The sequence below is a fragment of the Gopherus evgoodei genome, chromosome 1 (genome assembly GCF_007399415.2).
Source record: "Gopherus evgoodei ecotype Sinaloan lineage chromosome 1, rGopEvg1_v1.p, whole genome shotgun sequence".
Classification (NCBI taxonomy): domain Eukaryota; kingdom Metazoa; phylum Chordata; order Testudines; family Testudinidae; genus Gopherus; species Gopherus evgoodei.
The window spans coordinates 6,069,409-6,196,876 of record NC_044322.1 but is presented as its reverse complement, the minus strand read 5'-3'; the positions used below and the strand labels follow the sequence as shown (position 1 = coordinate 6,196,876).

The window sequence follows — 127,468 nt, the reverse complement described above, 5'->3', positions numbered from 1 at the left end:
CGTGCTGCTGCTGCCAGGGCTGGCTCTAGGCTTTTGCTGCCTGGAGCAAAAAAAAAAAAAAAAATAGGCGGCCAGAATGCCGCCCTTGAAAATGTGCCTCTCCAAGCACATGCTTGGTTTGCTGGTGTCTAGAGCCGGCCCTGGAGGGAACACACATTCTGTGATTTGATGCATTCCTCTGAGGCTGACAGGGCCCAGTTGAGTGCATGGAGGCTTACAGGGTCAGAGAAGATGAAAGCATGCAGGGAACAAGAGTGTAACATGCAAGAGGCGATGTTGTGGCTTACGCAGGAGCAAACAGACCTATTGAGGCATCTGGTTGAGGTGCAGGAAAGGCAGCTGGACCTTAGAGTCCCGCTGCACCCAGTGATGAACCAGCCGCCCTCCTCCACAAGTTCCATACCCTCCTCTCCCTGACGTCCTAGAATGCGGTGGGGGTGGAAGCTCCCTTATCCCTTGCACTCAACTCCAGGGGATGGTTCATGGAGCAGAAAGCTCTCATTCCCACAGCTTTGATTGCTAGACAGTGCAATGGTAATAAGTGACGTGTCCTGGCCCCTCCCTGCTGTGTTATCAGGCCCTTTGACCCTGGTTATCATTGCTCTTCAGTGCTGTCTTTGGTCACTGTTTGTTAGCATAATAAAAATGCATGAACTGAGGACAAGAGGCTCTTTATTCACTGTGCGCACTGTGCTTGGTGGGGGTTTAGTTTACAGGGCAGTACATGCGAAGAAGGGGGCAGGCTGGTGAGGAACAACACACCGAACTGTCACATCAGGGCTGGATCATTCATGAAGTGGGTTTCCAAAGCCTTTCGGAGACGCATGCACCTCGATGTGCTCTAACTGTTGCCCTGATGTCTGACTGTTCAGAATTGGCAGCCAGGCAATCTGCCTCAACCTCCCACCCTGCCAGAAACCAGAGCTGTAAGTAGCTAGTTTTGCACCTAAGGCAAGAATATAACATTGTGCCCCCCCCGCAGCCCTCCCGAAACACCCCCCCCCACAGCGCCACCCACCCCACGGAAACAACCCTTCCCCAGCGCTGCTTGCCACATGGAAACAAACCCTCCTTCCCCAGTGCTGCCCTGCTGAAACAGCTGTGGGCCGAAAAGGAAGGTTTGGGGCAAGGGGAAAGAAACAGCAAGCATAGGGTGACCAGATCACATCAGTAAAATAGGACTCGCTCCCTCCCCACTCTGCCCCACTATCACACCCTTCTTCACCCCCTAGCCCCCCACTGGCCTGCTGTGTCCCTCCAATCAGTCCCCCACCCACCACTTGCCTCCTTTCACCTTCTCCCTCCCCTGCCAGAAACCCCCATGCCCACCCCTAAAACTCCTGCTGGCTCACTGCTTGCCTCTTTGCCCACTTGCCCACCCGCTTGCCCTGACTCGCCGCTCACTCCCTCATCCCCCCCCTCCAGCATAAAGCCTCATTCGAAGACCCAGGGGTCACTATATTACTGCACACAGCAGTCACTCAATGCAGTTGTAGATAAATCTCTGCATTATGCATTTTTGTATAACTTTTATACGACTTTGTATTGAACCTTGGTAACATGTTATAGCTGGCCCCTAAGGTAGTGTAATTAAGGTAAAAGAAAAATGTCTTTTTGCTAGAAGTAGAATAAGATCTTCCCCCCACAACAGGGTAATCAATTGCCCTGTTGAATGAACAAGGTGTGAATGAGGAATGTGTGGAAGGCAGCACCTCCAGACAGCTGCCGCCCTTGGAGAAGGGCTGGGAGCCAAAGCAAGGACAATCAAACTTGTCAAGTGGGCTGACTAGAGAAGAGCAGACATACTGATGGCCTGCGGGGTTAGAAGCAAGCACCTTCCTTTGGGAACACCCTCTTTGCAGCATTGGGACAACCCCCAGTCCAGAGAAAAGCAGCAAAAAGGACCAACAGACACAGTCCCAGATTTTGAATCTAGGTGATTTGCCCCTCTCCATCCACCGACTTGCCGCTCGCCTCATCACCCCTACGCCAAGTATCAGGGGTGGCAGGTTTGTAGAAATGTTGGTGGTGCCCAGAATGCTCAGAACTCACCCGCCCCCCCCCCCCGAACTCTGCCCCACACCTGCCTAAGACTCTGCAAGGGAGTTTGGGTGGGGGAAGCAGGTCTGGGGTGCAGGCCCTGGGTTGGGGCAGAGGATTGGGGTGTAGGGCGGTTGAGAGGTTGGGCTCTGGAATGGAGTCTGGGGTGCAGGCTCTGGGATGGAGTTTGGGTGCTGGGTGCAGGCTCCAGGCTGGGGCACAGGGTGGGGGTGCAGGATGGGTGGAGTGGTGCAGGCTCTGTGAGGTAGTGTGAAGGGATGGGTGCAGGCTCTGGGAGGGAGTTTAGGGGAAAGACAGGGTGTGTGAGAAGAAGTGGGGGTGCAGGCTCTGGGACGGAGTTTGGGTGCTGTGTGCAGGCTCCGGGCTAAGGCACGGGGTGGGGTGCAGGATGGGTGGAGGGGTGCAGGCTCTAGGAGGGAGTTCGGAGGGCTAGATGCAGGCTCTGGGATAGAGTTTGGGGGCCGGAGAGGGGATGTGGGCTCAGGCTCTGGGAGGGGGTGGTGGGTGCTGGGGGGGAGGGGAGTGCCATTACATGTGGCTTCCTTCCTCCCCTGCTGCCCATTTCTATAGCCTCACTGGGAGTGGGGGATGGAGCTGCCCCTTGCCCAGTTTGCAGGAATGGTGGCTGGGGCGTGTGTGTGCAGATCACAGGGTCAAATGCTAACGGAAGCCTCAGCAGCTGCTCATGTGAGTGAGGTCCACTGGCTGCAGATGATCCTGTCTGTCTCCCATCGGAAGCCCCCTTGGCGTCTCCTCCAGATGGGTGCTGGAGGAGGGGAGGGCTGCGAAGCACGTGGGTGCCTCCGCTCCCTCCCTCTCCTGCAGCTGCCTTAGCCGGCTGCTCGGCTGCCTGCTGGCGTCCTGTTGCCAAGGCAGCAGCAGCTTTTGTTCCGGCAGGGATGCTCTGGGGGCTTTTCTGAGCCCCTCAGCTTTGGGCGCCCAAGGCAAGTGCCTCACTCACCTTGCCCTTGTTATGGCACTGCCAGAAACTTTCCCCCCTTACTTTCACAGACACGATGTAGAACACAGCAAGCAGCAACAACAATCAGATATTGCTTTTGCTGAGGTCTAACCTAGTGAGTAAACTGCACCAGCGCGCCTTTAAACATCCAAAGGCACATTCTACCACCATTCTGCACTTGCTCAGCCTATGGTTGAACTGCTCCTTACGGCTGTCCACGCTGCCAGTGTATGGCTTCATGAGCCATGGGAGCAAGGGGTAGGCTGGGTCTCCAAGGATAACTACTGGCATTTCAACATCCCCAACAGTAATTTTCCAGTCTGGGAAGAAAGTTCCTTCTTGCAGCTTTCTGAAGAGACCAGAGTTCCTAAAGATATGCACGTCATGTACCTTTCCTGACCATCCCACATTGATGTTGGCGAAACGGCCCCAGTGATCCACTAGCGTTTGCAATGCCATTGAGAAATAGCGGGTCTGGTTTATGGCTGCTTAGTCCCACCCTGGGGAGATGCCTCTTTTCTCTTTCCCCTTGTGGCTGCTGCACCTGCTTCTCCCCTGCTCCTTCTCCCCTACTGCACACTTTCCCCCTTCCCAGCAGGCTCAGCTCATGCCAAGGCTTGAAATTTAAGGAATTAGAGCTATAGGCTGGAAAAATCAGTTAAAACAGCTTGACAGTGAGCTCTCTCGGGCTGCAGAATAGCCTCCTCAAGGAAGTGGTATGAGCACCATTGCTTGGGACATTTCAAACAGGACAAAGCAAATCAGTGGAGTATTAACTACACGCAGCATTTCTAAAAATGGGGGTCCTGACCCAAAAAGGGGTCACAAGGGGGGTTGTGAGAGCAGCAACTTCTGGCCAGGCACCCAGCTCTGAAGGCAGTGCTGCCACCAGCAGCGCAGAAGTAAGGATGGCAATACCATAGGTCCAGACCATGCCACCCTTACTTCTGGGCTGCTGCTGACAGCAGTGCTGCCTTCAGAGCTGGGCAGCCGGAAAGCGAACATGGAGAATGATTGAAGGGTCTGTTTCAGTTCCCTGGAGCCACGATTGAAAAAATGGTGTGCTTCAAAACAGCAGCACCCCTCGCATTAAGTGTCCAGATCCTGGTTTGCATATAGTTGTGTATAAAGCCACAATCCGTGGACAATATTATGATTATTACCAGCAATTGGACAATGTCATGATTGTTGCCACAATCACTGGAAAAGGCTTCCAGCTCCTCAAACTGTATCCTGTTGTCTTTTTCCCGGGAAATGTCTTTCTTAAATGCCCATGTTTTTATTCCTGAGAGCTGTTGCTTTACACTTTTAGAAAGGCTTCAGTGCCTTTGCAGGGATAATGATTACCGGCTTCTTTTAATTCTCCTATGAGTACGTACAGTAATTTGCTACCACTTTTGGGGGGGGGTTGTCACAGCCTGAAATATTTTCAAAGGGGGCCCCAGCAAGAAAAGTTTGAGAACCCTTGAATTACAGGGAACAATCCTGCACCAGCAGGGGGATGGACTTGCTGATCTAGCTGGTCTTTTCCAGCTCTGCCTTCTGTCATTTCTGACTGCACAGGATAAGTGCATTCACTGGATATTTCTGGCAGAACAACCAGCTGTGAAATAGTATGTGTAATGGTCATCATTAGGTTCCAGGGTGAATAACCTAGTGAAATGAATGGGTGTAGATCACTCCTCTTTGAGTGAGTTTCAGGCTGCATGCAGACTCTAGCAAACCAGAGTGAACCAATCTACACTCAGTTCCCATTTGTGTGGTTATCTTAAGGCTAGAAAGATGATTTTATTTTTAAATGGAAGTTTTGATCACAGAGTCCAATTCTGTGGAAAGGGCTGGATTCCACTGCCACAGAACTACAAAATCCATGGGGCTTTGCTGCTGTTCTGCTCCTGGCATTCTATGTGTTTTATTAATGTCTCCCTGGTGGCTGGACTGGATACATACTGTCTTTTTGGTGTGTTTTTGTACAGCACCTAGCACAAAGCAGTCCTGGGCCATTCCTGGAGCTCCTAGGATAATAATAATAACAATTAATTATAATTCCTTAATAATGAGGAATCACATTAATAATCTTGTAACAAGCAGTTTGTCTTAGCCCATCTAAGACCATTTTCAATTTTTGGTTTAGGCACCACATAAATTTTATTCCCTCCAGTGATTCACTTGAATTGTGCACCATGGATGAAAAGTTAGTTTGTGGTTGACAGTAGATCTATTAATTCAATCCCAATGATTGCTCTCTGAGTGTTCTAGTTGCCACCTGGATAAGCTAGTGAACTGAAGACAGGAAATGGGAAGGACTGGTTATTTCTCTGTCCATAATTTATCACTGAATATTTTTCCTATCAGGTATGTAGGATGCTGCCACTGGAACTGCCAAGATATAGAGAGTCACTGGTCTTATTAAACAGCAGGTGTTTATTAAAGGAAACAACACAAATTACAGACATGAATAAATAGGCTTCCACACAGCTTGAGTTCTAGCTTTGTCTGCTTTGTTTACCATGGCCATACTCAGGGCCGGCTCCAGGCACCAGTGAACGAAGCAGGTGCTTGGGGGCAGTGAATGGGAAGGGGCAGCACGTTCGGGTCTTCTGCGGCACTTCAGCGGCGGGGCCCCTCAGTCCCTCTCGGAGGGAAGGACCTGCTGTCGAATTGCTACCGACAAATGAAGCAGCACGGTTGAGCTGCTGCCGCTGTGCCACCAATCACGGCTTTCTCTTTCTTTTTTTTTTCCTTTGCTGCTTGGAGTAGCAAAAAAGCCTGATCCGGCCCTGGCCATACTCAGGGCCAGCTCTTTAGCTACTTATTGGAGTTATGTTGATTTCAGCTGAGGGACAAATCCCCTATCTGGAACTCTGTATACAGCCTGCAGAGACATTTAGTGGCTGAATAAGATGTTGCAAGTATACATACCATAGCAGCAAGATAAAGCATTCTGGATGACATCATGCTTTTCCCATTGGGACCTTCCATGTCCTTTATGGAGCTGTGAGAATCCTCCCCCAACTCCTCCTTCCTCCATCTAGTTTAACATCTTCAAGGTCTTCATTATGGCCACAAACCATCTAACAGAGACAGCCTAGCCAGAGCTCCTCCAGACCACTCTTTAATAGTCTGATGCTGAATGGCAAACAGGGAAGCAGTATGGCCTAGTGGACAGAGCACTGGACTGGAACTCAGGAGCCCTAGGTTCTATTCTCAGTTCTGCTGCTGGGTGACCTTAGGACCTGTGTCTCAGTTTCCCCGGCTGTAAAATAGGAATAAAGTGCTATCCGATCTGCTGATGAAAAGTGCTGTATAAAAGCTATAGATTATTATGACTCCAGTCCTCTTGCTTCCCTGCCAGGGGCTGAGTGAATGCCAGCTGACTGAGCAGATCCACACCCAGGGGAGGAGGGGCCAGATCTGTAGCTCCAAGCACAGAGCCTTCCCTTCCCCATGACTGGTGCCCATGGAATGATCTCTGCAGCAGTCTGCTTGCTCTGGCCCAGCAGCAGTCGCATCATACACAGGGCTTAAATTCTTACAGAGTATTTCCTGGAGCCTCCCAGCCCCCACCATGCTATAAAACCTCCAGTGGGGGTTGAAAATATTTATCAGAGCTCTGCTCCGTGCAGCTCTGGCTGAATTTAAGCCCTGATCATGCATGAAGCGGGCTACAGGGCCAAATCTCCTGTGAAGTGCAGAGCACCCCCAACCTCCTATTGCAGTGAGAACGGGGGAGGGGGCTCCGCACATGTCAAGATCTGGCCCATCACTTTGTGTGGAAGTTGCAGGTGCAACATGTTCCTCAAGGTTTGGCCCTAGAGAGGCCACGGTCTATGCTTCACCGGGTTTCAGTGCACCCATGGGCTCTGCGTTAACTCTCAAGAAAACCAATGCACCCATCTAGTGGACAGTGAGCAAACAACCACCACAACTGCAAGGGGAATTGGACGTCAGAGCTCACGCGCAGCTGCACTATTTGCTAACATTGATAGTGGGGCAGGATGCAGGTGTGGGGATCATCACCTAGGTCTAGACTCTAGTGACCTGGCTCCTCAAAGGGATTTAGGCACCTAACTACTGCCATTGATTTTAATGGGAATTAGGCACCTAAATACGTTTGAGGATCTAGCCATGTTGTGGTAAGTGGGCCGACAAACTGACTCTGGTTGTGAGCTCAGCTGTAAAAGGTAAGGGAAAGTTCACAAGTTGTCACATTAACCCACGCTAACAAATGTTGATGGGAAAAGATACAAAAATGAGACCAAAACACGGAATTAGTCCAAACAAAAAGGCCCCCTGATATAACTCAAGGCCTCTGTTCAACTCCTGCTTGGCAAAAAAAGCTGATGTAGAACCAGAAATTAAAGAATGAAAATTGGTGTGTCACATAGTAGGTATAATTGATGGATAAAATAATGAGGCGCTGGGCCTTTTGGGGTCCTTAAAGGAAGACTTTGGGGGGAAAAGAGGGAAGAACAGATGGAGGCTACTGGAACGAGCTTCACCATGATAGCCCCCATCCTGCTCTCTCCTGGGACCCTGGACCTTCTTAGTCCTAATCCCGAGAGCTGTCCTGACCAGACTGGGCCAGAGAGGGGGATCCAGATGACATCATCACCCCAACAAGCTGCAGTTTAGCTGAATCCCAAACACCATCTGAGATGAAACAGGATCAGACTTTAACAGCAACACCAATAACAGCTCCAGCTCATCGCCGCTAACTTCTTCTCTTTTCCCCAAAAGGCCGGTTACTATCAGCTTTGGTGCCATCTGATAGACAGTCAAACAAGGGGGGGGGGTTCCCTTCTCAAAACTCTCCAGCTAAAGGGAAAGGCAAGTTGTTAAAACAAGAGGCTTATTTAATACTTTACATTGCAGATGCTTCAACTGTTTGTCCTTCTTGCTGTCTTTTTAATAACGGACTAAAAGGGTGTTTAATGGTGTGTTTGCCATTGTATTAAGCAGGCTGAGGTCTCTGTAGACCCAGTCCTGAACCTTATTTAACACTGTTTAATGTTAGACAGTGACCGGGTTACATTCACATCTTTGGCCCATATATTCCATCTAAATTAGTACAACTGTTCATTCCCTCTGAACATCTGACCAGTGTCGGAAGAGAGGATACTGGGCTAGATGGACCAGTGGTCTGACCCAGCATGGCCATTCTAATAGACTTAGGAGCTTTGTGAGCCATCGTCATGAACTGTAGAGACTTGTCAATTCTCTTTAATAAGAAAGTTTGCATACATTTGGGCCATCTATTAAAATTCAGTATTAGCAATGCATTTACAGATTTCTCCTGGATATGTTTCATCACACACAGAAAAGAGTGAAGATTTCCCAATACAGCCCCCAGGCCGGTGGGGCATCATTTCACAGTTAAAGGTAACCTGCAAAGGAATATGTAATGGCGGACTTGTGCCGCTCCTTGCCAGCTCTGGGAATATTTGGTGTTTTTCTTAAAATCACATCTCCTGGAGTCAGATTTTTAGGTGAAAATATCCTTCATAAAAAAAGGTAATTTTCTAGCCCATGTGGCTTCAGGGAAAAAGCTTGAAAAATGTGACCCCTAAAGGCTCCATATCCAGAGGCAAATAAAAAGACCCTCTATTATTTTTAAGATCTTGTGATTATTATGTTGATCTTGGAATTTTTGAATACATGGGGTTAGTAATATTGCTGATGTGGCTTATGAGCTTTCTTGGCCCCTAATTGGAAAGATAGGGTATAGAATATTTAACAGTGACATCTCTTCTCCCACATGTTTCTCAAGCATTTGAGTTAAATATATAAAAAACTGGAAGTGTTTATTAATTCCTTCAACTGAGCTTTTAAAAAATGCAGAGATGTCATTAGTTCAAAGGCTCAATAAAAATAAATTAGCAAAGTTTAAATCAGTCTGAACAAAACTTCTCTTCCTGTCTCACTAATCAGCTTTCACTTGCTGGATGTCTCTGAGGTCATACTACTATCTGAGTGAGTTCTCCAGTCATCCAGAAAGTCTTCCAGGGAAAACAGGGTGAACAATTTTTAATGTGAAAAAACAAGCAGAAAGAAAACCTTATAAAGGAAATAGACTCCCCCCCCAGGCTCTCTTTATCCATCATAAAGAAGGGCCCAGAACCATTTTCTCCCCTGCTTATGAGGTCACATTTAAAACCAAGATAGTCTTTGGCCCTCCTGCATCCATAGACATTGTACAGCAGTGTTCACTTGTCCAGGGCAGCAGCTGAAGGGTTAAATACACAACAGATGCTCTCATGACTGGGCATGGTGGCAGTCACAAGACTGGAGGGGTGCTGATGTTCTCACCATTTCCATATCTGGCTGGACAAATTCTAAGCGCACAGTGACAAAGAGCTCTGCCTAATGCCCTGGGCTGAGCTGCATTCAAACAGAACAAACTAGCTCACCATGGGGATTTGCAGGAAGGACTGACACATACGCCATGGGCCAGGTTCTCCTTTCCAGCTGACCTCAGGGACAGAGGGGTGAGGCCATGGTGGCTCAAAGCCCCGTTTGCTTCTCCCTGCCTTTGAGGTCCAGCCCCTGGCGTAACTTACAGCAGCCTTGAGGCTGATCTAATTATGTTTGGCTTCAACCGCCTGCAACAATAGCCAGAGCACAATGGCACCCCAGGAACACACCCTCCCCTGGCCCTGACATACCCCTCTGCTAGGGCAGCGAGTGGGCAGTGAGTATAGAGCTGGTTCAGTGGTGCTACCCATCTAGGGCACTTCTTACACCAGGGATATGCCCCGGTGGTCAGTTTTGCCAGCTCCACTGCCTCTTCGTGCCAGCGGGTAACTAATAAAAGGAAATACCAAACCACACAGTGTGTGCTGTGTCCATTGTACTGAGATTGAGGAGCAGGGAGCAGCAGCCACGTCAGTACCACGTGGGCACGTGCTGGAACAACCAGCACATTTAGCAACCTGCTGTAATAAAACCTACCTGCTGGCCACAGAGTGACACATCCCTAAGTGGCTAATAGCGTCTAAAATTAAGATTGCTGAGTTGGGAGGTGAGCCTGAGAGCCGAGGGGGCGAGTCTCTTCTCAGGGGAGATGATGACTGTTTACTGCAGCATAGGAGCCATCCTAAACCACACAGCATACAACAGCACCTTCTCCGCAGGATCGCAAAGCACTTTACAAGCATTAACAGACGCCTCCTCCCAGCAGCCTGGTGCCATACTAGATGAATGGAGGAAACAGACACAGACAATTCGCGTGACTTGCCTGAGGCCACGCACGGAGATTGTGGCAGAGTCATGAGCAGAACATGATCCTCCTGATCGTCCCATGCCTTCACCACAAGCCCATTTCGCCTCTGCCAGCAACACAGCCTGCACCCTGTGCTATGCCTCGCCCTGGGAGTGAACACTCCTCCGGCATGCAGTGCCAACCCCATCACTGTTAATGGCCGAATGCAGTGAGAGAATGACTTCATGGTATAGAATCTGGATTAATGGGATAATTTGGTGGAGAAAGAAATATCCTGATTTTCCAGGCTTCCATAGCCAGGGATAAATTGAGTTTTCATGGTTTACCCCTTTAGGCATGACTGATACATCTGGGGTAGGCACGGCACTGGTACTCTCAGTTCATAGACAGTGCTCGCCACTACACTCTTTGCAAGTAACCAGTGTTATCACACTGCTTCCTATCATCTCACACTATTTCACTGACAGAGGCAAAATGGCAAGGACTTAATGGCTTGCTTGGTTCTTCATTGCTGCTAGATCTTTCTAGGTACCTGCTGTGGGAGCAGCCAAGGGCATTATGTTCACAGCATACATGCTGAGATGTTAGGAGTATAACACTACTTAGAATCCAGAACCCTAGCACACAAGAACCAAAATCAGGGAGAAACAAAGCAGGCTGCTCCCCAAACAATGGAGAGACATCGCTCACCTAAGGTCCCTGTAAACTGCACGGCCATGCAGCAGCCTATTTAGTGCCACACAGGCACTCAGGGAACCCACCCGAAGACCTGCCGCAGCCAGGGACTGACTGGGGGAGGGGTGTCCCTCCCCCTCCCCCAGCCTAGCCCAGCCCCCAACCTGCTGCGGCCGGGGTGCCCCAGCCCCTCCGCCAGCCCCAACTCTGCTGCAGCCTGGCCCTGCCACGGCCTGGGCGGCGCAGACCCAGGTGCGGCTGGAGTGGCCTGGCCCAAACCCAGCTGCAGGAGTGCAGCCCGGCCCCAGGTGTGGCTGAAGTGGCTTGTCCCAGCCCAGTGATGTCACCCAGCACCTCCATAGTGGTGCACATAACAAAATTCATTCCTCACATGGGTGGGAAAAATTAGAGGGAACACTGAGCACTCACCCTACCTTGCTCCAGGCTGGCTGGCTTGCAGACAGACTGCTGAAGACTCCAGATCGCACATGTTCCTATGGAGCCTCCTAGCCTGGAAGCAGGACCAGGAAACTCCTTAGAACATTAAGTGATAGCTTGTGATTTCGGCTAAAGTAGAGTGGCTCAGCAGGGCAGGAGAGTAGAGGGTTGCATTGTGTTTATTAGTGGGATAACTGCCCCATACCTGTCCTAGTCTCTTTGAATGCACCCCCTGGGGGTCTCAAGCCATCACCTCTCTCGCTGTTCTCTAGTCTTAGACCAGGCCCTTGGCTGCAGTCCCCTGGGCAGCGCCAGATTTAAGGGCAGATGATCCAGGTGACTGTCTGAGGTGCCAGGCTTGGGGTGCTGTTTTTTGTGGTTAGCAACAAAAGGGAAAAGAGAATGTTTGAAGTAACCTGTTTCAGGTATTCTGCACGTGGATTCATTTTTCACTAACCTCCTAGAATGTTCTGGACCTTTCTAGAAACTCAAGGAACCTTCCAGACTTTATGAGAACTTCATTTTCCTCGAAGCTCCTAGAATGTCGTCACCCACGTGCCGACAGCTGGGAAGATTCTGCTCACGCTGCCAGTCACAGTCATGAGTGGGGAGAGCAGCTTTCCGCAGCTCCGGCTCATTAAAACATATCTTCGATCAACAATGGCCAATGAGAGACTACCATCGCTGGCTATTTTATCGCTTGGAAATGCCATTGGCCAGCCTTTGGATCTGTGCGTCAGTTTGTGAGAGCAAAAAGGCGAGTGTCATAAACAGATAAGTAAGAGTTAATAGAACAAAAGTGCTTCATATCTCTTTTGCCTGGAAAGGGTTAACAAGAACAGTGAGCCTGGCTGTCACCTGACCCGAGGACCAATCAGGGGACAGGATACTTTCAAATCTTGAGGGAGGGAAGTTTTTGTGTGTGCTGTTAGTTTTGGTTGTTGTTCACTCTGGGGGCTCAGAGAGATCAGATGTGCAACCAGGTTTCTCTCCAATCTCTCCGATACAGACTCTTATAAGTTCAGACTAGTGAGTACTAGGTAGATAAAGCGAGTTAGGCTTATGGTTGTTTTCTTTATTTGCAAATGTGTATTTGGTTGGAAGGATTTTAATTTGTACTTGTATTCTTAGGCTGGGAGGGTATTCCCAGTGTCTATAGCTGAAAGACCCTGTACCTATTCCATTTTAAATTTACAAAGATATTTTTTACTGTTTTTTCTTTCTTTAATTAAAAGCTTTTCTTGTTTAAGAACCTGATTGTTTTTTTTATTCTGGTGAGACCCCAGGGGACTGGGTCTGGATTCACCAGGGAATTGGTGGGGAGAAAGGAGGGAAGAGGGAGAGAGAGGCTGATTTCTCTCTGTGCCAGGATTACTTTCTCTCAGGAAGAGTCTGGGAGGGGGAAAGAGAAGGAGGGAGGAAGGTGAATTGTCCTCTCTGTTTTGTGATTCAAGGAGTTTGAATCACACAGTGATCTTCCAGGGTAACCCAGGGAGGGGAAGCCTGGGAGAGGCAACGGTGAGGGAAAGGGTTTACTTTCCTTGTGTTAAGATCCAGAGGGTCTGGGTCTTGGGGGTCCCCAGGCCAGGTTTTGTAGGGACCAGAGTGTACCACGCACTGGAATTCCTGGTTGGTGGCAGTGCTACAGGTTCTAAGCTGGTAATTGAGCTTAGAGGAATTCATGCTGGTACCCCATCTTTGGACGCTAAGGTTCAGAGTGGGGAATTGTACCATGACAGTGAGAAAAGGGACCTTTTGAACTAAAGGACTCGGGTTAACATTCAAAGGTTGTCACCTACTGTGACACTAATACTGGCCCACCCAATGTTGGTGCACAGTTCAATTTCTTGATGTTAGTACATTTCAGTTATTCTTCAAATTAAAAAGTTTCTATAAACTTAGAGGAAATTATTTTATTTGATTTCCTTATATATGGCATGAATAAATGCAGATTTACAGATCCTAGCATGCAAATGTATATGACAGGGGATAAATCATGCATGCAAATCGTGCATCAAAGTCATGAAATAGGCTGCAAATGCAATAAAAAATAAGGTATTCACAAATTTAAGAAATGGAGGGGGCACCAAAGGTGCTCCTTGCCTGGGGGCACCATTTGGTCTAGGGCCAACACTGCCCCTGAGATCCACCAGGATGACCTCAGCAGCCCTGAATTAGCTTCAGTGCCTGTAGTTCTGCCCTCTCTAGGAGCAATGATAGAGTGACAGCCTCCGTCCTTAATGCAAAATATTTTGAACCAAAGCACTTAAGAGAAAATAAATCTTAAACCAATAAACCAGTCTACATGCCTGCCTGCCTCTCCCTACGGCTTGCCATTCTCTGGATCAGGAAAGGGACAACTCCTTCAGACTCCTTCTGCAGAGCTTGTCCCCCTGGACAGCTCCTGGCAAATCACCCTTTCTTCTCCTGTGTGGAGTTTTGTAGCTGTTTAGAGCCCTTTGATCTTAGTTCCCAGCATTAGCAGGACAGCAGAGTCATATTAGCCTGGAAGTAGACCATTGTCCCGTAATTGTCCCCCTCCCCCCCCATGTTTTTTTTTTTTTTTTTTTTTTTGCCAGTAAAACAGAGGTTTATTCAATGACAGGAGCAGGGTCTAAAACAGAGCTTGTAGGTATCTACAACTCTTGTGTGGTATTCCTGTTTGCTCTCCCCACAGCTCCTGCTGAAGCTAGGTCAATGCATTCATACAGGAAAGTCTTCTAACCCAATGTGCAATAACTGCCCCTCACTGCCCAGTCCCAAACAGGGTTCAGAACACTATTACATCAGTGTTGTCGGATTATTACGCAGCAGATCCGCACCCACCACACTGTGTCACTGAGATCACTTGCTGGTCCCACCAGCCCGGACAGATGCTGACAAATCAGAGGGCGTTTAATGAACAGCACTGAAAATGGGGAGGAGACTGGAGGGACTGGGTTCTGAGGACAGACTGAAGGCGCCATGTACATATGTGTACGGCACTCATGGGTGTGCAGTGCCCTTAACAGATGTAATGAGTCAAAAGAGCCTGCAGTCTAACACGGGTTGATCTAATATAACAGGGGCTTGATTCTCCCTGGGTTTACCGCAGGGCCAAGCAGGAGTCATTCCAGGGCTGTAAAACTGGTGCAAATGGACGGAGGCTCAAGGTCTCTGCCGTCTCTTGCTGATTTCTCGCTTAGCAGAGTAGGTCTCATGGCTTTGGATTCCAAAGGATTCCCAGCCAATATTTGAACTGAAGGAGCTTAGCAAATCTTAAGTGTGATGTCTAACCTACCTCCCAAATCAAGGCCCGGATCATGACATAGCTGCTTTTAGCTCTTTGCTAGTGGTCCCATGCCAAACTCCACCCCTCTGCTGCCAGGCATTGAACTGATAAATACAGGCTAGCTGGTTAGAATCAACAGAAAATCAACATCCCAAAAGCCAAGCTTCATCATGAATGCCCTGGGCCTAGGGTTTCTCCTTCTTCTGGCACTGACTGGAACCATCAGTAAGTACCCCTTCAAAAGAGATGGGTCCCCCATCACTTCAGACTACTCAAACTGCTACAGTCTCTAAAGTTCCTGGCCCGTTAAGGGCACGAGCTAAGTGTGTGTGCATGGAAGAATCCAAAGCTAAAGGACTATGCAGAGTTGTAACACTATTACAGCATCTGGGTCTTTGGCTAACATTGCCCAGGGGAGGACACCTGCCTTTGTGAAAGCAGCCAAGGTGATCAGACTCAGAAATCCAGAGGAAGACTGGTAGGATTGGTTTGTTTTGCATGCTGCAGGAAAATTGCTCAAGACTTTTGAGGCAGGGAGATCGTTCCACTGGGGCAAATTCTGCTTCTATGTAAATCCACTGAAGTTCAGGGGAGTTACTCGGCACTTACGCCAGTGCAATGGAGAGCAGACTATGGCCCATTTATGACCAGCATCTCCTGGGAGCACCAGCAATCCCAGACCACGGTGTCTTAACTAAATCGGGATTGCACACAGACACACTCCACGTGGTCCAGCGCTAGAAACAAATGGACCCAAATTCATCCTTGTAGTCACTCCATTGACTAGTGAAGTCGGGGGGGGGGGGCTAGGGGGGAGTCACACCGCTGCTGAAGTTGTCCCTGGTGCTCTCCTCTCTCCTGGCCTAAACAGTGCTTATAAATACATAGGGGAGGGCATCCAAGTGCTCTGATTATAGCAGCACCCTGGGGAAAAATGACAAGTCACCATTCAGCCCCTGGCAAACAACAGCAGAGAAGGTCATGAGCATTGTGTGCTAATCACTGGGCTTGTACTGGGGTGACCCAGGGTCAGCTGAGGCAGAGGGACACTGATCTAAGCCCACCCCCGCTTCCATCCTGCACCTACGTTTCCCTGATGCTCACATTTGTGACAGCAGCTGGCGGAGGAGGGGAAGGCACCAGAGATGCTGCTCCCAGGGAGTTCACGGCAACTCCCTGGGATTTGAGTGAGTCAAATCTCCTCTATTTATGAACCCAAAAGAATCAGGAAATTCTACAGCTTGTGAGATCCCACCCTTGGTTTTGGAACATTCCAGGCTCTCAAATAGCTTGTCCTGCTCGCCCCCGACTTTCCAAAAAAGCCTGGCGTAAGATCAGCCTGTGCACTGTCAGACAGACTGCTCTAGGTTTGGTGACATGGTATGCATGTCAAAATCAGGTTTGAAATCTGAGCCAGAGGCTACAGGCCCAAGCCAGGGCCCCCGCTCCTGGAGTCAGGTTCTCTGCTTTTTAAAATGTCCTCATGGATGCAGAGAAAGGGTTGAAACTGTGAGCCAAGTGTAACTGGCCCCTGCCTGAGTATGCAGGTAGCCTGAAACAGTAGCTCCAGGAGGTGTGACCTGCCCCATTTGTCGTATTGCTGAAATCTTCAGCCACTTTCTCAAGAAGGGGCGAGGCCACAGCTTGGGGTGGGGGCCATAGTGTAGGGGCAGGCATGGGACCATGGCAGACCCAACGGGGGATGTGCCTTGGATTGCTTTCATTCAACTTTGTTTATAATAGAAGTGTAGATTCAACCTTTTTTGCTGAAAATTGCCCTGTTCTTTTCATTCCCTCTAATGCATCTGGCACTGGCCACTGTCAGAGACAGGATACTGAGCTAGATGGACCATTGGTCTGACCCAGCACGGGCATTCTTATGCTCTTATGTGGAGGCATGTTACTCCAGTTTAACAGTGTAGACAGGATCTCTTGCCACCATTTAGCTCCTGGAGGAGAGGAGTGTGGATGAAGCTGTGAGTGTAAGTGACAGGAAGGCAATGAGCCTTTGGTTATGAGACTGGCAATTGAGAGGGTTTATAGTGCATTTTGTCAGTAGATCTCAAAGCACTTTACAAAGGAGGTCAGGCTCATTAGTTCCAATGTGCAGATGGGAAAACTGAGGCACTGAGCACTGACATGACTTGATCAAGGTTACTCAGCAAGTGAGCTTGAGCTGGAATGAGAAACAGAGGCCAGGGCTAGGAAAGGTAGGATGATTTGGTGGTTACAGCACTGGACTGGGATTTAGGTGACCTGGGTTTAGCTCTGTCACAGATCCTCTGTGACACCTTGGGCAAATCACTTAAACTCTCAGATCCTCAGTGCCCCAGCTGTAAAATAAGAATAATAAAACTTCCTTTCTTCCACCCTCTGTTTGCCTTGGCTATCTAGACAGGGACTGTTACTGTCTGTCTACTCTGCACAGGCTTGGCACACGGAGCCCTGAACATGGCTGGACCTGCTAGGTTTTACTATAACACAAATAACGGGAACTGGCTGGGAATTTTGCAGTGTAATGGGTATTCATCAGAAAATGCTGATTAGCTGAAATGGAAACGCTTTGCAGAAAAGGGTCTGTTTCGAACAATTATTTGACCTGAAAAAAATTTGGAAGAACGTTTGGAAATTGTCGGAGCCTTTTGTTCTGACCTCTTCAAAACAACAAGTTCTGGTTTTCTGCTGCAGAGGGACTTTTCATTTCGAAACGTGAGCTATAGTTAAAAAAAAAAATTAAAATGGCCAAACCAAACCGTTTCATCTTTTTCAGATCACATTTTTCGCGATTTCAACTTTTTACCCTGATTCATGGCGGGAAATTTTTTTCAATTGTCATGGGACAAGAAACCCATTTCCCACCCAGCTCTACAAATTACAGCCCAGTTCTCTAGCCACTGCATCTCTCTGTCTTAAAACTTTAGGCTAAATCTGTTCAATAAGCCAGCTGTCCTCAGTAAGGGGGTGAGCCAAAACCCACTGAAGTCAATGGGTGACTTTCCACTGAGCAGACTCCAACTGCATCCCAATCACTGGACTTTAAGACTCTTGTAATATGGCAGGTGCCACCTGAGTGCCCTACAGTCAGTGGCCAATGGTCGCTCAGTGGCACCCTGCCTCTATTTCCCACCGTCTTCACTGGGAACCAAAGACCTACGTCACTCCCTTGTTCCAGGGACCCACCCCCAGACTTAGCTCCACTCATCTGTGCTTCCTCTCCCCAGGCACAGCCTGCCCCAATCTCTCCTCTCCTGTCCTCTCACAGACCTTTATAGCCTCGGGTGTAGCCCTCCCCACTTTAACTGGCTCACATGGGCCACCTGTTCTGATGCAGGGGCACTGGCCCTGGCCTACTCAAAGGGACAGGCCCCCATTGGCGTGAATGTCGAGCAGCAGGCCAGAAGATCAGCGGGTTGTCTTATGAATTCACTCCCAGCCTGTGGGGTTCCCAGGCACCGCAGCAGGGACACAGGCTCTGGGCATCTCCTGCCTGTTTTTTTCCAGCTGCTGCTTTCTCCCTGCCCAGGTGCCCAGGAGGTCGCTCCCATGACCACTTGGACCTGCGCCAACCGGAGAGGGTACTGCCGCCGCTTCTGCCTTGCCCATGAGGTACACGTAGGCCACTATGGCTGCCCGCGGCGATACAGGTAAGAAGGGGCTGCGTGGCCCAGCTTCTCCTGGGGCGGGAGCAGTCCCCTGCTGTGTGAGGAGGAAGAAACACACCAGACGGAGACTGGAAGGAAGGGACGAATGGTGTTTTACTCCCTGTGCCCGGGGGCACTACTGGTGCAATGGCCTCAGAGAGCACATGGTATAGCCACCGTCTGGGCTGGCACACCGGGGACTGAACCAGGTACAACCCCAAGAAAAAAAGCATGAAGTGCTCCTGCTTGAGCTAGAGATCCAGCAAGCCAGCCTTCCATAGTTGCTGGCTGTTAAGAGGTTCATACCCTCTGCAGATCAGCAGCCAGAAAGTGTCACAGTTTCAGGGTAACCACACAATTACAAGTTATCCCCCCACCCGTGGTCAACTCCAGGAGGGCCCAGTGAGGTCTCAGGCCTCCAGCCATCACCTGTCTCTGGGCAGGGCCCCTCCTGTGGGGTTTAAAGCTGCAGAGCTCCCTGCCCTACTCTGTGATACTCCCAGCAAACCAAGCTGCCTAAAGGCCAACATCTGGGCTGCACTGTCTCTCCAAGCTATGACCCATATATGCCAGCAGTTACAAGTTACCAGCCTGCTCTTCCTCAGCAGAGTGCATTTATAATTCAGGTAAAAGCATCCCAGATAAAACGTGAAAAACAATCAGTACCTACATGCTTAATGAACATTGCCAGAAGTCACCCAGCAATCTTATGGGGCCCTACAGACCAGTGGTTCCCAAACTTTTTCTGTCGCCCCCCACACACCTGTAATGGAATCTGTCTGTGCCCTCGACCCCCATTCCTGCTCAGCGTGGGAGCTTGAGCTGAAGGTGGAGCTTGGGGCAGAACTGGGGATGGGGAAGGAGCTGGGGCAAGAGGCAGAGCTGACCTGGGGGTGGAGAAGGAAGGGGGGGCAGAGCTGGGCTGTAGGAGGGGCTGGAGCGGGACTGGGTAGTGCTCCCTCCCTGACCCCTGTGGGGGCTGGTTCAGGCCCCACTATGTGCCCCCCCAAATGTTCCTCCATGCCCGCCTGTGGGGCCTGCCCCACAGTTTGCGGACCACTGCTATAGACCACAGTCTTTCCAACCCTTCAGCAAGGGCTGGGAGTCCCCGGAGGCCCAAAGACCTTGTCATAGATCATAGATTATTAGGGTTGGAAGGGACCTCAGGAGATCATCTAGTCCAACCCCCTGCTCAAAGCAGGACCAATCCCCAACTAAATCCCCAAATGGCCCCCTCAGGGACTGAACTCACAACCTGGGTTTAGCAAGCCAATGCTCAAACCACTGCCATTTGCTAACTCCAAAGGAAGGCCCCTGAGTCTGTTTGAACCCAGCTCTTTATACCCAAAGATTTGCTGTATCTCCCAGCCTCCTGCGAACAGGTAAAACCAGGCCCGCTCCTTGTCCCCAGGCAGTCATGCTTCCCAGCCAGCATGGGGATTTGCATTACTTGCCCCAGACCGATTCCAGGAACACACAGTGCACATCACCTGTGCTGGCACAAAGGGCCATGCATATTCTACAGCTGATCCAGCTCAGTCTAATGGCCTTTTGAGGTTGTCCTGCTCTCAGTGTTAAATACATAATGGTCCCCAAAGCTACTGCAGGGGGTTGCCATATCCGTTAGTGGGGGGGCCCCAGAAAACACAATCACCAGTGGGATACATAGGCAAGGCCTGTTCTTTTATTTCCAGGTGCTGCGTGCCGAAGATCTACCTTGTGGAATGGACCAAGCCCCGAAGTGCCAGATCCATATCAACTCCCCCCTAGGTGTGCGTCATGTTTTCCCCCATTCTCTGGCTTGGCTTGTGCCTCAGCCTTCTAGCAAGTGACATTTGATGCTGTAGCTGGGCTATTTTGCCAGTCTCAATCAGTCGATTCAAGCCTGATCCAACTCCTATTCAACCGAAATCTTTCCATTGACTTGAATGGGAGTCGGCTCACACCCAAGAGTTTGATTCTGCCATCCTTACTCCCCGGGGGCAGCCTCGTTCACTGCTAAGTACGGGAGTACGGCTGGGCCATGTGGGGACTTCAATTTTTAGTCGACTTCTCACTGGTTTCAATGAGGACCAGATCAAGGTCCCATTGTGCTAGGCACTGTACAAACGAACAGTGAAAGACAGTCCCTGCCCCAAAGATCTTATAGTCTTTTGCTTCAAGACCGATGGTACCACAAGGGCCTGTTTTATTAGCACTGGGTTAACAATCCATTTAGTCAGGGATGGCTCACTGTATATTTTCCACTTTCCTTGCAGAGGTTAAGAGACATGAGACAGAAGAGTCACACTTTGTCCTGATCACTGATCGCTCACACAACTTTTAGGGAAAAGATTCATGATGTAGTTATGGGCTCAGATTCTGATTTGGTATAAATCTGGAGTAACTCCACTGAAGACTTCAGAGGTATTACTCTGCATTTACACAGGGGTGGATGAGATCAGATGCTGCTGGCCCTTTAGCCATGCACAGAAAACAAATCAGAAACATGTAAGTGTGGTTGAGCAAAACATACTGTAAAAAAACAACCCAAAACATGGCTGGTAGGAAACCAGTTAGTGCCGGGAGAGAAGGGAACCAGGAAGTCTGGGGCCATCATCCATCAACACAGATGGAAAGAGGAGAAGAGTCTGGGTAATGGGAAGAGTTGAGTTATCGAAGACCCCTGGAAAATACTCCCCCCAGGAGAATTTTGATTAAATTTGGGGATTTCCCCATTGATTTGAAACACACATTTTACATCTTGTGTTGACATGTCAAAACATTTCATTTAAATAAAAAATCCCCACGTTTTTCATTTCGATTTTTCCAAATCAATTTTCACTTTTCATTCCACAACACATTCAAGAGTTCAACTTTTTGTCCCAAATCGGGAGAAACAAATGGCAAATTTCCCATGGCAGGAGATCCTGTTTTCCAAACAACTTTTGCCACAACATCGGCTCTGTTCACACAACTAGAACTGAGCCATCACAAGGCTGAAGGTTGTAGCATGACCGGAACATGCCCCCTGTTACCGATTCATCACCATGGACTGTCCAGGATTGTAATCAGTTTCGTGTCATTTCATGGGCCTGCGGCCAGTCCCTCTTGTTTGCTGCCTGTGGTGCACCATATTAGGCTCCTGACGGCTGTAATGCTTTGGTCTAATTCTGGCTGTTGGGTTTAGGCTTGGGATGTTTAATAGCCTGTGATAGACAGGAGGTCACACAGATGATCCCCTCTGGCCTAAAGCTTTATGATCGTTATGAGGGACGGTTAGGTTCTGTCTCCACTAACACCTTGCAAATGGTCTGTAGCAGTGTTGATCTCATCCTTATTTATCCCCTAGCACAATCTCCATCGAAGTCCATAGGGGCAGTGAAGGCTTGAGACACAGATTGGGCCAACACATATGTATGCTTTGTTTTGTGTCAGATCCTGGTCTCACGTACTCTCGTGTTTATCAGGGGTAACGCCCCTGACATCCATGGTAAATCCAGAGTCCGGCAGCACAGAAGCTCGCCCTGTGTGACTTGTAAAACTGCTTCAGATTGGCACGTTGGGGCTTGCTGCCGCGACTCCCATAGCAGCAGAATCGCTCCCACTGCCTCCCGGTGTATTTTGCCTCCCACACATACACACTCACAGCACCCTTCTTTTGTCTGTTTGCTTGGTTTGCAGCCAGAGTGCTGAAGCGGCACTGAACCCATCCTCAGCTGAAAGCACATCTGACCTGGCTTAATGGGGTGGGGAGAGGGGCTGTGCAGCGGGTGGCTGCCATCTATTCTGCTGAGCTTGGATGACTGTCTAAAAACAATATACACCAGCAGCACAGCCAAACTGGGATCGAATTAGCACAGATCTCAAAATAAAAACTCAAGCTAAGGGAGGGTGTGTTTGTTTCATTGCTCTCCCAGGAGCATAAGCATGTGGCATGATTTCCAGTTCAGGGGGAAATTAAGCCTGGACATGAGCTTTCAAAAATCAACACAGTTTTTTTGTTTTTGTAGCAACAGAGTTAAAGATGTAGAAATAAACAGAACATTAAAGGGAGTTAAGTGGGGACTAGAACTCACGGCCTCCTGTTCCAAAAGCTCAGCACCCAACCAATCAAGCTAAAGAAAAACCTGTTAACGCCACAGACTGACATAACTGAACAATTCCTATTCCATCCAGTAGAAGGCAATAGTGATATACACACACACTACCCAGCTCACTACACTGCTAACACCTTGCCCTTAACACCTCCCATCTGAGGAGCTCATGGCAATTTACAAGCTTGAATGAATTCAGTCTCACACCTACCACTCCCAGAGTGCCCCAGGTAAGTAGTAGTAGCCTTATTTTTCAGATAAAGCAGAGAGGATTAGAAGAGGATTCTCTTTGGAGGTCTAAGATGTGGATTGAGATCTTTCCGAGTCCTTAACTGAAAGGGCAGGGTGCTGAATCTTTAACAAAGAGAACTTTTCTCCTCCATGGATCTTGGGCATTTGAGTTAACTGGTTATTAACAAAACCAAATGGGCTGAATAAAAATCACTGCCCCTCTCAATCTCTTTTATGCCAATGTGATGGCAGGAACCTAATAGGTTCTCCAGTTGTCCACAACAGTTTACCCAACCACAGCTAGGATGGTATGGGCAGTTTGGGGCAGATGGAAACAGAGAAGGCCCAAATGTCTGCCCCAGTGTGGGGTGGGGGTCACCAAATTTGTTTGAATCACCCTGACATTACTTAGTCCTTAATCATCTACTGCTGGGTTAGAAGTTGTAAGTTTCAGCCCTTAAATACATACCTGGTAATGTCCCGTTTCTGGTAGCCGACATCTGATTTTGTCCCATGGGTGGCAAGACTGTGTCTCCCTGTCCCTCTGCTCTGCCATGTTGAGAACAGGAGCCGAGCAGGACTGAAAAACCAGCACAACTGAGGAGAATTGGCTCACCTGTCTGGTACCTTTAGCTCAAGACATCTTGCTCCAGCTGCAATCATCACAGCTCGTTCTCAGTTCCATGCAGCCCAGCCTCCACAGCGAGTCAGCTGAAGGGCCAGAATTAGAGCCCCGGCCTCCTGCCTTCCCATCCCACGCTCTGACCCCAGAACACTTTGCAGCAGTTAAACAAACAGGAGCACCACGGGAGGGATACAGGCATCAGCGGAAAGCTTTATTAATACCCACTCTTTTGGAGATCGGCAGCGTAACTGTATTGTACACAAGGCTTTTTGTTTTAGACAGTCTCAAGCAGGGGCCTGATGCCAATTGGGTGTGGATCAGGCCCTCTCTGTGGAGCAGAATTTAAAATAGGGGCCGTGTTCTCATTTTAGGTGCGAAGAGGCTGCACATTTGTTTGTTAAAGGAGACGAGGAATAAATAAAACCATCCCAGCCGACACAGACCCACGCAGAGAAAGTTCCTTACTAATGAACCGTGGCCACGTACAGATACAGGTGCCAGGGGCTGTCCATGTGCATCAGGACTGGACGCACCAGCACCAACCACGTGCCCCGGCCTCATCAGCAGAGAGGATTTAACGCCTTGTGACTCTAGGTAAATAGCTGTGATAGTTGCTGGGACCGAGCACTGGAGGGAGACATGGTTACAGCCTCTCAGGCAGCGAATGGACAGTCAGTAGTTCGAGTTTCTAAAATGAAAGTACAGTTCAAGGTATACAAATAGCTTGTGTGTGCTGCTACCCAGCACAGGGACAGACAGTGATGCTGGGACACTTTTTATAGTGAGGGCACTGCACCCCCCCCCTTACCCATGTCCACTCCCCCTGCCACTCCCTAGAGCTGAGGCTGGGAGCAGGGCCGGGGCTCTGGGAGGGGGGACATGGACTGGGGTAAGGGGGTTGAGGCTGGGGCCACAGCTGGGGGTGGGGGCAGAGTCCCAGGCTCAGGGCCAGGAGAGGACCCTGCATGTGGGGCCAGGAGCAGAACCATGAGACACAGGGCTGGCAGCCGGGACCCTGGGCGCAGGGCCAGAAGCAGAGCCCCGCGTAAAACCTGGAGGTGCTGCTGCACCCCCTAGACCTCTAGTTCCTGCGCCTATGAGTTGATGTGATTCTAACCAGACAGGGGCAATAGTGGACATTAAGCATTTCCATTGGAAGGGCATAAGAATTTTGGCCCAGGGCCACAGCGCATCCATTCTGACCAAACAGTTGTCTCGACTCCACAGAAATTATTACACTCAGCCATTGAGCCAGCACCTGCCCATTACTGATTTAACCAGGCATCTGGGTCAAGCAGACTCTGGGGCCAGATTCACTGACATTCTCCAGCTGTTTTGGGCTGCCGGAGACATGCAAATCGGCCAGTGGGGAATAAGTGAATCTAGCCCTTTAAATTCTGTAGTCACTCTCCTGTTGAAGCTGTTTCATGGCAAGGGACCGGCCAGGACCGGCACTAGAGTTTTGAGCGCCCTAGGCGGACAGCAATTTCGCCGTCCCGTGCGCTGGTCCTGCGGCTCCGGTGGAGCTGCCGCAGTCGTGTCTGTGGGAGGTCCACCGGAGCCGCGCGAGCAACCGACCGTCTACAGGCACGACTGTGGCAGCTCCACGGGAGCTGCCTGCTGCCCCCTCCGGACACCCTGGACTGCTGGCTGCCGCAGCGGGGCCCTGACCCAGGGTCAGTGCGCCTCCGCGGCAGCCGGCAGCCCAGGGTATCCCTGGGCCAGGGAACCCCCGCCCCTGGGCTGCCGGGGTGGCGCACTGACCCAGGGGACACCCTGGGCTGCAGGGGCAGCGCCCTGACCCAGGGGCACCCTGGGCTGCCGGCTGTCGCGGAGGCGCCCTGACCCAGGGGCACCCTGGGCTGCCGGCTGTCGCGGAGGCGCCCTGACCCGGGGGACACCCTGGGCTGCAGGCTGCCGCGGAGGCGCCCTGACCCGGGGGACACCCTGGGCTGCCGGCTGCCGTGGAGGCGCCCTGACCCAGGGGACACCCTGGGCTGCCGGCTGCCGCGGAGGTGCCCTGACCCGGGGAACACCCTGGACTGCGGGCTGCGGCGGAGGCGCCCTGACCCGGGGGACACCCTAGGCTGCTGGCTGCCTCCGGCAGCTCAGACTCCCTCTCTATCCCAGCAGCAGCAGCTGCTCAACCATTTAAAAAAAAATTGGGGGGCGCTTTTTGGTGCCCTCAAATCTCAGCACCCTAGGCAACCGCCTAGTCCGCCTAAATGGTTGCACCGGCCCTGGACCCGGCCAATGCAGTGAGCAATCAGTGCCATTACAGAACTGGTGTCAAGTGGCTACAAACAGAGAACCAATATAAAAGTAAGAAACAAAAGTCAATTCATCGTAAAGTGCATCTAAAGGGATTTTCACAGAGCGGCAAAGATCCTGGAGGGACTGATTTCAAAATAATTGGCCTGGTTTTCATCTCGCTCACACCTGGGATTTCCATCAACTTCTAAGCAACTCTGTCATTTACACTAGAGCAAGAGAGATCAGAATCAGGCCTGCTAGCTCGCCAAGAAAGATTTGGGGCTAGATCCTAGAAATGCAGGTAGCTTTACTTGTGTGAGGAGCCCCATTGAAGTCAATGGCACTTACTCATGCAAGTAGAGTTAAGCAAGTGGATAAGTGTTTGCAGGTTCTGCCTCTGTAAGGGCTAAATATGTACTGCTTGGCTAAGTGCCGACAAAAGGGGGGGGGAGGAGAAATAAGGTGACTGCCTATAAATATATTACTTTTATAATATTATATATTGTATAATACTATTACTTACTGATTTTCCAGTAGCACCAAGAGGCCCTGAGATCAGAGCCCCATTTGTTGTACAGACACATGGTAAGAGCCAGGCTGTGCTCCAAGGAGCTGACAGTTTAAACAGACATGACAAAGAATGGAAGGGGAAACTGAGGCACAGAGAAGCAAAGTGATTTGCCCAAGGTCACCCAGAAGTTCAGTAGCAGAGCCAGGAGCAGAACCCAGATATCCCAAGTCTCAATCCAGCACCTCAGACACTACACCACAGGGCTTTCTAGAACTATTTTCAAGAGGGAGAGCCACAGGTTAACCTGGGGCCTCTAGTACATCACTAATATAGCAGAGATGCTGCATGGCTTGCGGGTGACATGCACAGACATGATGTGGAGTAGCATCGGCGTCTGCCTCCAAGCTGGTGCCTGCTTGCTCCCCGGGCAGAAGCGACGCTGTGGTGCTGATTTATGAAGGGAGGGATGTGTATACTCCTGGAGCAGCTTACAGAGCGAATGAAGACAGCTCACTCGCCCACACACCAGCTACACCGGGACTCGCCCAAGGAGAGGAAATATTTGAACAACTTCTCCAGCTGACACTGCAAAGAATGCTTTAAGGAAGCTGCTTGGATGGTTCCCTGAACTGAGAAATGGCCAAGATGCTAAGCTACTACTCCTGCAAACACGGGATCTTCAGTGACCATGCGTGGTCATGTCCTTAGTATCACCTTTAATATGACAGCACCAGTGTTCCCTCTAACATTTCCCACCCATGTGCAGAATGAATTTTCTTATGTGCACCAACATGGAGGCAAATCACCTCCATATTGGTGCACATAACAAAATTCATGTGGTGGACGTGGGGCTGAGGGGTTCGGAGTGTAGAAGGGGGCTCAGGGCTGGGGCAGAGGGTCAGGGTGCAGGAGAGAGGGGGATGAAGGCTCCAGCTGGGGGGGGGGCTTCGGGGGTGGGGCCAAGGATGAGGTGTTTGGGCTGCAGGCTGCCCCAGGGCTACGGCGGGGAGAGAGGACTCCCCCCAGCCCTCTCTTCTCACAGCAGCACCTGAGCTGGAGGGGGAGAAGCGCTTCTCCCCGCAGCTGCAAGTCTGGACTGAGTTCAGGCTGGGGGAGCAGCACCCCTCCCTTGGCTGCGGCAAGGCTGTGGCAGTCCAGGCTGGGGCTGGGTTTGGGCTGGGTGCTCTTCCCCCGGCCGCAGCAGATCCAGGGCTGTGTTGGGGCTGGGGGAGGAGTGGCCCTTCCCCAGCTGTGGCAGGTTCCCTCAGCGCCTGTGTGGCACTCAATAGACTGCACCACGGCCACGCAGCTCACAGGGACCTTAGGACAGCACCCTCAGCAGCATAACTTTCACAGCAGATCCCCAACCCACCCTGCCCGCACCCAGAGTAAGTTCTCTTTGTGTCTGCATAATTCTTAATGGATGGGCCTGTATGAGAGAGAGACAAGGTCGGTGAGGGCATGTCATAGTATAATTCCCAATTCTGAACCTTAGCGTCCAAAATATGGGTACTAGCATGGATTCTCCTAAGCTTAATAACCAGCTTAGATTTGTTAAACTGCCACCACCCAAAAATATATAGTGTTTTGGGGCACTCTGGTGCCTCCAAAAAACCTTCCCTGGGGACCCCAAGACCCAAATTCCTTGAGTGTCAGCAACAAAGGGGAATAAACCATTCCCCTTCCCCCTCCTTTCTTCCAGGTGTTCCCTCCCTGGGCTCCTGGAGAGATATAGAGATTCAAGCTCCATTAATCTAAACAAAGGGATTCCCCCTTCTCCTTTCTTCCTCCTGCTCTCTTTCCCTTCTCCCCACCAATTCCCTGGTGTACACAGATTCAGTTCCTTTGAGCCTTAACTAGGAGAAAAAAGTCAGATAGGTCTTAAAGCAAAGCTTTTAATAAAAAGAAAGAAAAAAAAAGTAAAAGTTTATCTCTGCAATTTAGATGGTAAAAAGTTACAGGGTCTGTCAGCTTATAGAAACTAGAAAGAAGCCTCCCCCCAGCAAAATACAATTTAAAATACTTCCAGCAAACTACACGGTTGCATATAAAGGAAAACAAATAAAAAGACTATACCGCCTTTTTACCTTTTGTACTTACAAAATTGGAATAGAAGGTTAGAGAGCCTGTAGGTACGTGTGGTCACTCTCAGAGCCCAGAGAGAACAAAGCAAAACCCAAAAACAAACAAACAAAAGCTTCCCTCCACCGAGATTGGAAAGTATCTTGTCTCCTGATTGGTCCCCTGCTCAGTTGTTTGTTTCCCTGTTTGTTAACCCTTTACAGGTAAAAGAGACATTAACCCTTAACTATCTGTTTATGACAGGGCACATCTTTTATTGGACCAGCTTCTGTTGGTGAAAGTGACAAGCTTTTGAGCTCCACAGAGCTCTCCTTCTCCAAAGGAGAGTTCGTGGGTTACAGATCGGTGTCAGGAGACATAAAACCAGCGTCCCTTAGAGTCTGTGATTTTGGGGGTCCAGCTTAAGTCAACAGAGACCCCGGTTTTGTGTCTCATGAAAACGCTCTGTAACCCACCAACTCTCCTCAGTCCTATGGCTGCAAAGGTGTCAGCTGCCCACTTCGTTTTGAATGGCTTCTTGCAACATGTGTTAATCCCTCACGTTTCACAATCTGTCCACCTGGCATTGAGCTGTGACGCTGGGAGGAGCCTGCCCAGACCTGGCGAAGAGCTCGGTGTGTCTCTCTCCCCTCCCTTGTCTCTCTCCTATCCCGGGACCAACACGGCTACAACAGCAGCACTGCAAAAACCAGGGCAAATGCCCACATTAGCACTAGCTGAATGTGCCACCTCCCCTGGCAGTCTCAGCAGAGGGACCAAGGATTGACAGGTCTGTGGAGTATGGACTGAGCAGTCCTCACTCTGGGCCACATCCTCAGTTGGTGTAACCTGTGGAGCTGATTTAACCAGCAGGCGTTTTGGCCCCTGGCAGTGGTGCACCTGGCTCAGGGTGGTGGTGCCTCAGTAGGACGGCCATGGAGAGGCTGGCACAGCTGCCTGGGCTGTGGCCAAGTTCTCAATCTCAGATGGAGTGACCCCTAGAAGTCCTGGACCCTGAACCAGAGACACCCGAAAGAAGAGGCTGATTTTGGAAGCCCAGGCCTCGTGGGGTGAGAATCTCCGAGTGCGGGAGGGGGGAGCTTACTTCGCTGGAGGACACTGCTATCCAGATTTTAGCTTTGGAGATCCTTCAAAGCAGAAGAACTGGAAGGCGATCTCCTCGCACGCGTGATTCACCCCGCACTCAAACAGGCAGCCAAACAAGAGTGGCGCTGATGCCTCCTGGCACACAGCCAGGTCCGAGTAACCACACGGCCCTTGGTACAGGAGCCAGGGGTGCTCCCACTTGGCCTCGTTCAATGGGGAGCGGTTGAGGTAGATGCCCAGATTGACCCGCTTGCGTTTACTTGTTGGGTGGGAATAAAGCAGCCACGACACGGTGGTTCTTTGGATGGTGGAGGGGGCGTTCTCACCGTTCAACAGGCAGGTCATCTTGGAGGCTGAAGCGTCTGGCCCTTCCGCGCCATCTGCCTCCAGAAGCCCTGTTGTTGGTGTGAAGCTCACCACACTGCCCTGGCAGCCGTGAGGCGGCTCACACAGCTTCTTGCATGAGGAGGGACTCTCAAATGTGAGCCCCTGGTCTGTGCTGAATGCTGCTGCCCGGCACCGGCAGGGGGTGCGGGCGTTGCAGTACAGCACGGGGTCGCAGGCCTGGCACGCCACCTCAGCCACCTGGCACTCCACTGTCTTCATGCCCTCAATCAGCTCACCCTTGTGCCAGTGCTGCCCGCCGTCATCACTATAAAAGACCAAGGACCGGGGTTGGGTCCCCCAGGGCAGCGGCAGGTGGCAGCAGCGAGCTGTAATGTGGTAGGTATAAGCCGGGATCACCAGTCGCCCAGAGCGGAGCTGTACACCGTGCCCTGGTCCCACTGCAAACGTGGCCCAGTCTTTCAAGTCTTCCCCAATCACCTGCTCAGTCAAGTCTGTTAACGAGCTCCAGGTCCGGCCGGCGTCTCCACTCCAGACGTAGCACAGCCGGGCGGCGTTCTTCCCGGTGCGGATCTGCCACTGCTCTGAGACGTGCTGCCTCACGCAGATGAAGAACAGGAAGACAGTCTGACTCTTCCGCTCGTACACCGGGCAGGGGCTCATCGTGCGGTGACCCGGTAACACTGCGCTCGTCAAGGGCTCCCTGGGCCCCCACTGCAGCAGGAGACAGGGGGCGAGAACAGGTAGGTCAGAGGGGTAAGTGAGTGGGGCCCACTCCTCAGTACATCATGATGACCATCCAGCACTGCTGACTCAGGACTGGATGGGCCACGGAGCTCACACTTTGCCCCACCACCAGGGGGCGCTGTTGGGCCCTCAGCACTTCTGAAAACCAAGCAGCTGCCAAAACGGATCGAAGAGCCTCATTTTAGGCTCTTGGTTCTGCCTTCCCCTAACGGAGCACGGGCTGGGCTGCAGCGGCTCCCCTGAGGGCTGCGCTGGCTTCTGCTTTAGTGGCTTGGCTCTGCTTTTTCTCCCTACATGGCTCCAGCCAGACACAAGCTGTCTGCAATTGGAGACAAGACACGTACCAATCACGCAGTCACTAGCTCCGTGGGAAAGGGACTGTGGCAATCCCAGCCAGTTCCCCGGCCCAGCCCAGCCTTCATCTCCTGAGCTGCTCTCCTGGATGTCTACACTGCATTTGGAGTGAGCCTCCCAGCCAGGTTGGCAGTAGGGTTCCCAGAAGTCCGGTTTTCGACTGGAATGCCTGGTCGAAAAGTGACCCTAGTGGCTCCATTCAGCAGTGCCAACTGGGCCATTAAAAATCCAGATAGTGGCGCAGCAGGGGCCCAGAACTAAGGTAGGCTCCCTGCTTGCCCTAGCTCCGTGTGCCTCCTGGAAGCGCCACTGGGACCCGGCATCCCAACCCCCTGCCCCAGCCCGGAGTCCCCTTCCACACCCAAACACTCTCCTGGAGCCCGCACCCCCCAACACCCTGCCCTGAGCCCCCTCCTCCACCCCAAACCCCTCATCCCCAGCCCCACCCCACAGCCCCCACCCCAACCCTCTGCCCCAGCCCGGTGAAAGTGAGTGAGGGTCAAGGACAGTGAGTGATGGAAGGACGGGGGATGGAGCGAGTGGGGGCAGGGCCTCGGAGAAGGGGTGGGGCCTTGGTGAAGCGGTGTTCGGTTTTGTGTAATTAGAACTAGGGTGACCAGACGTCCCGATAAAATCGGGACTGTCCCATATTCAGTTGATTGCCCCAGGTCCCAATGGTTGTACGGTCGGGACGCCATTTGTCCTGATATTTTGGCTAGGGGCTGGAGGAGTACACTGGAAAGCCTCCCCCACCTTTTTTTTCTGCTTCAGCAGCACTCCGGCTTGTTTTTTTTCCTTTGGCCCTGCCCCCCATATGTCCCGATATTTTGTCCTTGTCATCTGGTGATCCTAATTAGAACAGGGGTTCTCACAACACATTTTTTGGTGGCCTCAGAGTCCAGCCACCACCTCTCACTGGTGGCTGCACTGACATTTTTTCCTAAAATACTTAATTAACTCTAGGAAAACAATAAAAAATGCACAGATTCACCTCCAAGGCATTGTAATTTATATTTGTAGGGTTTTTTGGCAGACTCAGTACAGAAAATAATGCTCCCCTCCCCGCTATCCAGGACTTAATGGGTCCTGGGGCTTGCTGTGAAAAGTGCTATTTGTATATTTGTTAATATCACAGCACACTTTAGCTGCCTGGGAGGCTATGAAAAGTGATAAGTGATATTAACAAACATTCAAGTATCACTTTTCAGGGATAGCTAGTAAGTCTGCTGTGAAAAGTGATACTTGCGTGTTTGTTAACATCACTTTTCTCAGCAAGCCCCAGGACCCATTAAGCCCTGGATGCGGGGGCAAAGGGGAAGCAGCAGAGGCCAGAGGTGATAGTGGGATGGATGTGGAGACGGGGGAGGCAGTGGGGGCCAAAGGCAATGGGGGGATACGGGGCCATAGGAGGCAGTAGAGGCCAAAGGCAATGGGGATGAGTGATGATCCCCACGGTCACGTGGTCCAGACCAAGGCCTGGTGTCTGCTGTCATGTGGCCAGGGCCGGGGCTCAGCGCCCGCAGCCAGAACTTGGAGCTGGGGATAGGAACCGTGCGGCTGAAGCCAGGGATCAGAGTCCACTGCTGTGCAGCCAGACCTGTGGGTCAACGCCCAGGGCCAGGGTCTGCCGCCGCACAGCCAGAGTTCAGAGCTGGGTGCCAGAGCCCAGGGGTGTGTGGCTGGAGCCAGGAGTCAGCGCCTGCCGCTGCATGGCTGGAGCCAGCGTTTGCTGTTGCGTGGCCAGGGGTTGGCATCTGGGGCCAGCTCCCGCCACCACGTGGCAGGAGCCCGGGAACAGAGCTGTGGGTTGGCACCTGTTGCCGTGCAGCTGGGGCAGGGGATCTGCACCAGGGGCTGGGGCTGCGTGGCTGGAGCCCAGGGCCGATACCCAACACCGCACGGTGGAACTGGGGGCCAGAGGCTGACTGAAGCCCTTCAGTGGGAATCGGGGATCAGCATCTGCTGCCCAGTGGCCAGAGCCAGGGGTTGGCGCCCAAAGCCCTGCAGTTGGAGCCCACTGCTCTGAGACTGGGGCTGGAGGCCAGCGCCTGCTGGCACGCAGCTGGAACCAGAGGCCGGAGGCTGACACCCCGCAGCTGGAAGCCAGGGCCACGTGGCCAGAGCGAGGGAGTCAGTACCTGCTGCCCCATGGTTGGAGCCAGGTTCCTGGGGTCCCACTGCTGGAGCCTGCTGCCCAACCCCCCTCCCCACAATGTGGGTCAAGAACTCACCTTGCTCCTGCAGGGTTGTGCTCACCTCTCTGCAGAGGCAGTACAGTGTGGCACATCCAGGAGCAACAAGGAGGGAGTGGGAGGGTACAATGGTTTGCCATTCTCCCCCCGCCGCCCCCCATCGCCACCCAGGAGGCTGTTGTGACCGCATTAGAGAAACGTTGGATTAGAAAGTTGGCAACCCTAGCGGGGTAGCCGGGCTCACGCGAGCGGTGTAGATAGCGCTCTGAAGTTGTGGCTGGGGCTGGAGCTCGGACTCTGAAGTTTAGGGGGTGAGGGCTGGGGTTGACTTCAGTCTGAGCTGCAACTTCCAAGTGCTGTCTACACACCTATCTTCAGAACAGCAACATTTCTCACTCAGGAGAAGCGCCTCGGCAATGAGATCAGGGCCTGTTTTCATGGAGGTTTGAATCAGACTCTGAATTCACTGCTCTACTCAGGCAAAAGCTGGCGGGAATAAAGAAGGCTCGCACCCTGCCCTGGGAGGGAACAGCTTTCAGCATTCGAGAGATCAGCTGGGATGGGAACGAAGCGCCTAGGTGAGGATCCTCCACCTAGAATGCCCTGCCCCAGCCCAAGACATAGTGGGGTCCTTAGCAGAGACAGACCGATTGTTGGTGTGGGGGTGGTGGTCCAGCACCAATGGGTGGGCACATGTGGTTGGTGCTTAATAAATCATTAATAATCATCTAGCCAAATGGAGGAGGAGAGAAAAAAGGCTCTTGTAGCCACTGGGACTTCCAGGAATAAAATGGACCCAGGAGCCCCCCCGGTCTATCATTAAGAGCTGATGATGCGCAGAGCCCTGTGCAAGACATATCCAGATGTGAAAAGTCTCTTCCCCAGAAAGCTTGTGAGCTAGACACAGGGGCAAAGATGAGGCAGGGGATTCCCTAAAGGGAGTTAACAGATTGCTATGGGCAGGGGAGGAGAGTTGATGGGGGCTTGTGGATGGAGCCCTCCCCTGTCATATTCCTTAGGGGTGCGATCCTGCAAGATGCTGAGCAGCCTCAACTCCCTCTGTACTTCAAAAGGCAGGTAAAGGCCCCCGGCCCCTCATCGGAGCGCTCTACCCCACGCAGGAGCCAGCCCTGCACCAGTATCATTAGCTACTGGGGGGTGAATAGCCTGGAGTGCAGGTATCCAGGGAGAGGCAGAACCCTGGGAAGTGCTAATGCTAGGACACCTTGGGCAGAGAACGGGCAGCAAGCAAGGGGCTCTGCAGGGAAACAATGCACAGGGAATTACCTCAACTGAAGTCTCTGTCTTCCGACCTCGTCTCAGCACCAGGTACTCAGCGTCCTCGTCCCTGGCAGAGGAGCGCTTCTCCGCGAATGCCAGGAGCGTGTCTGGGGGGATATACAGCAGTGCGGGGATCCGGTAGGTGACCCCACTCTGCAGATCCTGGTGGAAGAGAGTCGCCTTCCCAGAACTCATCGAAGCCTTGATCATGATGTCTCGACGTACCAGAAACCTCAGCTGGCAGAGAAAATGGATCAAGAGGATTAAAACAATAGGAGCTACGGCGCTTCCCTCAGCCACAGAGCTGCACCCACCTGCTCAGACAGGAAACACACTGGGCTCCTTCTTTCCCCATCTCTGCCATAGACTCACTGCACCAGGCAACCAGCTCAGGGACCAATGCTGCCAGGGGCAGTGCAGACTTAGCTCCTCCTGATTTCAATGAGAGCAGGATCCAGTCCTGATCAGCAGGGGTGGGGGCTAGGACACTGAGTTAGGGCCAAATTCTGCTCAGTTACGCCAGAGTAATTTCTGGCTCTGGGTTTACACCAGCGTCACAGAGATCAGAACCCGGTCCCCTCTGTCTCCAAGGGACAAACAGGGGCTTCCTCCAAGCCCAGACTTTCCCAGCCCAGGGCAGCAATTTACCGTCAGCCGGTGCCTGCCCTGCCGGAGGGGATCCCGCAGCTCTGTCTCCAGCGCAGACCGGCTCTGGCCTCTCCCTCCTGGCCCGGCTTTCTGCTCTTCCAGCGGGAACGGGGCAAACTAGGCCAGGGAGCCTAGAAACAGCAAGAGAAGTGAAAGGAGAAGCTCTAAGCCTGGCAGGGATTCAAGCCCTAGTGAGCCGAGCCGAGCCGAGCCGACCTCACCACACCGGTCCGCCCCTCCTCCACGCAAACGCGCTACAGCGCCCCACCCCCAAAGCGGCCTCCGCGCCGCCCCCTGGCATGGCGAGTCCCTCAACAGATCTGCCCCCCCGCCAACCCTCACCGCACCGAATCCCCCCCACCGCCATCAGACCTGCCCCCCTGCCAACCCCACTGCACGGAATCCCCCCGTCCCCATCCGACCTGCCCCCCACCAACCCCCACTGCACCGAATCCCCCCCGTCCCCATCCGACCTGCCCCCCCGCCAACCCCCACTGAACCGAATCCCCCCCACCGCCATCAGACCTGCCCCCCTGCCAACCCCACTGCACGGAATCCCCCCGTCCCCATCCGCCTGCCCCCCCCACCAACCCCCACTGCACCGAATCCCCCCCACCGCCATCAGACCTGCCCCCCCTGCCAACCCCCACTGCATGGAATCCCCCCGTCCCCATCCGACCTGCCCCCCCCACCAACCCCCACTGCACGGAATCCCCCCGTCCCCATCCGCCTTCCCCCCCACCAACCCCCACTGCACCGAATCCCCCCCACCGCCATCAGACCTGCCCCCCCTGCCAACCCCCACTGCATGGAATCTCCCCGTCCCCATCCGACCTGCCCCCCCGCCAACCCCCACTGAACCGAATCCCCCCCACCGCCATCAGACCTGCCCCCCCGCCAACCCCCACTGAACCGAATCCCCCCCACCGCCATCAGACCTGCCCCCCCTGCCAACCCCCACTGCATGGAATCCCCCCGTCCCCATCCGACCTGCCCCCCCACCAACCCCCACTGCACGGAATCCCCCCGTCCCCATCCGACCTGCCCCCCCACCAACCCCCACTGCACGGAATCCCCCCGTCCCCATCCGCCTTCCCCCCCACCAACCCCCACTGCACCGAATCCCCCCCACCGCCATCAGACCTGCCCCCCCTGCCAACCCCCACTGCATGGAATCTCCCCGTCCCCATCCGACCTGCCCCCCCGCCAACCCCCACTGAACCGAATCCCCCCCACCGCCATCAGACCTGCCCCCCCGCCAACCCCCACTGAACCGAATCCCCCCCACCGCCATCAGACCTGCCCCCCCTGCCAACCCCCACTGCATGGAATCCCCCCGTCCCCATCCGACCTGCCCCCCCACCAACCCCCACTGCACGGAATCCCCCCGTCCCCATCCGACCTGCCCCCCCACCAACCCCCACTGCACGGAATCCCCCCGTCCCCATCCGCCTTCCCCCCCACCAACCCCCCCTGCACCGAATCCCCCCCACCGCCATCAGACCTGCCCCCCCTGCCAACCCCCACTGCATGGAATCTCCCCGTCCCCATCCGACCTGCCCCCCCGCCAACCCCCACTGAACCGAATCCCCCCCACCGCCATCAGACCTGCCCCCCCGCCAACCCCCACTGAACCGAATCCCCCCCACCGCCATCAGACCTGCCCCCCACCTCCCACTGCACCGAGTCCCCCCGTCCCTATCAGACTTGCCCCCGGCGCCGACTCGACTCCGCGGGGCTCGGGCACCGCGAGCAGCAGGACCCGCTCCCTGCCTCTCCCCGGCCGGTGTGCAGCTGAATCGCTTCCCCCGGCACCGGAGGTAAATCCTAAGTCGACGGCGGAACGGGGCTGCTCTCGCTAACTGCCCAGATCCTGGCTGGGGTAAAGGCCCGTGAACCCCGCAGTCCCTGGGGTGACCCCGGACCAGCCCTCGGGCTCAGTCCTTCTGCGCAGCGAGCCCCAGCCAGGGTCCCAGGCCAGCAGGGACCATTGTGATCATGGACTGTGGCCTCCTGCATCGGCCGGTTACCCTCCCTAGTCGATATTTCCAGCTCTCACAGTGCTTCACAGCAGGGGCAAATCTCCTGGCCCTTCCCCGGGAGATCGATGGGAAAACTGGAGCTCGGAGCAGGGCCGTGACCTGGCCTAGGTCTGGCAATGAGTCAGGGGTAGAGCCCGGACTAGAACTCAGTTCGGGGGCTTATGCTCTAACCATTAGGCCAGGCTGTTTCCAATACCCTGTGCTGAATTTTCGCTGCAGGCGCTTGGCCTCTCAGCTGCACAGAGAAAGCCCCAGCGCTGCTCTCCCCCAGACCGGTAGGTTAGCCTTGTTATCCTGTAGCACCTCTCATTTCCACCCCTGTCAGTCCCTTCCTGATTCCCTGCATCTGGCAGTCTTGCTTCGCCACCTAGTGGAGCTTCTCCATTTTGAAGCACTTGGAGAAGAGGAAGGTGATAGGGAACAGTCAACATGGATTCACCAAGGGCAATTCATGCCTGACCAATCTGACTGCCTTCTATGATGAGATAACTGGCTCTGTGGATATTGGGAAAGCGGTGGATGTGATATATCTTGACTTTAGCAAAGCTTTTGATACCGTCTCCCACAGTATTCTTGCCAGCAAGTTAAAGAAGCATGAACTGGATGAATGGACTATAAGGTAGATAGAAAGTTGGTTGTATCGTTGGACTCAACGGGTAGTGATCACCAGCTCTATGTCTAGTTGGCAGCTGGTATCAAGTGGAATGCCCCTGGGTCAGTTTTCTTCAGCATCTTCATTAATGATCTGGATGATGGGATGGATTGCACCCTCAGCAAGTTCAGGGATGACATTAAGCTGGGGGAGACGTAGATACGCCCGAGGATAGAGATAGGATCCAGAGAGACCTAGACAAATTGGAGGATTGGGGCAAAATAAATTGGATGAGGTTCAACAAGGACAAGTGCAGAGTCCTGCTGTGATGGGTTTGGTCACAGAGACCCCCTTGGGACTGTCACCTGACATACTGGAATTACCTTTGAGCCTGTTTTTCCTGCCATCTTGGGACTCCAGAACCCTGCCTTGTTGAGCCAGACACGCTAGCCTGCTGCATGTATGGTCCACACCACCAAAGCCAGGCTTTAACCAAAAACTGCTCAGCAGGTCACCTATCTCCAGCACCCAGACACCCAGTTCCCAATGGGATCCAGACCACAAATAAATCTGTTTTACTCTGTATAAAGCTTATGCAGGGTAAACTCACAAATTGTCCACCCTCTATAACACTGATAGAGAGAGATGCACAGCTGTTTGCTCCCCCAGGTATTAATCACTTACTCTGTGTTTACTAATAAACAAAAGTGATTTTATTAAGTATAAGAAATAGGATTTAAGTGGTTCCAAGTAATAACAGACAGAACAAAGTAAGTTACCAAGCAAAATAAAACAAAACACGCAAGTCTAAACCTAACACATTAAGAAACTGATTACAAGTAAATCTCACCCTCAGAAATGTTCCAATAAGCTTCTTTCACAGACTAGACTCCTTTCTAGTCTGGACCCAGTCCCTTCCCCTGGTACAGTCCTTGTCAGTTCCAGCAGACATTTTAGATGGAAAGCCAGATGTTCTCATGACTGGAAGCTCCCTTTGTTCTGTTCCACCCCTTTTATATCTTTGGTACAAGGTGAGAATCCTTTGTCTTTCTCTAGATTCCCACCCCCCTTCTAAATGAAAAGGCATCAGGTTTAAGATGGATTCCAGTATCATTTTTTTAGTGGGGATACTGCACCCCCCTTACCCATGTCTGCTCCCCCTCCGCCCCCTAGAGGTGAGGCTGGGAGCAGGGCCATGGCTCTGGGAGGGGGGACATGGACAAAGGTAAGGAGGCCGAGGCTGGGGCCACAGGTGGGGGTGGGGGCAGAGTCCCAGGCTCAGGGCCAGGAGAGGACCCCGTATGTGGGGCTGGGAGCAGAGCCACAAGGCACGGGGCTGGCAGCTGGGATCCTGGGCACACGTAAAACCTGGGGTTGCTGCAGCACCCCCCAGATTCCTAGTTCCTGTGCCTATGAGTTGATGTGATTCTAACCACCTGGGGGCAGTGGTGGACATTAAGCATTTCGATTGGAAGGACATAAGAATTTTAGCACAGGGCCATGGCACCTCCACCCTGACAAAACAGTTGTCACGACTCCACAGAATTATTACACTCATTCCTCGGGCTGTAGTTTGCCCACCCATGCTCTAGGAAGTCCCGGACCCTGAACCAGAGACACCCAAAAGAAGAGACTGTTTTCGGAAGCCCAGGCCTCAAGGGGGTGGGGATCTTTGGGTGGGGGGGTGCGCCTCACTTACTCCTCCAGAGGACACTGCTAGTCAGATTTTTGCTTTGATTCAGGCTTCTCCAAGGAGCTTTGGAGATCCTCAAAGCAGAAGAGCTGGAAGGCGATCTCCTCACACGCATGATTCACCCCGCACTCAAACAGGCAGCCAAACAAGAGCGGTGCTGACACCTCCTGTAACAGGGCCAGGTCTGAGTAACCACACGGCCCTTTGTACAGGAGCCAGGGGTGCTCCCACTTGGCCTCGTTCAATGGGGAGCGGTTGAGGTAGATGCCCAGATTGACCCGCTTGCATTTATCCATTGGGTGGGAGTAAAGTAGCCACGACACGGTGCTTCTGCGGATGGTGGCGGGGGTGTTCTCACCGTTCAACAGGCAGGTCGTCTGGTGGGCCGGGGCATCTGGCTCTTCTGTGTCATCCACCTCCAGAAGCCCTGTTGTTGGTGTGAAGCTCACCACACTGCCCTGGCAGCCGTGAGGCGGCTCACACAGCTTCTTGCATGAGGAGGGGCTCTCAAATGTGAGCCCCTGGTCTGTGCTGAACGCTGCTGCCCGGCACCGGCAGGGGGTGCGGGCGTTGCAGTACAGCACGGGGTCGCAGGCCTGGCACGCCACCTCAGCCACCTGGCACTCTCCTGTCTTCATGCCCTCAATCAGCTTACCCTTGAGCCAGTGCTGCCCGCCGTCATCACTATAAAAGACCAAAGACCGGGGTTGGGTCCCCCAGGGCAGCGACAGGCGGCAGCAGCGAGCTGTAATGTGGTAGGTATAAGCCGGGATCACCAGTCGCCCGGAGCTGAGCTGCACCCCGTGCCCTGGCCCCACTGAAAATGTGGCCCAGTCTTTCAAGTCTTCGCCAATCACCTGCATCGTCAAGTCTGTTAACGAGCTCCAGGTCCGGCCGGCGTCTCCACTCCAGACGTAGCACAGCCGGGCGGCGTTCTGCCCGGTCCAGATCTGCCATTGCTCTGAGACGTGCTGCCTCACGCAGATGAAGAACAGGAAGACAGTCTGACTCTTCTGCTCGTACACCGGGCAGGGGCTCATCGTGCGGTGACCCGGTAACACTGCACTCGTCAAGGGCTCACTGCGTCCCCACTGCAGCAGGAGACGGGGCGAGAACAGGTAGGTCAGAGGGGTAAGTGAGCAGTACATCACGATGACCATCCCATATGGCCACCTCAGGGCTGGATGGGCCACGAAGCTCACACTTTGCCCCACGACCAGGGGGCGCTGTTGGGCCCTTATCACTTCTGAAAACTAAGCAGCTGCCAAAACAGGGATTGAAGAGCCTCATTTTAGGCTCTTGGTTCTGCCTTCCCGTAAGGGAGCATGGGCTGGGCTGCAGCGGCTCCCCTGAGGGCTGCGCTGGCTTCTGCTTTAGTGGCTTGGCTCTGCTTTTCCTCCCTACGTAGCTCCAGCCAGACACAAGCTGGCTGCAATTAGAGACAAGACACATGCCAATCACACAGTCGCTAGCTCTGTGGGAGACTGTGGCAATCCCAGCCAGTTCCCCGGCGCGGCCCGGCTTCCGTCTCCTGGGCGTCTACACTGCATTTGGAGTGAGCCTCCCAGCCCAGGTCGGCAGTAGGGTTGCCGGGTGTTCTCCCCCGTCATAGTCCTTAGGGGTGCGATCCTGCAAGGTGCTGAGCAGCCTCAGCTCCCTCTGGACTTCAAAAGGCCCCCGGCCCCTCATCGAAGCACTCTGCCCGGCACAGGAGCCAGCCCTGCACCAGTATCATTAGCTACTGAAGGGTGAATAGCCTGGAGTGCAGGTATCCAGGGAGAGGCACAACCCCAAGAAGCGCTAATGCTGAGACACCTCAGGCGGAGAGTGGGCAGCAAGCAAGGGGGGGCTTCAGAGAAACAATGCACAGGGAATTACCTCGACCGAAGTCCCTGTCTTCCAACCTCGTCTCAGCACCAGGTACTCAGTGTCCTCGTCCCTGGCAGAGGAGCGCTTCTCCGCGAATGCCAGGAGCGTGTCTGGGGGGATATACAGCAGTGCGGGGACCCGATAGGTGACCCCACTCTGCAGATCCTGGTGGAAGAGAGTCGCCTTCCCAGAGCTCATCGATGCCTTGATCATGATGTCTCGACGTACCAGAAACCTCAGCTGGCAGAGAAAAGGGATCAAGGGGGTTAAAACAATAGGAGCTACGGAGCTTCCCTCAGCCACAGAGCTGCACCCACCTGCTCAGACAGGAAACACACTGGGCTCCTCAGACAGAAGAAGCAGTAAGCCTGAGCTGTAAAGGCAGGAGTGCATGAACTGCGTGCTGCAGAGCTCAGCCATACATGGTTACAGCCACCTCCAGCTAGGCACATCCTTATTTCAGTTTCCTTTTGCTGCTATTTCTTTTGCTCCCAAGTCCCCAAAATGGACTTTGTCTCCTCTGTGCTCTGACGCTGCCCAGAGTTTCCTGCACACTTCAAAGGGAGATGGGGCAGTTTAAGCCCCACATTGAGCTTTTGTAGATAACGCAGGAAGAAATGCGATCACGACATTTTTAATTAGTGTCAGTGAGAAACTTCGGCCTCTCTTTCAAACAACTCCACGGGGGGAGGGAGTGCAGAGCCAGGAAGTGAAAGGAACAGAAAGAGAAACCCCAAGGGTTCAACCTAGATTAGAAGAGGGACATTTTACCTTTGTTAAATCAAGACCAAACACTGGCCACAGTGAAATGTGGACGAAGGCAGGATGGCCCTGTGGTTGAGCCACAAGTCAGGAGATCTGGCTTCTTTCCCCACCTCTGCCATAGACTCACTGCACCAGGCAACCAGCTCAGGGACCAATGCTGCCAGGGGCAGTGCAGACTTAGCTCCTCCTGATTTCAATGAGAGCAGGATCCCGTCCTGATCAGCAGGGGTGGGGGCTAGGACACTGAGTTAGCCAAATTCTGCTCAGTTACGCCAGGGTAATTTCTGGCTCTGGGTTTACACCAGCGTCACAGAGATCAGAACCCGGCCCCGCTGTCTCCAAGTGACATGGGATTCTTCTGTCCTAAGTGCAGGACTCTGTACTTGTCCTTGTTGAACCTCATCAGATTTCTTTTGGCCCAATCCTCTGGCATGCGCAGTGGCTCGGTGCAATGGGGGATGGCAGGGGCAGGCCTGATGCGGGGGACTCAACGCAATGGAGGGCTGGTCTGATGGGGGTGGGGAGACTTGGCTCATTGAGGGGTGGGGCCAGGAGTCCCCTCACCCCCATCAAACCTGCCCCAGACACCGCTCACTGCAGACTCTGCTCCGCAGTCATGGCTCCGTGGGGCTCGGGCATTGCAAGGCGCAGGGAGCAGCAGGACTCGCTCCCTTCCTGTCTCCAGCTGTCTCCTGTGGCCAGTGTGCAGCTAAATCGCTTGCCCTGGCACCGGAGGTAAACCCTAAGCTGCCAGGGGAATCAGGCTGCTCTCGTTAACTGCCCAGATCCTGGCTGGTGTAAAGCCCTGTGAACTCCACAGTCCCTGGGGTCATAGGCGCCGACTCTGTGAGTGCTCCGGGGCTGAAGCACCTACAGGGAAAAATTGGTGGGTGCTCTGCACCCACCAGCAACTCCCTGACCCACCTCCAGACCCAGCTCACCTCTGCCTCCGTCTCCTCCCCAAGCGTGCCACCTTGTCCTGCTTCTCCCCGCTCCCTCTCAGCACTTGTGCCGTGAAACAGCTGTTTCACGGGGCAAGCACTGGGAGGGCGGGGGGAGGAGGAGGAACGCGGCGCACACGGGGAAGAAGCAGGGCCAGGACAGGGATTTGGGGAGGGGTCCAACAGGGGCAGGGAGGGGGCGGAGGCAGAGTGGGGCTGGGGGCGGGAGGGTGTGAGCGCCCACCGGCGCCAAGGAAAGTGCCTGGGGGTGACGCCGGGAACCCTGAGCCAGTCCTTGGGCGCAGTCCTTCTGACCCAGCGAGCCCCAGCCAGGGTCCCAGGCCAGCAGGGTCCATCGTGATAATGGACTGTGGTCTCCTGCATCGGCCGGTTACCCTCCCTAGTTGATATTTCCAGCTCTCACAGTGCTTCACAGCAGGGGCAAATCTTCTGGCCCTTCCACGGGAGTTCAATGGGAAAACTGAAGCACAGAGCAGGGCCGTGACCTGCCCCAGGCTGGCAGTGGGTCAGGTGCAGAGCCCAGACTAGAACTCAGTCCTGGGGCTTGTGCTCTAACCATTAGGCCAGGCTGTTTCCAATACCGTGTGCTGAATTTTCGCTGCAGGCGCTTGGCTTCTCAGCTGCACAGAGAAATCCCCAGTGCTGCTCTCCCGAGACAGGCAGGCTCCCAGTGTGGGAACCTGCCTGTATGGGGCCACTGCTTCTGCCTCCTTCCCTCCCCCCGTTATCCTGTAGCGCCTCTCATTTCCACCCTCAGTCTGTCCCTCCCTGATTCCCCGGCATCTGGCAGTCTTGCTTCGCCACCTAGTGGAGCTTCTCCATTTTGAAGCACTTGGAGGAGAGGTTGTTGATCAGGAACAGTCAACATGGAGTCATTCACCAAGGGGAAGTCATGCCTGACCAACCTGATTGCCTTCTATGATGAGACAACTGGCTTTGTGGATATGGGGAAAGTGGTGGATGTGATATATCCTGACTTTAGCAAAGGTTTTGATACAGTCTCCCACAGTAATCTTGCCAGCAAGTTAAAGAAATAAAAAACTGGCTAGATTGTTGGGCTCAGTGGATAGAGATCAATGGCTCAGTGTCTAGCTGGCAGCCGGTATCAAGCAGAGTGCCCCAGGGTTCGGTGCTGGGGCCGGTTTTGTTCAACATCTTCATTAATGATCTGGATGATGGGATGGATTGAACCCTCGAGAAGTTTGCGGATGACACTAAACTGGGGGGAAGAGGTAGATACGCTGGAGGGTAGGGATAGGATACAGAGTGACCGAGAGAAATTGGAGGCTTGAGCCAAAAGAAATCTGATGAGGTCCAACAAAGACAAGTGCAGAGTCCTGCACTTAGGACAGAAGAACCCCATGCACTGCTACGGACTAGGGACTGAATGACTAGGCAGCAGTTCTGCAGAAAAGGACCTGGGGATTACAGTGGAAGAGAAGCTGGATATGAGTCAGCAGTGTGTCCTTGTTCCCAAGAAGACTAAAGGCATATTGGGCTGCATTAGTAGGAGCATTGCCAGCAGATCGAGGGAAGCGATTCTTCTTCTTTGAATGATTGATTGCTGATATTAATTCCAATTAGGTGTGTGCGCACCGTGTGCACAGCCGTCAGAAAGTTTTTCCTTTAGCAGCACCGGTGAGGTCGCTGTGGAGTCCCCTGGAGTGGTACCTCCATGGCACTTAATATATGACCCGGCCAACCTGGTGCCTCTCCAGTTCCTTTTTATTGCCAGTGACGGTGGTTGGAACTGTGGTGTCTTGCTTTTAAAGTGCTCCATGTTGCCCTCGCTTCTGATTCGGACTGTTTGTGTTTTACAGTTGTTTAGTTAAAAAGAGAACTAGATAAATTCATCAATGGCTATTAGCCAGGATGGGTAAGGAATGGTGCCCCAGCCTCTGTTTGTCAGAGGGTGGAAGTGGATGACAGGAGAGAGATCACTTGATCATTACCTGTTAGGTTCACTCCCTCTGGGGCACCTGGTAGACAGGATACTGGGCTGGATGGACCTTTGATCTGACCACCAGGCCGAGAGTGCCCAGTCCAAGCCATCATGCTCAGTGGCGTCCGAGCCTAGGGTGCCAGAGGCAGGAGCCAGTCGCCCCACCCACTGGGGGCGCAGAGGAGTCAGTGGTGACACCACCTCCTCTGGAACCCCCCACAGTTTCTGAGCCCAACCCTGGAGTGGCTGGTACGGCACTTGAGGTGGGGTAGGAGGTCCCCGAGGACAAAGAGGGTCTGGCGGATCCAGTTTCTCCACTAGTGTCCTCGTCATCCTCCCCGGACGAGGCAATGGCAGGCACCTCCAGCTCAGGACCGCCCCCTATAGATAGCCGTGCCCACCGGGAACTCCTGCGCAGGGTGGCCCGGAATATGAACCTGCAGGTTGAGGAGGTGATAGAGCCGAAGGACTCTGTGCAGGGCCGGCTCCAGGCACCAGCTGATCAAGCATGTGCTTGGGGCGGCACCTTGGGGCAGGGTGGCGCTTGGGGTTTGTTTGTTTATTTTTATTCAGCTGGGCGGTGCTGGAGGGTTTTTTCGGTTTGTTTGTTTTTGTTTCGACCAGGCAGCGGTCGGGGGGCAGGGACCTGGGCAGCGTGGCGTGGCACTCGGAGGGGCGGGGGGCTTCAGCGGCGCGGTGCTCGAGGGGGGAGGGGACTTGGGCGGCACCGCGTGGTGCTCGGGGGGGCCGGGACTTGGGCGATGCGGCTCTTGGGGGGAGTGTTTATGGCAGGGCAGCGCTCTTTTTTTTCCGCTTGGGGTGGCAAAAAAGTTAGAGCCGGCCCTGACTCTATGGTGGACATCCTGGCATCCAGGGTCACACTATCCCTCATCAAAATGATAGAAGCCAATGCAAAGACCATTTGGCAGACCCCAGCCTCCATCCCTCCCACCACTAAGGGTGTGGAGAGGAAGTACTTCGTGCCCTCCAAGGAGTCTGACTACCTGTTCATGCACCCACAGCATTGCTCCTTGGTAGTGTCGGCACAGCAGTAAAGGAGAGGGAGAGGAGAGGCAGGGTCAGCAAGCCCCAGCACCTAAAATTACAGATGCCAAGTGCCTGGATTTATTCAAATGCAAAGTTTACTCCATGGGGAGCTTGTAACTCAGGACTGCCAACCAACTGGCAATCCTGAGCAGGTATCTTTAACTCCTGGAACTCAATGCTGAAGTTTAGGGAGCAGGAGAAGTTTGGGGCAGTTGTCGAGGGCAATGTCAGGTCAAGGAATAAAATATGGAAAGGCTGCAGGGAACCCCCCAACAAAAATATAGATCCACAGTCCTTTACTGCAAGCTCCAGTGTCTATCACCTGGTTGGTAGCCAAGCTTGTCCTCCTTATGTAACTTCCCTTCCCCTCCCTCTGCTGGAGTGAGGCAAGTGGAATCAGGTGTATATAAACCAAACACATTGTGTTTATTTTGGGGAAACTGAGGTACATAAATGGGAATGGGAAAAATGCATAAAACAATAACAGAAACTTATTCTTTCTATAGGCCCAGTAACTCGGAACATCTGTGGCCTGAAGCCAAGATCCAAACTAGACCCCCATGAAGTACAAATGGCAAGTAAACATACAATGTCACCCTTCTGATGGTCGCTCAGGACCTCGATCCATTGATTCATACAGAGCCTCAGGAGAGGAGCTCTGAGGAGATCCCTCGATGACTTGTCCTTCTCACTGGCTCCAGATGACACGGCGGCAGGCTCATGAGATGACAGTGGGGTGTTCACAGGCGAATGACAACGCTGGATGTTAACTGCTGCAGGAGATGGCACTTGTCCGGAGTTTCGATCACCTGTGAAAGCAAAACCCGCACGCACCTGCCACTTGGATGGGCAGCCCTGAACTGAAGTCACCGCCGCTCTTCTATAGCTTGAAACCCCGTAGGGAAACCCCATAGAATCCCCGGGAAATCAGTTAAAACTGGAACTTGTTTATTACTTGGGCCACTGCTGACCATTGGAAAGGGCGGGAAAACACTCCAACTGCCCTCCTGATCACATGACCAAGTCCTCCATTTTAGATAACAAAATGGGTTCCATACAAACATAATAAATCATAATACTAATAACCTGACAAACACAGCTTTAGGAATTTGCCTCTAAGAGCAAGGCAGTGGCACGGACCTCTTCACAGGCCTCACTGGATGCTGCAGACTCAGCAGTGCACACTTTGTCCTCAGGGATAGCTATGAGATGCAGTTCATGGCTGCAGACCTCGGGGCTCTCGCCCAAGGTTCAGCAAGCCATGTGTAAGGGGTCCCCTTACTAACATTCAGTGGGGGTGTTTTGGTTGGCTAGCTCCCAACACTAAAAGAATAGGGAGAGGACAATGCTCCAGGTCAGCCTCAGCCTCTGAGCCTGATTGACAGGGCAGGCAGGCTAATCAGGGAGTCAAGAGGCCAGGTTCGGTCCTGTCCTATGTGTGAGCTGGAATTGCCTGGGTCAGACAGAGTGGGGCCCAGCTAAGGAGAGAGCAGGGACCCAAGCTGAGCAGGGGAGCAGAACTGTGCCAGCCAGAGGGGCCAGAAAAGCAGCCCAGGAGGCAGGTCAGCGTTGGGAGCAGAGCCAGAGACAGCCCAGGGAGAGACAGATCCTATGCTGAGAGCAGAGCCGCAGCCATCGAGCCAGACACAGCCGAGGGAGAGCAGACCCTGTGCTGGGAGCAGAGCTGCAGCCACAGAGCCAGAGGGGCTAGAGACGCAGCCCAGGGGGCTAGAGGCAGAGCAGCAGCATCAGTGCAGAGGCCGAGTGGAGCTGGAGCTAGAACAGTGGAGCTGGGGCTTGGGCTGGAGCAGCCTGGAGCCGGTGCAGTGAGCAACTGGGGCCAGACAAGGGAGGGATCCTGGGCAAAGGGCTCAGCGCAGAAAGACACCCCCAGCCAAGGATCCTTGCAGGCCAGACTGGGAGGGGGATCTTAACCCAATGGGGGGCTGACGCTGGGAAGAAGGGTCCCACCACCCAAAGCCCGGAGGCGTTTGGCCACCACCAGAGTGAGTGTCCAACCCGCAGCATCCCTGCAGCACAGCCAGGGCCTGAGAAGGAGGCTGGGGACCTACCAGGAACAGACTGTGAACTGCCCTAACATTCCAGAGACACTGTTTGTGATGTTCCCTGCCACAGAGAGGGGTGATGTATTTCATTTAACCTTTCCCATTTTTCCTTATTCTTTTTTAAATTAATTGTTGATTAAATAACTTGCATTTGCTTTAAATCAGTGGTTCTCAAAGCCTGTCCGCTGCTTGTTCAGGGAAAGCCCCTGGCGGGCTTGGCTGGTTTGTTTACCTGCCACATCCACAGGTTCAGCCAATTACGGCTCCCACTGGCCGCTGTTTGCTGCACATAACTCGGTCTGCACCACTTCCCGCAGCCCCCATTGGCCTGGAGCGGCGAACCGCGGCCAGTGGGAGACATGATTGCCCGAACCTGCGGACACATGGCAGGTAAACAAACTGCCCCGGTCTACCAGGGGCTTTCCCTGAACAAGTGGCAGACCGGCTTTGAGAACCACTGATTTAAATTGTATGTAATGATCAGTATGTCAGGGAAGTGCCCAGTGCAGAGAGAGCACCCCAGAGTGGGGACACCCTAGCCCCTGTCCCAGGTGACCACAGCAGGGTTGGGGGGTCAAGCCCCCCCAGGAATCCTGGGCCCAGCCTCGATGGGGTTATGAGGACTCTGCCAGACAGGAGAGCGGAAGGGGAGTACTCAAGGGTAGGGTGGCCTCTGGGTAAAGGAAGTGTGAATGAGGACTCAGATCCTTTCGCTAGCCCACTTCACCGGGGTAGTGCAGAAGCCAGGAAAATTCCCCACAATAGTGGGACCATTCCCCACTTACACATGCAAGACCTTTGATGGGGTGGGTCTGTTTGCCGAGTAGACTGACTCCAGACTGCAAGGCCTCAAAGACTCCAGGGCAACAGTGAAATCTTTGGCTATGCACACACTCCAGCAACCCAACAAAAGCTCTTTAAGCCCCAAGTGCCACAACAGTGCCCATATCCTTGGCTGAGGTAGGAATTCTACAGGCACAGGGGTAGGAATGGCAGGCCTAAGCCTTTCCGTCCCATCTGGACGGGGCCAAGGCCCGACTAAGCCTTCGTCGGGCTCAAAACAGACATTTTGAAGGTGCACCCGAGGATGAAGCACCTGTCTCATCACCAGATCCTTCCCTGCATCGGCGCTGACTCCGTGGGTGCTCCACGGCTGGAGCACCCATGGAAAAAAATTGGTGGGTGCTCAGCACCCACCAGCAGCTCCCCGTGGCCCCACCCCGCCCCCCTGCTTCAGCTCACCTCTGTCTCTGCTGCAAGCATGCTGCCGTGTCCTGCTTCCCCTCCCTCCCAGCACTTGCATCGCAAAACAGCTGATTCATGGGGCAGGGAGGAAGGGGGGATGAGGGGCAATGCAGCACGCTGGAGGAAGAGGCGGGGCTGGGGTGGAGATTTGGGAAAGGGATCCAATAGGGGCAGGGAGGGGGTGGAGTTAGAGCAGGGACTTTGGGGATGGGGTTGGAATGGGGGCGGGGTCAGGGGCAGGGAATGGGTGGAGTCGGGGCAGGGGCAGAGGGGTGCGGGCACCTACCGGTGCTGGAGAAAGTTGGCACCTATGCTTCCCCATGTTTTTTTAACCGTCTATTCCGCTTCTACCGTGCATGGTCACAAATAACATCGGACCGCTGGGTTCTTTGCATGGTGGAAATGGGATATTCTCTCCAATTCTGCTCCTACCCTCCTTCCCACCCGCCACCCCTTTCCCATACCTCTTCAGGAACCCTTCTAACGAGCAACTCCTTATCCAGGGGGTGCAGGCGCTCCTCGCCATAGGAGCAGTGGAGGAGGTTCGTAGAAGGAGCTAAGGGGCAAGGGATTCTATTCCCGATACTTCCTAATCCTCAAAACCAAGGGGGATCTCAGACCCATTCTAGATCTGCCAGGACTCAACAAGTTCATGGTAAAGTTGAAGTTCTACATGGTGTCCCTCAATACAATGATCCCTTCCCTGGATCCAGGAGATGGGTTTGCTGCCCTCGACATGAAAGACATGTACTTTCACATAGCGATTCTCCCTGCTCACAGATGCTTCTTAAGGTTCATTATTGATCAAAAATATTATCAGTTCATGGTCCTTCCCTGCAGCCCGTTGACAGCCCCACGTGTGTTCACCAAGTGCATGTCGGTGGTAGCAGCCTTCCTCCAAAGGAGGCAGGTGCAGATATACCCATACCTAGATGACTGGCTACTCGGGAAGCACACCAAGAAGCAGGCGGAGTTGCAGGTCAGTCTGGTTACATCCACATTTGAGAGACTTGGTCTCCTCCTCAACATGAACAAGTCCACCTCTGTCACCGACCCACAGAATAGAATTTATTGGGGCAGTGTTGGACTCGGTCCAGGCAAGAGCATGTCTGCCAGAGTCCCAATTCCAAGCCATGTTATTTATCATTCGATGCATGAGAGAGTACCTGACTCCTACAGCGAGGAATTGCCTCAGTCTCCTCGGTCACATGGCCACCTGCACGTACGTGGTCCAGCATGCCAGGCTGAGGTTCAGGCCTCTACAGATGTGGCTCTCTTCGACATACTGCTCGGGGCAAGACTGCCTGGGCTTAGTGGCAGGGCCAGATTAACCTTTTGTGGGCCTGGCGCCAAACACATTTGTGGGCCCCCATGTAGTCATTATGGGCCCCTTCTGAGTGTGGGCCTGGTGTGGTGGCACCATTGATGCCATAATATACCCAGTACTGAATCTCAAAGACATTTTTCATTTTGATCACACACCTCTGCTTAACTATATGTATTGCCATACCCAGCTTCCTCAGCCCTCAGTTTTTCTCATTGAGCTGTACCCATTGGGCTTACCAGTGTCCACAGTGAGCAGAACTTTCATAATGATCATGGAAACTCCCCACAGATTTATCTCCTTCCTCATTCAGACATTCGATAGCCATGTCTCCAGTACCACTCTATGTCACCAGCCACTGTATGTGATCCTGGCCTCAGCTCAATAAAGTTCCACAGCCAGCATATACCTGATCAGTTCTGACAAATTCCTCCCCCAGCTCCCATCCTGCCATCTGAGCACGGCACTTGCAAAGATCATTTCTCCAACCCTGGCTCAGTGAACACTTAGCCTGTGGGAACCTGCAGTCCCCAGCCTTCTTTTTCCCTCTGCTCCCATCAACGTGCTATTCCACTATGTGGTCACCACCACCTCTCCCCAGGCTTCTTTCCCTTCTACCTTGGACATGCTCCCCAGACAGCTGGTCCTATTTTCCCCCTGAAAACCTGACCTGCTTCCACTTTCTCTGCTCCCCTTGACATTCCTTTCATACAGGTGACCTCTGTTCCTTGAGGTTAACTCCAGTTTCTTTATCCACTCCTAGTTAATGGCCCTCAGTAGTCCCAGAGCCACCTGCAGCTTCTCTGGCCAGAGCCATGGGGCCAGTTGCCAGAGGCCAGCCTTAGACAGGTGCACCTACTAGCTGCGGGAGGGGTGGCAGTTCCAAGACTGAGCATGCTTGAACCTTGCAACGGCAGCACTAGGGACACTCAATCCTCAGTGCTGGCCTTAGGCAGCTGTACACTCTACCCCCCATGCCCCATTGCAGCGAGTCTTGCCGCCCCCATCAGACCTGCCCCCGCCACCCCTCACCGCAGACTCTGCTCTGCGCTCACAGTTCCGCGGGGCTCGGGCACCACAGGGTATTGGGAGCAGGGGGACTCGCTCTCTGCCTGTCTCCAGCTCCCTCCTGGCTGTCTCCTCCCGCGGCCGCTGTGCTGCTGAATTGCTTGACCTGGCACCGGAGGTAAATCCTAAGCTGCTCTTGTTCACTGACCAGATCCTGGCTGGTGTATATTCAGGATGTATATTTACATCTTGAAGAGCTCGCTGTGTCTCTCTCCCCTCCCTTGTCTCTCTCCTATCCCGGGACCAACACGGCTACAACAACAGCACTGCAAAAACCGGGGCAAATGCCCACATTAGCACTAGCTGAATGTGCCACCTCCTCTGGCAGTCTCAGCAGAGGGACCAAGGATTGACAGGTCTGTGGAGTATGGACTGAGCAGTCTTCGCTCTGGGCCAGATTCTCGGTGTAACCTGTGGAGCTGATTTACACCAGCAGGCTTTTTGGCCCTGGCAGTGGTTCATCTGGCTCAGGGTGGTGGTACCTCAGTAGGATGGCAATGGAGAGGCTGGCACAGCTGCCTGGGCTGTGGCCAAGTTCTCAGTCTCAGATGGAGTGATGGCTGCTTCGCTCCTCTGCAAACCAGGCCCTAGGATGGGGTGGACAAACTTTTTGGCCTGAGGGACACATCAGGCAATAGAAATTGTATGGCGGGCCATGAATGCTCACAAAATTGGGGTTGGGGTGTGGGAAGGGGTGCAGGTTCTGGCTGGGGATATGGGCTCTGGGGTGGGGCTGGGGATGAGAGGTTTGCTGTCCAGGAGGGTGCTCCGGGCTGGGATCAAATGGTTTGGAAAGTGGGAGGGGGATCAGGGCTGGGGCAGCGGGTTGGACATGGGGAGGGGCTCAGGGGTGCAGGCTCAGAGCGGCGCTTACCTCAAGCGGCTCCCGGAAGCAGTGGCATGTCCATTCTCCAGCTTCATCGTGTGGAGGGGCCCCCGACCCTTGGAGTGGGACCATGCGGCTGCTTCTGGGAGCTGCGTGGTGTGGTCCCCGAGCATGTATCCTGGAGTGGGGCCATGCTGCGGCCCCCACATGGTGCGGCCCCTAACCCAGTGCCCCAGCTGGAGCGGGGCCGAGCCTCGTGGTGTGGCCCCCAACCTGGCACCACAGCTGGACCACCGGACTGGGGCAATCCTCAGACCTCGCTGCCCAAAGGGAGTTTGGGCCTGGCTTAAAATGGCTCGCGGCCAGAATCCAGCCCATGGGCTGCAGTTTGCCTACCCCTGTCCTAGGAAGTCTTCTGCAAACCAGGCCGCAGGAAGTCCCAGAGCCCAAAGAAGAGACACCCAAAAGAAGAGGCTGCTTTCGGAAGCCCAGACCTCATGGGGATGAGGATCTTTGCGTGGGGTGTGTGTGTGCCTCATGTACTCCCCCAAAGGACACCGCTAGACAGATTTCAGCTTTACTTTGGGCTGCTGCTCCAAGGAGCCTCTATCCTTCTGGAGATCCTCAAAGCAGAAGAGCTGGAAGGCGATCTCCTCACACGCATGATTCACCCCACACTCAAACAGGCAGCCAAACAAGAGCAGTGCTGGCACCTCCTGGCACATTCCCAGGTCTGAGTAACCCCACGGCCCTTTGTACAGGAGCCAGGGGTGCTCCCACTTGGCTTCATTCAATGGGGACTGGTTGAGGTGGATGCCCAGGTCGACCCGCTTGCATTTACCTGTTGGGTGGGAGTAAAGTAGCCACAACACGGTGCTTCTGTGGATGGCGGAGGGGGCGTTCCCACCATTCAACAGGCAGGTTGTCTCAGGGGCTGGGGCGTCTCGCTCTTCCATGCCATCCGCCTCCAGAAGCCCCGTTGTCAGCGTGAAGCTCACCACACTGCCCTGGCAGCACGAGGAGTGGCATTCGAATGTGAGCCCCTGGTCTGTGCTGAACGCTGCTGCCCGGCACCAGCAGGGGGTGCGGGCGTTGCAGTACAGCACGGGGTCGCAGCCCTGGCATGCTACCTCGGCCACCTGGCACTCCACTGTCTTCATGCCCTTAATCAAATCAGCTCACCCTTGTGCCAGCGCTGCCCGCCGTCATCACTATAAAAGACCAAGGACCGGGGTTGGGTCCCCCAGGACAGCGGCAGGCGGCAGCAGCGAGCTGTAATGTGGTAGGTATAAGCCGGGATCACCAGCCGCCCAGAGCGGAGCTGTACACCGTGCCCTGGTCCCACTGAAAACGTGGCCCAGTCCTTCAAGTCTTCCCCAATCACCTGCTCCGTCAAGTCTGTTAACGAGCTCCAGGTCCGGCCGGCGTTCCCACTGCGGACATAGCACAGCCGGGCGGCGTTCTGCCCGGTCCAGATCTGCCATTGCTCTGAGACGTGCTGCCCACGCAGATGAAGAACAGGAAGACAGTCTGACTCCTCCGCTCGTACACCGGGCAGGGGCTCATCGTGCGGTGACCTGGTAACACTGCGCTCGTCAAGGGCTCCCTGGGCCCCCACTGCAGCAGGAGACAGGGGGCGAGAACAGGTAGGTCAGAGGGGTAAGCGAGTGGGGCCCACTCCTCAGTACATCACGATGACCATCCAGCACTGCTGACTCAGGACTGGATGGGCCACGGAGCTCACACTTTGCCCCACCACCAGGGGGCGCTGTTGGGCCCCCTCAGCACTTCTGAAAACCAAGCAGCTGCCAAAACAGGGATCGAAGAGCCTCATTTTAGGCTCTTGGTTCTGCCTTCCCATAAGGGAGCATGGACTGGGCTGCAGCAACTCCGCTGAGGGCTGCGCTGGCTTCTCCTTTTCTGGCTTGGCTCTGCTTTTCCTCCCTACGTGGCTCCAGCCAGACACAAGCTGGCTGCAATTAGAGACAAGACACACGCCAATCACACAGTCACTAGCTCCATGGGAAAGGGAGTCGCAATCCCAGCCAGTTCCCCAGCCCAGCCTGGCCTCCATCTCCTGGGCTGCTCTCTTGGACGTTCACACTGCATTTGGAGTGAGCCTCCCAGCCCAGGTCGGCAGTAGGGTTCCCAGGTGTCTTCCCCCGTCATAGTCCTTAGGAGTGTAATCCTGCAAGATGCTGAGCTCCCTCTGTACTTCAAAAGGCAGGTAAAGGCCCCCGGCCCCTGATCGGAGCGCTCTACCCCACGCAGGAGCCAGCCCTGCACCAGTATCATTAGCTACTGGGGGGTGAATAGCCTGGAGTGCAGGTATCCAGGGAGAGGCAGAACCCTGGGAAGTGCTAATGCTAGGACACCTTGGGCAGAGAGCAGGCAGCAAGCAAGGGGCTCTGCAGGGAAACAATGCACAGGGAATTACCTCGACTGAAGTCCCTGTCTTCCGACCTCGTCTCAGCACCAGGTACTCAGCGTCCTCGTTCCTGGAAGAGGAGTGTTTCTCTGCGAATGCCAGGAACATGTCTGGGGGGATATACAGCAGTGCAGGGATCCGGTAGGTGACCCCACTCTGCAGATCATGGTGGAAGAGAGTCGCCTTCCCAGAACTCATCAAAGCCTTGATCATGATGTCTCGACGTACCAGAAACCTCAGCTGGCAGAGAAAATGGATCAAGAGGGTTAAAACAATAGGAGCTACGGAGCTTCCCTCAGCCACAGAGCTGCACCCACCTGCTCAGACAGGAAACACACTGGGCTCCTTCTTTCCCCATCTCTGCCATAGACTCACTGCACTAGGCAACCAGCTCAGGGACCAATGCTGCCAGGGGCAGTGCAGACTTAGCTCCTCCTGATTTCAATGAGAGCAGGATCCAGTCCTGATCAGCAGTGGTGGGGGCTAGGACACTGAGTTAGGGCCAAATTCTGCTCAGTTACGCCAGCGTCACAGAGATCAGAACCCGGTCCCCTCTGTCTCCAAGGGACAAACAGGGGCTTCCTCCAAGCCCAGACTTTCCCAGCCCAGGGCAGCAATTTACTGTCAGCCGGTGCCTGTCCTGCCGGAGGGGATCCCCGCAGCTCTGTCTCCAGTGCAGACCGGCTCTGGCCTCTCCCTCCTGGCCCGGCTTTCTGCTCTTCCAGCGGGAACGGGGCAAACTAGACGAGGGAGCCTAAAAACAGTGAAAGGAGAAGCCCTAACCCTGGCAGGGATTCAAGCCTTAGTGAGCTGCACCCACCCCACCCCTGCAGGCACTGCTTCAGCCAAGATTACTGCTAAAGAGACGTGCTACAGTACCCCACCTCAAAAAGGCCTCTGCACCACCCCTAGTCATGGCGAGTCCCCGCAACAGACCTGGCCTCCTACTCCCCAATTGCACCAATCCCCCCACCTCACCATCAGACATACCCTCCCAACCGCCATTGTATCAAGTTCCCCCCAGCCTCATCAGACCTGCCTCTCCAGCCCCTCAATGCGCAGAGTGCTCCCCGTCCATCAGACATGGCCCCACCCCCATTGCACCTAGTGCCCTCCACCCCCATCAGACCTGCCCCCGCCACCCGCCATAGTATCGAGTTCCCCCCGTAGTAAGATGAGGCCCTAAAACATAAACCCTTGGTATCAGAGGCCCGATATGAGGCCTGAGGCCTGAACTAAAGTAATGGTCAAGATTTTGCTAACATAATGCAAAGTTAAGCTGCGAGCCAGAGGCAGGCCCTGCTCACAGAAGCTGGCAAGAAGGTGGCTGCTAATTGCACGTATACACATATCTAAAAGGTATCAAGTACTAATAGGATGAACGTGTGCCAGGATGGCACCAGAACATTCTGGTGCGAATGCATTCCACAGAAATAATGGGGAACAGGCTGACGCATCCTAAAGACTGGGTCAAAAGGATAATAAGATGGATAGAGTTGTTTGTTCAAATCAACATGTACTAGGAGCGAGGCAGCATCCTAACGCATAGAGGGGTTGTACCTCAATGCATCAGGAGTGACGTGTAACCTGTTTGTATCTGTGTATAAGAATGCACCCCTGAGTGGACGTCTTTGTCTGGCCTAGGGGGCAATGGTAAATCCCACCAGTCATGAGATGACAGCGGGGTGCTCAGAGCTGAATGACAACGCTGGATGTTAACTGCTGCAGATGGTAGTTAGTAGCTGGAGATGGCACTTGTCCGGAGTTTCAATCACCTGTGGAAGCAAAACATGTGCGCACCTGCCACTTGGATGGGCAGCCCGAACTGAGTTAACTGCCGCTCTTCTATAGCGCGAAACTCCGTAGGGAAACCCCATAGAATCCCGGGAAAATCCAATTAAAACTGGGACTTGTTTACTACTTGGGCCACTGCTGACCGTTGGAAAGGGCGGGAAAACACTCCAACTGCCCTTCTGATCATATGACCAAATCCTCCATTTTAGATAACAAAATGGGTTCCATACAAAAATAAATCATAATACTAATAACCTGACAAACACAGCTTTAGGAATTTGCCCCTAACGACAAGACAGTGGCATGGACCTCTTTACAGGCCTCACTGGACGCTGCGGACTCAGCAGCGCACACCTTGTCCTCAGGGATAGCTATGAGATGTAGTTCATGGCTGTAGGCCTCGGGGCTCTGGCTCGAGGTTCAGCAAACTGTGCAAGACCTGCCCCTTTGACAGGGTGGGTCTGTTTGCTGAGCAGACTGACTCCAGACTGCAAGGCCTCAAAGACTCGAGGGGCACAATGAAATCTTTGGCTATGCACACACCCTGGCAACCCAACAAAAGCCCTTTAAGCCCCAACCACCACAACAGCACCTGGCAGAGGCAGGCATTCTACAGGCACAGGGGTAGGAATGGCGGGCATAATCCTTCCTATTCCCCGTCTAGACAGGGCTGGGACCCTATTAAGCCTTCGTCAGGCTCAAAACAGACATTTTGAAGGTGTGCCTGAGGTTGGAGCACCTGTCTCAACACCAGATCCTTCCCTGTGTTTTTTGAACTAGTTGTCTATCCCATACCATCCGTGGTCCCAAATAACATCGGACCGCTGGGTTCTTCACATGGTGGAAATGGGATATTCTCTCCAATTCTGCTCCTACCCTCCTTCCCACCCCGTTTCTCCATCCCTCTTCAGGGATCCTTCTCACGAGCAACTCCTTATCCAGGGGGTGCAGGCGCTCCTCGCCATAGGAGCAGTGGAGGAGGTTCGTAGAAGGAGCTAAGGGGCAAAGGATTCTATTCCCGATACTTCCTAATCCTCAAAACCAAGGGGGGTCTCAGACCCATTCTAGATCTGCCAGGACTCAATGAGTTCGTGGTAAAGTTGAAGTTCTACATGGTGTCCCTCAATACAATGATCCCTTCCCTGGATCCAGGAGATGGGTTTGCTGCCCTCGACATGAAAGACATGTACTTTCACATAGCGATTCTCCTTGCTCACAGATGCTTCTTAAGGTTCATTATTGACCAAAAACATTATCAGTTCACGGTCCTTCCCTGCAGCCCGTTGACAGCCCCATGTGTGTTCACCAAGTGCAGATTGGTGGTAGAAGCCTTCCTCCAAAGGAGGCAGGTGCAGATATACACTTACCTAGATGACTGGCTACTCGGGGGAAAACCCATCTCGAAGAACAACAGTTTTGGTCTCATTGGGAGTTGGGACAGCAGCCTGGATAATGGCAGTTTCTGAAGGGTTAGTCAGAAAACATCCTAAATGGCAAAACTGTGTAAGCTTCCTAATGCATCTCATGCTGACTCTCAGAGTGTTCACACTGCAAAGAAAAACCTGCAGCACAAGTCTCAGGGCACGGGTCAGGTTGGCTCGGGCATTTAAAAATAGCAGTGTAGACATTACTGCTCCCACCTTGTTGAGTTTCAGAGCCTGGGCTCCAGCCCGAGTGGGAATGTCTACACTGCTATTTTTAGATCTGCAGCCAAAGCTCCATGACCCCGAGTCAGTTGACCTGGGCTCTGAGACTCAGAGCCACAGGTTTTTCTCTGCAGTGTAGACATACACCTCATTAGCATGCTACTTGCTTAGGTGATTGCCAAGCCTAGCTGGCTGATGACCTGCAGAGAACAGTGTGGAACTGTCAGGCTAGTGCTGGCTTGGCAGGGGCTATCACAATGATTATAAATGGAGTCAGTGGTGGGTGAATTGCAACCGTGCTAAGCATGAATGGAGCAAGGTCACTGGAACCCAATAGCAGGAAGGGTAGGGGAACAGCACGTGTCACTACGTGCTCGGTTTCCAGAGGCCATGCTTAGATACGGAGCCCCATAACAAGGTCTGAAGTTTGACTTTATATCCCTCTCTGGTGATCCCTACCCCTGTAAAACTCCTTCTGGAAGGAACTAGCTGCAGTAAACAGACCTGCAGCTGGAGACTAAACTATATGAGTTGGTTTCCCAGCTTCATTATTGCGTCCGAAACAGATGGATGTAGTTTCCTGAGAGGTCCCGGAGGCACAGAGCCCTCCGATGTACAAGGCATTTAGATGAATGTTGTCACATGCATGCTCTTCCTCTAGCTGAGTGGCACCTGGCAAGAGGGCACAGTGGGTGCAGGAATGGCTGTTCTCAGGAGTTCCTCACTCCCCTCCAATTCTTTCAATTCAGAGAGCACACTGAGCAAACACAGCCGCTTCTCATCTACTTCCTCCTCTCAAAACAAACAAGGCCAGGGTGGGAGGTTTCAAGAGCACTCAGCCTTGGCCAATCACAGCTCTCATTGAAGGAGGCTACCATTACTTTGGCTAAGGCCCAGTGCTTATGAAAATTCTCCCTACATGACACTGGTCCCCATAGCAGCCCCCTGCACTGCTAACCTCTCTAATAAGTTGTTCTCTGCTACTTCCTGCACGTTCCATTGCTTCACCTTTTACCTATTATTCAACAAAGAGGGTGACAAAATTTGTAAACTCTTCAGAGTCGGGCCCATCTTTTTGTTCTGCTTTGTACAGTGTCTACCACTGTGCGCTCCTGATCCTTGACTGGAACTCTAGAGGCAATGCAAATAGGCACAATACAAATAGGTCATGTAATCTCACTTTTTAACATGAAGAAAGCAAAGTCCCTTCCAACCAAATGACATCACAGCAAGGACAACTCGTTTTCAAAGACAAGATGTGCTGTCTTAGCCCATTGCTGTTCTTTAAAGGGCAACAACTTAATTGTTTTGAAACGGAGTTTTTTTTTCAAATCATTGTCAGACAGATACTTTTACTCCCCTGCTGATGGTTATAAAGGTCTTTTCAGTTGGGCAGTTTCTCCAAGAAACAGTGAAATGGACTCCCGAGAAAGTCCTGTCAAATGCACAAATGGAAGGGAGTCAAAGGCCCAGATCCACAAAGGGGCTGGGGAATCCACAAACCCTGGTTGGAGGCCTAGGCTATGCATGGGCCCTGAGAATGAGACCCACAAAAGCCAGCACACTGGGGGGGGGGTAGTCTTCCAGACTAGCCAATAGCAGACACTGATGAGAGGGGTGTGTCCTAAGCCCGACCTGTCTCAAGAGTTAGGCACCTATGTCCAAGCTGGATGGAGGCACCTGTCTGTCCTTGTGATTCACCGCTGGAAACCCCTCTTCTGGACGCAGGTGCCTAAGCAGTTTCTAGCAAGAACAATAGCGGTGCACTTAACTCCACACAAAATGGCAAGGGAAGGGCTATAAGCACATAAATTCCTTTGTGGATCTGGGTCTAACTCTTCGGTGTTAGTGATCTCAAGGATGTAGGGAAAGTGGTAGTGGGCACCATCTTTTTCTAGACACGAATGTGATTTTAAGATGACCGTGCTCCTTTAATCTCTCCCCCATGAAGACCGCAACACTGTTTTCACATCTGTTCTTTCCTTTTATTGAAAAAAAAATCTTTTAGAAAAATGACAGTTTATACCAGGGACACAACTGAACAGAATCTCAATACGAAATATGCCAGTTGGACAAACATGAAGGACATTTACAGCTCTAAAAATGCCATTGCTTTTATTTTTCCACCTTGTCGATAAATCTCATGCTCTAACATACAGAAGCAGCATATTTGCAGTCTTGATATTTTTCCCTTCCAATAGATAAAAGGATTTGATATAAAAATCGATCCCACCCACCCACTCCCCAATCAGATAAATATAAAAATAAAGAAAACACTTGTTTGTGAATGGACAGAGTTGTTTTACATAAAGGTTTTGTCCTGAATTCCTAACAAAGATTCACTATGAAAAGGATAAAATGAAGTCAGCGAAATGTGAATGCTAAAATCCCCCAAACATTGCATGGCACAGAGCTACATACTATAAAGCACTGCCAGGTAAAAAAGGAGGAAGTTAATACAGCACTGAGCAAAAACCTCCCTCCTAAAGGTCTTTGACAGGTCAAATGTCATCCAACATCATCTCAAAAGTGACAGAGCAACCTGAAAGGCAGGTTAAACACTGCAACCACACAGATCAAGACAGTCTGTAGCTAGGCATTAGCTTCAAGATCTCGGATCGAAGTTTTAAAATCCTGCTTTATCCAGAATTAAATAGGATTTCAGGACAAAAACAGAGGCAAGTAACATTCTTTGCTATTTCACTTTATTTATTGGTATTAATTTAGCATAATCCACGTAGGAAGATAGCCATTGGAATAGTTATTTTGTTTTTCTTTCCGTGGCCAAACTGTCATGAAGCTTGGAGATTTCCGGTTCGTAGGCCTCCATGACCAATGTTCCATTGTCATCAAAGAATTTAGCAATAGATTTGGTGAACTCTGCTTCTCTCGGCTGTTTTGTTTTCCCGCTGATGAAAGTCAATTTCAGGGTGTATTTGTCATCAAACCTTGAAGGGACACAGAAAGAGAACCCGAGTCACAGTTTAGAGGGGGGCTGCTCAGATTTGGCACAGCTGAGTGGCTACATTGGGCTGAGAGCCTAGCAGTCAAAAGAACACCCTGAATTTGAACAAGTGTCACATGCTGCAGCAACCCTCATCTTCACCACAGGCGTACAGCCCAGGTCCCAGCATGCAATGCTCTACCTTCTATGCACAAAGATGCTGCAACATGCAGTATCAGTAAATTATAACTCAATATTAAAGGATTTTTTGTAATGCTCTTTTTGAGGTTAGAGCTTTCTGAAATTAACATTAAGAGTTAAAATAACCAATAAAATTCAAACTTCTCCATGGCTGTTGATTGCTCTGACTGTACTGCTATTTTAATTCTAACAGGGTGAAACTGACACAGATGTTAATGGACAAGCTCTTGAATTGTAAGCCTGCTTTTTGGTAAGTATCAATATGCATTTAAGAGGCAGTTTTGCTTGAAATTAACTTGTTTTACATTTCCTTCCGACAAATAAGTCCTGGAGTTGTAGGAGAGATTCTAGTCTCCCCAAGCAACTAGCATTAACCTTATTTCTTTTTCGGTTAAGTTGCTGAAATGACACAGTGATAATAAAAACCTAGGCAGAAAGGCCCATTCATTCCTGAGTCTGCAAACAGACAAAATTAAGTGATTTCTTCACGTCAGTAAAGATCAATCTCTCCATGTCACAGTGGACCTGACTTCCTGAAAATGGCAGCGTCCGTGCTGTGAGATTAGTTCAACAGCCATGGAAGATTTCCACGTGTTTCTAGGTGTTGTTTTTTTTTTAAATATGTATCTATATGATCTTTTAAGGAAAACTGTGTTTTTAAGTCAAAGATGAGGCTGAGTGGGCCACATAATGCCTCCGTATTTTAAATGACATGAACCAATTCCATGTAAGCATTTCCTCTGCCCTTAAAAGTGAACTAACATTGCTCCCACTCCCTCCCTCACCCACTTCCTTCCTGCTCTGCTTTCATTGTTTCAGTTAATAAAATGCTTGTGTGTCCAAAAGTCTGACAGTTTTATACTTTAATTAAAATATATTTTACAGGCCAGGAATAGAAAGCACAATTAAAACACAAACAGGGAGCCAACCATCTCTCCCTATATGCGTGCATATATATATGTATGAATAGCCATGTGTCCCATCTCTTTTGGTGTCATATCTGACAGCAGCCAGTACCAGATGTTTTAAAGATACAGGATTCCTAAATTTCTTCCTAACCCATCAGTCAGTGATTGGTTTATGCCTGAAGCATGAGGGTTTATATTGCTTATTCCTTTAGCCTATCTAAGCTAACTCTTTCTTCATTTAAAAAGTTTCCTTTTTGAATCATAATAAACTCTGGGGTCTCATGAGTTCCATATGTTAGTTACAGGAGACAGAAAACTGTATACTGCATACAAATTTTGGCCATCTCAAAACTAAAAATCATGACAGGAGCTAAAGTAAAAACAACTAAATGTCCAATACTGCAGTCTGCATTCATGCAAATAGAGTTAATGGGTCTGCTTTTCTAAAGGATGAAGAATCAGGCCTAAGTGACTAAAGAAAGAAGGAGTTGACTTAAAGAGCAACAAGACATAACTTGGCTAATGGCTTACAAAAGGGGACGTAACGACTTACAAATACAGAACCTAAAGGGGTGCAATACAGAGCGGTGGTTCTCAACCTTTTTGGGCTCAAGACCCGTTCATAAATGTTTATGGCCTGTCGCTACCCAGTAAATAGTCTAGGGGTGGAGGTCCTGGAATGGTTTCCGTCGTGTCCTGCCCCCGCCCCCGGTTGGGTCCTGCCCGGCAGTCATCCCACAGTGGCAAATCCAGTGCTGAGAGGCTGGCTGGGCTTGGCTCTCCGCTTTGGGCGTTGCATCCAGGGTTGCAGCGCTGCTCAGGTTTGGCCCACCCCCCTGACTGCACCAAATTTGTTTGTGTGGAGTTGTGATCTAGCTCCTCCAGTTGCAGTGCCACTGACTCAAATTTGGCCGTCAGAACCGGGCAGCTGAAGACTGGCAACTGCTGGCCAGGCCTCCAGCTCTGAAGGTATCACTGCCATCAGCAGCAGTGCAGAAGTAAGGGTGGCAATACCATACCGGCTACAGGGCTCTATCAACAGGCTGAGAAAACAGTGATACAGAGAGCAGAAAATATCTGGGGTGATTCCATGTGGGTACTAACAGCAACAGAGCACAGGGAGAAAGACAGGCTCTACGGAAGCAGGTCTCAGACCATTCAGGGCTTTTGATAGAACCAACACTTTGAATACTGCCTATAAGCCAATTGGGAGGCAATGCAGTGCATGGCACAGATGTAATATATAACTCTTTGCATAAGACTTATACCACACCAGCCATGTGGCTCCTGTGCTGCTCTGAGTAAATCTGCACAGAGAAAGGTGACAGACCCAATAGGAAGCAGAAATGACATTCCTGCCCCTCAGTAACTACAGTAAGTAGGGAAATCACAGGCCTCAGCAAGGCGTGGATGTTCTGTCATTATGGTCCTTTGGTAACTGTGGTTCTAGAAGCAACGATACCTTTTTAGACTGGAGGAAAGTTGCCAGATGTCATCAGGGTCCATCCCTGCAGGATCCTTTCGATGTGCTACCAGGAAAATGCTCTTCTCCTTGTATGAGGTATAGATGGTCAGGATTCCCATCATCACAAAATAAGTTCGGGAAAGTTAAAGAAATTAAGGGAATACGAGAGCCATGCAACAGTAACAAGTAGGACACGTGAACAATGGAATGCATACAAATAAATGATTGATCGCTACACAGCGTCTAGGGTATTTAATTGCTTTTGACAAGATCATTTAGAGCTCGTTTTTGGTTGACTTTTTATTAGTATGAACAAGCCCACACTACCCCCATGAGACTATCTGCACAATTCAGAGGCATTGCTGTATATACAGAGAAATGCTACACCCTTTACCCATCACTCTGGACATGGTATCCTGAATTGTCTGCACTAACTAACTCCTATAGCCAAACAGCAGCAACAAAGTCACAGAATGACAGAATATGTTGCTGAGGGAAAAAAAAAATCAGAATGAGAAAAGTTACTCAATACTTCAGATTTACTAACTGTTCTCTAAATGTAACTGACATTTATACTGTGGCCTTTTCCCAACTTTTATGCTGCCTGTTATTCCTTGATGGCAGCCCCTGACAATTGCTCCTGCTTGCCATTTCACTCCCAGCACCCAATCTGTAGTATCAGAGGAAAGAGCAGGTGCTATAGGAGTCTGTTTACAGAAATACATGTTTCTCATGCTAAAATATTGAGGAAGTGGACTTGGATGTTAAAATAAAATACTAAAGTAGAAACCCAGTAAGTCCCACTGTCTGTGAAATTCAGATAGGACCTATCAATTTTACTTCTATGCCTGCTAAAAGAGGGAAAGACAATTATGGATTTTTTTTTTATTTATTTTTTTTTTACACTTGTTGGGGGAAGACAAACACACGTCTTAAACCTGCAGCACACAGGAAAGGATATGATACCACACAGAAAGCGAGAACAGGTTTAGATTCAGGAAAGGGATGAAGATAATCCCAAATCAAAGCCACGATGGCAAAGAGACAGGAGACTGTGCAGATGATGAGGCGGCCATCAATCAAACAGAAATTCTCCACATACTTGTACTTTTCCAGGAGAACCTGATGGGAAAGCAAAGAGCCCAGTTTACTGTACACTTGGCTACTTTTACAGATGGCTTCCACAGACAACTTAAATTAATTCCTATAGATGCACAAATTTTAACTGAATAATTCAGATGATTTTAATTGAAGTATCAGAAAGGGGAAAACCAATTCAAATCCAGGAGCATCACAGAAACAACAATAAATGTGGTGAGAATGCTGCAACTTTAGATATTTTTATATCTAATTTAAATAGTCTTTAAATGTACATATGTTCTTTAAACTTTTCACTGACATGAGTAAAAGCCATTTTAAGCCTAATTAGTCAATTTTATTAATGCAAAATGACATAGTAATTGAGTTGGAAGCATCTAAGCAAGCAAGAGATTTCTGAGTCATCCACAGCTCTAGGAGGAGACACTCAGGGTATGTCCACACTACCCTGTGGGGTAGTGATCGATCTATCGGGGATTGATTTATCGTGTCTCATCTAGACACGATAAATTGATCCCCGAACGTGCTCCCCGTCGACAGAACTCCACCAGGGCGAGAGGCGGAAGTGGAGTCGACAGGGGAGCCGTGGCTGTTGATCATGTGCCGTGAGGACGGGAGGCAAGTCGAAATAAGATATGCAACTTCAGCTACGAGACTAGCATAGCCGAAGTTGACGTATCTTACATCGACCTCCCCCTCTCCCCCTCGTGTAGACCAGGCTTCAGTAGGAGTCTGATCCTGGAAACATCTGTGTGCAGATCTGTCATTGACTTTCATGAGAATTCTGTACAGAGCGAGGCTCCAAGGTGGAATCCGTGAAGGGACTCAAGTGTTGCAACACTGAGGGCACCTAGAAAAAAATCCCGGGAGCAACAGTGCAACCCCTCTAGCTGGGTTAGGCACCTAGGCTCCCTATATGATGAACAGGGAGAGATAGGCACCTAAGAAAGACGATTCACCAAAGCCAGCCTGCTAGGTACAGAACCACCTAAATCAGCCTAGTTGGGGATTGGTCCTGCTTTGAGCAGGGGGTTGGACTAGATGACTTCCTGAGGCCCCTTCCAACCCTGATAGTCTATGATTCTATGCCAACCAGAGGGGGAGGAGGGGGGTGCTAAGCCCTGCCCTGCTCACAGATACAGGCTCCTAAGTCTGGGCTGCAGGGAGGCGCCCAGTTCTGCTTGTGATTCAGAAACCTGGAGAAGACAGGTGTAAATTGTGTGCAGGACTTGAAACAAAATGGCCAAGGAGGGGAGGGCGAGGAAGAGGACCTCCCGTACAACCCATTAGCCTAGTGGCTAGGGTACTCCCCCAGGATATGGGAGACTCCTGGATCATGTCCTTCCTCCTCCTGAGGGGAAGATGGGATTTAAACAGGGATCTGCCACCTCTCTGGTGAGTGCCATAACTACTAGGCTACACAGGCATTCTAATTTGGTCACTGGCCCAATTAATATTGAAGTATTCCATTGCTTAATTCAAGTGGAACAACTTCAGGAGGAGACATTGAGGAAATCACAACAGAATATCCCATAGCCTGCTAGCTAGAGCACTCACCTGAGAGGTGGCTGCTCCCTGTTCAAATCCCTTCTCTTGCTAAGGGTGGTGGGATGACTTGAACTGGGGGTCCTCCACACCATGGGTGAGTACCCTATCCACTAAGCTAAAGGTTATAAGGGAGGTCTTAGCCACCCCTGGCTGTTTTGTGTGGGCACCTCAGGTGAGTTCGATCTGGAAGGTGTGCTCAGAGGTTGCCAACAGGATTGGGCCCTCGCACATGACTTAGGGGACCAAACACCTGTCTTTCCTGGTTTGTGAAGGGCTTTGGGGCTGAAGTGTGGATAAGCCTCCAAATACCTACCATGAAGAAACAGTGCATATGTCCAGGAAGGAAACAGGCACCCAGGTGCCTAGAGTGATGCAGCAGTGAGCATGCCCAGAAGGAAAAAACTTAGATGCCAAGTGAGTTTAGGCATCTACTGGGTTAGGCAGCAGCCAAGTGGGAGTTTTGTGCCTCACAATAGTGCCTAAAAATGGAACTTAGGCACTTAAGTACCTTTGTGGATCCCACCCGCAGCGATTTCAAAAGGCCCCAAAAAGTCCATCAGGAGGCTAGCAGTCAGTCAGGCAGCCAGAATTTACCTTTTTGGCAGAATCATCCAAAGAATTTTTCACAGCTGATCCATCCCACTTGTCAATTTTTACTGGTTTGTCATCAATCCTCCACTGCAATGCAAATTGAGAAATTAAGTCACTTCCAAGCACTTGGCATGTGTAAATATTTTATTTGTTTCTATACTGAATAGGAAGATAATAGCAAATGATAGCTCAAAACCAAACTCAAAGGAAGTGCTCCATGGCAAGTATCTGTATATGAACAACTGTCCAAAGATTAACAAAATCTAGTACCTATTACACAATTGCGCTGCAATACTGTAAGTGGATTGCACCACAATTCAACATGACGTTAGACCTTCCACCCAGGCTTTTTTCAAAGCAGACTTCAGATTTAGTAGATTTTATTGTTGTGACCATGATATTCCAAGTTTTAAAAAGGTTTAATCTGATGAGTCTCAAACAGCGCTGTAGAAATGATTCCGTAAAATGACAATTTAAAATGGGGAGTGATTTCAATTTCAGTTCTATGCTTGCCTTTATCAATAGATGCTACTGCCAGTGATAGGAATTTTAATGATGTTAATTCTTTTCCATCAAATCTTCCAAAGTACTTGCATTTGCTATGAAAACTCTCTCTCTCACACACACACACAGTGACTGCCAACACAGGTGATATTTGGAGGGGAGGGGGGGAATCAGGAATCTCATGAGGACAATTTAATGGCACGTACAAAAAAAGAAGAAATGACAAGCTTCTCACTCAGACCCTAGACCAGCAGTTCTCAAACTGTGGGATGGGACCTTAAAGTGGGTACCAACCCCATTTTAATGGGGTCACCAGGGCTGGTGTTAGACTTGCTGAGGCCCAGGGCTGGAGTCCCACCACTTGGGACTGAAGCTGAAGCCCAAGCCTGACCGCCTGGGGCCAAAGCCAAAGCCTGAGCGCTTCAGCCCTGGGCAGCTGGGGCTCAGGTTACAGGTCCCCCACCTGGGGCTGAAGCCCTTTGGCTTTGCCCTCCCCCCCCTTACCAAGGGCAGTGGGCTTGGCTGAGCTCAGACTTCAGTCCCCCCACTCCTGGAGTCATATAGTAATTTTTGTTGTCAGAAGGGGGTTGTAGTGGAATAAAGTTTGAGAACCGTGCTTCAGACAGATTTTTTAAGAAAACAAGGACAAAAATAATCCCCACTCCTTTAACCCAGCTATATGCTGGCCATCTAGCCACTTGGCAGTGTGAGCTAGTGGAAAAGAGCACTGGACTGAACTCTGGAGACCTGGATGCTATTCCCAGCTCTGCCACTTGTGAGCTGAATGGCCTTGGGCAAGTTACTTAGCTTCTCTGTTTCCCCCTATGTAAAACGGGGACAATGACTTTGACCTCCTTTGTAAAGCGCTTTGAGATCTACTGATAAAAAGTGCTATGTATGAATTGCGTATTATTATTACATTCAAATTTTCCACAAGTTATCGCCCAGAGATGCGACCCCATTGCTTATGATGGACCAAGTATGACTGCATGTGTGTAATGAAAGAGTTAACTCCCTCCCTAAAGTTCATAAAACTCGTAGCAATATCTGTCTTACATTCATTTGGCAGTACTGCTTTGAGCTGTGTGTATTTTAAATGGCCTGATATTTCGATGGGACTCAGACCACATACGTTAGACCCTGATGGGGAAATAATACAAGTTCAGAATATCACTAAGGTGAAGTTCACAAGATGGTTTACCGATTTAGTGCCAGAGGTGCACATTTCTCTCTCAGGTTAAAATAAACTATTTTTAAAAAGATGTTTGCCCTGATTTACTTCTACAGGCACTGAAAAATCATCATACAATTCTGCTCTGAGAAACACAGGCATGAATCGCTGAATGCCTAAGAAACTTCAGCAAATGTGCGAGTGCAGGAGCTAATTTTACAAGGCAGAGTAGTAATGGGCCCTTTGTATTTAACTCAAAGGGCCAGTAGTGAACACAGCCCTTGTTTTGGGGTAAGTTTAAAATAGAAGATATTCATGGAAGGCCACTGGACCCCGATTTTTATAGCAATGCTAAGGTTAGTATAGAATGAATCATAGCTGAGAAAACCTTTTCCTACAGATTATAATGGCATACGAGTCAATGATTTTTAGATCATTTAGATCACCTTCCATATTAGATCACCCACGGGGATTTAGTTGAACACATCTGTTGGGGGGGGGGGGAGAGAGAGGGGAAAGTGAAAAAGGTTGAGGGGGAAGGATTTCTGATTTTCTTTCTAATAACTAGATTGGTAGCCAAACCTCGAGTAAGCTTCACATCCCCATATCACCTCTGAGTCCCTCCATCCCTCCTTCTCTGTTGGCAGAAAGAGAAACCAAAAGGATCAAGAAGAAAATAATTCAAAATGTCATGCCTGCACACAAGCATTTCCTATGCAACCTTCTCCAGAAGATCAAGGCTCCATTTCTCAATTGGGGAGTGGGGTGGTGGGGTGGTGGTGGTGGTGGAGGAATCCAAAAGATTTGTGGGAAGTTACTTGCCTACACGCAGTTGTATTTTCATTACTAGAGCCTTAAAATGTATTACTGTTCCAAAAAGAAATTACATAAAAAAGGCAGCTTCTTATGCTACAGATCTGCTGTGTGTCACACTCAAGTGTCAAAAATAAGTTACTACTGTTAGACCTGCAGAGTCACCATAGACTAGCTTGATCCTATTCTGTTGCTGATGTACAGACTAGAACTGTGAACGGTCAATTGCAGGACCCTGTTCTATCCTCTATTACACCCATAGAACCCAATGGAACCAACAGTGTTACAAATAGGCAGAAGTGTCATTTGACCTGCAGAATCTTTGTTACTCGTGATGAAATACAAGAAGAGAGGCTGAATTTTCAGGGCTGATAGAAAAACTAGCTTTTTATTTGTGAAACTGAACAAATTTGATACAATAGGTAACTTCAACAAGCCATATAAAAGTCTCTTTTTGGAACTGATCTGCCTGCTTTGAGATGAACTGTGAAAAATCAGAGAAATTCTCAATTATATCTGTGCGCCCTTTATTAAATTAACGGAATAAATATTTTAGCTACAGAATTGCTTCACATTTCTGAAGCAACACTATTGCTCAGTGCTTTAGTAACCGAGTGCCTCAAATTAATGAATTTTGCCTTAACCCAGTGGGTTAGGATTTACCCCACTTTTACTCTCTCTCTCTTTTTTTTTTTTTTTTTTTTGCTTTTTTGCATCAGTGTAGCTACCCCCATGCCAACCCTAGAAAATGCACAGTAGTTTGTTCAGGACGCAGCAGCAATGGAGAGGTCCTGCTGACAGGTGGTAATCTCTTCTAGAGGCTAGGTACAGGAGAATCTCAGAGTTACTAACACCTTGGGAATGGAGGTGGTTCGTAACTCTGAGTAAAACTTTATGATTATTCTTTCAAAAGTTTACAACTGAACATTGACTTAATACAGCTATGAAACTTTACTATGAAGACGAGAAATGCTGCTTTCCCTTTATTTTTTAGTAGTGTAGGTTTAACATAGTACTGTACTGAATTTGCTTTCTTTTTTGGTTTCTGCTGCTGCCTGACTGCATCTTCTGGTTCCAAATGAGATGTGTGGATGACTGGTCATTTCATAACTCTAGTGTTTTGTAACTGAGGTTCTACTGTACTTTTATGCTTCCACCCCTCCCAGTACCAAAGTGCTTATAGTAACACCAAGACTCATTTGAGTAAACTACCACGTTAATCCTTCCTCAAAGCTCACTCCCGCATCTCAGCAAGTCAACACACACAAAATATACCCCATTATGGAAGGAATTCAACATGTTCACATGTCAGAATTAAGTCAGTGCATGATCTTTATCTTAGTCCTTCCTTGCCCCTTTCACCCGGTCATTCTTATTTTATTAGATTGGGGCATTTTTAAGAGAGTGAACTTGTCTTGTCACATATTTCTAGGAGGCACACAGCACATGTTGGGGTGCTGCAGACATAAATAATCAGATATCTTGCAAGGTCATCCCGGGATAAGCAAGGATCTTCCTGCACAAGTTGCTCCAATAAAAGCCGTTTGTATACTATATGCAACCCACAGCCTTCTGTGACAAGGACTGAGTGAAAGTGACACCCAAGTTCTTAAACCACCTCACTGCCCGGAAGCAAGTTTCCTCAACAAGCAAGGGGCATAAATGAGGAAACAGCAGATACTCTCTCTTATATTTGGAAGTAATTTCACCAATGGGCCTCTACTACATGGAACAACCGGGGACCTCAGATCAGCCCTCAAAAGATGGTATATGTCAAATCCCTAAGGGATGACAGCATGTCACCACCACTAATTGACTTCCACTTACACTACAACATCAAAAGAGAGGCTTTCAGACCTTGAGGGTGGAACGAACACCTGCATGTTTAAGGATGGCTGGCACCCTCTCCTCCACATGAGGTTAAGTAGCCAAGAGGAACAAGTCAGCATTGTATGTAGACTATGATTGTAATAAAACTATTTCAACTCAACTAGAGAGACAGTCTGTCAGGTTGTGGCTATCAAAATCAAAACGGCTGGACCTGATCTAGCTTATCTTCCAAGATGAACTGCAAGCCCTATTAATGTAGCATGACAGTATGGAGTAGTCAGTATGCATAGTACCCAGAAAAGTTCTACCTGACAGTATATTTATGACACACTAGAAGTGTGCAAAATATTTGTCCTTTGCCATGGCATACCTCCTGACCTCAGTCTTAGCTCTTCTGTAAATCTGAATACAAACCCTTTGTAATCAAAGATATTCAGACACCAGTAGTTCTCCAGATATAGCCTCACCAACACGTACCCCAACTGCTCTGCTCCCTGAGATCATCAGGTTTCATTAAAGCTATCTAAAGCATCCCAGAATCAACATGGCTGAGAAAGAACAGGTCTCAAGTAAGAGTGTGTGCATGCATGCAAACAGAAATCCTGAGGAGGATACAGCAGATTATAGTTAGGGTTTCCAACAGATTCAATGCACTGTTAGTGAATGACTCAGTTTCTGCACCAACTGGACAGTCACCATTTCAGAAGATAAAGATATTTATATTCCCCAGCACACATTGGCTTTGGTTGCACTTTAAATAACCACAATTAAGTGCTTACCAAGCACATTGAAAATAATGAGGATACTTCCAGAAAGCATCATACTAAAAACCACAAACCGCTGCCATTTGAAATCCGAAAATTAAACACATTTGCTTGCAGCAAGAAACCTGGAAGTATTTAATTTAAAAAACCCACATTGTTCATGGCAACAGTTAACACAAGAGATGATTGCAGCTCTAAAAACCTACAGCCTACAGGATATCTTGATCTCAAACTTGACTGTCTCATTCCAGGTCAAGTCAAAGCTGGTGCAGAGAAAGCGAGAAATAAAGAGGCAAACACCTTGCCCTTCAAAACTGGGCTGAGATCACCAAACTCACTTCATATTAATAATCATATGCATTAGGCCAGATTGACACTACAAACTTTTCCCAGTATAGCTATATCTGTCAGGAGTACAATGAGGTACAATCTGTAATTGACAAAACTGTGCCAGTAAAAGACCCTAGTGTGGACACAGCTTATACCAGCAAAACTCGCACTTTTGCCAGCAGAGCTTATTTTGCTCAGAGTAAGGTGGTGGTGGTGTGCATTTGGAATAAGCAATGCTGACATAAGCTGAAGTCATACTAGGAGCGCTTTGCTGATCTTGTATAGCTGTACCAGCAATATGATCCTAGTGTAGACCGGCCTTAGTTTCCTATGTTTTGTTACTTCTGCATTTTACTTCCTACCATATGCTGCACATGCCAGGCAAAGACACAACAATGAAAAGGAACAAAGCAGAGGGACTAGCTATAGCTGTCCATTATTTCAAATCTGCATTTACAGAACCACACCTCTGTGCTGAGTGGATTCCGATAGCAAAATGCTCCATGAACCAGGGTTGATACTAAAGAGTGCCTGGAGAGGAGCATGTTAATTGCAAAATGTGATATTGGCAGCAGAGGGCTTGCCTGAGCCAAGAGCCCTGTTTCGATGCTCACATGTGGCACATATGTGCTAAAAGCACCACTTCAATGTACATAGGTGAGGAAGCCTTATGGGACCAAAGAGCCCCCCTCCTATATTCACAGTGGGGAAAGGGGATCACATATGGGTGGAAAAAGCCCTACTTCAATATTCAATAGCTATGTAGAGGTCTCTTGACACTCAGATACAGGGTGTGAACGATGTTCTTCTGGGAGGGTGTGGGTGCCAGGACTCCTGTGCTGAGGGTCACAGGACCAGCCCCAGATGAATGCCTGTGCCCCTGTATCAGGGCTCATGGGAGGTAATGCTCTAAGGGCCCAGGGCTCCCACCTTGGGGTTCAAAGGGGAGAAAGCGTGCCAAGATCAACCTGTGCCCAGTGAGGGGGATCCCTGGGGAACACAGGAGTTGGCTGGAGGGGGGGCAGGGAGCAGCCTGCAACCAGTGAGGGGGATACCTGAGGGGGGGCAGAGGAGGCAGGTCGGGGGGGACAGGGAACAGCCTGCATGAGCGAGGTACGAGGGGGAGTGGGGCAGACGAGGCAGCTCTGGCAGGCAGGGATCAACCTGCACCCAGTGAGGGGGATGTCCGTGGGGGGGTGGGGGGCAGAGGAGGCGGTTCGGCAGGGCAGGGAGCAGCCTGCACCCAGTGAGGAGGATGCCGGGAGGGGCAGAGGAGGCAGCTGTGGGGGGCAGAGGAGGCAGCTGTGGGGGGCAGAGAGTAGCCTGCTCCTAGTGAGGAGAATGCCGGGGGTGGAGCAGAGGAGGGGCTGTGGGGGGCAGGGAGCAACCTGCACCCAGTGAGGAGGATGCCGGGGGGGCGGGGGTAGAGGAGGCGGCTGTGGGGGGCAGGGATCAGCCTGCACCCAGTGAGGAGGATGCCGGGGGGGGCAGAGGAGGGGGCGGTGGGGGGCCGGGAGCAGCCTGCCCCCAGTGAGGGGGATGCTCCGGGGGGGGCAGAGGAGGGGGCTGTGGCGGGCAGGGAGCAGCCTGCACTCAGTGAGGGGGATGCCGGGGAAGGGGGGCAGAGGAGGGGGCTGTGGGGGGCAGGGAGCAGCCTGCACCCAGTGAGGCGGATGCCGGGGGCGGGCAGAGGAGGGGGCTGTGGGGGGCAGGGAGCAGCCTGCCCCCAGTGAGGAGGATGCCGGGGGGGGCAGAGGAGGGGGCTGTGGGGGGCAGGGAGCAGCCTGCCCCCAGTGAGGGGGGTGGCACAGGCGGTTCTGGGCGGGGGCCAGGGATCAGTTCCGGGTGTCCCCCGCCCATGCCCGCAGAGGCGCCCCGGGGGGAGGGGCCTGGCCCGGGCTGCAGCGCCAGAGCCAAAGGCCCATGGTCCCAGCCGCGGGGCGCCCGAGCCCGCCTTCCCCTCCCCCAGCCCGCTACCTTCTCCAGCAGCCCGTTCCTGCCGCCCTTCGCCGCCATCTTCTCTGCTCCCTCCACCCCGCCCCCTCCCGCGGCTCGGGGCGACCTGTGCGCCAGCGATTGGCTGCGCAGAGGAGCCGCGCGCGGGCTGACGGGATTTCTAGCACGTCTGCCGCCAAAGTATATTACAGCTTCCGCCGCTTGGGGCACGTGGCCGGAAGCGCGCGAACCGGGGCATCCTGGGATGCGTAGTTTTTTTTTGCGTTGCCTGAGCTGTTAGAGCCCTCGGGAGCGTCTCTGTTGCTATGGCGACTGAAGGGGGAAAAGACAACATGGCGGCTGGCTTGTGGGCCTGGTAGCCGGCGCGCGGAGACCCGCCAGGGGCTGACGCCCCCCAGGACGATGGCGAGGGAAGCACAGGTACTAGCGGCACCCCCAGGGGAGAAGTGGGGTGAGAGGGCCCCGCGCAGCGTCTTACCGGCGGTTAGGCTAAAGGCCTCGCTAGGAACGTGAGGACCAAGAACTCTATGATTTTAACTTGGCTCAAAGGCTTCGCCCCACTGGGGACTCCCAGCTAAGTCAGGCCGCAAACCCCACTGGGACCTCCCACTAACCAGGTGCTGACTCCACCCTACCATGTCCCTGTTGTGTATTTGGTTGTCATGGTGTTTGTTCCTATGGCAACTGAGTTAGATTATTAGGGGATAGCCCAGCCAGCTTCGGCCGGTTAGGCGAGCTCTGTGTCTGTAAATAAATGGTAGTTTTGTTACCTGTCTGGCCTCAAGTGATTTCTTCCTAAACCGGCTGCCCCCAAGGATACAACAAGTGGCGACGATGGATGGGATTCCGGTGCTGCTCCAGTAACAGAAGGAAGAAGTCAAGGTAAAGAACAAACAAACAAAAAGCTGCTTGTTTGCACTGACTGTGAAAGTGAAACTAAAAACCATGGCTCCTCTGACCGGGCCACTGGAACCTTTTGATGAGAATATAGTGCAGTGGCCTGTGTATACTGAGCGTTTTGAGCTTTTTGTTATTGCAAATGACATTACAGAAGCAAAGAAAGTGCCAATATTCTTAAGTGTAGTTGGGGCTAAAACCTACTTCCTGCTATGCAGCTTACTACACTCTGGCAAGCCTGAGACTAAATCTTACAGTGACATTGTGGAAATCCTGGGGTCCCATTTTTCCCCAAAACCACTGGTAATTGCTGAAAGATATCGGTTCCACAAAAGAGACCAAAAAGAAGATGAAACAATTGTACAATTTGTAGCAATTTTAAAAAAGCTAGCAGAACTCTGTGAATGTAAGGAGATGTTAAATGATGCTCTGCGTGACAGGTTAGTGTGTGGCCTCTACAGTGAAGCTATACGGAAGCACCTACTGATAGAGGCTCAACTTACATTACAGAAGGCTGTTGCTATTGCTGTCTCCATGGACCTGGCTACAAGGGAGGCGCAATACATCAGTGCATCCCCTAAGGTGCAAAAAGTGTCACAAGAACCTACCCACAAAACTGCGCAGAGTCAGGAATGTTACTGCTGTGGTAAGCCGGGTCACGAGGCATCAGAATGCTGGTGTAAGGATCTGGTGTGTTGACGCTGTGGCAAAAAGGGATACATTGAGTGTGCCTGTAAACAAAAGAAAAAGAGGCCTGTGGTCTGGCCGACAAAAAGAGGAACCCTGCATACCCTAGAGGAGACCCAGGATGATCAAGGTGACACGTCATCGCAAGAGGAAATGCCACTGCATTTGGCAGTAGGCTCACATGAATACTGGGTAACCCCGCTGTTGGATGGCAAACCTATACGCATGGAACTGGACACCAGTGCAGCCATCTCACTGGTCTCCGAGACTGTGTATAAAGAAAAGCTACAGCATCTTCCACTTAAGGCAACAAAAATGGTTCTGAAGACATATATGGGAGAAAGTGTGCCCATGTTGGGCACTATTGATGTTAAGGTGGAGCTCAACGGACAGGCTGCTAAATTGCCACTGTTTGTGGTGACAGGTAATTACCCAGCCTTAATGGGTAGGTCTTGGCTTGGGAAGATTCAGCTGAACTGGGCAGAAGTGCACCGGATGACTAAAGAAGAAACCAGTCTAACCCCTATACTAAGGAAACATGCTGCTGTTTTTGGAGAGGATCTGGGAAGCATGAAGGGAATCACTGTGACATTGAACATTAAACCTGACAGTCCACCAAAATATCTGAAAGCCTGAACTGTTCCATATGCCATCAGGCCAAAAGTTGAAGCAGACCTGAAGCGTCTAGTCACCAATGGAGTCCTAATATCAGTTACCCATAGCCCATGAGCCACTCCTATCGTTCCAATAGTGAAGAAAGATGGCTCTCTCTGGATTTGCAGTGATTTTAAAGTCACTGTCAACCCAGTGTTGTGTGCAGAGCAATACTTGCTTCCCCGCATCGATGACCTCTTCGCAGGCCTGGCTGGGGGACAAAAGTTCAGTAAGATTGATCTGAGTCAAACATATTTACAGATGCATGTCGATGAAAAGTCCCAAGAGCTGTTGACTATTGTGACTCATAATGGGCTTTATCGATACTGTCGCCTACCCTTCGGAATAACGTCTGCTCCCGCCCTGTTCCAGAGGGCTATGGACCAGATCTTGTGTGGCTTGTCAGGAGTTCAGTGCTATCTGGATGATATCCTGGTCACTGGAAGGAATGAAGAGGATCACTTAAAGAATTTAGAGGTTACCCTACAAAGACTCAAAAAGTATGGCCTATGAGTTCGCAAAGACGAGTGTGAATTCTTCCAGCCCTCTGTTGAATATTTGGGACACATCATTGATGCTGCAGGTCTTCATAAGGCCCCTGCAAAAGTTAAGGCTATTGTGGAGGCTTCCCACCTCAAAATGTAAGCCAACTGCGCTCGTTTCTAGGACTACTGAACTATTATGGAAAGTTCATCTCACAGTTAGCCACACTGCTAAAACCACTTCACAAGCTCCTTGGGCAGAACAAGGCCTGGAAGTGGACTGAAGCCTGTGATGTTGCATTTAACAAAGCTAAGGATGCATTGCTAAATTCTGAAGTTCTAAAGCACTTTGATCCATCCTTACCCCTACAATTGGCCTGCGATGCCTCCCCTTATGGAGTGGGAGCAGTCACGTCACACTTTATGCCTTCGGGAGAAGAGAGACCTATTGCTTTTGCTTCACACACTCTAAGCAAAGCAGAAACTAACTACGCCCAAATTGAACGTGAGGCATTAGGAATTGTTTTTGGAATTTGGAAGTTTCATCAGTACCTGTTTGGGCGGAAGTTTACTCTTCTCACAGATCATCGACCTCTGACGTCAATTTTTGGACCCTACACAGGCATTCCCCCATTAGCTGCTAGTCGTATGCAGTGTTGGGCATTGTTACTTTCAGCACACACATATGAAATCAAATATCGGAAATCCACTCTGCACGGCAGTGCAGATGGCCTCTCAAGGTTGCCTTTGCCGGTCAAACATCAAGATAGCACCCAAAAGGAAATCTTCTACTTTGAACAGGTAGAGAATACACCCATCACTGCTACGCAGATAAAGAAGGCAACTTGCGTTGACCCAGTATTGTCCCAAGGTATGGACCTGGTGATGCATGGAAAATCTCGACAAACCTCTCCGGTCTCACCCGACCTTGTTACCTACATGTCCAGGAGGACAGAGTTATCGGTCCAATCTGGATGTTTGTTGTGAGGGAGACGAGTCATTATTCTACCACCACTGAGATCACAGATGTTAGAACAGTTACATTCCGGTCACTGTGGAATAGTGCGCATGAAGGAAATTGCACGAAGCTATTTTTGGTGGCCTGGATTGGACAGTGTTATTGAAGAGAAGGCAAAAGCTTGTATGTCATGTCAGGGTGTGAGGAATGCACCCCAGTGGGCACCCCTACATCCATGGGACTGGCCTGAAAACCCGTGGCAACCTATTCACGTTGACTTTGCTGGCTCCCTTGAAGGACTCACGTTCTTGGTGGCAGTAGATGCCCATTCTAAATGGCCAGAAGTCTCTATAATGCAGTCCACTACTGCAGAGAGTATTATCCAAAAACTATGGGGACTCTTTAGTCGTTTCGGTCTGCCAGAACAACTTGTGAGCGACAATGGACTGCAGTTCGTCTCTCAGGAGTTTCAAAATTTTATGAAGGCAAATGGTATATACCACATCACTTCAGTACCATATCATCCATCCACCAATGGATTAGCTGAAAGATTTGTGCAGACAATGAAACAAGCTTCGAAATCAGCAAGGGGACAACACTCCATTCAAAAGCGTCTGGATACCGTCTTACTTTCCTACAGAAACACCTCATTTTACGACCAAGGCATCCCCGGGCTTTCTAATGATAGGAACGCACTTCCTTTGATCTGCTGAAACCTTCTGAACCCCGACAAATTGTGCAACATCAGCAGCAATATCAAGTCATCAGACGGGCACCCAGAGCAAAAGACTGAAACTTTAGCTCGGGACAGCCAGTTTTGTCTTGGAATTATACTTCCGGAGCTAAATGGGTCCCTGCCACGATCATCACTCAAACAGGACCTGTTTCCGACATGATCCGGACTGCAGAGAATCTTACCTGGTGGCGACATGTAGATCAGCTGTTGCCAGGTCATGCCAGTCCTCAGGACACATCTGCAGTTGAGTGGTCTGACTTCACCTCTTCTGGTGAGACACCGAATCACGAATCACCTGTTCCTGACTGTTCTCCTCCATTACTGCCGACTCCTTTGCCCAGCACGAACTGATACCACCCACTCACCCATTCATGCTGCGGACCCTGAGCCCATGGTACTTTCGGGTGCAACAACACCAGCAGTTCACCGTAATCCACCTAGAGACAGAAGGCCTCCTCATCGGCTGGATCTTTAGCTAGGGCGAACCCACGCTTATGGGGCAAAATAATCCCCAGGGTTTAGCTGGGAATGGAGGCAGTCTACCCCCCTTCTCTAGACTGGTGTGTGTTTTATTTAGGGGATGTTCTTATAAGCAGGGGAGGAATATGTTGTGTATTTGGTTGTCATGGTTTTTGTTCCTATGGCAACTGAGTGAGATTATTAGTGGATAGCCCAGCCAGCTTCGGCTGGTTAGGTGAGCTCTGTGTCTGTAAATAAATGATACTTTTATTAGCTGTCTGCTCTCTGGCCTCAAGTGATTTCTTCCTAAACCAGCTGCCCTCAAGGATATAACAGTCCCCCACTGGTACCTCCCACTAACCAGGTGCCGACTCCAATGTACCACGTCCCCCACTGGTACCTCACGCCAACTAGGCGCCGACTCCATCGTACCATGTCCCTCACTGATACCTCACACTAACCAGGTGCGGACTCCATCGTACCACGTCCCCCTCTGGTACCTCATGCCAACTAGGCGCCGACTCCATCGTACCACGTTCCCCACTGTACCTCACGCCAACCAGCTGCCGACTCCATTGTACCACGTCTCCCACTGGTATCTCACATCAACCAGGCACCGACTCCATTGTACCACATTCCCCCAATGGTACCTCACGCCAACCAGGTGCCGACTCCCCCTGCACTGCGTCCCCCACTGGTACCTCACACCAACCAGGTGCCGACTCCATCATACCATGTTCCCCCACTGGTACCTGACGCCAACCACATGCTGACTCCCCCGCTCTGCATTCCCTACGCCAACCAAGCGCTGACTACACCACAGTGCATCCTGCACTGGTACTCCAGCCAAACCATGCACCGACTCACTTGCGCTGGGTCAGCCACTGGTACCCCATGCCAACCATGCACGGCATCCACCATGCTGGGTCACCCACATGTATCCCACACCAACCATGCGCCGACTCCCCTGTGTTGCATCCCCCATTTGTACCCCACATCAACCATGTGCAAACTCCACTGCACCTCCTCTCCTACTGGTATCCCATCCCAACCACTAACTGCATCCACCATGCCGTGTCCTCCATGGTACCCCATGCCAACCACGTGCCAACTCCCCTGCGTTATGTCCCCTACTCATACCCCATGCCAAACATGTGCATCCCCCACTGGTATCCCACGCCAATTTCACTGCACTGCGTCCTCTACTAGTATCCCATGCCAACCATGTGCCAATACTCTCGTGCCGCATTCCCCACTTATACCCCACACCAAACATGCACTGACTCCACCGCGCCGCTTCCCCCACTGGTACCCCACACCAACCACAAGCCAACTCCACTATTCTGCGTCCCCCTCTGGTACCCCATCCCAACCACGCGCAGACTTCACCATGCCGTGTCACCCACTCGAACCCCACGCCAACCATGCACTGACTCCCCCGCATCGGGTCCCCCGCTGGTATCCCACGTGCCAATTCCCCCGCGCTGCGTCCCCCACTCATACACCGTGCCAAATACGTGGTGACTTCACCGTGCCTCATCCTCTGCTGGTATCCCTTGCCAACAGTGCACCAATTTCTCCGCTCCACATCCCCCACTGGTACCCTGTGCCAACCATGTGCCAACTCCACTGCGCCTCCTTCCCACTGGTATCCCATCCCAATCACATGCCATATCCACCACTTGTACACCGCGTTGCATCCCCTTCTGGTACCCCACACCAGTCATGCACTGATTCCCCCATGCCAAATCCCCAACTCATACCCCAAACCAAACATGTACACACTCCACCATGCTGTCTCCTCCACTGGTTCCCCACCCCAACCACACCCCAACTCCACCGTGCCTCCTCTCCTACTGGTATCCCATCCCAAGCATGCGCCGCATCCACCATACCATGTCCTCCACTGGTACATCGTGCCGTGTCCCCCACTTATACCCCGTGCCAACTCTACCATGCCGTGTCCTCCACTGGTTCCCCACACCAACCACATGCTGAGTCCACTGTGCTGAGTCCCCTATTGGTACCCCATGCCAACCCCCTCACTCTGCATATCCTGTTGGATCCCACGCCAACCACGTGCCGACCCCACCATTCCGCATCCCCTACTTGTACCCCACGCCAACCATGCACTGACTCCATTGTGCTGCATTCTCCACTGGTACCCCACATCAACAACACACCAATTCCACTGCACTGTGTCCTCCACCGATGCCAACCATGCACCGATTCCCCCGCACCATGTCCCCAACACCAAACATGCACCGACTCCATCGTGCCACGTCCCCCACTAGTACCCCATGCCAAACACATGCCCACTCCCCTGTGTTGCATCCCCTACTGGTACAACACGCCAAATATGCACGAACTCCACCACACCACATGCCGACTCCACCATGCCGTGTCCACCACTGGTACCCAGGCCAACCATGTGTTGACCTCCTTGCTCTGCATATCCCATCGGTATCCCAAACCAACCACGTGCCGACTCCACTGTGCCATGTTCCCCACTGGTACCCATGCCAACCACATGCCGACCCTGCTGCTCTATGTTCTCCATCAGTACCCCACACCAATCACGCGCCGACTCCATTATGCTGCATCCCCCTTTGGTAGCCCACACCAACCCCATCACGCCACATCTCCCCACTGGTGCCCCACGCCAACTCCTTCGTGCTTTGTCCCCATTGGCACCCCCACACCAACCACGGGCGGACTGCTTCGCACTGTGTCCTCTGTCGGCACCTCCACACCCACCAGGTGCCAACCTCACCATTTCCTTGTGTCCTCCATTGGTAACCAGTGCCAACTCCTCGTGCTGTGTTCTCCATCAGTATTCTATGTCAATAACATGCCAATGCCTCTGTGTTGCATCCTCCCATGCCAATGTCATGCTAACACCATTGCATTATGCTCCCACCATTGTCCCATACCAATGACACACCAACTCCACACCATTATGCTATGTCCTCTGCATTCGTATCTCATCCTAGCCACATGCTAATTCCATTGTGCCATGTCCCCCAAACCAGTATCCCATGCCAATGACATGCCGATTCCATCGCACTGTCCCCTTTGTTACCCCATACCAATAACATGCTGACTGCATTGTACTGTGCCCCCCCCAGTCAGCATCCTGTGCCCATGCTGTGCCAACTGCCATCATGTCACATTCCCCCAGCCACCCTGCCTCAGTATCTCATACTGATGGCACACCATTGGGCTGGCTCCTCACCAATCCTGCATGCCAGCACCTCCTTTAATGCCTTTATGCTACCTCAGCTCCATGCCCAGTGCTTGTGCCCCTTCAGTAGCTGGCTGACACTGTTACCATTCTGAGCACAATGGCCCTGCATTACCCATCAGAATCCCATGCTGATGTTGTGCCGGCTCCCATCACACGGTCTCATCTCTTTTGTAACTCACAGCAAAGCTCTGCCAGCCACCACCTCACCGCTTTACCCTGTCATGTCAATGCCACACCAGCCATCCTCACTCCTCCATCAAGTCACTGATTTAGGTGCTTAATGTCTGACACCCAGGTTTTGAAACGTTGGCCTGTGGGACTTGCTCAAGGCCTCAGAACATGAAGATAACAAAGGAAAGGGGTAAGAAAAGGGAGGCTGAGGGTTAAAGCAGAAAAATAATGGGAGTCATATTCTATCCTGAATCAAGCAAACACTCTGATATTTTAAAGATGGATTTAGCTGTCTATATTTAAGAACTCAAGTTTGAAAATTTTGGCTGTAATCTCTCCATCTCAGTTTACTGTTGTATATAAGAGTAGGTAATGCCTACCATGTCCCGCTTACAGGATTGTTTTGAGGATTTACTAGCTAACCTTTGTACAGTGCTTTGAGTAATATTATTAGCTGTGATAGTAAAAGTACCAGTGAAAGTGTTAACTGGTTTATTTGTGCCTTGATTGTCTTAGTAACTCTGCAGACAAGATGTCTACAACAAAGCTGTATAAACAGGACAATGGAAACAGTTATGCAACGAACTGCTTCCCTGCCAGAAACATTTTGCGCACAAGTGAAGAAGGTAACATTTTTTTGACAGCTAATAACTTTGTCACCCCGCAGTATAATAGCATGTCAGATTCCATTGAACTCCAATTGTTAAAGGCTTGGGGCCAGATCGTAAGCTGGTATAAAGCAGCGTAGCTCCGTTATTTTCAGTGAAGCTACGCTGGCTTAAACCACCTCCGAATCTGGCCTTTGGATTTATTATGTCTCTCCATCGCCCATATGTTAAAATATATGTTTTAAGAGATAAATCTCATTCACACTAGAAACTCTAGACACATACTTCAGTCTGTGGGCAAGAGTTCTTACATCTGCATGCACTTAATATGGGAAAAGTCACTGGGCCAAATTCAGCTCTGGTATAAACGACTTTTATGGGAACTGCACCCCTTTATGCCAAGGCTGAATTTGGTTAAATGTGATACTTTTAATTAGATTATCATCACAGACAGTGAGTCAAGTGTAACTGTCACTATAATGATCTGGGGAGGGGAAAACCAAAGAAAATAACTCATTTTTCATGACATGTATTTGCTATCATGTGCATGTCATGAATGTACACAATGCTGTACATTTAAGCCAAATGACTAAGAGTCCCTGCCCTTACAAGCTTAGTCTAGAACAGTGGTCTTCAACCTTTTTCGTCTGGTGGGCACCAGATGACGAGCCATGGAGGACCGTGGTGGCGGACGAGCATCCGCTGAAATTCTGCCAACAAGCTGCAGCGTCAATAGGCTTCGCCGCCAAAATGCCACCGACAAGCAGCATCATCTAGAAGCATCGCTGCCGAAAATCGGCATCATTTCAGTGGTGATGCCTCTGCATGATGCAGCTTGTCTGTGACATTTTGGCAGATGCTCGTCCACCGGCGCGGGCGCACTTAAATGCCCCAGTGGACGCCATGGCACCCACGGGCACCGCGTTGGGAACCCCTGGTCTAGAGTCGTGTGAACATGATAAATTAAGACTATGTCTGCACCCGGGAACTGACCATTGGTAATTAAACAGATGGGACATCATAAGGGTAGGGACTAATGGTGTTTTGTGTACACACTATTCATGCACTTTTAAGTTTTGCCTTGCACCCACATTTACACAGGAATATGCCATGTCAATTGCATCATCCTCTGGTTCTTTTACACAGTTCCCAGCACAGCTCCCTGAAGCAGTGGCTTCCGGGAGATTTTAAAAGGCCTTGTGGGAGCCCAGGGAATTGTAGAAGTCAAATTATTTCCTGGGAAAAGTCCCACAAGGTTCCGAGACATGGAGCCCTTTCCAAGTCCTTTTTGCCAAATGGAGGCCAAGAACAACACTCACCTTTTGCTTCTTACTCAGCCAGAAGGGTTTCTGCTGGAGCTTTTGGAAAGTAATTGGGATGCAGCTACGCTGGGAAAAGGACTTGGACATGGCACTCATTCTTGGAAGCTTATGGGAGTTTCTTGGGAAATATCTGGCCTCTTTCCCCTTAATTTTCCTCCTTGACACCCAGAAGGTCTTTTGAAATCTCTCATGAGCCACTGCTTCAGGGATGAGTGCTGGCTATTGTTAGGTATCCAGGTAACAATGCAGCTACAATGGTATGGAACAGCACTAGTATATATGTGCAGGGAAAAGCTGCATCTGAAACAGAGTGGTTAGTTAAACATTGCACCATTGGTACAGGCACTAGGGATGGCTTGCATATTCATTTACTAATTGTTCAATTCTGTAGCGCAGATGCAATTATTGAGTCAAAAGTTCTACTCCAGCTCTCTTTGGGGTGGTGCAAATCTGCACCTCCTGCTACTAACACATTCTAGCCCCTGGACTGTAAAGTGTTTTGGGCAGGGGCCATCTTTTTGTTTTGCATTTGTACAGCATCTAGCACAACAGAGTCCTGGTCCAGCACTGGAACTCCTAGATGCTATAGTGAGACACACAATAATGATCAGAATTTGTATTGTAAACAAGTACATTCTAAAATGATGTTTAAATGTACCTGAAAATGTTCAAAAACTTCACCTGATACAAAGTGGACAGTTGTATAATCTCTAGGGCTTCATTTTAATGAGGATTTCAGTAAGAATCACAACCTCATGACAGAGTAGGACAGGAACAGTACAGCTGTAGCCAGAGATGCAGGGAGCAGTGTATGTTCCTGTAGCAGGGTGGTCCCCTGTTCCTGTCCTGAAGGGCTTAAAACAGCCCAGAAGAGGGCTGGGCTGGGCAGGGTAAAACCCTGGCTGATTGGAGGAAGTGGCTGCAGCTGGGACCATGCCCCAAACTGAGCAACAGGGCCTTATAAGAAGGCCAGGGAAGCGAAGAGAAAACAGTCTCTGCCTGCCTGCAGAGGGAGAAGGGCCTGGCTGCAGGGAGCTAGAGACAAAGTACCTGAGTGGAGCAGGGCTGGGGACAGGCTGAGGAGCTGGGGAGCTCTAGAGCTCCAGCTTGGAAAGCCCCAGGCTCCGGCCTAGCATTAGGCTAAAAGGTACTGGGGTTGCAGAGGGCAGCCCAGGGGTAGGCCAAGGGAGCAGGTCCAAACCCTCCTTGCCAGTGATGAGTAGGCTGATACTGCAGTCTGCCCCAGGGTGTGGGGCTAGGCGATGACTGGCAGTAGCCATACACTGAGGTGCGGTGGGGATAGTGGGTGGGGGTTCCCTGGGGAGGGGAGACCCTGAGAGAAAGGGGCTACTGCAAGGGGGCAGCACCCCATGTAAAAGGGCACTGGGTCCAGGGAGGGACACAGGGGCCAGAGGACAGGCGGACCACTGGCCTGCAGAGGGCACTCCAGAGCTGGTATGAGCTAAATCCCAGGAGTCACCAGCAGGAGGTGCCGCAGAGGTGAGTCCGCTCCTCTACAGTCCCCTATTTTTGTTTTTAGCTATGTCCTATATATTTTGTGGGATTGTTTTAGTTGAGTCGATATCCATGAAATACTTTGAAATTACAGGAAAAAATTCAGGATTTACGTAAAAAATTCAGGATTTACATAAAAACAGTAGTAAAATTCTGCTTTTCTGTGTCTCTGGCTACAGCCTTGATATTTCTGTCCTTATCTGACAATAGAGTTGCCCCCTTGATTAATTATTTTATACACAAATATTTTATAGAAAGATCATTTTTAAAAAACAGTGATTTAGCCATGTTTTAGATCAAATCAAATGCCGAAGTGTCTAGCACACTGTTGGTACTGCACAAACACATTCTTTGCTTACTTTGATGTCTATTCCTGTCTTGTACTTCCTTATGCCAGGGGCTGGTCACTGGCTGGTGGCTCACAGAGCTGCCCAGAAGACCAAGTTTGAAGCAATGATCTGTGCGAAATCCCTTCAAGAGAAAGTAGGGGGGACCCCACAGTACATGGAAGAGCTCCAACACCATGGATATACAGATGAAATGATTCAAGAGAATATCCTAGATGGGCCATTTCTGGTGAGTGCAAACCTAACGGAATGAGGCAAAATACTTGTAAATTATACTCTGCAGTTACATAGCACTTTTAAGCTCTCGAAGTGCTTTCCCAGCTAACTGAGGAAGCATCACAATGGTCTTGAGAGGGAAAGTCTAAGCATCTGGTTTGAAATACCTTGGTGGTCTTGTTACTAGTTTCCATTAGTATTGGAGTCAACTTGTGCTTTTATCCTATATTTTTCAGGCTGTGTGGGTCACACAGGTGATACCGTAAAAGCTGAGATTCTCTTCCTTCTGTAGCGACCCCGTGGCAATTAGGAAGAGTTAGGGACTTGCCCCTGTATCTATAGCCAAGTTATTCAGCAGTGGTCTGCTTGGCTGCCATCTTCCATGCAATAGGTAATTTCATTTCAGTGATAATACTGTACCTGCAGACACAGGTCAAATATTATTTAGATTGTAAACTTTTTTGGGCTAGGGACTCTCTCTTTGTTTTGTCCAACACAGTAGGGTACTGGCACTACTGCAATGCAACTAATAAATAAAATTTTGAATTCTCTACTACTGGAAGTGCTGCAGAATCCATGTGAACAAAAGTCAAGACAGATACTAATATATGCCTGGAAAATCGACCCAACGCCATTCCCTACGTCTCTATTGAGCAAGTGACCTGATCCTTTCTGGCCTTCTTCCCAGCTTCACACCCTTCCCCACAACATGTCAGCTCCCCCCAACCCATATCCTAGCTATTCCACAGAAAGTTCCCTATTCTCCTTCCTTAGTCACAACATTCTCTTCTCTACTCCTCCTTCCCTCCAAAAGCACTCAGACTTATTAATCCATGCCCTAAGTACCTGTTAAGCTGGGATGTATCTATAGTGCATTGACTGCTTAGAAACAGTCAATCAAAACGCACTATGAAACTTTTACTGTGCAGTAGCCGGGTCCACGTGGCCACTTCGTGTGGGGCAGGCTACTGTGCTACCTATTTATAGGCCAGCTCGCCACACACAAACTGTCAGTAGACCAGCTTTCTCTAAGAATTTTATAAACTCATTAATATAATACAGAACTAACAAGGAATAAACTGTTTAATATTTGCTCGAAAAGGATTGTTTTTGTGCATAATTGAATATTGTCCTTTCCTCCCAGACTTGCTGCACAAAACAGCTGCTTAGTGCACAGCAAGCCTGGGAGGGAGTGGGGAGAAGAGAAGTGGTGGTGGTGCGCTCAGGGGAGCAGGCAGAGGAGAGCTGGGGCGGCAAGCTGGGGCAGCGGGGGCACTTTTTCCCCGTGCCCCAGAGTCGGCACCCGTGATGGCCGGTGCCAGAATGCCGCCTCTAGAAATGTGCCGCCCCAAGCACCTGCTTGTTTTGCTGGTGCCTTGAGCCGGCCCTGTCAGCATGGCGTGTCCTGCTGCAGTGTGCGGCCACGTGCCTGGTGGAGCTGGCGGTTCAGTTGCGTATGTTACATACACTGGGGCAGCTCCTCTGGAAGTGAGAGCAGAGTCACTTGTCTCCAAGTCATCATCCAGATAATAAACCCAGAGCAGCTGGCAGTCCTGGTCCTGGTTGTTCCTGCGCCTTTGTGAGTCCAGATACTGAACTGTTGGATGTGGAATTGCCTGGCTGGGCTGCAGAGCTAACCCTTTGGTTTGTGTTCCCAGATTAATCTCCACTGTGTGAAGATCCCTTCAGATCTGTGCTCTGTGGATATAAGCAACAAAAATCTGGTCTCAGTAAGTAGGAGAGGCTCTCTAAAATAAATGTGAAGAACCACCTCAGATCCTGAGAGATCGATTGTGTTAGCTTGTGAGTGTCCATGCTGCAGGCAAACAATGTATGAGAATGCAGACACCTACTTCCTCCCAGCAACCAGGCCAGGCAACTGTGCAATTGTAATATAACTCAGTGGTTCTCAACATTTTTGGGAACAGGACTCATCTGTAAACCTTGCCGGCCTGTTGTGACCCAGTAAAAAGCTTTAGTGCAAAAGAAGCTGGCTTATTAAATATTTCTTACCCATGATACGTAATATACAATACAATAGTAAGTATTAAATAAGTACACTGGCCATACTGTCATGGTGGCTCCTGTGGATAGATGGCTGGTGAAAATATTTTTGGAGTGGGTGGCTAAGTAAAACTGTCAGGCCCCACGCGAGTGGATGGAAGGGTACAAGGGTGTCCCTGTCTCGATCCAGTGCAATGTGGAGGGGAGGCCTTGGAGAGTCAGGGGGTACACGTACCGTGTTGAAGAGTGAGTGTGCCCTGCACTCACCTGCAGGAGCGGCTCCTGTCCCATTGGCTTTTGCCACTTGGAGATTTTCTATGTCAGGCTCCTCTGAATAGCGGAGGGAGTCTAAGCCATCTGCCCACCTCAAGAAGACAAGAGAGGAAGGGGAAAGAAGGGGCAAAAAGATCACGAGTCCTTTTGTGAAGATGGGCAGCTGGGGTTAGAGGGGTGAGGGGCCCTGTGAGGGGCTAAAGTGGGGTTTCTGAGTGAGCCTTAAGGGTCTAGAGCAATTGAACGCCCAAGTTAACTCTGCAGTAAAGACAGACCCTCAGAGACTTGCTGTCCATTTTCAGAATGCACATAGGAAGCAAATACTAGGAAGTGCTACAGTTTAGGAGTTGTGAGAAAAAAAGACCCAGCTATTTCAAAATGGGTATGAACACTTGTTTTTCTTTCTCTTCTTTCAGGCTAAAGAAGATGACTTTGAGCAGTTTGATTCTGTCGCTTATATCAATGCTACAGAAAACCTATTGACATTAGGTAAGGAGGTACATTGCTGAAATGTAGATATATCTCTTAGACAGAAGCACGTAATACAGGGAAGCTAAGCATCTCTGAGCTTATGGCTAGAATCTCACAAATAGGTTTCAAAAAGAAGGCACACATGGCGCCCCTGTGCAGGAGAATTGCTCCCCACCATCCAGTGGATTTTCTTGTAGAAGAAGTTCTTATAATAATGCTAATAATGCTTAGCTCTTAGATAGTGTTTTTCATCAGTAGATCTCAGAGCATAAGAAGGAGGTCAGTATTACTACCCCCATTTCTCAGATGGAGAAACTGAGGCACGGACCGGTGAATTGACGTGTTCAAGGCCACCCAGCAGGCTAGTGGCAGAACAGGGGATAGAAACCAGGTTTCCTTAGTCCCAGGTGTTAGGAGCAAAGGCCTGACAGATACCTGGTCTGATTTAACAGAAATTGCAGAGTAATCTTGTTCAGTGTTGCACATATGTAAGAAAGTTGCAATCTGATCGTGTTTTTGAGGAAAATCAGAAGATGCAAGACAACTACAGCACTAGAAGAAACTGGTCTGAGCTGGCACAAAACTTGTACTGGCAGGGGTGGAGGATTGATAGGGAAATGAGATACTAATACATAGGTATAAGAAAAGATAACAAAAAGTTATATATAAGTCAGCCTAACAAAGGAAAGTTGAAGCCGTGAATTGTCTGGTGCTGGAGGTGACAGTGGTGAGATCATCCTGATGTGCTTTTCCCACTTGTAAGTAATTGATCACTGCTCGCACTTCGCCTTTATACAGATTGGTTAGACCCACTTGCAAAGCGGTGTATTTCAAGCCAACACAATCCTAGTGCTGTATGATCAGTTATTAATTTGGAGAAAATAAAAGAAACTAATTTCAGTCGAGAATAAAAAAATTAAGCTAAATATTTCCTTCAGTGGTTCAAGAATACACGCAGATCAGAGAGGAGGAAACATGTGAAACTGACTTACATCTTTGAAAAAGAGCAAATTATATTGGGCCATCATGTATTGTAGAGATTGTGCTGAGCTGAGGTGTAGTTTATATTTTTCTTTCAAATGTGTTCGTCAGTAATATCAAGAATTTCCAGAGTTGTTATAATTAATTACAACATTTTGGAAGGGATATTAAACCTCATGCTACAAGATTTAAGTGCATGTCTCCGCTGTTGGAGCTCAGGATGTGGGGGACAGATTGCCCCACATCTGCCTATGTGCCTCTTACACCTTCCTCTGAACCATCTGGCACTGGCCACCGAGGAAGGCTATTGAACTGAATGTGCCTTCGGTCTGATCCATAAACTGACCATCTTCCATTGTACCTGTTTAATCTTTACTAGCTTTACAATAGCATGAGCATAAGAGAACTCTGGGGCATGTAATCCAGCTGGTGGGTCATCTCTACGGGGAGATAGCTAGGATAGCCCAGGAAGTATTGAAGTTTGGATGATTGGCCATGCAGAGGAAGACTAAGGCTTGGTCTTGGCATAGCTGCCTCAATCAGGGATGTGAAAAAGCCCACCCCTGCCCAGCATAGCAATGCTGACGTAACTGCGTCTACACTGGGGGTTATATTGATGGAAGAGTGCTTCCATTGACATAGCTAATGTAATTTGGGGAGGTGGTGTTCCTGCCTTGACAAAAAAAGAAACAACCCTTGTTTGGGTGCAGGCTGCTTCAGTGCTATGGGGCGATGCTGGCATAGCAATGCCAACCTAGCTATGCGGATATAATTTCTGCAGTGTAGACATACCCTTAAATTTGACAAAACTGGGGGAAACTAAAAACAGTGATGGTCAGGCTAAAACATTGAGGGATCGAAGATGTCAGCTTACGGGTGGAGTCTGTGAAGGAGCACAGTAGAAGAGTTTAAACACCCAGCATGGTAGGAGTTCATCCAGGGTTTTAAAAACAAAGATGGCAGCTGTGAACTGGATCCTGAAATATATTGGGAGCCACTGGAATGATCTGAGGATGGGATGATGTTGTCATAAACAGATAGTTAAGGGTTAATGCCTCTTTTACCTGTAAAGGGTTAAGAAGTTCACCTAGCCTAGCTGACACCTGACCAGAGGAACCAATGGGGGAACAAGATGTTTCTAAAGGAAGGAGGGAAGTTTTCCTTTGTTTAGAGTTTCAGTTTCAGCCGGAGTGAAAAATATCAAGGAACCAGACTCTTATCAGAGTAGTAAGTTTTTTAGAAAGGAATAAACAGGTTTATGTTTATTTTCTTTGTAACTTGTCTTGGTACCATTAAGGGAATTATCAAATTTGGGTATTCTTGTGTGTATTAAGATTTTTGCCCAAGGGAACATCCTCTGTGTTTGGAATCTGTTGTCTGTGAGAGTAGCTGGTATGCTAATCTCTTCCAGAGGGCTTTCTTTTACTTTTCTTTTCTTTAATTAAAAGCTTTTTTCTTAATACCTGATTGATTTTTTTCCTTGTTTTTAGATCCAAGGGGGTTGGATCTGTGTTCACCAGGAAATTGGTGAAGTCTCTCAAGACTACCCAGGGAAGAAAAGTAGTGCTTGTGAGTGGTGGCAATGAAACCAGATCTAAGCTGGTAATTAAGCTTAGAAGTGTCCATGCAGGTCCCCACATCAGTACCCTAAAGTTCAGAGTGGGGAAGGAACCTTGACATGGTGGGAGCAGTGGGATTTTTTTGGAACCAAAAGCCAGATATTTTTTTCCTCCTTTGAGATGCTGGGGAAGCAGTGAAGGAGAGAGACCCTGAAGGCAAACAGATAAGAGATTCTAACAGAGGGCTTTTTGTTAAAAGGGAAGCTCCAGCTGTGATCACTGGAGGGTCATTAACATATTGCCAAGGCAAGTAAAAAATCCTGCTTTACTTGTTTTTTTTCTAAGGAGTCACATTACAGTAACCAAAGATTCCAAGCTGTTTCCCCACCCCCAACACTCAAATAGCTAAGGTAGACCAGGGGGAAAATGTCAGGCAAAAAAACCCAAACCATCCAACAGCAGCTAAAATTAGCTAAACTCCAGGCTGAGGAGAGCCAAAAGGAACATAACAGACAGATGGCCAGGGCTGAGGCTGCCCACAAAAGAGCTATGAAGAAAAAACAAAGAAATGAAGGCAAGAGAAAAAGAGATGGAGGAGAGGGAAAGAAAGAGAAAGCATGAACTGGAATTAGCAAAGGCTAAGCAGGATGTACTAGCCAACCCTAACAACCGTTCTCCAGGTACTGCTTTCCATCCCAGAAAATTCCCCACCTACAAGGCAGGTAGGTGATGATACTGAGGCCTTCTTAGAAAATTTCAAAAGGACCTGCCTTGGGTACAGCATTCCTACAGACCAGTACATGATAGAGCTGAGGCCACAGCTCAGTGGACCCTTAGCAGAGGTGGTGGCTGAAATGCCTAAGGAAACCATGAACGATTATAATCTTTTTCAAACCAAGGCCAGAATCAGAATGGGGCTAACACCTGAGCATGCCCGTCGGCGGTTCAGAGCCCTAAGGTGGAAACCAGATGTGTCATTTACCTGACACGCCTACCACATTGGAAAGAATTGGGATGCCTGGATATCAAGAGCAAGTGCTAACTCTCTGGAAGAGCTGTCCTTCCTAATGCAAATGGAGCAGTTCTTAGAGGGTGTTCCTGAGGGAATAGAAAGGTACATCCTAGATGGGAAGCCCAAAACTGTAACCCAGGCGGGGGAGATTGGAGCCAGATGGGTGGAAGTGGCAGAAAAGAAAAAAACTACTAGGAAGGGGAGCGACTATCACAGGGGGCAAACCAAAAATAACCCCTATCACCGGGGGCAACCCAAGACCTCACCTACAACCCAAGGAAAGCCCCAGACACCCTATTGTCCCACTTCACCAGTCTCCAGCAGCCCACCTCGACCCAGTGACCAGTCAGCTGGGCGATGTTTTAAATGTAATGAACTGGGACATATAAAGGCCCACTGCCCCAAGAACCCCAACTGAGTGCAGTTCATTACACCACAATCACACCAATGATCCCCAGGCACAGATGCCTCTCAGATACCCTCAGAGCGAAGGGAAACCTTAAGAGTGGGCGGAAAGGAGGTTATCGCGTGAAGAGACACGGGGGCACAAGTGTCAGCTATCCACCAATCCTTCATGGACCCCAAATTCATCAACCCAGAGGCCCAAGTGACAATTCACCCATTCATGTCAAAATCTGTAAACTTGCCTACAGCTGAATTGCCTGTCCAGTACAAGGGCTGGTCAGGAATGTGGACTTTTGCAGTCCATGACAGTTATCCCATCCCCATGCTACTGGGGGAAGACTTGGCCAACCATGTGAAGCGGGCCAAGAGGGTGGGAATGGTCACACGCAGCCAGGCCAAGCAAACTTCCACACCCATCCCTATTCCTGAGCCATCCACAAGGGCCTCGTCTGTGTTATCAGAGACCCAGACAGAGGTGGTGGAACCGGATCCCCTGCCAACGACTGCAACAACCATAGTGCATCCAGTCCCAGAACTGGAACTGGAAAAGCAACCGGCACCAGAACCGTTGCCAGCACTGACTCCAGCGCTTGCAAACCCATCTCCAACCCCAACGCCAGAGGGCACCAGCGGGCCTAAACTGGCAGAAGCAGCAGACAACCCTACCCAAGAGGCTCAGCCAGAGCCTGAAATATCCCATAGTGCACCAGCGGAGAGCTGTTCACAATCAACGAAAACAACCTCTTCATCTACATCGCTTCCAGAGGGACCAAGCCCAAGTCCAAGTCTAAGAAGGAACTGACGTTTCCAGCATCAAGGAAACAGTTCCAGGTTGAGCAGGAAGCAAATGACAGCCTTCAGAAAGCTTGGGCGGCGGCATGGAGCACCCCACCACGTCTCAGCTCTTCCAACGGATCCTGGTTTGTTGTAGAACAAGAACTTTTTTACAAGAAAACTCTTTCTGGTGGACATCAGAAAGACTGGTGTCCTCAAACACAGGGGTTTGGATCTGTGTTCACCAGAAAATTGGTGAAGTCTCTCAAAACTACCCAGGGAAAAAAGTAGTGCTTGTGAGTGGTGGCAGCGAAACCAGATCTACGCTAGTAATTAAGCTTAGAAGTGTCCATGCAGGTCCCCACATCTGCACCCTAAAGTTCAGAATGGGGAAGGAACCTTGACAGATGTCATGCTTTCTTTTATACATGGGAAGAGAAGAAGCAGTATTCTGTATATCCTGGAGTGTAGGGAGTTGGAGAGCTACAGGAAAAGGAGTTGCAGCCATCAAGGTAAGAAGCAACCTTGAGGCATGGATGAAGACGGCAACTGAGAGAGGTCCATACATGGTCAATGTTGCCGACGTGGTGAGAGCTGCATTTGCAGGCATATTTAGGGATATGCAGCATTGCTCCTGACACGGCCAGTAGGAGAGGGGATCAGAAGAGGGGAAATGGTTGGCATTATTTTGTTGGAAATGGACCAATGCTCCTGAACGCATTAGGCCCCAATCCAGTCATTGATAGCACCTGGAGGATTGCCTGTGACACTGACTCCATGTGTTATTAATTGCAGGACTGGGGTCCTAGTTGTGACTCATGTGGAGGCCATCCCAAATTCCCAGGAGTCACCATAAAATCAAATTGCAGTCTCAGTTCTTTACTTAACAAAAAAAAGACAATGTTAACCCCCATCTCTGAACTCCACTGACTCTCCTAATCCTTGGTGGGACAGATTGTGTAGGGTGCCCAAACTCCTGCTCTTTATTGTTTAAAGGGGCTAGCAGTGAGCTTCCATGTCGGCCAGTGTTTTGTTTCAGCTTGTTTTGCTCAAGACTGGGAAGTGATGCTGAAAATTAACATTGATCATTTTACAAAAAGAAGCTCTGGATAGCTCAAGAGGTAACAAATAGGATACAGGGTCTTTCACTTTGACTGCCGCCCAGGTCAATAATGACTAAAAGCTGTTACTGTCTGATGGATGTTCACTGGCCTTTCTATGAAGTGGCTTTGATGGCCTCAGTCCAGTTCCTAATGGACATGGTTACACACCATGAGGAGGGGGAGGGATAGCTCAATGGTTTGAGCATTAGCCTGCTAAACACAGGGTTGTGAATTCAATCCTTGAGGGGGCCATTTTGGGAACTGGGGTAAAAATCTGGGGATTGGTCCTGCTTTGAGCAGGGGGTTGGACTAGATGACATCCTGAGGTCCCTTCCAACCCTATGATTCTATATATGATTAAACAGCCACTAGAAGTGGTACTGAGACCAGAGAATGAATGGCAATGGAGACTGAACTCCTAGAGGTGGCAGGTCCCTCTAGGGAAGGCTTGAGGTATGGTGTGGCTTTCACTGCTGTCAAGGTTCCTCCCCCACTCTGAACTTTAGGGTACAGATGTGGGGACCTGCACGGACACTTCTAAGCTTAATTACTAGCTGCTTAGATCTGGTAACACTGCCACCATCCAGAAATTTCAGTGTCTGGAACACTTCCTGTCCCCCCAAAACCTTCCCCTCCCTGGGCAGCCTTGAGAGGCTTTTTTCACCAAGTTCCTGGTGGACACCGATCCAACCCCTTGGATCTTAACACAAGGAGAATGTAACCATCCCCCTGCTCCTTTCCCCCACCAATTCCTAGTGAGTCCAGATCCAATCCCCTTGGATCTTAAAACAGGGAAAAATCAATCAGGTTCTTAAAAAGAGAGCTTTTAATTAAAGAAAGAAAGGTAAAAATCATCTCTGTAAAATCAGGGTGGAAAATACTTTACAGGGTAATCAGATTCATATAGCCCAGAGGAACCCCCTCTAGCCTTAGGTTCAAAGTTACAGCAAACAGAGGTAAAATCCTCTCAGCAAAAAGGAACATTTACAAGTTGAGAAAACAAAAACAAGACTAACACGCCTTGCCTGGCTGTTACTTACAAGTTTGAAACATGAGAGACTGATTCAGAAAGATTTGGAGAGCCTGGATTGCCGTCTGGTCCCTCTTAGTCCCAAGAGCGAACAACCCCCAAAACAAAGAGCACAAAGAAACACTTCCCTCCACCAAGATCTGAAAGTATCTTGTCCCTCCATTGGTCCTCTGGTCAGGTGTCAGTCAGGTTTACTGAGCTCCTTAACCCTTTACAGGTAAAAGAGGCATTAACCTTTAACTATCTATTTATGACAACTGCCATTACCCATGATGCACCTGATGTTTATATAAACAGGGGACTTTGGTTTCCAGGGTTGTCAAGCAGGATTCTGTGTTTGGTGTCTCCTTGTGGTTCTCTCATGTTGTACCTCTGACACCCATCCGTGTTTGTTCATTTTTTTGTCCCCCATATTCAGTTAAGCCCTAAGTGCTGCCTTGTCACTCATCTGAGGGGGTGGGCCTTCTATTGCTGCGTGGGTTCTGCCCACATCTCAGGATTTAGAGGCCAGTGCTTTTCACCAACACTAAATTCACTTATAAGAGATTTTGAAGGCAGCATGACGGAGTTAGGTGTCCATTTTCCACTGACTTTCAGTGAGAGCTGGGCCCCTCAGTCTGTTAGGTCTCTTTCTTTTTCTTTTTTTTCAAAGGCTAGAATTTCAAAACAAAACCATGTAAATGATCATTAGAAATAAAATCTGATTTGTTTTTCTCTCCTAGAAAAACATGGTCCTACCCTCTCCTGCCAGCTGGGCATCTTGGCTGGTTCCACAGCAAGATGTCAATTGTTCTTTCAGCACAAATTTCTCATACGACTTTTTTCTCTTTTTATTCATTTAGAAGCATTTCGTAAGTTTTCTGGGCTAAGGGAGCTAGAACTTTCCTTGAATGGACTAAGAAATCTTAAAATCAGCGCTGGAGACTTTCTGCACTTGGAAGTAAGATCAGAGGGAAGGTGGAAACCAAACTCATCTTCTACCCTCCTACACTTAGAGTTGTCATAGCAAGGTGTAACATTACTCAATGTTTGTTATTAACATCATTTAACAGAGTATTTAGATTTCACTGTGGATATTGTAAAGGAAACCTGAGCAAAATGGTGAAGATGTGGGCAGAAAATACAATGAGGAATTCAATAAGGAGATTTTTATCTCCACCTTGGGCACAGATGTGATTCACGGACTCCATTGGTGACAAGAGAGAATGTACCTATAGGCTGGTTGTTACTCAGAATTTCACATGGGATACCTATGTTGGAGATCAGTGGGATGAGATGGTGATGCCTTCAGAATTGCTTTGAATTCCCAGGCTGGCTATTTTTGGGCATCTTTCATTCAGATACTGTGAATAATGATCATTGAAAAGATTTTTCTGATACTTTTATGGGAAAAGGTCATTTTTAGATACAATTTTTCAGTGTCTAACTAAAGCCGCTCACGTACATTCTTTAGAGTTGTTCTTCTAAACCAAGTATGTTTGTGATTAGAGGAAGGAGCACGGTGTAGTGTTTAGAGCAAAGGCCTGGGAGCAAGGAGACTAGGTTTTATTCCTGGCCTTGTCAGAGGTATACTGTGTGACCATGGGCGAGTCAAGGAACCGCTGTGCCTCAGTTTCCCAATCCCCCGAGACCGCTTCCGTTTGCAAACCAAGCTAGGCTTACACTTCACACACTCAGAATCATTTTGAAAGTGCTTTGAGAAGGGGAAGGTGCATCAGAAGTGCAAGGAATTATCAAAATATTTCTACTAATAGTGACTCAAAAACTCTTCTGTCACAAAATCTTCCTTTTTCAGTCACTTCCCTGACAATTTCTATTTGCCTGCTCGCACCTGAACTGTTGTCACAGGTATCAGATGCATCTGAGCAACGGCTCAATGCTGAGCTCTTCCTGCAAAGGCTGAGCATCCCCCACCCCAACAGAAGTCAGTGGAAGTTAAGTGTCACCATCGCCTCATAGGATCGGGCCTCACTGAATATTACTTATTATGATTTATTAATATCCTGTATATATAGGAAACCATAAATAGTTCCAGCAGAGGCCAATGTGTTTGTTTTTTGCTACGTTGGGAATTTCTTTTACATTTCCCCTAGATACTGGATCTTTCGTATAACAATTTGTCTTCTGAGGATGTTCGGACATTGGGAGTTTTGTCTCAACTTAAGGTTCTTCACCTAACGGCCAATGGACTTAGGTCTCTTCCTTCTGACCTGGCAGTCTCAGAGAAGTAAGTCCAGAAAGAGAGAGAATCGTGAAGCGTTAGTCATTTGATCTGAATAAAAAGACAGACTCTCTGTGCATTATCAGTCTTTCTGAAATGTAACCATGGCACTGTGCTGTTTAAAAGACATGCTATTGTGGGTAAGGTGAGGATCATGTAGCAGGTTACGTTAACATGTCTGTTGGATGGCTGTTGTCATGGCTGCCAGGCCAAGGATTGAGCTTGTCTTGACAGTGATCACTTCTTACCTTGAAAACTGAAACCTGTTTTTTTTTTGATTTCTGGGTAAAAAAAATCCATTGGTGAAAGAGCCTCCTGGCTGATGGCAGAGTGAGTGTGACCCCCTGTCCTCCCAGGAAATATGGAGTTGGCCAGCAGGTTAGATTTCAAAAGCACACAGGTTTATCATGGAAAATCCAGCTCAGTCAGTTAGCTGAGGAAGAGCTGTGGGAGCTGCAGACTTCTCTCTGTCGGTCAGCTCTGAAATGGAGCTCCACGGGCAACGGATGCCCATGAGACCAAATATTCCCCTCCCCCTCCCATGCAGGGTGACCAGATGTCCCAATTTTATAGGGACAGTCTCAGTATTCAGTAATTTTTTAATATAGGTGCCTATTACCCTCCACTCCCTGTCCTGATCTTTCACACTTGCTATCTAGTCACCCTATTCCCATAGGTGACTGGGCAGGACAGAGCACCCCTTTACTAAAGGCTTGCACACAGGGTGCTGAACACTCTGCATACAGTTCAGGAAAGCACTTAAGCATGTGCTTAGCTATAAGCGTGTGATCAGTCTCGTTGACTTCAGCTCCATGGGGACCATGGCACCACCTGTCCCGTGATCAGGGTGGCAGAAGAACCTCCTATCCACCTCAACATCCAAGGGTTGGGTTTTTTTTTTTAACAGCTGCCTCCCCTAGAAATCTAGGCCCTGCTCCTATCCCTCTCCCCTACCACTTCATGCCCAGCTGTTGTCTCATATCCCAGAGCAGAGGCAGAGGGCCAATCTGGGAACCTTTGTATTGCAGAATCTTATCTGTGCACTCCAAGAGCTCCTCCTGTGTCAGCTCCTTCCTCTGTAACTTAAAGGGCCCAACCCTCCAAACTGTTGGGTGTCTCCTGGGAAGTTCCGAGCACTTAAAATCCCATTGAAGTCAAAGGTCCTCCACACCTCTTAAGAGGAGCCTGTCAGCTGTATGTCTGTGGTTTGAATCCAGCCCAGGTTGGTAATCACCCCAAGTTGTTACCATCTGGCTGTTTGGTTGCTGGCAGATAGCCTAGTGGATAGAGCACTGGAGTGGGACTTGGGAGACCTTGGTTCTGGTCCCACCTCTGCTGCTGAGTGACATTGGGGCAGGTCACAGCCTCTTTCTGTGCCTCAGTTTCCCCCTCTGTTAAATGGGGATAATGATACTGACCTCCTTTGTAAAGTGCTTTGGGATGTACTGATGGTAAGTGCTAGGTGTTCTTACATGTGAAATGGATTGGTGATGTCATTCCAGTCTGGAGTGGTCAGAGGAGTCTTCTCCATAACTGGCAATAATTGGCCCCTATGAACAATTTGCCCCTCATCCCTGAGTGCCCCGTTGTGGCTGGGCACCCTGATGCTGTGATTACCATCCCACTTAACCTCTTGAGCCCCTTCGGACTCTACAACAGGCTCAATAATACCCCTCCTTGGGACGGGTTTGCTACCAAACCATAGTGCAAACAATCTGTAAGAAAACTCCCAAAACATGGACTATTTATCATCCCCAGTCCTTAAATTCCCACAGCATTTGGGACATCAATGTAGCATATACCACACTCTGGCATCTTCCACCACATCCATGTTCTTCTTTGGTCCTCTCCTGTCCTTTTGCCTGGAGTTACTGCAGCCCTTCCAGATGGAGCGTAGCCCTGCTTTTCCCAGCAGGCCCTTCCCCAGCCTCCCTGCTGGAAGTTCATCCTCACCAAGGGATCACCCATCATTCCCCTAGTTCCATTAACCTCTCATCTCAGAAAGGCTATCAGCTGGGCCCTTCCACTGCTCCCTTGGCCCTCAGCCCTCTCTGGTTCCAATGTGTAAGCCCCCCTGATACTCCCCTGCCTTCAGCTCTATCTAGCCCTTTGCCTCAACTTGAAAGTCAGCAGGTAACTCCCTCTGCTGCTGCCTTGAGCCTTCTCCAGTTTTGGGACATCAGCCGGCAAACCACTCACCTACTTACCCGCCTGCTCAGAACTTCCTCCAGCCTCCTCCAGGGGCCTTCTCCCCCTCCTGTTCTGGCCTTGGAAGCCATGAACAATCATTGGGATCTAGTCTGACCTCATTGATAACACAGGCCACAGAGCTTCCTCATAATAATTCCTAGAGCAGAGCTTTTAGAAAAACATCCAGTCTCGATCTAAAAATTGCCAGTGATGGAGAATCCACCACAACCCTTGGTAAATTGTTCCAATTACCCTCCCTGTTAAAAAATGTACACCTTATTTCTAGTCTGAATTTATCTAGCTTCAACTTCCAGCCATTGGAGCATGTTATACCTTTCTCTGCTAGATTGGAGAGCCCATTAGTAAATATTTGTTTCCCATGTAAGTAATCAAGTCACCCCTTAACCTTCTCTTTATTCATCTAAATAGACTGAGATCTTTGAGTCACAGTTTTCTATACCTTTAATAATTCTCATGGCTCTTCTTTGAACCCTCTCCAATCTATGAGCATCCTTCTTGAATTGTGGTCACCAGAACTGGACACAGTATTCCAGCAGCAGTCGCACCAGTGCCAAATACAGAGGTAAAGTAACCTCTCTACTCCTCCTCAAGATTCCCCTGTTTATGCATCCCAGGATCATATTAGCTCTTTTGGCCACAATGTCACATTGGGAGCTCATGCTTAGCTTATCCACCATGCCCCCAAATCTTTTTTAGAGTCTCTGCTTCCCAGGATAGAGTCCCCCATTGTGTAAGCATGGCCTACATTCTTTGTTCCTGGTTGTATACATTACATTTAGCCATATTAAAATGCATGTTTGCTCGCGCCCAATTTACAAAGAGATCAGATTGTGCTGAATCAGTGACCTGTCTCTTCATTATTTACCAGTTCCTGAATTTTTGTGTCCTCTGCAAACTTTCATCAGTGAGGATTTTATATTTTCTTCCAGGTCATCAGTAACAGTGTTCAATAGCATGGGGCCTAGAACCAATTTGTGTGGGACTCCACTGGGGACACACTTGCTCGATGACAATGGCCTATTTACAAACACATTTTGAGACCTATCAGCCAGTTTGTAATCCATTTAATGTGGTGCCATATTAATTGTATACAGTTCTAGTTTTTAAATCAAAATGGCATGTGGTACCAAGTCAAAAGCCGTACGGAAGTCTAAGAATATTACATCAGCACCATTAGCTGTATCAGCCTAACTTGTCATCTCATCAAAACATGGTATCAAGTTAGACCGGCTCTGTTTTCCATAAGCCAATGATTCGCCCTGCCCTCTTACTAGGCCAAACTGGGAGCACCTGTTCTGGTATAGGGGAGCTGGACCTGCTTCATTAGAGGTGTCAGCCGCTCTATGACAACCCCCTTGTTGGCTGCTGGAATGAAAGGACCAAGGCTGATATTTATTAGTTAGTGCTTGCATAGTGCTTAGAAGGCAGAAAGCCTTAGGGTTGTGTATAACTTTATTCCCCGGGGGATACAAATAAATGATTTTTTAAAAATTCGGGGAAAATCAGATTCTTTTCATTTAAGTTGGATTTTAAAATAGTGATCATTTTTGTCTTTTTAAAAGCTAAGACATTTAACAATTTTCTGTTTAAATAGGAATTTATGATAAACTACATAAAGGCCTAAACTTGCTACCATCTATTCATATCATGTAAATAAATGTAACAAACGTACTGAGCACACCTCATATACTTTGACTAAAAAGTTAGTCTGCTGTTTGATAGACTCAATCAGGGGGAAAACTAACTTTTTAGGTAAAGCGTTATAAATATGGCACAATATTCTATACTGCTTTAAGTATCACAATCATTTTCAGCCTTTACAAAGGAGCGATCGTTGAGACTTCTTTTTTCTACGTCAGTATTTTCCTCTTTCTGTGTGTGTATATATGTGTGTACGCAGAAAGTCTTTTACCTAGTTACTTTTAGTTTCCAAATTCCATCTAGTAGAAATACTTCTATTTTAATATTTGTAGTCTATTCATTAGTCATCCAACATTGTTCAGAATGTAGCTTCTAATGTAGATTTCAATAATTGGGAAGTGTGGGGAAAAATATGATAGATTTATTCAACTACTAACCCTCTGCCCCCAACCTTGAAAAATGCAGTTTTTGTGCATATTTGAAATTGAGTTTCAAATTTCATCCAAACGAAGCTTGATACAAGTGAGAAGTGAATTATTATCTAGTAAATAAGAAAGATATCATTCACCATTTTCTAGCACACTTTTGCCAACTCTCATGATGTCTCACTTAAAGCCCAGGGCTCTTGGAGAGAGGTGATTATATGAGAATCTCAGCTTTCATCTGAAAAGATAAGAAGTTGCTAGTCCTGCTGGTTGCAGAGGATGAAAATGGAACCCAAGTGAAAGCTCAAAACCCAGAACCCAATCTGTATTTTATTTTTAAAATCTCTTGATTTTTAAGATAATCTTGTGATTTTTTGGGGGAGGCCTGACTCATTATTTTTGAATGTTTGGGGTTGGTAATACTACTGACAATAAAAAAGTGGAGACATTCCAAATGTAAATAAATGTTATGTTGAGCTGTAGGATTGCTTAAAGAGCATGTACAGTCGTAGTGTATCCTGCTCGTTAGCAAAAGAAAAGTACAATATGTTTGCAAAGGTTATATTTAGCTGTAAGTAATCAAATTAACATATTTTAATGATTATCACAACCAGTGAAACTGAACTTTTTCCTTGGGAAAAAATCTAAATGTACACATGGAGAATATAATTAAAATCAGTTGTTTAAATCCAAGGTTTCTGCCTGCTGATTTAAACTGTGACTGAAACCAGTGGTTGAAATCAATCTGTCCTGTTGACCCCCTCTTGCCCCGGAGGGGGTTCCTGAGGTCAGGGGTGAGGCACATTAGTGGGTGGTGAGAGGGAAGCGTGCCTTGCTGCAGTGCATGCTGTGCCTGTTTGGTGGAGAGGTAGTCACGTCACTGTCCAGAACAAGGAAAAGCAAAGAATAAATATGTAAAAATGAAGGGCTGGATTTAAAGAGCAAACACACAGGGAGAACGTCATGTAACTGACCATAATGATTTAGATTCCGATCCCCCTAGGCCTTTGCTCCTGTGGGTAGACCTCACTCACATGAACAGTGCCACTGAAATCAGTGGGACTGCTCTCCTGGTGAGGGTGACTCCCACCCATAAGGGTTTTGGACCCTTACTGAGCCCAGACTTGAAGGCCTAATTGTTAGGGGTACCAGGCACCACCAACTCCCATTGACCTCAGAGGTGTCATGGGAGTTAGGGTGATCAGCGCCTCCCAGGATCAGGCCTTCAGTCCTTGCTCAGACAGCACTCCCATTGAAGTCAGTGATCCTGACTATGGGAATTTGTCTGAGTATGGCACTTAGGCCCAATCCTGCTCCTCTGATGCCAATGTCAAAACTCCCATTGTCTTCTATCGGAGCAGGATCTGCTTCTTAAGGACTGTTGCCAATCACATGCTTAGAATAATCTTTAACATTGCTTAACCATGCCAAAAATATACTTAACACCTCTAAATCATGCCAGTAACATGCTTAGAACTACCTATAACATATGTAACCCATGCCAGAAACGTGCTTTATGCACCTAAAGGCTAGGAACATGCTTAGAACCACCTAATCTTGCCCATAACATACTTGAACAGCTATTAATAATTTATTAACCCTTTACAAACCATTTAAAAATGGAGTCTTAATGGAGCCTGTAATGTGTAAAGACCAAGGCTCATGTCTCTGGTTGAACCAGTGAAGATCTGTTTCTTGCACAGCAGTGAAAAATGGGTTTTTGACTTCTCTCCACCTTTGGATTTATTAATGAGATCCCTTTTGTACTTGCAGTGACAACCCAAGTTGTTTAAAGTTTCCATCTCTAGAAGTCTTGTTGCTGGATGACAATTATCTTTCTCACCTGAGCGTCTTTGTAAGCCTGGCTAATCTCCGCAGGTAAAGAAACCATCATGCCGCAAATGTTTCTGACTTCTTTTGGCACACTGCCCATCTCTGCTCGCTGCCCTTAGCAACACATTGAAACTTAAAAAAAAAAAAAAAAAAAAGTCTTTTTAACTCATTTAGGGTATTTTCCTTTCCACTTTGTTTAATCTTGGGAACTGTAGGTCAATGAAAACAGCCGCACAGAGACAATGTCCCCCTGGCTGCCCTACAATAAATGGGTGGGATGAAATTCAGAATCATGCCAAGTGCTTTTGCTCATGTCCCAAGGCTCAGAAATGATGGATTGGAGCAGATTGCTCTTCTCGTTTTCCTTCCGTGGATTTAACTGCCTCAGATGGGCCCAGTAGGTTATTTCAGTCCAGCTGAGTTACGGAAGCCAGTGGGAAAAGTCCCTTTGATGTATTATCAGTATTAGCTATTCATACAGCCCACTGGTGGTGTGCACTGCATTTTAGAGGCATCTGAGTCGAGGAGATCAGTCTGTGCAGAATCAGGCCCCAAGCCCTTGCCAAGAGGGGGCCACCTGCTGCAGTAGAATCGTGAACACAGCGGTGTGGTCTTTACACATGCTGTGTGTTCTAGAACAGGATTTGAGAAGGTTTTGCAGGGGGAGGGGGCTTGTAGGGGGCATGCAGCGGAGCAGGAGGGAAAGCTTGGAGGGAGGAGGAGAGCTGAGTGAAATTTTTCCACAAAATTTTTTTTCAATGAAAAAAACAGATTTGGGACACAAATTTGTGTCCATTTTGCCAAATTGTTTCAATCGTAACCAACCAAAGTAAACTCCAAAAGAAATGGAAACGTTTTGCTTTGACATTTTAAAGATGAAACATTTTGATTTTTTGCTTCAAAATGACTTTTTGTTTCTAACTTTCCTTTAGTTCTGTTTTGTTTTGTTTTTTAAATCAAACCCCTCAAACCATGGTCAAGATTGAAAGGCTTGGTTTGGAAGTGTTTGAAATGAAATGTTCTGTTAGACCCGAAGCAGTTTTTTCCCCCCTAACTTTTTTATTTGCTGCACATTTGAAAAAATGTTTTTGGTTCAACCCGAAATAATTGTTTTCAATTTTTCGGAATTGCCATCAACCTGAAAACTCTCCCAGCTCCAGTGAGGAGTACGTGAACAAGCCAAGGGGAGTTGGCAGAAGAGCATTTTCTAATAATACCCTGCACTTCTGTCACACCGAATGACCTGAAAGCCCTTGGCAAACATTCACGAGTAAGACACCACAGCGCCCCGCGAGTTGGCTAAGCATTGTTATACCCATTTTACAGGAAGGGAAATTGAGTCACAAAGCAGTGAAGTGTCTCATGCAAGATCACTCAGGCAGTCAGCGGCAGAGTTGAGACTAGAATATAGCCACTGTCAGTAGACAGGATACTGGGCTGACCCACTATGGCCGTTCTTATGTTCTCCTCTGATTCCTATTGCTGACAATCACTAGATTGAATTCAGACCAAACCACCACCTCCAGGCCAGTTCCAAAATGCTTGCAAAAGAATACAAAGAGATGCTCCATACGTTATTGTTCTTTCTCAGTGCAGACATTCCTGGGGTAGAATTTCATATTGTCTGTGAAGTGCTGACAAGAGGAGGATGGCCAGATTGGGTTGAGACATGGGATTAGGTATCAGGAGCCCTTGATTTTATTTCTGTTTCTTCAACAAATTTTCTTTGTGACCCTGAACAGTTCAGTTAATCTCTCTGGGCCTCAGCTTCCCCCTCTGTCAGTTGGGGATATCAGGCTTACCTTCCTCACAGGTTAAATTCATCAGTGATTTTAAGCTGCTATGGAGGTACCAAGCATTGTTCTCTTCTTACAGCAGGATCCCAATTACCCAAACCCCAGGATCAGCACCTCCTGATTTAACCAACTGCCAGCCCGTCTTCCTGTCTGAGCTCAAATAACTGAACAAACAAACTGAGTGGGGTCACTCAGGCTACAGAGCCCAATCCTGCAAGACGCTGAGTCTTTCCTGTGAGCTGAGAACTCCCATAGACTTCTGTGAGAGGGAGGGACTCTCAGTACCTTACAGGAGCGGGCCTGTGATTGTTACCTTAGCGTATTTCAGCATAGATGAAGAGCTGTGGGAGAAGCAGCTTATGTTGCATTGTTATTGAGAGGTACAGCATCCACGGGGGCTCAGGGACAGTTTCCCACTCCGGGTGCTAGTAACACGGCTTTGTTGCATATTGTGCAATGGTAACTTTCATTAGGCTTCATGGTCACTTCCTCTTCTGATCAGCCTGAAGCAGTTAAACCTGGACAAGAATGGGATTGCAGAGGTCCCTTACCTGCATCAGATGGAGAATTCCCAGTTCTCCCTCCATCCACAGTCGGCAAGGATGGGAACCAAGGCAGAGTCATGCAGCTTTCCGTCTAGATTCGGACAGAAGCACGAGCAGCCGCTGCAAGCTGGGGCAGGATTGCAAGGCCAGCTGGTGATGGAGAAAGAGCAACTAGAATACTTAATTTTACAAAACAACCAGGATCCAGACAGGACAGGTAACAGCTCCGCCTTTCATTCCCAGCTGTCAAGGCCTGCTCCTCTTCTTGCTGAAATCAATGGGAACGTTGCCACTGATTTTAGTGGGAGAAGGATCAGGTTTCTTAATCCGTGGCTGAGCCTTTCCAGAGCCATGTATCAGAAACTGCATGCCATGATTCAAACAGCAATACCATGGAGGAGAATATGTGTGTGTGTGTTATGGAGGAGGAGGGGAGAGACAGGTATCTCAGAGAGCGCCTTTCATTATGAGGTCAGACAAAGTCCCTTCTGGCCTTAAACATCTATATGGGATGAAATCCTAGCCTCATTGAAATCAACAGCAAAACTCCCATTGACTTCATTTGGGCCAGGATTTCACCAGTGGATTACAGTGCAACCAACACACCCAGTATGTTGAGGCCCTGATCTGCGTCCTTGACATCCATGGATGTTTTGCCATTAGGCCCTGAGCAGTACTAATTGCCATAGTTGTTGGCAGACTCAGCCAGAGGCTTTGTTCGTCATGAAGACGGTCTCTTCCAGGCTCAGATTGACACTGCATGTATCCCTTCCGATTCCCCTAGTTATGGGATGGGCCAACACAAAACACAGCTCCATTATGATTTATTTATCATTTGCATTGTCACAGCACCCAAGATCCCTTGTTATGGACCAGGACCCCATTGCGTTAGGTGCTGTACAAACAGAACAAAAAGGTGGTCCTGCCCCAAAGAGCTGACCGTCAGAGTTCCATGCAGTTGTATTTAGAAGCCCGTGATTTGTTTGTGTTTTATTACAGAGGTTGTTTTCACTTCTGCCTCTCGAGAACCACCATTGCTGGTAAGAACTGTTTGCTGGCTTATAGAATCATAGGACTGGAAGGGACCTCGAGAGGTCATCTAGTCCAGTCCCCTGCACTCAAGGCAGGACTAAGTATTATCTAGACCATCCCTGACAGGGATGCAACCTGCTCTTAAAAATCTCCAATGAGATTATGGTCTAGGATGAACATTCCAAAGTTCTCCTCCTCGGGTTCTTCTCTTTGGGAGCATTAACTTCTGTCTGCCTTATTCTTTAGAAGCCCTTCTGGGAATGCCAAGGCCTTAACAGCCTGAATGATTTATGATCAGTAGCCTGCCATAGCCTGGAGTCTTGTGCAGCTAATTTTCACGTAACCTGTAAATGTTTCAGCTCTTAAATCTGCTGCATACATTTAAAATAAAGCTGTGTGCCATTTTGCTGTACAGAACTGTCACATCTTACGTGGGGTTAGGTTCTAAAGCCAGCGTGTAAGGCGAACATCGCGTATAGTCAAAACCCCAGACCAGCAGCGGGCTGAGCTGGGCCGGCGGCTGGAACCCCAGACTGGCTCAGCCCGCTGCTGGTCTGGGGTTCTGTCCGCTGTCTCCTGCCAGCTGGGGGATGCGGCCCCGCTTAGCCTGCTGCCGGCCTGGGGTTCTGTCCGCCAGCTCCTTCCAGCTGGGGACGCGGTCCTGGTCAGCCTGCTGCTGGCCTGGGGTTCTGTCCACCAGCTCCTTCCAGCCAGGGACGCGGCCCCGCTCAGCCTGCTGCCGGCCTGGGGTTCCGTCCGTTGGGCTGAGTGGGGCCGGCGGCCGGGACCCCCGCTTGCAAGGGCCCGGCAGCAGGAACCCCAGACCGACGGCAGGCTGAGTGGCTCAGCCAGCTGATGGTCTGGAGTTCTGGCCACTGGCTCCTGCTAGCTGGGGGATGCAGCCCCGCTCAGCCCGCTGCCGGCCCAGGGTTCTGCCCATCTGGTTAAGGTTAGAGTTTAATTTATTTTAAATGAACACTTAGATTCTGAAGCATAACATGCAATCAACAGGGGAAAGTACCAGCTGGCTGTGCTGCCTGGAGCCAGGCCAATGTGAACCTTGTAGATATAATAATGGCAAAACACCTGGCCTGTTACGGGGGAAACTGAGGCACAGAGAGGTTAAGTGATTTGCCCAAGATCTCGCAGTGTGCCAATGGCAGACATAGGGATGGAACCCAGGAGTCCTGAGGCCTAGTCCTTGGTATTAACCATTAGACTTAGTGCCTTATCTCTTTCCTAATCAGTTTCATTCCATGAGTACTTTGCTGATCTTCAGCGAGTGTGGATTTTTTATGGTAATTGGTAAATGGACTGGATTTAGATGTCACCATGTCCTGGACATCCCCCTGTGGCAGCTCTGTGTGTCTGTCTATCACACTATTCCCCTTCTTTCTGTAAGGATGTTTTCATGGAGGGAAACGACTGTTCATGTCTCGCCGACGCTGGGACTCCCCCTGCCAGTGTCAGGAACACCTTGAGCCAAAAGTTTACGCCCCCCTTTCCGGAACTGCGCTATCTGAGCCTGGCCAACAACAAGGTGAGTCAGCCCCTGTGGTTACAGGCTGGTGCTGTCCGTAGTAGTACGGGTGAAATCTGGGACCGTTAAGGGACAGGGGAGCCATTATTTTGCTGCTACATGCAACCCCTTGGTATGCTTTCTTGGTGAAACTGGAAATACACTCACCACAGAGACTTGCCGTGGCCAGCTGTGTTCTGCTGTACCTTGGGATTGTAAGAAACTTAGAAACCTCTGTCCACTTGTTCTGTCCTAGACACTTGCTGTCCCTACAGTGACCCCACTCCTGGCCTGGTGGCAGGCTCTAGGAGTGAGGCTGCAGAAGGCACTGGGAGGCAGAGGTAGGCCTCAGGCATTGCACCAGCATCAGGAGCTACAGGCACTGTGCCTGCCTCTAGGTGTGCTGGAGCAGCACAGGTAGGAGTGGTCATTGCTGCACCTTTGAAATCAGTGGGCTCCAGCTGCTGACTGCTAGTGGGTCCAGAAGGGCGGGCGCATAGGCCACCCCTACCCTGCCTCCTCTGAAGCATCTGGCATTGCTGGTGGTCTCTGTGCTTGGATTGTGCCAGTGCCTGGTGCAATGAAGGGTACCGTCCCCTTCTCCTTACAGCCCCACGCACAATCGGCTGTAGTAGCAGAGTAGTATTAAGATACTATGGCCCTAAGGGTGGTAGAGTGATCCAGTCTGGCCCTCTCTCTCACCTGGCTGCTAATTGAGTGCTGGATCTTCCTGGTCAGACTGCAGCATGGGAGATGCTCACGGGGAATCTGCCTGGGGAAAGTCTGATGTAAATGGAATTGTTGTTCATCTTGTTATCAATTATGATTGCAGATACACCCTCCTCTTTGCTATGGAGGTGTGGCTCATTGAGACTACACTTACCAGCATGCACTGTTCCAGGCTGATCCGAGCTGCTGGACTGTGAGAGATGAGGGTGGCTGCACCCCAGCCCTGCCGTCCATGTTTACTCGGGAAGAATACTGGCTGTGCAGTACACAAGCTTTTCCCATCAGAGAGCATTTTTTCATCCATAGATCTCTAAGCCCTTTACAAAGGAGAGCCAGAATCATCATCCCCATTTTGTAGATGGGGAAACTGAGGCACAGGGCTGTGAAGTGACTTTCCTAAGGTCACCCAGTGCCAGAGCTGGGAATAGAACCTAGGGTCTCCTCAGTCCCAGCACAGTGCTCTACCCACTAGACAGCACAGTCCTCTCTGTCCCCAAACTGCTGCCTCAGGGATTCAGACCTTTATGATGACAGTAAAATTGGAATTAAAGAGGGTGCCTCAGCGCACATGAGCAGGGAGTATTATGGCTTTGTATTTTATCTTGCAGATCAAAAATGAGGAGGACCTGCTAGCCGTGGCTCTCTTTCCCTCTCTGGTGGAGCTGACATTCCACAGCAACCCCCTGACCACCCTCAGGAGCGGTATGGGACCAGCCAGGATCCCTGAGGGGTCTGGCCCTTTAAGAAGAAGGGAGACCCGCAGGGCTTGCTCCTGCTCCCTGGGAGTCAGTAACAAAACTCCCCTTGAGGTGCAGGATCAATCCATTGCTCCCCGGTGCTGCTCATTTGAAAAAGGGGCTGTTTCCACGCATCACCTTGGCTTAGCTGCTCCAGCGCCCATTGTTTTGACAGCTGGCATGGACACAGGCTTCGAGGTGTTAGAGCTGCTGTTACTTTAAACTGCCGGCTGCCTGCGCAGCTCAGGGAGAAATCCCGCTGGCCTTAGTTTCTGTGACGTCACCAGGGCGATATGCAGGTTTTCAGTGTCCTGGGCCAAGGACTTGTCTCTTGGGAAAGGTTGACAGGATGCACCATTGCCCACAAAGACTAGCCTGTTACAGCCCTTGTGCTCTCCTGGACACTGCTTCTGTAGCTTTAAGCCTCTCCAAAGGCTGCGGGGAGAAGGCAAGGCCTAGCCTATGCCCACACACCATCCCGGGGGGAGCAAGCCCTGCCAAATCTACGGCGTGCGAAGCTGGAGCTTAAGGGAGTTAGGTGCACAACTCCACTGAGTTGCTGGGAGTTGGAAACCAAACTCCTTTAGCTTACTATGATTAGAGCTCCAGTCTCCTAAGTCCCACTGCAGTGACCAATCGGCTGCTTCTTGCTGATAGCACAGTGAGGACTGGGACAGATCCATCCCCAGCTGCTGCGCCTTGTCGTGGCTCAGTGGCGCTATGCCGATTTACACCAGCTGAGGATCTGCCCCGATGCTTTTACAGATTACAGCTTCAATCCAGTGGCAACCGCTGGAAGCCAGAGGAGGTGCTGGCTCATTGTCCCACTGCGTGAGTCAGTCCAGCCCCTGCTAGCCCGGAGAGCCTTGTCGTGGAACTTGCTTTCTGCTGCCAGAGTGCCAGGACAGATACAGCTGATTTTAACGCAGTCCCCTTGTTTGGCAGGTGATCCACCTTTGCTAACCAGTTTCCTTCAGCACAGACTGGGGATTAAGCTAATTAGAAGAAAGATTTCAAAACTGGAGAAACCGCACATCTTTATTCCAGTCAAGGCCAATAGGAAGGTATGAATGGATCAGTGTGGTAAACACAGCCGTGGTCCCAGTGAAGTCAGTGCTAAACTCTCACTGACTTGCATGATTCTGACCGCTCCTTGCTCAATAGCACCTGGCTGACCTGGCATTTCTAATCACTAGACAGTCTTCACGGTGCAAACCATTAGCGCTAGTCCTGTTACCTATTCAGAGAACACGGACCGAAGAATAGTCCAATTATTGTGGCCTCCCCGTGGTACGTCTGAGCCACCTCCAACTCTTAACAGCGTAGGAGTTCACATCAGCCCAAACCAAACACTGCAGCAAAAAGTTGCAGTACTGATGGAATGGTGCTTCTCTTGTGGAGAAAGCTGGAACTGCGTGTTGTTCTGGGTGGTGGCACGAAGGACAATCCTCACCCACCAACCACTAATGTGATGGCGTGAAGCTACACACTAGCTGTTCGTTCATGCCAAATACAGTCAAGATATTGATATCAGTAGGCATAGAGAAATATGACAGGCTCCTAGCCCTGGGGATTTTACAACCCAAAGAGTTTACCGTCTAAATATCATACAATCCGTATCATGGCCCCAGTTTAACAGAGCACTAAAGCACATGCTTAATTTTAAGCAGGTGCAGAATCCCATCTCTGTTAAGCATTGCAACTGGGTAATGTGACTTTCAATATAATTACATGGGGCCCCTCCATGTAATGAACCCTGCACAGCATGTGGGACCTGACCCTCAAGTGAGAGGGTTTCGGAGGAGCACAGACGTCTCCGTCCCATGGATCCAGGAGAACCGTAGAGATGGGCACCCCCTGATATATGGAGACAGGAGCTGGTCTGCATGAATGACTGCTGCCCTCTCTTTCCTCCTGGCACGTGCTTCATAGATTTTAAAGCCAGTAGGGACCCTCATGATCACATAGTTTCACCTTGTGTGTAATGCAGGCCACAGACTTTCTCCCAGTGATTCCTGCTCTGTGGCTCCTGCAGGGTCTGAACTGCCGTTGGCAAAGTCATCTTATGGCTGCTCAGTAGCAGGTGGGGGACTTCCAGGAGTTAAGGATGCATCAGGCATGATTTACTGCTGCCTGCATTTCTTGCAATAATGAATAAACTTCCCCTGGATGTCCGGCAAGGGCTGCTTCACCCTGACATTTGTGCTGTCCAGCAAGTGCATTGCCAGGGAGTTGACTGAAGACAATTTGCTTCCCAGACCCTGGCAGAGCCTAGCATGTTCCTGACTCTCAGCTCTCACAACCTGGCCTGGAAGCTGTAGAATAAAAACATTCCGGTGATAATGGCAGTTAAATTCTGTTGTGGCTGAGTGAACATATAACATGGATTGCTCTGGCCTTTAGGAATGGGGCTAAACTATTAAAAATGGATCGAGGTGCAGAGAAGGGCTCCTTGGATGATCTGAGGAATGGAAAACCTACCCTATGAGAGGAGAGTTATGGAACTTGACTTGTTTAACATGACCAAGAGAACGCTGAGGAGAGAGATGATCCCTCTCTATAAATACATCAGAGGGATAAATACCAAGGAGGGAGAGGAGTTATTTATGTTAAGCCACAATGTGGACACAAGAACCAATGGCTAGAAACTGGCCATCAAGAAGTTTAGGCTTGAAATTAGGCAGAGGTTTCTAACCATCAGAGGAGGTGAAGTTCGGGAACAACTTTCCAAGGGAAGCAGTGGGGGCAAAAAACCTAACTGGCTTCAAGACTGAGCTTGATCAGTTTGTGGAAGGGGTGGTATGATAGGACTGCCTGCAGTAGTGTGTGGCCCATCAGTGACTACCAGTAGCAGAAATCCCCAACAGCTAGAGATGAGAGAGGCCCTAGATGGGGAGGCCTCTGAGTTACTACAAAAATTCCTTCCCAGGTGTCTTCCTGGTGGATCTTTCCCACATGCTCAGGGTCTAACTGATTTGCCCTATTTGAAGTCAGGAAGGAATTTTCCCCCAGGACAGATTGGCAGAGACCCTGGGATGTTTTCGCCTTCCTCTGCAGCATGGGGCAGGGGTCACTTGCAGGTTTGAACTAGTGTAAATGGGTGGATTCTCAGTAACTTGAAGTCTTTAAATCATGATCTGAGGACTTCAGTGACTTAGCCAGAGGTTAGGGGTCTATTGCAGGAGTGGGTGGGTGGGTGAGGTTCTGTGGCCTGCGGGAGGTCAGACTAGATGATTGCAATGGTCCTTTCTGGCCTTAAAGTCTATGAGTCATACCCTGATGCTGATGTTGGCTGTCTGCATTCAGGCCCTGCCTACACACACTTTATTTAGTAATGCCACCGCCCCTTCCAGAATGGGTCAGAAGTCCTATAGGGGGCTCAGTATTTGTCAGGGCTCAGAGAGCTCTGGAGGATCAGCCTTTACTTCTCTTCCAGGTAACATCACATGTCCCAATGGTTCCAAAGCAGCCGCTGATGCTAGAAGCTCCTCTTGAGTCCTCCTTTTGGAAACTCTGGTTGGATACAGAGGGGGGTAAACTAGAGGAGTCTGAGGAAGGATCACATAGGTTGAGCCTGTCTGATCCTCTTCCGCCGATCAGACCATCGTCAGCACAGCAGCACCAGGAGCCTTATGATGACACCAAAATGCTTGGTAGCCACAAGGAGGTGCCGGAGAAAGAGAAATATGATTCCAAGCTTGGTCCTGCCAGCGCTGAAGATGACATTGAATTCTTCTTTCTGACTCAGGTGTGTGAGCGTGTACTGTGTGTCTGCCTAGTATTAAGCCAGCCTCACTTGTGAATTTGTGAGTAAAGTATCTGGCATTCGAGAACCAAAGGCTCGTCCAGACATGCTCAGACGGTAGAAATGACCTTTGTTTTCTAAAAGAAGAAAGCATGGCATGCATGTAACTGAATTCATAATTCTCCATTGACAAGCCAGCTGGAAATAGAAAGCCCACCAGGAACAAAGTACAACTACATGCATGGCTGGGGTGTTCGTGGAAACCAAAAATCAGTTCTCTACGTTCCCGGTCGTGATTGCATTTATAAAGGTACCATGGTTGCAGGTGGACTAGATGGTTAGGTGCTTGGTAACGGAATATAGAACCTCGCCGCTGCAGTTACTGGTTCAATTCCAGCCCATGTCATCAAAAATCATTAATGTCTAATGGCTCTTTGCTGATGTGTGTGAAACAAGTTGGTTGTTGCTTTTCTCTGCCCACGGGGAAAGTGACCACATCACATTGGCACCAATTGATTCCCTTATTAGAAGTCTCAGCAGAGACCACACTCAAGGGACTACTTGTGCATGGAAACTGAATTCCCACCTCTCCTCTCGCGGTGTTGGCCCAGATCTGGACTGAGGTCCACTGGCTGGGCAGAATGGTGAAGTTCTCATTAGTTAGTTGGATTGCAGTAACACCTACAGGCCCTAATTGTGCTGGGCACTGTATACACACATACAAAACCGTCCCCAACCACAGAGCTTCCAATCTCTGTAGGCCACTTCCTATTTCGCACCGGGCCTAGGATAGACTTCAGCCTGCTGAGCGCTCAGGCTGGTACCTTTCATGGCACCAAATTCCCTTTCAGAAGTGAGGAGCGCAGCTTTCCAGACACCCTTTCCCCCAAATATAGCCCTCACGTTGTGTATGCGAGTAAACGTGGTCAAAGCTGAGTATTCCGAGAGGGAGTGTGGTCTAGTGGTGAGAGCAGGGCCAAGCGCCAGCGCTGCTAACTTCTGTTCCCAGCATTTCTAGTCAGACTCTATGTGACAATGAGCAAACTCCCTATCGGTCTTCGGCCTTGTCTGCACCAGGATTTTTCTGCTCTGTAATGCCCAGTGATGGAAACAATCACGTAGACAGGGCTGAGATGAGCTCAGATGTCTTTACTACCTGCTGTTTAACCTTAAGGTTGGATTGTGGTAAGAAGAACTAAGCAGGTCTTAGCCTTGTCTGAAAAATCCCCCGTTAGCAGGGATAATACAGGTTTCTCCAGGAGCGTGGCAGGTAAATTAATGCTTGGAGAGTGTTATGTTATTAGATGCTATACTTTAATTATGAAATATTATTATTACAGTGCATTCAATTAGGAAATATCAGTCATCAAATTTGGATGTTTAGAGTCAATTTCTACCCTCACTTGAGCCCGAGTAGCCCCAAGGGGCTATGGAGTTGCACTTGATGTAGCTGGTAGAATTCAGCTCTGAGAGATCTGCATCCGATCTAGAGTTTGGGTGGGGTAAAGGCAGGTTTTGTGTGACTTGCTTTGCAATAAAAAGCGCTTGTTGTAAATCCTTTCCCCTGGATGTCTGAAGCTGGATGATGCAGATGACATCCCCAGCTCTGTTTGGAGACATGAACTGGAAGACAGACAAGGGAAGAGGAAACACAAGTCCAGGACATCGGGCAGCTGCACGTATATTCCCACGAAATATAAGGGCTATGAAGAACTGCTCCGTGTGAAAACTGACCCCGAGTTCATTGAGCCAGTGGGTAAGTCGGGAAAGTTGATTTCTCTTGCTCAGAAATGCTTGTTCTGCAGGTCAGATGCGCTGATTGGAAACATCCCTTCTGACCTTGAAACCTCTGAATCTGAACCTGCTTTTGAACTTTAGGTTAGCAGGTGTAACTGGGAAACTGGTCAGTCAGTGGAAAGGACCATGTTCCTAAAGTGCCTCTCTCTGCCCCTGAGCAATGTTGGTCTTAAACTGGTGCCTTTGGAGTTTTCCACACTAGGGGTAACGTTCACCCCAGGCATGGGGCCAGCACATGGTCTTTGGGTCACATAAGTCCCTCTCAGCCCTAAGAGGCTGGCCCTGAAGCAGGAGTGCATTCTGGGTAGGTGGAGTGAACCAGATCATCCTTTGGCCCGGAATCTTGTGCATATTTTTGCTCTGAAAGGCCGTTTCCTTTGGCTAGTTCGGTACAATTCAATCTGCCAGCTTCGGAGCCACCCACATATGAAAAAACAGCGGCTAGCACTGGCAGAGTCAGCAGGAGCGAGGGCCCTGTGCTGCTGCAGGATCTCATACCTCAGTCCGAGACCCTGGCCATGTGGAGCCAGTGAAGAACCCATGATCCGTTCTCTAAGCAGGGGGGCATTAGGCTCGGTATCCTGGGTAAATTCCTGCTCCCCAGGTTCCCCTGCTCTTCCAGCTGGCTATGGTATTCTCCACTTCCTGTGAAAAATCCTGTTCTCTCCCAGGCTGGGCTGACGGCGGTTCTGATCCATGCAAGTGACGTATTTTTTTTCATTGCCAACTGCACCCTGAGCTGGGTGTCTGACTGGCATGTCCGAGCTGAAGCTCCTGTATCAGTTTTTGTTTGTTATGTGCCAGTGACCAGCAGAAGAAATTGTCTGTATTCCCAGCCCAGCCAGGTCTCCAGTGGCTGCTTTGACCCCGTACTGCACTTCAGGCTGAAAAGCAATGGGAGCAATGCCATTTTCTCATTGGCTAGCCAAAGCTGAGATCCAACTTGCCCTTGGGAACGTTACCCTTGTGAACAGTCACTCTCTAGCCTGTGTTGAACCTGGTGTATAGTGTGGATTTTAAATAGGGCCGAGTTGTACTCCAGAATGGGCCGTCTTTTAGTGGTGACTGAGGTGTATATAGTCCTACAGTGTCTCGGGTACATAGCTTGTAGATCCATTGGTTAATGGCAGTGTGATGAAAGCAGCTAAAGATGATTTCTTATCTGATTAATACCGGAAGGCTCTTTGAAGAGGTCGGTAAGTGCTAAGTGTTACTATAATAGTCAGCCGCAGCAGGGGGTTTCCTCAGACACACCTATTTCCCTTTGTTCTTAGGAATGCAGCAAAATGTCCAGGCGCTGAGGCGTGCTCTGAAACAGCCCCTGGTGTATCGTGACTCGAAGGCAAGGCTCGACAGTGTGCAAAAGCCGTATGTGCCCAGAAGAAAGAAGGTAAAACATTTAGGCTTTGATGGCAGAACCGTTATTTTTGTTCTCTGTCTATATCTGGAATTGGGTCCAAGCCAGAACTTTGGATCCAACTCCTGCCAAACTGGGCTCAGAATTTGGTAATGGATTCGAATGGAAGCCCGAGATTTGAATGTTCCCCCAGTCAGATCCGGGTCAGAATTTTGTATCCCTGAGCCATCTCTTGTTAAATCCTTCACTTCTCTTCATGGCAGGCTCCAAAGTTTTGGCCCAGTGCTATCAGATACCTTCTAGTCTAAGGGAGTGGTTCCCATCTCCCAATATGTCGCATGACAGGCTTCGGAGTCTGGTACAATAAGCTCCCCTGAATGAAGAGTTTTTGTTCAGGGCCGCAGCCTATTGCCCATCCTTGCCTTTCGTTCCATTGGGTGGACTCTTTCTCCACCAGGGACCATGGCATGCTCCAGCCCCCCACCTTGCCATTACAAAATCATTCCAAGCCTACGTGTGGCGTGTTGCGTGCAGTTTGAATGGGAACTTTTGGGCATGGGCTCACCCCCACTTAATCTGGTACCTGGGCACAGTTGCACAAAAAGGTTGCCAACCATTTGTCTGTGGTTTATTGAGGAACTGTCCATCTCCAAAATGTTGACAGTAGCCCACCAGGATGGGAAGATGCTACGGAATAAATTCTTACACTGCAGTAGAATGATGTAAGAACCACGCTACTCTGTAATTGCACATCACGCAGCATTTTAGGTTCAAAGGGCAGCTGAGAAACATGGACCTCACGTAGATTGGCACGTCTGAGACATGTCTGTGACCGGCTTTGCTCATACTGAGTCGAGCACTTAAAGCGGATAGGCCATGTTTCCAGTGAAAGTGCAGCTTGCCGAACATTGCAGAGCAGGGGAGGACAGTGGACATGGACCATCACACCTGCTCGTCATTGTCTGCTTTTCTTGTAGATGGGGAAGCCACCAGGCCCTCCCTCTCGAAAGACTAAAGCCGAGGTGCTGGAAGACATCCTCCTAGCCATGAGAGGCAACATGAACATCAGAGAAGTTCCACTAGGTATTTCCCCCCTACATTTCTGCTCACTTGCATGCAAAGATTGTGATCGGACAGACCTGTGCAGAGGTTGGAAACATCTGCATAGTGATGTATTTGAAATTAAATGACTAAGGGCACTGGATTTGGAAGTCAAGTTACCTATGTTCCACCCCTGATTTTTTGACAGTGACTTATGGGTGACCCTGGAAATGTCCCTTATCTGTGCCTCAGTTTCCCCATCTCTCTAGGAGGTGCTGAGAGCCTGTAGAAGCTGACAGCACTCAGCATGTTATAGAATCAGACCCACGACAGCCAGGATGTGCACGGTCCTCCTTGATGTGAACCAAGAACTAATCATGAACTGGGCCCTGCTGCCCTCTGTTTCCTTAAACTAAGTGGAAAATGGCTTCCCAAAGTGGAAAAGTACAAAAGCTGGTAGTGAGCAGTGTAGCTTCCAGACCAGCCAAGCACTTCCCGCTGGAGGTTAAACGCCACAAGCCAGGCAGAGGCACCGTGTTAAAATTTCCATTCTAAAGTCCATTTTTTCAGGTTCTATAATAGAATAATCCTTAGAACAGGGGCCACAGCATCAAGCCCTGTAACTGACCTGCACCCCACTCCTGTTCGGCAGGACAGAGGAGGGAAACAGAGACAAAGGGAAGTGACTTGTCCAAGGCCAGACAAGTTGGGATTTGAACTCAGGAATGCCACGGGCCCAGTCCAATACCTCGGCCATTCTCTAGCTCCAGAGCAGAACCTTTCATCCCAAACTCTACAGGTTGTTTGTGCTTCCGACGCATCAAAACCTAACGCGTGATGAAGCAGTCCCATCTGGAAGTAGTTTAGTGAGTGAGTTCTCCAAACAAGGTAGCTGGTGTCCAGCTATAGAATCATAGAATATCAGGGTTGGAAGGGACCTCAGGAGATCATCTAGTCCCACCCCCTGCTCAAAGCAGGACCAATCCCCTAGCTATGGATTAAATCAGTTTTATTGTATGGGCCCAATCCGTGCAGTCCCTGTTGCCTACAGTAGGCGCTGCGGCTGAGTTCTGAGCCTAGGATCAGACCCGACAGTTTTTTCTGTATCAGAGATGAGAGGGAAGCAGTAAAGATCAAAGTCGCCATGAGATTTTAAAAGACCAGTTCCAGGGGAACAGTGAGCTCATGCTTCTGCTCTTCCCCAGTGTCTGTTCTGCGAAAGAAGAAATCCAACCGGAAGGCGTATCAGGAGGCTCTGGGGTTGATGAAGGAATTCCACCAGAAGTACAAGGCTGCTTTGGCAACTTCCAGTAAGGCGATCTGCAAGGAGAGTGTGACTATCCCAGAGCTAGGGCAAAGCCCAACTCAAGAAACTTTTGTCGAGATCGAGGAAAGTAAATCAGAGACTCTGCCTCAGGATACGGATGAGAGCGAGAGCCTTAACCCTTACCTGTCACGGGAGAAAAGTTCCTCTCGGAAGAGGAGCGGAGTGACATTTGCTTTGTAAACTGGCCTGTGGAGAACAGGAACTTCTCAACTTTTGTGTTTCTCTCTAGATAGATTTTTGAGTTAGTTTTATAATGAGGTTAGTGCACTTTTAGTAGCGAGGGTTGAAAATGCAGCACGGTGAAAAGGTTTGTGTAACATGCCAGTACAATTGTGCTCGAGTCCACATAGTTACAGCTGCACTCAGTGAAATAAACAAATGGCTCACAAAACACCTGGTCAGTTATTGCCCTGCTGCTGCCATCAGCGAGGCCTGTGCCACTAACGTGGTTATTCTGAAATAAGGAATCCAGCGGGCTCACATGCGGCAGGCGCACAGGCAGCTGGCACACTGCAGCGATTGATGGGGGCGAGCGTAGCAGAAATCCTTTCAGCACGCAGGGTGCAGTGCAGTGGCTATAGATGGGTGGCTAAAGGCACTCGGGGTGTCCTTCATAAAGTAGTGAAAACAGAGGGACGGGCAACAAATGGAGCTGGTTTCACGTGTTGCCATACTAACTTCAGATCATTAATTAACCCTGCCCAGTTAAATGTACATGGACGGTGAGTTCTCTTCCCAGGCCGCTCACAACTCAGACGACCCAGTGCACATGGATTCTGGACCTAGGAAACTAACACATTAAAGTACTTGTATTTCTAGCATAGATAAGCAAGGTGAGGATTCCACTCCCCGTAACTGAATCATTCTGAGCTAGGACTAGGTAAGAACTCAAGCCAAAACATTACAACAGTTTCTAAGCAAATTATACTCCAGCGCTTGCATTTTTGGCATGTGTTTCATGGGTCACACCTGTAGCATAACCCCTCAATCATGCACCTGCTTAGTGGTTGTCTCTCTCAGTCTTTTCCAGAGCAGCAGGGGGGGCTGTATTTGTGAAATGTATGAAGCTGACACACTCTTCAGTTCTAAGGCAAGTGGAGTAACTCAGGTCACTGCTGGAAGCTCATCCAGTGTTCAGATTTTAAAACAAGTTACTAGCCATTTGCTCCTACTGTGCGAGTACAGCTGCTGCTGAGGTCACCTTGCTTGGAGTACAGCAATAGCCCAAAGAGATTTAAAAACGTTCTACCTGGCTCAGAATTGAGTTAGGAAAACAATGTGTGGGCTCAGCCATATTTAAAATTAAAGCCCCTTCCCTCAACTCCAGAGGTGCGGTGGCCGGGTGAAGGAGCACAACTGTCAATCAGCAACACCCACTGCCACAGTGGCTGTGGAGTTGTTCAGACCCGGTTTGACTGCCTGAATGGGCTGTGTTCATGCTTGTACTTCGTGCAGCACTTATCAATGGAAAGACTCATTTTCCTGTAAGAGGCAGATGTTTGACAGAAACAATCACAGGGCTTATGGGGAGTGACCTGGGAGGAATGATTAAAAGAACCAGAGTGGCAGTGTGGGCCAAATTCAGCCCCGAAGGAATTCCAGGGCACTTGGGCTAATTTACCTAAACAAAATCTAAAATGGTGATAATGCTCAACATGTGCAGAGTGGAAAGACTGTAAACCCCCTTTAGGGGGAAGATACTATGTCCATTCAGCAAGCTAAGCTGGCAATTCTGCATCCAGGGCTGGTGGCCAAATTTTAAAGGGAGGTTGAAAAGTGCCCAGAAGAGCCATTAAAAATGATTTGAGGCATGATGAGAGACTGAAAGAGCACAATCTGTTTAGTTTATCAAAAAGAATGAGAGGGGACAATCAGGGCATAGAAACACCTTCACAGAGAAGAGAGGAGCTATTGGGGCTCTTTTAATCTAGCAGAGAAAGCTGTAAGAACTCCCAGTGCCCCGCCGCAGCCTGACAGAGCGAGCGTGTGTATGGCCAGGTCCACACTAGAGCTTTAAATCGATTTAAACAGCGTTAAATCGATTTAACACTGTAACCGTCCACACTACAAGTCACTTAAAATCAATTTTAAGGGGTCTTAAAATCGATTTCTGTACTCCAGCTAAACGAAAGGAGTAACCCTAAACTCGATTTTACAAAATCGATTTTAAGCTAGTGTGGACGGAAATCAAAGTTAATGGCCTCCGGGAGGTATCCCACAGTGCACCAGTGGCCGCTCTTCACAGCTAAAGGAACTCTACTGCTGGCCAGGTACACAGGAAAAGCCCCGGGAACTTTTGAATTGCATTTCCTGTTTGGCCAGCGTGGAGCTCTCAGCAGCACAGGTAACAATGCAGTCTCCTGAGAATAGGAAAAGAGCTCCAGCGTGGAACACACAGGAGTTATTGGATCTGATCGCAGTATGGGGAGAAGAGTCTGTGCTATCAGAACTGCGGTCCAGTAGACGAAATGAGAAAACTTTTGAAAAAATTTCTAATGCCATGAGGGAGAGAGGACATAGCAGAGACTCGGTGCAGTGCAGAGTTAAAGTGAAGGAGCTCAGACAGGCGTACCAGAAGACCAAAGCCGCAAAGGGCAGATCCGGATCTGGCCCAAAAACATGCCGCTTCTACGCGGAGCTTAACGCAATTTTAGGTAACTGCTCCATGACAAGCCCCCCCTTGTCTGTGGATTCAGAGGTGGGGGTAGTAATCTCAGCCACTGCTGATGATTCTGCGGACAGCGAATATGTGGAGGAGGACCCGGAGGAGGACAAGATGGCAGAGACCACACAGCACTCCATTCCCCCCAACAGCCAGGATCTTTTCCTCACCCTGACAGAAGTACCCTCCCAGCCCTCTCAAGCCAGTAGCACAGACAATGAAGCCATGGAAGTGTCCTCTGGTGAGTGTACTTTTTTAAATGAAAACCATTGCTTAAAAGCAACCGTTTTTTAATGATTGATTTGCCATGAGGGCTTGCATGCAGTAGCTGGCATTAAAGTTACTTGAAAAGTCTGTTAACATGCCTGGGGATTGAGCGGAAATCCTCCATGGACATCTCTACGAAGCACTCCTGGAGGTACCCCAATAGCCTTTGCAGAAGGTTTCTGGGCAGGGCAGCCTTATTCCGTCCACCATGGTACGAAACTTTACCACGCCATGCCTGGAGCACGTAATCGGGTATCATTGCATGACAAAGCCTAGCTGTGAATGGCCCCGGCGATTGCTGGCATTCAAGAAGCATGATTTCTTTTTCTCTTTCTGTTATCCTCAGGAGAGTAATATCGTTCATGGTCACCTGTTAAAAATTAAATGTACTTTATTAAGGGGACAGAAATGGCCATTCCTTCGTTTCTGCTTTCTTGCTCCTTTAATAAAAAACCTTTCCTAGCAGTTAGCCATGTGGGGGATGGTAAAAAGCTGCAAATTCCTACGGGGAGGTGTCTCTACTGGCGCTGAGCTTTTCATTATTTGGGCAGCAGGAATTGTTGCTGCTGATTGCCAATTCAGAGGGTGGAGGGGGGAGGCGGTCAAGTGACCTGCCAGTACAGCAGAGATGCAGATTGGGGGGGGGGGAACCATTCACAATTCTTCTCTAGTGCTGAACCTTTCTGATGGCATAAGAAAAGAAGCCAGAGTTTTGATTTCTAGCATTTTGGCTGCCAAGCGCGAATGCTACCTGTTGATAGCCGGGGGTAGAGAGTAATAAAAGAGGTAGCAAGGTTCACTGCCATTTGACTTACCATGTCCTCCAGCAAGGTTTTTTGTACTCCCCTGACCTGCATCTGTTGTGTTGATCTCTGACTCCACGGCCGCAAGCACTAAATACTAAAATAATCCTAAGGCGACCTTGTAGTGAAGTTACATGTGCTACCTACGGTGAATAGTATAGTTCACAGTGAAAGACTGTAACCATTGTTCTGTGAAATGTCTCTCTTATGATGCTTCTATCACTCTTTTCCCCCCCACACACAGCTGCACATTTCTCCAGCCTCCCTTCTCCTGTCCGAAGGATAGGTCAGATAAGGAGGCTGAGGAAGAAGAGGACACGGGAGGAGATGTTCACAGAAATAATGGCAGTAACCCGCAGTGAAAGAGCTCATCTGGGGGAGTGGAAACACGTGGTCGCAAAGTACAGGGACGCTGCCAGTGAACGTGAGGACAGGAGGGACCAACGTGAGGACAGGAGGGACGCTAAAAATGACGTGGTGGCAGGCAGATCAGCGGTGGCAGGCAGCAACGCTGGAGCTTCTTCGCGATCAGACTGACCTCCTCCGAAGTCTGCTGGAAGAGCTGCGGGGTCACAGAGTGCCACTCCAGCCCATGTTTAACCTCCCTCAGTACTCACCATGTCCCATACCTTCCACACCCAGGCGTGTAAGAACGCGTGGGGGAAGGCTTTCTGCACCGGCCCACTCCACCCCTGTGGACAGTCCAACCAAAAGGCTGTCATTACATTGAAATGCCCTTAATGGCATTTTTCTTCCCTCCTATACTCCTCCCAAACCACTCCCGGGGTACCTTTTCATTTCTTTTATTCTTAGGACATGCTATTCAAAGGCAGTGGGAGGGTGGGTTGGTAACGATAATAAGCAAGATGTTCTGGAAGGGTGGAGGGAAGCTTGCTTGCAGCAGCAAGAGTCAATACATGGGGGGGGGGGTTAATCAAGGGGAAAGAAACACAGTCACACCGAACCCTGGCCCATGATGAAACTCGTTTTCAGGGCTTCCTTAATTGCCTTTGTCTTCCCTTAATCCCTCCCTCCCTCTACTATCCTCCCCCAAAAACCCCTACTGATGTACTTTTAATCACAGGCTTGTAAAAGCAGGAGGGAGGGTGGGTTGGTTACAGGGACTGACTTTTAATAAAGAATACAATGTTTTCTACAGATAGTAGCTTTATTTTCCATAAGCAAGCAGTTCTGGAAGGGTGCAGTGAAGCTACCTTGTAGCAGCAGGAGTCAATACATGGGGGGGGGTTAATTAAGGGGAAAGAAACACAGCAGTCACACCGTACCCTGGCCCATGATGAAACTCGTTTTCAGGGCTTCTCTGATGCGTACTGCTTCCTGGTGTGATCTTCTAATTGCCCTGGTGTCTGGCTGCGCATAATCAGCGGCCAGGTGATTTGCCTCAGCCTCCCACCCCGCTATAAAGGTCTCCCCCTTACTCTCACAGAGATTGTGGAGCACACAGCAAGCAGCAATAACAAAGGGGATATTGGTTTGGCTGAGGTCTGAGCGAGTAAGTAATGTCCTCCAGCGACCTTTCAAACAGCCAAATGCACATTCTACCACCATTCTGCACTTGCTCAGCCTGGAGTTAAACAACTCCTGACCACTGTCCAGGCTGCCTGTGTATGGCTTCATTAGCCAGGGCATCAAGGGGTAGGCTGGGTCCCCCAGGATAACTATAGGCATTTCAACATCTCCAACTGTAATTCTCTGGTCTGGGAAGTAAGTCCCTTGCTGCAGCTGTTTAAAGAGAGTAGTGCTTCTGAAGACACGAGCGTCATGAACCCTTCCTGGCCATCCCACGTGGATGTTGGTGAAACGTCCCTTGTAATCCACCAGTGCTTGCAGCACCATTGAAAAGTACCCCTTGCGGTTTATGTACTGGGCGCCCTGGTGCTCCGGTGCCAAGATAGGGATATGGGTTCCATCTATGGCTCCCCCACAGTTAGGGAACCTCATTGCAGCAAAGCCATCCACTATGACCTGCACATTTCCCAGAGTCACAACCTTTCGTAGCAGCAGTTTAATGATTGCTTTGGCTACTTCCAGCACAGCAGCCCCCACAGTAGATTTGCCCACTCCAAATTGATTCCCGACTGACCGGTAGCTGTCTGGCATTGCAAGCTTCCAGAGGGCTATTGCCACTCGCTTCTCCACTGTGAGGGCTGCTCTCATCCTGGTATTATGGCGTTTCAGGACAGGGGAAAGCAAGTCACAAAGTTCAAAGAAAGTGCTCTTACGCATGTGAAAGTTCCGCAGCCACTGCGAATCGTCCCACACCTGCAAGACTATGCGGTCCCACCAGTCTGCTTGTTTCCCAGGCCCAAAATTGGCGAGGAACGGGTAGAACCTCCCCCATTACCATCAGGAGCTCCAAAGCGCGGGGGCCCGCGGTTTCGGAGAACTCGTTCTCCAAGTCCTCATCACTCTCGTCGCCGCGCAGCAGCATGCTCTCCTGCATTTCTGGCTCATGGTTCAGCATAGACAGCATGAGAATGCGTGAACTGTTTACAACATCCGCGATCAAGGTAAAGATCTGACCAGGATCCATGCTTGCTTCAAAATGGCGTTTGCTCACTGCAACCAGTAAAAAACGCGCGAAAATGCTGTCTGCTGCTTTCAGGAAGGGAGGGGGTGAGGCTGTACCCAGAACCACCCACGACAGTGATTTTTGCCCCATCAGGCACTGGGGTAGTAACCCATAATTCCAAGGGTCAGGGAATACTGCAGGAACTGTGGGATAGGTACCCAGAGTGCAACACTCCTGAAATCGATGGACGCCAGGGAACATGGATGCACACCACCAACGTAAGGTGCCCTAGTGTGGACGCGTAAAATCGATTTTATAAATCCTGTATTATAAAATCGATTTTAATAACATCGATTTTAAGCTGTAGTGTGGACGTGGGCTTAGTCTGGATCTGGGCCAGCAGAAGAAAACCTTGGCCCCTTTTAGAATTGCTCCCCTCTCACCACCTTGTGGACGGGAGGGACATGCTGATGCTGACTGGACAGAACATAGACTGTTGGCTCCCACGGTGGCAAGGGAAGGTTTAGAAGCCTGCCACTGTGCCTGGGGACAGTGTTCTGTAAAGAAAAGCTCCTCCCATGCTTGGGATCAGAACATCAGGTTTCTGTTTTTCGGGGGGGGGGGGGAGCTAGTTGCCTGTTGCAGGCTGGAAGAGATACTTCAGTCACAGTACAGGGCTCAAGCCAGGGCTAACTGGGTGAAATTCTGTGGCCTGGGTTAAGCAGGAGGTCAGACGATGATCTAAATGTCCCTTCTGGGCTTGGACTCTATGGACTCCTTAGCATAGGAAGTGCTCCAATGGCCCGACTCCAAAAACTCTCCTCCTCCATCTCATTTCTGCAGCCAGGGTTGGCTCCTGCGTGGGAAAGGTGCTAGGCATTAGGACCTCAGTAGAGCCCTGCTGCAGTTATCCTTGACTATACAGCAAAGGTTCTTGTTCTCAGCTGTATTGCTACTGGGGATTGTACCCTAGTCCAGCCTCTGCTCCCCGACTTCACTGGGAACAGAGTAAGATTATGACAACTTCCAGCCCTGTGAGACATGGAAGCCCCAAGCCCTGGCTGCACTACAAAAACAGCAGTTCGGCTCTTCTGCTGTTAGCAAGGGGAGGGGGCCCCTCACCTACACAGGCAAAACTTTGGGCTGTTTGGTGGTGTCATTATCTCAGTCCAGTCCCACCCTCAGAGCTCTCATCTGCCACTTA

The 127,468-nt window shown here is 50.0% G+C and overlaps 4 protein-coding genes across 10 annotated transcripts; 1 reads left to right on the top strand and 3 right to left on the bottom strand.

Moving 5' to 3' along the window:
• Positions 1 to 28,286: 28,286 nt before the first annotated feature.
• LOC115648754 (sialidase-3-like) lies at positions 28,287 to 55,237 on the bottom strand. Of its 7 annotated transcripts, none has more exons than XM_030556849.1 (4): positions 41,214 to 41,557; positions 40,906 to 41,136; positions 39,444 to 40,118; positions 28,287 to 29,517 (listed from the first exon to the last, which is right to left on the bottom strand). In XM_030556849.1, exons 1-4 carry the CDS (start codon positions 41,346 to 41,348, stop codon positions 29,149 to 29,151), a joined length of 1,410 nt encoding a protein of 469 aa, XP_030412709.1. In that variant the 5' UTR covers positions 41,349 to 41,557; the 3' UTR covers positions 28,287 to 29,148. The 7 variants fall into 7 exon arrangements, with proteins under 7 accessions (XP_030412709.1, XP_030412729.1, XP_030412718.1 ...); XM_030556869.1 differs by lacking the exons at positions 39,444 to 40,118; positions 40,906 to 41,136; positions 41,214 to 41,557 and adding exons at positions 34,059 to 34,289; positions 34,701 to 34,831; positions 36,914 to 37,035 and having other exon boundaries at positions 28,287 to 30,192; XM_030556858.1 differs by lacking the exons at positions 39,444 to 40,118; positions 40,906 to 41,136; positions 41,214 to 41,557 and adding exons at positions 34,059 to 34,289; positions 34,701 to 34,831; positions 36,408 to 36,874 and having other exon boundaries at positions 28,287 to 30,192.
• LOC115648782 (sialidase-3-like) lies at positions 52,702 to 55,316 on the bottom strand. Its single transcript, XM_030556906.1, is given in 5 exon segments — positions 52,702 to 53,316; positions 53,319 to 53,644; positions 53,647 to 53,758; positions 54,579 to 54,809; positions 55,192 to 55,316. Coding segments are annotated over 4 exon segments (1,257 nt in total). The 5' UTR covers positions 54,783 to 54,809; positions 55,192 to 55,316.
• A 4,656-nt stretch (positions 55,317 to 59,972) lies between these two features.
• SPCS2 (signal peptidase complex subunit 2) lies at positions 59,973 to 74,262 on the bottom strand. Its single transcript, XM_030556827.1, has 5 exons — positions 74,154 to 74,262; positions 66,768 to 66,851; positions 64,489 to 64,649; positions 63,525 to 63,659; positions 59,973 to 60,957 (listed from the first exon to the last, which is right to left on the bottom strand). Exons 1-5 carry the CDS (start codon positions 74,190 to 74,192, stop codon positions 60,771 to 60,773), a joined length of 606 nt encoding a protein of 201 aa, XP_030412687.1. The 5' UTR covers positions 74,193 to 74,262; the 3' UTR covers positions 59,973 to 60,770.
• A 169-nt stretch (positions 74,263 to 74,431) lies between these two features.
• XRRA1 (X-ray radiation resistance associated 1) lies at positions 74,432 to 122,064 on the top strand. Its single transcript, XM_030556813.1, has 18 exons — positions 74,432 to 74,552; positions 82,940 to 83,049; positions 86,266 to 86,444; positions 88,090 to 88,161; positions 89,125 to 89,197; positions 96,886 to 96,983; positions 98,137 to 98,270; positions 104,315 to 104,419; positions 106,673 to 106,932; positions 107,715 to 107,755; positions 109,150 to 109,287; positions 110,604 to 110,697; positions 111,678 to 111,796; positions 114,169 to 114,480; positions 116,056 to 116,233; positions 117,549 to 117,664; positions 118,609 to 118,714; positions 119,878 to 122,064. Exons 2-18 carry the CDS (start codon positions 82,956 to 82,958, stop codon positions 120,177 to 120,179), a joined length of 2,421 nt encoding a protein of 806 aa, XP_030412673.1. The 5' UTR covers positions 74,432 to 74,552; positions 82,940 to 82,955; the 3' UTR covers positions 120,180 to 122,064.
• The last annotated feature ends 5,404 nt before the right edge of the window (positions 122,065 to 127,468 follow it).

Bases quoted from the DNA above. Each gene is read 5' to 3' on its own strand.
- LOC115648754 (XM_030556849.1), bottom strand. From the start codon at position 41,348: ATGTGCCTAGCTGGAGGTGGCTGTAACCATGTATGGCTGAGCTCTGCA. The intron at 41,137-41,213 runs GTGGGTGCAGCT...TTTCTCTGCCAG, and splicing joins TGTGTTTCCTGTCTGAGCAG to CTGAGGTTTCTGGTACGTCG. The intron at 29,518-39,443 runs GTGGATGACACA...GGGCTTCTGGAG, and splicing joins CAACAACAGGGCTTCTGGAG to GCAGATGGCGCGGAAGGGCC.
- SPCS2 (XM_030556827.1), bottom strand. From the start codon at position 74,192: ATGGCGGCGAAGGGCGGCAGGAACGGGCTGCTGGAGAAG. The intron at 66,852-74,153 runs GTAGCGGGCTGG...TTTGCATTGCAG, and splicing joins GGAACGGGCTGCTGGAGAAG to TGGAGGATTGATGACAAACC. The intron at 60,958-63,524 runs GTATCGTTGCTT...TGTCCCTTCAAG, and splicing joins CTTTCCTCCAGTCTAAAAAG to GTTTGATGACAAATACACCC.
- XRRA1 (XM_030556813.1), top strand. From the start codon at position 82,956: ATGTCTACAACAAAGCTGTATAAACAGGACAATGGAAACAGTTATGCA. The intron at 104,420-106,672 runs GTAAAGAAACCA...TCTTCTGATCAG, and splicing joins AGCCTGGCTAATCTCCGCAG to CCTGAAGCAGTTAAACCTGG. The intron at 107,756-109,149 runs GTAAGAACTGTT...TCTTTCTGTAAG, and splicing joins CTCGAGAACCACCATTGCTG to GATGTTTTCATGGAGGGAAA.